The 120,660-nt window shown below is 40.3% G+C and overlaps 3 protein-coding genes across 12 annotated transcripts; all 3 read right to left on the reverse strand.

Annotated features, from left to right (window-relative positions):
* Window positions 1-3,787: 3,787 nt before the first annotated feature.
* FGFBP1 (fibroblast growth factor binding protein 1) lies at window positions 3,788-9,950 on the reverse strand. The gene is made up of 3 exons (XM_057426663.1): window positions 9,947-9,950; window positions 6,183-6,231; window positions 3,788-4,873 (listed from the first exon to the last, which is right to left on the reverse strand). Exon 3 carries the CDS (start codon window positions 4,846-4,848, stop codon window positions 4,132-4,134), a length of 717 nt encoding a protein of 238 aa, XP_057282646.1. The 5' UTR covers window positions 4,849-4,873; window positions 6,183-6,231; window positions 9,947-9,950; the 3' UTR covers window positions 3,788-4,131.
* Window positions 9,951-21,899: 11,949 nt separating this feature from the next.
* On the reverse strand, window positions 21,900-24,619 carry FGFBP2 (fibroblast growth factor binding protein 2). The gene is made up of 2 exons (XM_057426667.1): window positions 23,093-24,619; window positions 21,900-22,273 (listed from the first exon to the last, which is right to left on the reverse strand). The coding sequence occupies exon 1, from the start codon at window positions 23,730-23,732 to the stop codon at window positions 23,106-23,108; it is 627 nt and encodes a 208-aa protein (XP_057282650.1). The 5' UTR covers window positions 23,733-24,619; the 3' UTR covers window positions 21,900-22,273; window positions 23,093-23,105.
* A 1,734-nt stretch (window positions 24,620-26,353) lies between these two features.
* PROM1 (prominin 1) lies at window positions 26,354-89,414 on the reverse strand. Of its 10 annotated transcripts, none has more exons than XM_057426621.1 (28): window positions 89,378-89,414; window positions 82,641-83,051; window positions 66,440-66,498; window positions 63,401-63,427; window positions 61,623-61,828; window positions 56,010-56,130; window positions 53,745-53,808; window positions 51,397-51,486; window positions 49,868-50,085; window positions 49,382-49,456; window positions 48,152-48,215; window positions 46,199-46,358; window positions 44,023-44,175; window positions 42,515-42,638; window positions 41,987-42,090; window positions 41,586-41,670; window positions 39,782-39,928; window positions 39,465-39,536; window positions 36,698-36,790; window positions 35,946-35,963; window positions 35,309-35,362; window positions 33,743-33,823; window positions 33,581-33,649; window positions 32,961-33,053; window positions 31,334-31,449; window positions 30,165-30,233; window positions 28,043-28,083; window positions 26,354-27,811 (listed from the first exon to the last, which is right to left on the reverse strand). In XM_057426621.1, exons 2-27 carry the CDS (start codon window positions 82,858-82,860, stop codon window positions 28,065-28,067), a joined length of 2,601 nt encoding a protein of 866 aa, XP_057282604.1. In that variant the 5' UTR covers window positions 82,861-83,051; window positions 89,378-89,414; the 3' UTR covers window positions 26,354-27,811; window positions 28,043-28,064. The 10 variants fall into 10 exon arrangements, with proteins under 10 accessions (XP_057282604.1, XP_057282603.1, XP_057282606.1 ...); XM_057426620.1 differs by lacking the exon at window positions 89,378-89,414 and adding an exon at window positions 83,821-83,841; XM_057426623.1 differs by lacking the exons at window positions 63,401-63,427; window positions 89,378-89,414 and adding an exon at window positions 83,821-83,841.
* Window positions 89,415-120,660: the final 31,246 nt, after the last annotated feature.

Consider the following 120,660-nt stretch of genomic DNA (forward strand, 5'->3'; position numbering starts at 1 on the left):
ATGTAATCTGTGCTGATGCTGAAGTGGTAGATGAATAAAGGAGGTTGCAAAAGGAACAGAAATTTATTAAAATGAAATTGTGTCTGAAAGTGAGTAGAAAACACACTGCATAAAATAATAAAAGCTCTGAAGTTAAAGGAGCTGAAATGTTACGGACTCAGTACTTCATTGCCAGAGCTGTTTGGTGGGCATTAACAATGTCTCCCCATTTTTGAGTGAATAGGAAGATACATGTAACATTTTCTAGGTAAGACTGACATATATTAGGAGATAACTTTGGAAAAGCTCTTAGCTTCCAAATTTTTCTCTCCTCTTTAAAAAAAAATAAGAAAAAGAAATCATTTTCTTTCTTGACTCTCCAAATTTTGGTGAAAATTTGAGAATTTCTGGGAATTTGTGGAGGTTGAGTCCTCTCAAAAAGTTCATCCATAGTATAAAGCAGGTACCAAAAGTACAAATATTCCATACTACAAGAGTAGGGAAACTCTGAAAATTCCTTATCTCTGAAGCTAGACCAAGCTTCCTATCTTCAAAAGCCCTATGCTTCTTTCCAAATAAATATTCAAATTACAATACCCATGGTATTGTTATGTCTGAAGAAACAAACTGTATTTCCTAGAAAGCGAGATACTTTTTTCCAGAGGTATTCCCAATAATTTTAAAATACATAGAAGTTAGCAGGATATTTTAAAAAAACCCTACTGTAGTTCTTGTGCAGAATGATTTAATCAAGAGGCATCAGAAGGGGACTGCTGGAAATCTGAAGATTTCTATTTGGTTCCTGGTTCAGTCACTGATTTTCTCATTTGCCCAGGTGTGAAATGGGGCTGATTTTTCCTCATCTCAGGTTGACAGTAAGAAAGCTGAGATCCTTACATTTTCAGCATGGGAGGACACAGGACTTGGGCTGCACAGACATAATTTAAACCCATTCACTGTTGTCCTTCACTATGCTCCTGCTTGCTCTGCTACAGAAGGTGTCAGAAAAGCCACTACCATCTTTACTCTGAGTTATTCAAACATGAAGTTCTGACACAATGACAACTGGTGCATTGCGGGAAAAGAGACGCAGAATAGAGCTCAGCTTTTTCATAATGACTACAGCTCCTAAAATGAAGAATACCAGGAAATGTTTTATTTTTCCTACTTAGCTTGACTCCAGAAGCACCAAAGTTGTACTGACCTAATTGACTCTAACTGCCCTGAAGAAAGCAATTCATAGGTAACTTCTGTCCAGTGAATGCTCTGTAGATATAGGACTGAAACACAAGGCTTAGTAAGTGCAATGAGACCTTGGATGCACTTCACCATAGACTTGTGGTTTCTGAAATTATGGAAAAGGCTGTTCATGAAATTAGACTCCAGATACATTTGCCTCAGAACCCGGTATTCCAAAATGTGCCTTTCTGGAGAACAGCCAAAATGACATAAACATGGAAATTAAAAGTCCCACCCTTTGGCTGAGACAGCTTTGAGATCTGCACTCTCACATTAGCCCACCTTCCAATGAGAAAGGCTTCACAGAGATATCCTTTCTCTCCTGATGCTCCACACTGTCCTGTAAGAGACCGGCACAATTGCATGCATTGCAGGAGAAAGGCACCCAGGAACTGATGAGATGAAGCATGTTTCCTTACTGCAAAGAGGCACACGTGAAGATAAAAGTTCATCCTGAAAGAAAACAAGACAACGATGCAGCAGAAATCTAATGCAACCCTAGAGAGAAGGATGCAGCTCCAACACATGGGTCCAAGCGCTGACAGTCCTGCACTCAGAGATGTAACTCACAGCTCTGGAATTCTGGGCTGGAATTTGCTCTGGGCTATGTCACTGGCTCGCTGTGCCTGGCTGGACGGCAGCCACAGGAAGAGCAATGCCTCCCGGCAGCTCAGAGCGGCCAGATCAGCTTCCGGAAACAAGGTACTTAGGATTGGACATTTTCCAAGACATCTGGAGCAACTGGGCCTCTTACGCCAGGCCTCATAGTGATCTGGGACTGTTATACTGGTGTCCATATATTCATAACTAATTGCTGCAGCGCATGACTGCTTGGGACAAATGTGTGCTCCTAATTCCTCCTTTGCATCTTTTGACTTTCTTATCCCAATGAGCTCCTAATGGGAAGTGGTGTAGGCCAGCACACAAGAGGTCCAGTAGCTGGAACTCACCTGCACTTGTAGCATTCATGTATCTACCTTATTATTAAGGAGCTGGTAGGTGGTTTTCCACCCTGCTTGGCACCAGAATGTCTCCGTCTTCCAGCCTCCACAGGAGTTAGTATTGATTCCCCTTTTTACTGGAATGAATTTAGTCTGCACAGCCCGGTGTTTCCACAGGACGTGCAGAGGCTGGAACTTCAGTATGAAGAACCTGATTCAGTTTTGCCATTCAGACTGGGTAAAATAAGGCTGAATCCTTCTCAAACACAGCTTGCCTGACTAATAGCAGCATCCCACACTCAGGATATTACATAGAGATCACAGTATTGTAAGTAGAAAAATAATGTAAATGAATATGCTATGAAGTACTTATGAGAGCCGTCTGAATACTGTCCACTTTGAAATATTGTGTTTAATGCCTGAGCTGATGCCACGCCTTCTTCCTGACTGCTAAAATCATTTAAACCCTGTGTAAGAAGACTTGGCCACTACTGACAAGCAAAAAATAGAAAAGCTATGCGTTAGGTGGCACTTTCCTCACTTATTGAGGGCTTCCATCTACATTTAAGCATTTTTGATAAGTTAATTCTTCATTGCAAAGAAAATACTACGTGATATTAGATATTGGCAAGGGTCTATTGCTGTAACAACAAGAGAGAGTAACGCTAGAATGCCCTCCCCAAACATGCTCATTTAAATAAAGAGTACATATGAGAGTGACGGAAAAGCAAAAAGAGGCATTAGGGGAGTTACTCATAAAATATTCTCTCAAATATTCCAGCAATGAGATAATTACAAAGGGAACTGGCTATGTTTTCTCCAGGAACAGAACTATTGGTTTAATTTGCTAGAAATGCCTGGAGAAACTATAATTCATGAAAGTTCAAGTTTCTTCAAGTGGAACGCCATGATAGAAAACCATCCTTCCTAGCCCAGAGCCACTGGAAAAGCGCATCTTGTGTATTCCATTTCCTCCAGCTTGAGTTTCAAAAACCAGCAAAGGTCAGTTGTCATTAGTTAGCTTTATGTTTTCTGAAATCTCTATTGTTGTAGAGTTTGGATTTCTCCTTTTCAAAAATACAGATGAAGTTTAATGAATAGGAAAGTATTTATTAGTGTTGTCCGTACATAAAAATATGTACGAGTTTGGCATTTCCAAAGAACACAGGAGCAATGCTGAGCGCAAGTGCTTTAGCTGCTTGAGTAAAGGCTTCGATCCTGGGCCTATGTACAAGCTTTAAGAGTGATTTTATCTCTGCAGCTCTGTTTACCTGACAGAAAATGTGTAATATGTGCTTCATACTATAGGAGAAAAGAGAGAACCAAAGTTTGCAAAGTTTTCTGACAGCCTTTGATGATATTGGAAAGCTGAAGCTCTCTAAAATTATGGAAAAAATCTGGAAATCTTGTCTCCCTTCTTTATCACAATGACAAAAACCTAACGATAATGTAGATCACTAGCAAAATGTTGCTTGCACTGCCTGAGAAAGCTGAAGGCCACAAAGCTGTGGAAGTCTTTTTAAAACTACTTTATAAGCAACACTTTGCCTGCATCCTGTGGGAGATCAATCTTTGACAAAAGCTTCTTAACACTTACAGAGAAACCAAGTTAGAGAGAGAGAATGTTTTGAAGTTTATTTTTCTTAACAATTTTTACATCAAAAATACGGTACATAACCAGGAAGTGCATAGCACTGAATTCATCACTTTGGCTAGCACAGCTCAAAGAGGGGCAAGGAGGTTACTTGTATGCTTGTGGGCAGCATGTGTAACATCTGTTGGTAACGCTTGTGTAGCAATCTATGTGCAAATAATATCCATAACATCTTCAACTATGTGTATATACAAAATCAGAAAAATATATTCATTTTTTTCTTATATATACACTATATAACATGAGAATAAAATCTGTAGTTTGCAGTAACTTATATGATACCGGGCTTCCATGGCTCAGAGCTTTATAAACACTTCCTCAGCACTTTTTGTCTTGGACCATTGTGATAAAAAAGCTACAGAGAGAAAGAAAGCCTTCTGGACAGTATTCCTCAGCCACCTTTTTCTGATCAATATAATCTATGTCTTCTACACAGTCTTCAGGGCTGTGTTCTGGCTTTTTTTCAGTCACAGAGACAGCTGGTGGAGTCTGAACAACTTCTTTTGCATGATGCATTGTGTTCCTATTTGCAGGACCTGCTGATGTTAGTAGGCTTGAGCGGGTCAGCTTGAGATGAGCACTTCGTGGGCCTTTTCTGCATACTTTAGATTTTAGGACAGTTTTGGGGTCTTGGCAGATCTGCTTCTGCTTCCTTAGGGATCGGGAGACTTGCTTCCAATAGGATTTCTGGCTTGCTGCATACTGTGCACAGCTGGAAGGGTCTCCAGAGAATTCGCACCAGAACTCACCATCACCATGCTTGCATTCCACACGCACAGTAGAAGCATTCACGTCGGTCACTGCCCAGGTGCATTCAGCATTTTCTTTGGTTTTAAACTTGCCTTTAGGAGATGATTTCCCTCCTCTTGATTTTCGCCCTTTTTCATTCTCTTGGTTAGATTCAGCTCGTTTTTTTCCACCGCCTTCTATGCCTTGTCTTCTCTTTTTTCCTTCCTTCTCTCTTTCACAGTTGGTCAGTAGCATCTGGGAGACCAGAATCAACGCACAAAGAAGTCCAAAGCTTTTGATCCTCATGGTCTCTGTGTTGCTTGTTACTGGCCTTCAAAACAAAAAAAGAAACTCCCTTAATGCTGGACTCCATTTGGCAGTTGCAGTATTTCAGACATGGTATTACACTGCTCTTTACACCCATTAAAAAGATGTTACCAGCAAAATCCTCTGTCCTTTGTTTAAATAATACCTGGTTTCTACAAGCATTACGTATTATCTTTGAGAACTGTAGATGGCTGTGGAGTAAGTCCTTCTGTCCCAGTTACTTAATTATCTATGCAATGTGGAACAAAAGGTAGTCACTCCCAGGACGTGTTACAGCCCAGTGACTAAGGTACCTTGATTAAAATCTCTTCTGCAGTCAGAGAAGGAATTTGAACCTGGGCTTTGTCAGTCATCTCAGATGGATATCTTAAGTTACAGAATACAAAGCAGTTGTGGTTTCCATGATCTCCCATTTTATAAGTGGCACATAAGTGATTTTGACTTCAACCTCTGGCTATTTTTCAAAAATATGTCACACAGAAAGGAAACCATTTGGCTCAAGTTAGGCAAAATTATATCTTAGGCATCTTGAAAATTGCTTCAATTCCCTGGTTATGCCAGCACTTCAGTTTAGTGGTAGAAAAAACAAGGTGGTAGTCTTTCCAGACACCAAAAAGCACCTGTTGATGTATTCTTTGCTGCCTTGACTGTTAAACAGAGTTACCTTTTGCTTTTGAAGCACCTGCAGTGTCTAAATCTCCCAAATTCAAGGGATATATATGCAACACCAGTTTTGAAATGCAGCTGGTTAGCAAATAATTATCAAGCTGATCCCTGTGTCTGCACAGAGCGCATTTGTTTCTGTAGGTGTTTATGAAGCAGCTTTCAGGATCAGAGCATAACATAATGGGGGGGGGGGGGGGGATGGGAGTGGAGTAAGGGGTGGGTTAAATTTGGCATTTAGTTGGTTAAATCTGTAAATGTATGTTTCAGATGTTTCCATCATAGCCATTTCTGTGGCCAAGTTTCTCTGTTAGAAAGCAGAAAATCGTGTGAAGGCATGCTAATAAGGAACCTGTTTCAGCACTCAACTATCTGCAAATACCTTTAGTTAGAAATTTAGAATCTAGGGTACATAGATAGCAGCAGATGTGAGCAGGTCCTACTCTTGCATTGCTTTTACTTGACTTGCTTCATGCCTTACACTGCACAGAGATTTTCACTCCATAAAGATCCTCTTTAGGGAACATCATGTAGTATTTACAGTTCTGTTGCTATTACAGCAATTAATACCATTAAAATAAATAATGATGTAACAGTAGCCTTCTGTTGCAAGCGGAACAGTGCAGAAGTAAGATAACTAAAAGACGTACCTTGCACAGGGCTTGGAGATATCCAAACGCAACTCCTGATACAACTGGTCTTCAAAAGACTCAAGAGCTAGTTGTAAAAGCAGCGTGGTATTTATAAAGGCAGAGGCACACCTTCAGGTCTCCAACAAGTCTATTACAACACAGTAGGATACTCCAGTGCAGCGTTCGTTTGCCTCTGACACACCTTCTTGGGAAAGTGCCAGTTCTTAGCATAAAAAAGGCAGAAAACCAGAAGAGCCCTGGTGGAGTACAAGGTATGCTTGCGTAATTTGGATGTTGCTTTGGCCAAGTCCTTCCCTCTTCATGAGCAATGATAAGAACTTTATCACATCCTGGGCTTCTCTACAAGAGCTTTTCCCAGCCACTGAGGGATGTATCTTGCAACGCCCTCAAGTTGCACCACAATGTGTTTAGCAGAGTTTGGGTAGTAGAGTTCAGTGGTTCTTTGTGAAATTAAAACAATTCCACAATGCGTTTCAAAACTACCTTTTGAACATTTTGTTACCTCCTGTCACAGCAACATATTGGAGAACATTTAAAAATCAATATAAGTATGAAGTATTCTGCATTAAGGACAGCATTCATTATGGTGAGATGGTTATGAGTGCAAAGCTCAGAAACAAATTCAAGCTACCTGAAAATTAGTGACTCTCTGGGGTCTAAGAGCTGGGATCAACTGCACAGCACTGATTGATCTATGCTCCTCCCTCTCTCTGCCAGCTTTTGCATATGGAAACAAGCATGAGATTTCATTATGGGACTATATCTAATGCATATTAACCTGAAAAAGGTGGTGACAGTGAAAGAACAAGCATTAGAGAAGTTGGGAATAGGTATCCCTTAAAGAACTGATGGAGCAGCTAGTGCCTTTGTAGTTCAATTGCTTAAGGTGGTTTTACTGGCGAAAAGTAAGTGGGACATTTGCTACATATGCTTGGGAAATACAAGATTAAAAGGTGGAATGCCAGAATCAATAAAAGTAGAAATTGGTGTAAGATACAGGCAGGTCTTCCTCTTTGACTCTTTCCCATCAGACAGAAATAGAATGTGAGACAAAGGACAAAGCTATAGGCAAGGCATTGTCTAAACTGTTAACTTTCTGTAAAAAAACCCCAGAAACCAAAAAAGGAAGAAAAAGTGTAATTATGCAGTGAGTGGGACAGGGATGTGGGGTCTGATCTGTATGCTGGGATTATCTCCTTATCTATGTGTGTTCAGCTACCTTTGATGCTTTCCAGTTGAGTTCAGCCATCAGATCTGTCTTGTGCCCCTTTAATTGGCATGACTTAGTATGAAAATATTCACAACAGTCCCCTAAGTGGGAAAGATTTGTGATTAGCACTGGCAAAGGCTAATGAACAAGGGTAAAATGATTCAAGGATCAGAAAATATTTAACTGTGTGTCAGGCCGGATGGGAATCAGAGAATGAGGACGAGGTAAGAGATAAGCAAGGGAGGGACTATCTTGCTCAGGAATCCTGAACTAACATGACATAGTATGCAGAATATCATCTGAAATATCAGCATTTAGCAGGGATCCTCAAAACTGTGCAGCTGCCCTAACCTGGCTATGTGCCCTAGTTAATCATGGCTATTACTTTGGGACAAAGTGATGGCTACACTACCTCAGATTCTGGATCTAATTCAGGTAGGGCTTTATTATGCCCTATTGCCCTGTGTAAGCGCATAAAAATAGACTTTTTTTGTGACATTAGGAGGGTAGTTCAGACATATCACAAAAGAGCCCCAGAAAACCAACACCAAACCACCAGCACACACCTACCTCTCTACTGTGGCTGAACAATATCTACAAGTAAGGAAGAGAGGACGGTTGCAATGTAGGGAAACAGGGTTACAGTGAGGAATTATGCATTCCTGTCCCAGCTCTGCCACAGACTTTTTCAGACATTCACTAGGAGATGCCAGATGTTCTTTACCTAGAAAGGCAATGTTCTTGTAGATAATGTTGCCATGATTTTTTGTTGGTGTTTACAAAATACCATTTACTGGTGAAACTAATCACAATGTATGGAAAATATTTAAGCCCTCCATCATTCATCACTTCTAAAATCACCTGTTTTGACAGTTTTGTGAAGCAAAATCGGTTTTGATGTCAGTCTTGGTTCAGGTGCTGATGCTCAGTTCAGCATTATTGGTGAGACATATCAGCCTAGCTTTCCTACTTCATAAAAATGAGGGAGGACAGGGAGAGAAAAGGCTGCACAAGAGAAGACTTGCCTTTCAGCTGCTTTGATATTCCTTCTATGAGGCCATGGCAGACTGGGCAAACATCAACTCTTCCTGTCTTTAGCATGCAGAAAACTCCATAGAGAATTCTGCAGTCAAATGGTTATTGATATGGGTGATTACATCTTTGAAATGATCCATCTTATCTCAGCTAGAATTCTTAGATTAGTTCAAAATCACAGTAAACCAGGATTTACTTATTTGGGTAAGTAAAGTATAGTCTCAGAAGAAGGAGGCTGACCTGGATACCCTGCAGGTTTTTTGCTATGTACCCAGAATATCTTTCTGGGGTTTTGTCAGTTAAACATGAACTGCTGTTTTAAGGATGTGCTTCACCTACCTGGGCACAGAGTATATATTCATACTGTACCCCAATAATTAATGCTGGGAGTTGCCTCATCAGATGATCAGAAGGTTTGTTTTCTTCATCGTGAAAAGGAAGTACACACAGTTAAAGTAGGACCTGCGTTTCATAGGTGCTTAATTAGCACTTAAGCATCACCAAATAATTGCTCCAAAACCAAAATGAACACTTCTCCTTCATACAGTAGTTATGTATGAGTGAAACTAACAGTTTAATCATCTTATTCATCATTTGTAGCCCTAGTTTGACTGATTACTTTCTTCATCTACAAATTCAGTAGTTTTTACTTGCAGTGTTATTCTTAATTTACTTGTTGGCATTATGTTGGCAATGTTTTAGTTAAAATAACCTGAAATTCATTGCTGCCCATGTGTTCTTTATCTTTACCAGATGAAGAAAAATCATGTAACACAGAGGGATGCTACACTGAAGTGCGTGTTTCATATTGATTTTTCCAATAACAGGAAGTACTTAACCTCAAAATCAGAGTTTTATGTATTTTCATTTAATTTTGGCTCTAATAGAAGTTATCATTTTTCTGCCTCAGTAACAGCTACAGACTGTACAAGCATAATCATTTCTTTGTCCTGTGGTTTTATTTGAGCAGGCTGCCTGCTTGATTTATTAGCATAGATATTCCCTATATTCAGGACATATCAAGTTGTTTTGGCAGCCAGGGGAAGCAACTAATTGCTGTCTTAGCCTGCTAAAACTTCTATAGCTTAGAGCAATGCAAGAGTCTGTCTGTCTGACCAGAAAAGTTTCAGAAACACAACCACACAAAGGATTCCTCTCTTACAGAGAGACAAAATGAGTAAGATAATAAAAAGATGTTATTGTACATTACTGCCTGCCATTACACTAGAATCTACTCAGGGTAACAGCGAGTCATGCATATCTATAAGAAGGAAGAATTTGACACATGACATGAAATCGTCAGACACATTGCTAAAACACAAGGGACTCTCTTATGGGCAGTGCTGTTTACCAAAAAATTCTTTCAGCTGTCATGGATGCCTGATCTCTCTTGAAAGCATTGCAGTAAAAAATTCCCCATATGCTTATTCAGAGGAGTAGCTGAAAAAAGTCCTTGCATTAAGGCAATTCTGGTAGATTTGCTACAGGCAAACAGAGGTAAAAAATGAGATTGAACCCTCTTCAAATTCTACTCCACCTTCTCACAAAGGTAAGATATCTTTTCCTAGTGGGAACTTTAAAAGACTGAGGCACTTGCTCTAGGGATTTTTCTGGTGTATACGCAGGGCTCTCCACTGAATTACTTCCTTTATAAGTGACAAAGATGCTAACTGATCCTGGGAACCAAGATCAGCTGAGGCTATAGTGCGGTTTGGAACATCTATAATATTGCCTAGATCAGTGGTGCAATTCTACTGCACCTTGGCGTGGTTGCAGACTGATACAGGATGAACATGAATGGAGTTGAAGACAGAGAATGGAGCTGAAGACAGAGTATGCACGGGTAAAGATGTGGTATATTAGAAAGTCAATCTTTCCTAGCTGCTGACCACATTTTTGAGGTTGTGTCTGGGCTTCTGTAAACCACACCTGATCTGAACCAATATGATCAACAGTATTTTTCCCAAGGAAGATGCAGCAATTGTCTTTCCAAATTTACTTTAAGAAATCAATTCAACTTAGACTTCTTTTCAAGTTTTTCTCCAATGTAGACATGGTCAGAATAGATGGACTTTCAAAAGTCTGGTTTTAATATCAGTGATAGCTCTGGTCTTTGCCTGTTCTCATGAAGTTTAAAGCTCTCTGTAAATAAATTAAGCTGTACTAATAAACATACATGTGCATATATACACAGATATATACAAAACAGAATAAGCATTGAATAGCTTTCTCCCTTCCATTATAGTTGGATGGATCTGCCCTAAGAAAGTATGCTGTGTGAAGTCTTACGAGTTTACCAGTGCCTGGTAATTCTGTGGGGTTTAGCACTAGTTCCAAGCACAGCAAGATGTTTCTAGCACTTGCTATGAAATAAACACTCATTTCACGTACACTTTTTAAATATAGCGGGAAAATGGAAACCTGAACCAAGAAATTGTTCCAGGAAAACTGGGAACCCGGAATGGAAAACCACAGACTTTATGGTGTAGGAGACTGTGCTGGGTCTGGCTGGGATGGAATTCATTTTTCATATCAGCCCATACAGTGTTATGGTTTACATTTGTGACTAGGACAGTGTTAATAACACACTGATGTTTTAGCTATTGCTAAACAGTATCAAGGCCTTCTCTGATCCTCAGTCTGCCCCCTCTCCAGAGAGAAGGCTGCTGGTGGGCAAGAGACTGGAAGGAGACAGAGCCAGGACAGATGACCCCAGCTGACCAAAGGGACCTATGGGATATTCCTTACCAGATGATGTTGCATGCAGCAACTGGGGGTAGACTTTCCAGAACAGCTGTTACTTGGAGACTGTCTGGGCATCAGCCTTCTTGTGAGAGGTGTAGAGGATGTCTCTGCATCACTTAGCATTTTTTTCCCCCGTCCTCACTTATGAAGCTTTCTTTATCTTGAACCACATTTCTTTCTCTCTTCTGCTCTTCTGATTCTCTCCTCCATCCCACTGAAAAGGAGGGGTGAGTGGCTGTCAGGTGCTCCATTGCTGTTTTGGGCCAGCCACCTCAGAGACTTCAATCTTGCAAATAACTAACAGAAATCTTTATTTTTGTGGATTCCAGTTGGAAAGAAACCAACAGGGAGTTCAGTCCATGGGTAGAACTTCCCCTTTGCTAAAAATACTGATGGCCAAGCTACAGGAACAGTGCCTTGCTCCATGCCTCTAAGCCACAACAGTTTTCACAGCATGGACAAGAAGGCACAGTCACAGTTGTGACACCTCATTTGTTGATTTAGATTACTGTCTTTAGAAGAAACTATTCCAGCTGCATGGAAAAGGTAATCTTGGGCTAACACAAGCTATTCCTCTCCAAGACGTGTCAGCCATCATGGGCTGACCTATGCACTGACATGATTAGCCATAATGTCTATCCTCCATCATTTTATGGGTTATCCTTGAAACATAGTATAAGCATCATTTAAATGCACTTGGGCTGTAAGGCTCAAGAGCTCATATATGGAAGAGGCTCTGAAGAGTCCTGCTGAAAACTCAACAAGTCAGAAGAATGACTATATAGGTGTGCATTTCACAGCTATGCTGTGAACTGGCAGCTCTCAGCATTTTCACATCTGACATAGGTCTCTGAAGGCACAGAGAAAGGACAAAGAAAATGGACAAATCTTATCTACCATTTTCATTTTACCGAGATCAGCGTGTTTGGATATAGAGTGAATAGAAGACATTAACAAAGAAGAAAGGTTTTTTGGCCTTTCCAGGTTCTAGTGCAACTTGTTATGGTTACCAAAAGCTGAAAGGACACGCATCCTTCAGCATTTATGATAGACTTGGGGTTTGACTAGTTAAGCAAGAGAAGATCTGCTGTCTCTGATTACATTGTTTTTTCAAAGCTTGGTGTTTTTCTTGGATCATTTCTAACTCTACAGCTCCTCCATGTGGAGATTGGTAACAAATAAGAAATCAGTGATCCTAAACACCAGGTATTAATACTCTCCTTACTTTTTAATGGGTTTGCAGAGGACTAGCAGTATTCTAATTGTTTAGTACATTCTTTAGAGGCATTCAACCCTGTTTAGCCAGAAACCCCATTTTCTGTAACGAGATGAAAAGTAATGCAGTAGTTCTGTAGATCATGATGCTACTGCTAATGCTATGGTGTTGCAATTCCAGTTCTGGTTTAAGTCATCATTTTTCCTCTGTTACCACATAAATTACACAAGCTAGCTTTTTACTCGTGTTTAATTCCATTTGTTCCTGTGTGCCTGTATAAGAATCTCACACCTATGTCCTACTTCATGCTATTGGGGAATTTGGGGATTTTCTCCAGTACTTTGGAAAGAGGACCTAAACCCTGGTTAACTAACCTGCTGGTTGCGAACAGAGCTGAAGGCTGTACTGAGTAAAGAACAGCCTTCCCATACCCCTTCCCACACTGTCTGTCCACAGCCTCTGGAAACCGAGTCCTAGATTATTCAATATCTCGTATTATCTGTGTACTGATGATCACACAGTCCATAGGACTTCATTAAACAATAATAAGAACTAGGCTTGGGGCAAACTGTTGTTGTTCAGTAGTGTTGCATTAAGAGCATAGTCAGTCGCCAGTCACTATCAATAAGAACTGCCATGATTCTGGATTCATGGATAGTGCAGTTTATTGAAGCAACAGAAGCACAGATTCGAATTGCTGTTGACACATTCACTAACTGCGTTAGTGCTAAAATCCAAAGCTTGCCAACGACTGAGCTCATCTAGATGAAGAAAGCAATTGGTCATTCATTAAAATTAGTTCCCACCTAGTCAGAGGCACAAATTTTGCCAGAGGCATCCCTGCTTTGCGGAGGAGAGAGGAGCGAGCCCATCCACTTGTCTGCAGAGTGGGGCAGTATTCTCATCCACTCCCATGGAGGAGTTCAAATGCCTAATTTATACTTCTGAGAGAAGCGAAGATAAGGCTGCAGTCGAATTACCTATTGGTGCCACCACAAATGGGGAGGTAAGGAGAGGTAAGGGGAAGGGGGGCAGCCACTGCCTCACTTGGTGTATTTATTATCTGTAAATGAGAGCTAAGAAGAGTTTCAATTACCTTTGGTCAGGCTGCTCCTGGGCTGTGGGACTTGTGAATAGAACCATGAAACATTCACATCACTCCCTCTTCCACCCCACTGAGCAGCCCATCATCCCCATGAGGGGTTTGCAACTAACACACCTCATTAATCCCTTCACCACGTATCTCAGGACCTCAGGTCTCATTCCTACAAGCAGCACTCACCTTAATCAAGGACATTTGTGTGTCTCAAGCTCTGCCAGTGAGGAGGGGCACAAGGAGCCAAGAGAGAGCAGAAACAGGACGCCTGACCCGAACTAGCTGAAGGCATATCCACAGCATATCGGGCCCAGTATATAAACCAGGGGGAGTTACCCAGAAGGGACAGGCTGGTCATCTGTCAGCAGGTGGTGAGCAATTGTATTATGCATCACTGCTGTTCATTGTTGCGTTTTTTTCTTACCCCCTTTTAGTTTTATATATATCTGTTATTTCCCTTTTTAGGAGTAGTAGAATTATACTAAAATCTAATTATTAAACTGTTCTTATCTCAACCTGTGAGTTTTACATTCTTCTGATTCTTCTCCCCATCCTACCCAGGGGGGGAAAAGGGGGTGAGCAGCTGTCCAAGGAGCTGGCAAAAGGAGCCTGGAGCAGCTTCGTGTGAAGTTCACTTTGGGCTTGGACTTGAGGTTCAAGCTTTAATCCAAAAGAACCATTTTCTGGACCACAGCTTCACTTCTGCCTGGCTTGTGAGGGACAGCAGCACAGCAGCCACAGGCTCCATCGTTGTCTTGGCTGCATCCTTGCATATCTCATGATGGAGATGGTCTGAACTGCCAGGGATGCGACCCGGAGGTTGTTGTCTCTTAGCAAAAGCCGTAGGGCTGCCACAGAAGGGAAGAGAACAGAGCTGCAGAGAGCCCAGGCGAGGGGGGACGGGTGTTCTGCGGGTACGGCAGGCGCCGAGACAGATTCCTCAGCTCTGCTCCTGTCCTGCTGGAGAGAGCACAAGGGCACAGGGATGGTACAGACCCACCCCGGTTGCCCGGACTGGTCTCTTCTCCCAGCACCCCACAGCCCCATTGCTCCGTAGGCCATTTCTATCTCCCAGCCAGGGGCTCTGTGGGGCTGAGGTTCAGAGACAGCCACAGGAAAAGTGGGGTTTGAAGGTCCTGCAGGGGCTGTCTGAGAGCCCCCCATGGATGCTCAAGGTCAAAGGGTGGGGCATGTGAGGGGTAGACTTTGTTCCCATGTGTGTACTCATCCAGTAGAGTTACAAAAATGTGTCAAATTATTGGTTTTGTTAAATACACACCTAGCACTGTTTAACAGAGCAGCTTCTGTCAAAACACCTGTGTCAGGGGTCCCCTCCACTCTTTCCTTACCTTTTTAAGGTGGATCATGACAGTCTATGTCAGAGAGATGCAAGAAAGTTACCTTTATATTTCTTTCGTAAACATCCTGAAATCATAAAATCATAGAATCGTTAGGGTTGGAAAGGACCTTAAGATCACTGAGTTCCAACCCTCATGCCATGGGCAGGGTCACCTCACACTAAACCATGTCACCCAAGGTTCTGTCCAACCCGGTCTTGAACACTGCCAGGGATGGAGCATTCACAGCTTCCCCGGGCAACCCATTCCAGTGCCTCACCACCCTTACAGTAAAGAACTTCCTCCTTATATCCAGTCTAAACTTCCCCTGTTTAAGTTTTAACCCATTACCCCTTGTCCTATCACTACAGTCCCTAATGAAGAGTCCCTCCCCAGCATCCCTATAGGCCCCCTTCAGATACTGAAAGGCTGCTATGAGGTCTGCTATGAGGAAATGTACAAATAGAAGGCAATATGGAAACAAAATGTCTTGTAATATTAAACAACTACAACTGAGAAGCTAACTTCTAGCTGAGCACAATATTGCTGTTGTATTCAGTTTTCCTTTCCAGCTTTACAGGCTGACAAGTGTGATGCACTTACACAAAGCTGTTGTAGAAAGCACACTAGCAATTACATTGTTATATGTCTTTTTAAATAGCAAGGATTATTTTGGATTACATTAACTTCCAGATTAACACAAGAGAAAACAAAGACATGATGATGATGTGCAAATTAATTACCCAGGGGTTCCCTTCTCAGGTGGATTTCTTCCTCTTTCTTACACATTTGCAAAGTGCTTTTCTTTTCACAGATGCTGAAGGCAGTTTTGTACACCACTTTCTAGTGCTTGACAATTTCCTTTGCTCATGCAAATATTGCTGAGTCTGCAAAGGAGTCCTATACTGCTCTTTGCTACTGGAGTTCAGCAAACACGTGGATGTTTAAAAAGGGGCATGATATACCCAATAGAATAATTTGTCTGGTGGTAAGGATTTAAGGTACTATTTAATTTTGGATACTGGGCTCCTTCCAAGTAATAAACGCTTCTAACACAATCCTCCCCCCAAGAACAGGAAGATTAATAGTGAGGAAGAAAAAACAAGTTTGCCTGTTCCACCAGATCCCTGTGATATATTTATTGGATTTCATTTGAAGTATGTTCCTGCTGAAGGACACTGCTGCTGCTGCTGTGAAGTATTTAGTGTTCAAGAAAAAGTTTTATAGTTCCCTAAGCTGAAGGAAAAATGTTTCTGATTTCTTTCAGTTGTTAACTCACCCTGAGCCAAGAAGATGTCCAGATGCCATGTGATCAGTATGAAGCAAAACCAAAGGTTATTGAATTGATTCCAACTGCACAAAAGACTTCAGGCCCCAAAAGGCAAGGGGAAGCAGATGGCTACAGGTGATGTTCCTTGTTGATGCTACTCCATGGCTCTTACCTCTTCTGGTCTGGTATCCTGTGAAAAACATCTCCTGCCATCCCGGTGCAGCCTACCTTCATGGCGGACAAAATACAGATTTCTATGGACAGATTTTAACAACAGCTCTTGGAACATCTTCCTGATAAAATGAAGTGGAGCAGGACAGGTTATGCGGATAGCAGTGCTCGAGGCAGGTGTTGGGGAAAGATGGAGATCTTGTCTGATGAACCATGTCTCCAGAGCCTGCTCCGGCATCCACCCCTGGGCAAACCCACCATCCCATGGCCTGAGTCCATCAGCATGACTTGAAAGACATTGGTGTCCATCCCACTCTGGCTGCAACCCCTGGCAGGGTCCTGCCAGCTACACCTCCCTGAGCACTGCTGCTCCCAGCTGGACTGGGACCCAGAATGCCGGCATTCTGCAGAGCAGTCAAAATGCCTGTATCTATCTGCAAACCACCCTCCTCAGCACTGCCCAGAGCCCCAGCCCAACCCCAGCATTGCTACATGGCCCCATCACACAGGAGCATGCACTGGGGCCACAGGCATCTCACTCAGGAGATGACCCTCACAGGGGCCATGCGACTTTTTCCCCATGGAAAAAACAGGCACTGCTCAAAAACTTGACCTCCAGCTTCTATGATGCTCATCTGAGGCATCAAAGACCTTGGTGGACTCAAGCAATACCTCTGGCACACAGACATGGAAACTCTTCTCCATGCTTCCTCCTGTCACCTTCCCTCACAGACCAGGTCTTCCACATTATTGCAAGGGCACTAGATAACCTTCCCCACCCGCACACATGAATTTGTGGATTCTCATGTTAAAATCATAGAATAGTTAGGGTTGGAAAGGACCTTAAGATCATCAAGTTCCAACCACCCTGCCATGGGCAGGGACACCTCACACTAAACCATGTCACCCCAGGTTCTGTCCACCCTGGACTTGAACACTGCCAGGGATGGAGCATTCACAACTTCCCTGGGCGACCCATTCCAATGCCTCACCATCGTTACAGTAAAGAACTTCCTCCTTATATCCAGTCTAAACTTCCCCTGTTTTTTAACCCGTTACCCCTTGTCCTACCACTACAATCCCTAATGACGAGTCCCTCTTTGATACACTTGTAGGTCCCCTTCAGATACTGGAAGGCTGCTATGAGGTCTTCACACAGCTTCTTTTCTCCAGGCTGAACAGCCCCAACTTTTTTGCCCTGACATCATATAGGAGGTGCTCCAGCCTCCTTATCATCCTCCTGGCCTCCTCTGGACTTGCTCCAACAGCTCCGTGTCCTTAGGTTAAAGTGTTAAGACAGGATCATCTTAGTGCCTTGGTGACAGCACCCATACAGCCTGTGCCTGCCTTGAAGGGGGTTGAGAGGGAAGAATGGTGGGCAGCACTCCTGCCTGTCTGCTGATAAGGATTTAGGCAGAGGAAGTGGTGAGGCCCCTCTGGCATAGTTTGAGCCAAATTCTGCTCACCATTTCCTTCGGTGGGAAGTCTCTGTCCCTCTTAAGCTCCTAGGCAAGTTCTTCATTTTATTCCTGCCGCATTTGTGGGGAGGGCCCCCTCACACACCACATTACGCTGGTAAGACAAATACAGGGGCAACCTATTTCACCATTTGCACATTAATTTTTATGGATGGCGGCAGTAGCGACAGAGCCATGCAATTTTCTACATCTGCAGCCAGCAGACCTGAAAGCACACCTCTGTTTCCCCTCATGACTATGAGCATTGTAAGGCTGGAGGCAGCTGCATACCACGGGATGGATGCCTATAGTGAGCTGCTGGTTATGCAAACAGCTTTTGAGGGAGGTGAGGAGGGGAAAGTGGACTTCTACTCTGCATCAGGCATCAGCTTTGTTTTTCTTGCTCTATTCATACTGTATTATAGCTACTTTGGAAATTCAGCACCTGGCCTCCTGCCTAATGTTTATGCAGTTAACTTTGTATACAAGATGTGAAAGTAAAATAAACACATTCTCAGTACATTTAATACGAAGTGTCCATGAGATAACACTGATGTCCTGTCATCATACTAACTGCATCTCTTCCACTTTGCTTTCTTATTCCTGTTTTTGTATATATATCACATATTGTAATTCTAATATGATCTGTGAAGTCTCACGAGATCAATTCTCTTGTTTGAGAGCTAAAAGAAACCTCCTGTGCTGCATCTGACTCCTTTCAAGAGAAGAAAGCAGAGACTGGGAAAAGTAACAGCAAGAGAAACAGAAAAAAGAAAACAGCAGTCATAAAGTTCCTGAAAAAGAAGGAATGGCAATGGGCAACTTTGGGAAATTTTAGCTTTTCCTTTGTCTCTTATTTTTGTGGAAGATCTCTGTCCCTATAATCCAATCCATCTATCAACTACAACACCTACTAAAATTAAGAATGCAAAACCTAAGACTGCAAACTATGCAAAAATAACCAGATAACACACCTGAACAATTCTCTCAGAAAACACCAGAGTGCACTACTGCATAGTTAAGATGATTTACGGGCAGACTAAATGTTATTGACATGTGCATTTGGTCTACTTCACATACTGCAAAGGGTGATTTTCTTAGTTTTGGGTATTTGATTTTAAGGCAAAGAGACCTGATGCTCAGTGTTCCTTCACACCTGAACTTCTTGTTGTTTTTCTCTGCTGTCAAAACCAGGCTAAATGAAAATAGGTACAGTGGTACTGAACATGAAGTTATCCAAGATGATGCACTCAACTTAATGATGAGATCTGCCATCAGAAGATTCTTAAGAAAATTGTCTCTCATTTTTGATAGATCATCCAAGAGCATTTTTCATACTGTAAGGAGACATGGCAGCTAAGAGAGATGTTCATTATTAAATAACCAGAACTTTTGGTTATACAAAATTAACCATAGAATTATACAAATTAAACATAGAAGAACCTTTCTTCTATGTTTCCATTGTAAACTATATAATCATTCAGGCCAGAAGGCATCTTGTGAGGTTTGTAGTCCAACCTTCTGTTTAAAGCAGGGTCACAGTGAATTCAGACTATGCTGCTTAAACTATGTCTAGTTGGTCCCGAAAAACTCCACAGACGGAGATTTCAGAGCCACTCTGGAGAGCCCATTCATGTATTTATCCTCCTCACAATGAATGTTTTTTCTCACACCAAATCAGAACCCCACCTGTATCAAGTTGCAACCATGATTTCTTTTTCTCCTATCACAAAAGGCAGTGAAGAGGCTATAGAGATTTATTCTCTATAGCCTCCTCATACATATTAGGGGTTAGCTATAAGGTCCCCCCTAAAGCCTTCTCCAGGCTGAACAAGAGCCATTCCCTTGGCCTTTCCTCACAGGAGTGTGCTCCAGTCCTGACTGTTCTGGTGGCTTTCCACTTACACTCACTCCAGTCTTTCCTGGATCTTAACTATGCGTGTTACACACACATCCTTTTATGCACAGGTTCTCCAAATGCATAATCCTACTTTTCTTTGAGGCTTACCTTGTCAAAGTGGTCAATATTCATGATGCCTCTGTGGGAACCTAAACGTGAGGCTCTTGAAGGAGGTGGACTACCTCACATTGCACCAAATTAGCAGCAGAAGCAGCAGGCCTGGGTATTGGGGCTCCCTGGTTGCAGGAATCCAGACAAATGTTTTTGCCTGCTGTTCCTGTCAAATAAATAAAGACAAATTCTACCTCCAACTTGAGCAGATTTCCTGAGGTGCTTACGTATATGAGGACTAACAGGTTAAACTAAAATGAATGGAACAGCAGGTTTCATTCATGCATGAGGTACTTGAAGGTTGCATTAGACTCACCACAAACACCTCTCAATTCATCCTTTCATTAATGAACAGCACTTTCATACCTAGGTTACTTGAAATGTTGTAACTGTATGTTTCTAGTGCTAAACACAATTAAATAGTAATGTAGCTGATACAGTCACAGCACTGTTACAACTAAGGTGGGGGACTTCCCATACCATCCAGATTTTAAGCATTTTTAAAGCAAGATCATTAAACTGATTTGCTGAGGGTGCATAGTATTGCCCAATGAAATGCAGTCCAAGTCATGCATCATTATGGTACCAAAACCTTAATCTATCTGAAAAATTTAGTGCTTACATTTTGGCCACTGAATGTTCTACAAAAAGTATTTAATGAAAGAGGGGCCTTTGGTGCAAGTCTGTTCGATTTCTGGTTTCAGCAGTGAAGCTTCAGGTGGTCATTTCAGACTACAGAGTGCCAAGTGCAGAGCCCTGTGCAGCAGAGCTCTGCTCCAGTGAAATAAGAGTTCCCCAGGAAATAGTGCACTAGCAGTGCACCTCTACTAAGTGGAATCAACAATGGCCACATATTAAAGACTGTATCATCACGAGTTCTACAAGTGTCAGACAACTTTGCTGCCTTCTATGCTCCATGCATATACATAAGAGTCTTCTGCTAGTAAATCAATGAAACCTCTTTGCTGCTGCTATCAGTACAGTGGGCGACTTACTCTGCCAGACTTCTCTAAATGCAAAGCACCGTCTCATTTTTGAGGGCATTACTGTTGTAGTGGATACTATGGCAAAACAGTCACTCTCCAGTCGATAAGCATCATACAAGAAACGTTTTAAAATGTTTTTGAAAGCACATCTCAAGGAAATCCTCAACCTCCCCTTAGTGTTTCCAAATAGTTCCCGTTGTAGTTGATGAATGCAATTGATGTTTGCAAATGGATTACATTATTTTCTATGACAAATAAGTGAATAGGTGTACTGCGACATTTTTTATATACCCACTGCACAAGAGCCTGGCAAGGCTTATCATTGAAGTTATAAATGAAGATTAACCACATTAGATTTAAGGCTGACAAAAATACAGACTTGAGTGTGCATGTTACCAGCAGCCAAGCTCTATTTCTCCAATGATCCCGTGTTCACTGCTTACTGTTCCTTTCCATATCTTTTCAAGAGGCTTGGGAACAGAAAATTATTCCAGTTTTGGTATAAGGTACAAAGTTTAATGATTAGACAATTACAATCTGGAATTATCAAGTGAGAATTACAAACCTGTGAGTAAAACTGGAGAAGTACTGAAGTGTAACACCCTGCAGAAACTGTTAACAGTAACTATAGAGCACCACTAATTTCTGTGGTATGAAGTTTTTCCAGTTATATCCCTGCTGTGAAGCTCCCTTGGGAATAGAAGGGATTACTCTTAAAAAATAAACTGAATATAAATCTCTGACAACAGGCTATTAGGTCTGCTTTGTGTTTTGATGAGATTTATGCAAGTGCCCAAGTGAAGAGATGCAAATTACCTTTCAGAATATTTACTGAACCCAAACAGTACTATTTCCACTAACAGATGCTAGTAACAGTGAACTCTGCAGATGCATCACAGACAAACACTTCTGATCCTCTTGTGTTTGGAAATGTATTCTTACATTTCTCTTCTACTTCTCCAATCCTTCCTCCCTGCTCTCTGTAACTTATCATTGCAATATAAATGTAATAACACTGAAAATATTAATATTAATGAAAACACATTCACAGTGGGAAAGTAATGACTCAGGCTTGTAACTTCTCTTACACATTCCACCAATAATCTCTTAAGAAACAAGCATCAAATACCATGACCTTATACAAGTAGCACCATTTAAAATTGTAAGAAAGCACACTGAATATGTTTTTATACATTTTATTGCTTGTAATAACTGTAGCATCATTTACAGCTTTCATTTCCAACACATCAAAGAGAATCAGCACAAACAAAAACCTATCCAAGCTCAGCACTGCTGAAGTGGAACCTTGGTTATATAAGCGCTGTACACCTTGGTGTGCAACAGACCTAAGAACAGTCAGTTCATCCAAACACTTTAAGTACAGTCACTCCAGCTTCATGCATTTTTCAGGGCTGTCCCAAGTTTCATTTTAGGGGTGCAAAAAGAAGATTAAGCTACAAGATTTACAGAGATGACTCACTTTTAAAACAAAATTCTTACGTCTAAATTATTAAACTACAGCAAGGGCCCTTCTTCAGCTGTAAAAATTTTGCTCTGCAAAACAAAGAAGAAAACAAGATTAGACACATTGCTGCATCAAGCACAAGAAAGATCAGCAGCAGCCTAAAGACTTGCTGGTTCATGCTGCATCTATTCTCATTTCTGTCAAAATTGTGCCAGATTCAGTCACCAGCTCCTGAGCTGAAATGGAAGTAGATATAAAACCAATCACTTCCGCAAGGGCTTTGTCTTTTTAAATCCTGGCTGAAAACCTGAGACTTGCCTGACAAGCGCCTGCATGCAATCCCCTACTATCTGCACAGAAACTTGCAGAGTCTCAAACCAAGACAGTCCATTTGGTTTTACTCATTTCTTTTAGTTGTTTATGAACTACTTCTTAAAATGAAAGTTATTATTAACTAGCCATTGTGATGAACAAGCTTTATCCTCTGATTTCTTAATGTAGGTATAAATCGTTCTAGCTGATGCATTTGTTATTTAGCTTACCTCACTGGCTTAAATACGAAAGTCAGCACAAGAAGGAAGGAGTAACAGAAGGCAGAAAACAAGCCCAATTCAAACAGGTAGAACTGAAATACCATAGAATTAATAATAGATAGAACAAACATCTCAGTACGCACTGAAGACCCCACAGGAGGCTGTGAGGTAGTCCTTAACTAGCAACATCACTGAAGTTTAAGTTGTCCAGCCCCTCAGAAGCCACAGTACAGACTTTGCCATGTTAGATTTCAGTAAATGAGCCTAGAACCTCCCTCCCCCACCTCTAAAAGACCCCCAGGATCAAAATTAAACAAAATTACAACAGGATTACGCTTAGGTATATTCTGCTGTGCTTCAAGGTGGGAGTTTTACCTGAAGTGAACCCTTAACCTCTGAAGATTCCAATAATGTAGGAGCAGAAACCATGCAGGGATTCCCAGCAATGTTCCCGGGCCAGCTTCATTGCTTCTGTTTCATTTTCAGACCCTTGACTATGTTGGGTTGGTTTTGTAAGTGGTAGTATTGGAGGTTTTAATATTTTCTTAATAGAGCTTTTCCCTGCTCCCCTTCCAGAAGTGGAAGTTTTCTGGACTGATCTGACTTGGTTTGCTGCATCTCCTGGTTCCATACCAGCAGCTATTTGCTTCATGAGAGCTTCTGAGGGAGCCTTTTGGCACATGGTGATCTTCAACACTTGTGTGGATTCGCAGGCATGCGGGAGCTTTCTAAGTTCCATGGCGATCTGGTTCCAGTAAATCTTTGGGTTGTTTGTGAAAGCACGACAGACTGATGGCTTGCCAGTGAATTCACACCAGTAGGTCACGCCTTGGCTTCTGCATTCAATTCTAAGTTTCATCTCCTCATCCCCACTCATGCTCATTGTGCAAACATCTTTGGTTTTAGTCCGAAAATTGATTACTTCACCGTTGCTTCTTTTCTTTGGCTTCAACTTCTGTCCCAATCCTCCCATGCCACAGATCACTACTAGGAAAAGAAGAGCAAAACTCTTCATGGTGAGAGGAGATGACTGAGATCCTTGGGCAACACGATCCAAAATACGTGAAAGCAGTAAGTGGCTGCTCACAATTTAAAGGCTTGGTGCACAAAGGAGCCTCTTACCAGTGGAACATGGGACGGAAGGTTTATTTTTTTTTTAATAAAAATAATAAATCACACTTCAGTAAGCATGTGCCATAATTTATAGCCTGAGGGAGTGTCAAATAACCTGTGAACCCCCAAGAAGGTAACAGGACAAACCTTGTAAATGCAGTTAAATATAGAGTGATAGTTGTATAACTGAGAAGCACATTCCTATCCAGGATGAACATGTCATATTTGATTTGAACAGATATTTTCCATTCTCCAGCTGCTTTATAGCCAGCTATCTTCATGCCAGAGCTTGTAAGACCATACTGAAGTAAAAACAGATGAAAGTGCCAAAGCAATCTATGCCGCTACATCTGGGTGATTAAAATGTGTCTTACTAATAAAGGCTGATTTGTGGAATGGGTTTTCTGTGGATTTGTACAGTAAGGATCCAACGTTAACACTTCATCAGCACATGACACATGTCAGCACAGTGGGGACACGTTGAAGAATCAAGTGCACATTCTTTGAGCTGTGAAAGATTTTTAGACTTGCAGTTTTCAAGCATGTTAAGAAATAAAGGTTTAGCAAAATAAGATATTACAGGCCTAAATATAAACCAAACATTTGGAAGTGTATCACCATTGTCACACCATGGGTTGTTTACAGCCAAAGGAGCAAGACAACAGAGTTAGCTTATCATGGCTTTCAGCAGCAGGGAAGAGACCCCAGAGTATGTCAGATATTTGTGTTTTATCACCTTCCACTTTTTTTCTAAATAGGTATTTTCCTGTTCATAATAAATGAGCTGTAAAACTGAAACTGCCGTAAAACTGCCATAAAACAAAGGCAAGAGAACAGAAATGTATTACTGCAGAGTCCTGTACTAGCAGTTTCTGCTACAGCAAGTAAAAGCAGAGCTAAGGAAAATCATGGTAACTTTCTTGGCATCCAGGAGGTCATGAGAAGAATCCCTTCCAAAATTCTGCAAGCCACAGTACATTTCTGGCTAATAAGACCCCAGCAGACATGTATGATACACCAAGTCTGACCTGAACAGCTTCTGGAATAGTGAGCATATAATTTAAGTATGCTTGAATAACTGGGGTGCTAGAAACCCTGGGTATAAGAATGGCCATACACAATGGAATAGAACACTATTTTGTATACCTAGCAGTTCAATACGTATTGATAAAGAAAATAACAAGGTAAAACCATTCATTGAACACAGACAGTGAAGCAGAACAGAAAACTAAAATTGCAAAAGGTGCTTCTCTAATACTTGACACTAGAGTCCCTGGCTGATGTGGCATCCCAGCTTGTCCGGGAGTTGTCTGCTTCAAGATGCAACCACTTGGAACAGCCATTTTGGGTATCCTGAACCTCATTCTTCCAGTGAACATGCCATGAAGTTCCCCATGACTAAACACCATTTGTTAGAGAGAACAGCATAGCTTTCTTTCCATCTCCTCTCTAAGGCAATTTTAATCACATTTTTAGTAGAGGTCTCATTTCTATCTTTTTGCCATTTGCTCCCCCCAACTGTCTCTTTCAAAGGACAGCCTTAGGAGTCTCAAGTTTTAGGAGAAACAGCAATGGTACAAACCTACTTCAGATTCACAATTCACTCTTCTATTGTTTTCTGGAGGTCTTCTTGCCCAACATCCAGCCAGCCAGAAGAATCTTGTTGCCTACCTCACACTTCATTTCACCGCACCTTCATTTCAAGAATTTAAAATCCCTACTGCAAACAGTCAAATAACTATTAATATTTGACAAACAAATGTATTATTTACACTTGGTTATGCATAACAGCACTGACAGTTCCTAGGTTAGAAACTAAAGCCATTCATCTCTCTTGTTCTAATAGTTGTTAAAAAGTTCAAAACTACTTAAAAGTTACTTTATACCAGTTTCAGACCTATTGTTCTGAAAGTTTTTAAAGTGCAATCATGGAAACAAAACAGACTACAAGGACCAATACCAAAGTTTGGACTCAAGAGCACTGGTATATTTATGTATTACAGTTAATATGTTAATGATCAGTGTTTGTCTTGCTCCCATCTGGCATGTGTGCCCCATCTGCCTGTGCATCACATGAAACAGCTCCTGGTCTGTTGTACCAGTGGAAAACAACTGTCCTTTTACAAGTTAAGTCAGGATGCCAGCAGTGAACTACAGGAGCAGAAGAACCGGCAAATATTTAATTCTGCTGTCACTGCTGCAGCACCACCACCAACAGGCAAGTGGTAACACCTTGAGCACTTGCAGGTTATGTGGGTATCCTCTACAACTCATTAGCTCAAATCCTTCCATCTCTGCATAATCTCTACAGAAGATGGAAGCTCCCCCACTCAATATTCTTTCAGTTCTTCCTGCTTCAATTCTTAGTCTCTTATGTTGCTTAAGCTAAAGTCATTAACAGAAGTCAAATATAGCAGAAATACTTAATCATGGTAAAAAAAATTATTTTCATAAGAAGTTAACTCAGTTCATATCTTCTGAGACAGGTCTACGCAACAAAACAACTGAGAATCAAACATCAGGTAGTTAAGCAACTTCTTTTTTATTTAAATGAACTGGGAAACTGGGAATTTTCTCAAATTAAAAATAGAAACTTTTAAAAATCTGCAGTTCTGAACATTACATATACACATATGCTACATACTGGCAATTAGAAATGTTTTCATTTATGACCTAAAAATGAAAAATTTAAGGTTATTCCAGGTTAAAGACTGGTATCGCTTTTCAGCATGTCTTAACAATTACATGACTGTTTGACAGAATTACCCCTACTTCAAGCCAACGAAACTTGTTGGAAACAAAGTTAACAATACTGACATATGAAGAGACAATATTTTAGATCGATATACACAATTAATTCACCCACCTTAATGTTTTACTCTAGTAACAGAGATACTTTTGGGCCTTGTTGATGAATTCTGGTGTTAATTCAGCAATGCAACTGTATGCCTAAATTCAAGGCAGTAACTCTAGTAGTAGAAATGTTAACTCCAATTGTAAAACACATTTGAGTTTCAGTATTAGAAATCATATTTTTAAAATATTTAGCAAAAATAATATTGCTGCCCCCTGAAAGAGTCACAGCTTAACAGTGGTGTTATTAAGAACATCACAGAAGTGAGTGTGAATGAGGAAAAGGGAGGCAGAAAATGTAAAGCATTCTAAAAATCACCCACATATGGCATTTCTCATGCTCTTTTTGAGTACTACTGAACTCTAGAAAGCTTAGCTTTTGCACTATATTATGCATCACGGACACTCCCAACCCTCCCACCCAAAGAGTTGCAAAACAAACTTCTCCCAAAAAAATTCCCTTTTAGGTCTACACTGCGAAACCCACTAAATACTAAATATTTTTTTTTAAAAAAGAGGGAGCAAAACGAAACTGCAACTGAAGTTTTCAGAGACACAAAGAGACACTGTGGATCCCATTACACTTCAAATTTAGTCCAAAGTGACCATTCAAGAGCACCAAATAGCAACACTGATCATGCTGGTAAATTTGTGAAGAGCACTATACAAGATTAAAATCTTAACTAAACACTCAAGTCTTAAGAAAAATGTATATACAAAAGTCTCTGTATATAAAATGCATTTTTATGTAAACGTGTATGCACTGTTTTTAACACAAATCAACAATTTAAGAACTTGACCAGTTGTCAGAGGATTGCTAGGCAAAGACTGTTAATCTAATTAATTTATATACTGTGATGTAAGGTAAAAAGCCCAGTGTAAAAAAGTAAAAAACAAAAACCATTTTAATTCAAGCTTTGAACAGTGGTATTTAAGAGGCAGTGCCCTGATTGCAAGATATTCTGTACAGTAGTCTATGGCATAACATTCAACAGTACAATTGGGATTTACAGTATGGGCGACATAAAATGAGTGGCTCAGGATTTAGAAGATGAATGCAAATGCCAATACACTTGGAAGAATAATGATATATTCCCACAGAAGAATCTCGAGCCTCATTTATATAGCCTGGAAATAAACACAAAACCAATTCAGGGAATCTTTATGAAGACAGAATTATAATGTAATTTAAGTAGAATTAGGCATAGATTTTTCACATGGGTATCAATATGGTTCAATAAGTAGGTTATTTTTTACTTTTACAACTTAAAACACTCATGTTATGGAAAGCAGAGCAGCCTTCTTAAAAATAGTACAGTAGTAATAACCTAGAATTGACTTTAAAAGCTCATCACTTACCCCTTCGTGTTTCCAGTATGTGTTACCACTGTTCCACAGAGCTATACGAGAAAAAAAACACAAACCAAAACCATCATTTTTTTTTGCCCATGAGTGGAACAGAAATACCGCGTCTGAGTAAGGTGAGACAAGCTCAGTTGGCATGAACTATTCTCAAACTTGTACCCACTTAAGCAAGAATTTTTCCAAAGAGGAGGAAACAGATTCATGGATTTCTCCACCAACCTTTCTTTATTATCTTTTTTATCTTTGTTTCATGATAGGAAGAAATGTTTGGATTACTATTCACCACCACTCCTTTGAGAACATAACCTAGCCTCCCATTTTGCTCTCATAAAAGCAGTGGCTGTATTTGAGGCTACTTGTATCTTTGGCACACACATAAAAACACTTGTGTGAGATACCTAGAGATATTGTATTTAGATATTTCATACTTATAAAGAAAAATATTGGCTTCTCCTTCCAGCAAAATAATCCATCTGATTCTGAAGGACAAAAAATCCCTGTGGGATTCTTCACACGTGCAAAAGTGCAGGTGTACAGAAATCTATTTGAATTCATGTCTCAAAGTGTCTTCCAAAATAATTTATAGGAAACGAGAAAAAGGAAGGATAGCGTAAGAGTGAAGAGTTTGCCAAAATGAAAATTAGAAACAAGACTATGTGCTGCAGGAATCCCAGAATGAGAAATTCAAAAAGCATGTCTCACTCAATTAGCAGTTTTTCAAATTATGTCAACATACAGAAGTCAGCACTGCTGAACCTCTACATTTTATTATGGCAGCCCATTTTGAGTAACTTAAAACTTAAGATTTAAGAAAATAAAGTCAAGACTGAACTAGTGGGTCTTTGTTTAAATGATTCTTTTAGGTTAGTAATTTTTAGCTTATGCAGGAGCACTGTATTAATCACTATTCATCAATCACCGAAATATCACAGAAAACATGCTATGAATGTCAAGAATATTAACATTCATATTAAAGATTCAAAGATCAGAAAGGTGCTTCTAAGGCCTGAACAATTATTAGTTTCCTTTTATGTAAAATATCAAAAGACCTTAGCACTGAAAGTCCTTAGATATGCCAGAAGAAAGTATTTTTGAATTAAACACATAGTAGGTTTTAATATTCAGAGAGTACCCTTAAGTTGCAGAACATATCATGACAATTGTAACTGTAAGTATCCCTAAAAGTATTGTTATATATAAAAATTTCCTTCAGAAGAAATCAAGATTTGGTTAGCAAATTAATTATTGTTAAATAGAGTTCTAATGAATAATAACATACACCTGATTCAGCCACAAAATCTGGCATGACTTCCAAACTGTGAGTTCTCTTGCTATTTACCCATTATGAAAGGAATTTCTCTACTAATACTCAACCTGTACTATCAGTCACGAGGTCGCAAGTTAAGGCACAGTGAGCATAGATTTCAATTTTAAGTTAGATCCTTCCTTAAGCAACTCAGATATTTTGCAACCCTAACTATCAAAACTGTGGGACACTCTATGGTGTCCCTATGGAAACTGAAAGTCTCACAGTAGCTAAGGTTTTACAGCACAGAAGTTGGAGATACAGAAAAGAACTCCAATCCCCTTCTTTGTAAACAAAACTTGACTTTCTTATTTTGTGACATTACACTAGTTCTACCCATGCAGAAACACCCACTTTCTCTGTTTGTGTTTTCTGCATGTCCTGCATCACCTGCCTTTTCCACAGGAAAAACTACTCTTGTCACAATCCAAGAAATGAAACAATTTGGGATTAAGAATGCATTCCATCCTATCACTTTCAATGACTATCAGAGTATTTTAACGTGTTTATCAATTTAGGACCACCCACTGGCCTAGATGAATACCTAATCAACTGGATTTTAAGATCTAATTTTGGCAATTACTGTGTTAAGTTGCTGGAAATGACGACAATATCTGCTGCTACGTAAAGAATATTGGAGAAATATAAATCATACAAATTTTCTATAGTGAGTAACCATGCAAAAAAAAAAAACAAACACCCCACATATATAAGTGATTCTCTTTAAAACGTGCAGAAAAGTGGATAGGTGACTAATATAGTAGATTAAGTAAGGACACATGAAGGCATGCAGTTTCAGACTTGGTTTACCTTGTAAAAACAGGATTGTGTATACCATATAAATGCTCTTTATGATAACCATTATTACCATTTTCCGTACTGTAATAAAATAAATACACCAAGAAAGACCATGTTAACTATAAAATGTGCTATGTACAGTATGGCTTCTAAGACATGTACATGGATGTCAGTATTATGTGCAAAGATAAACTGTATCTGTACAATAGAACATACTTTTCCTTTATAACATTCAGGAGTTGTGGTATAATTATAATTTAATATTTTTAAATACTTTTATATATTCTCCAAAAATTAAGTATTTTGGTATTCTTGAATTGGATATTCTAATATAACCTATATTGTCTGGTGAAACAGAACACGTTACCTCATTTGAGGCAACAAGTTACATGAAAAAATATAAACCCTCCCACCAGAATAATTGTAACAAATACCAGCAAAAATGTCTTACATTTTCATGGGTATGGTTTCACCACTAAAAAACACAGAAAAGGAGGAGTAATTAACTAGACACTAATAAGTGAGTAATTTTAGCTGTACATGCCTGTTTCTGCTCCACTGACTAGTGAATGTGTTTCATTACACAGTGTATGATGTGTGATGACCAGTGTGAAAACTGAGAAATGCAGTGCACAGGCTAACTGAACAATGAGCAAAACCAAAGAGTAGAAAACAGTGAAAACAAAACTGATGGGAAAATGTGCAAGAACAGTTATCATAAAGTAAAATGCCAAGTCCCTGAGACAGAGGAACTGCAATTGAAAAAGGAAAGACTTGTTAGGAATAACTAAGACAGAAAGAAAGCAAAAAATTCATTCAAGAAGATTACAAAGCAGGCATAATTCACCTTAACAGGTTACTTAGCAAAGCTAATCACTTGTACATTTAGAATACATTTATATAATCACTGTACATGAAGCTCTGAAAACCTCATTCTGAAATAAGTTTCTCAAAGTCAGGGCTGACACTATCTGCACAGAGTCACAGCAAGTCAAGGCAACCACATCCCACCTGCACAAAGCACTGTGCAGGCACCAACCCAAACCTGCAATACTTTACAAGAACATACAGTTCTAATCTGAAAGTGCAGAAGGTCTCAGGATTATAGTGCCTTCATGTGAGATACTACAAAAATATTTCAATACATGTGCCATTTAGCTTACTTAGGAGTATATACTTACTCATCATATACATCCTCTGTATCCATTCTACGATAGTATTTGGAGAGTTTCACAGCAAAAATTATGGCAGGAATTAAAAATATTGAAGAGCCTCCCAAACCAAACCAGAAGGTATTCTGAAACAGAGCAGAATCCAGGAAAAAGACACTGACATTCTAATCATTTTACTGGAAGAACACAGCCAAAATTAGTGGCACTGGCCTCATGGATTATCTGAAGCTCCTTATACTACATGGGGTAGGGCATGTTAGGTATTCTCTACTGTCAATGTGAACTAAAGTAAGAACAGCACTGTCCTCAAATGTAACCAAATAGAAATGTGTCTGAAGTTGCTCAAAGCTACACAGCCATAGTGCCCTAACTTATTTCAATGTACTCAGCCTTGGGCGAGAAAGTAATTTTGCATCTCAGCATTAATTTACCAGTCACATTTTTTCTTTCTCCTTTCTTGGTATTTTAAAGTATTCATCTTTCTCATGGTTCTTTCTCAAAATCCAAGTTTCCAGCACTTTTTCAAGGTACTTTTAAACTTGCTAACTGCAGCCTGTTTGTGTAACTGATTTCATTATCATACAGTTGAACTGAGTTATCACCAGATGTTAAAAAGATCATTTTTCAAATTTGATTTGTATTGGCTGGAGGCATTGTGACTTTCAAGTGACTCTGCTAAGTTCTATCATCAGGAAAATTATGGTCCATCTCCCACCAGATGGTTAGTGGCTACACAAAGGAGAACAGAAGCTCTGTAACATGCGAGATAATCGATGATTCTGCCAGGTTAGGAGGTTTATGGGGTTAAGCATTATCAAGATTGAGCATTTTGTGGTTAAAGCACTATCAGGGTTCGAATGCTTTGGCTTTGATTGATTATACACATTTACTCTTGATATAATTAGGACCCTGCTACAAGTGCCATAAAGCTAAGCAATAGCTAGGAGATATTTTAGGCAGTTTCCAGACATGGTTTCTTATGCTCTTTTTAATACATACTGCCCTCTTTCCAAGCTCTTTTGGCAAGATGAAAAACCAATACTGCCCTTATCTATTGCAACCAGTCATGTTCCAAGTCTCCACTGTATAGGAATGTATCAAGGTCTGCTGCAAGTCAAATGATAAAACCTCATTCAGGTTTTCTAGATTCCAGGGAAGATACCTGAGAAAGCTTTTCCTTCCCATTTCTCACTCGCTTCCTTCCCCCACTCCCTCTCCTTAAGTCAGAAACATTTACAGCTGAAACTTCAGATCTTTATGCTTTTCCATTTCAAGGTCACTCAGAACCAAGTAATCAAACAGAAAACCAGCTATTTTTTCCAAGATCTTTTATTCCAAACCAGTAGTACTGTATTTACTTTGCAATTCAAGTGGTAAGAAATTTAATAAGAATAGTTAATTTTACAACATTCTTGCTAATAGAAGCCTAAGTTTACAGGGAAGATAAAACAAGTCCAGAACTGGTTTGGCTTTGGATTTGATCCAGATCTGAACTTTTTTTTTTCCCCTGCATAACTTTGAACGTGACACTTTATTGTCATACTTCAGAACAGCCTAGCCAGAATAATTAAATGCAGATGTACATTCAAAGAATTTCCCACTGCCCCAGTTCTGAATAACAGAAAATATTCCTTACCACAGAATCAATTATATAGCTGCATAGAAAAATATCTACTGCTGTATCTATCACATTGGCAATAGGCTTGCATGCTGCTACCTCCATGGCAATCTGAAAGACATTAAGAAAATAAGCATATAGTTCAAAGTATGTAACAGAATAAAATAAGAATCTCAAAACTTGCTACAGATTATAGCTACAGATGCTATTAAATTGTTTTCTCTCACCCTATCAAATTCCAATGAGGGTATGCTATCAACTGAACAACTCTAAAACCTCAGCTTACTTTCTTAAAGGCAGCAGCTGAAGAAAGAAAAATCAAAAAAGATGCTAATGACATCAATTTGAACTGTGCAGTATTAGCACAAATGCTAATGGCAGATTTCAATCTAGCCCTGGGAAAAAAAAAACGTAGTTTTTACATCTTATTCCAATCAACACAACTCATCATTTCTGTTCTATTTCAAAAACAACAGAACTATTTACAGAAGACAAGTTTTCCCCTTCATAGTAAGTACAAATCTCTTACAAACTGAAACTATAAAACATACTATCAAAGCAACATGATCATTATTATCATCTAGATTTTTCACATTCTTTTCAAACACAGCTTCTCTCATGAAGTTAATGCATCTTACCGACTCCTTGACCCACTCAATGTATTGCTCAAAGTAGCCAACAATGGTATCCATGTACTTTTTCGTCTCCTAGGAACAGAAAACAGTGAAGTGAATAAAAGTAAATGAAACTTTATCTCCATGAAATCATAAATTAATGTACTTTAATTAACTAAAGCTCACCTGTACAATAACTAGAGAAGCGTTGTTATTTATGAGAAGCTGGGCAGCATTAACAGCGCTTATGACATTTTTCACCTTAACCTGGAGAGGAAGAGACAGCATTTAATATAAATAAGTAACTTTCACGCTGTTACAATGGCTCTGCAGTCATTTTTGGGACCCTATTCTCTTTAAAAACCAATGTTACTGTCCTGTCAAAACATGCAAATCCAGACAGAACATGAGCCAGCCTATAGATTCAAGATCACCTGACAAAATTCTCTCACTACTAAGAAAGGAGGACATTAATAATTATAAACAGTATCTTTTCCTGAATCCTATTACCGATTTATATACTAGATCAGCTTTCTCTTCCATTCTCTTTCCTTTCTGTAAAAGTAGAAATACATTCATCAATGTAGTATATAATGTTACAGACACATACAGTGCACAGCAAGAATACCGTGCCTGTATTACTATTACAACTCTTACTTACTAGAGTATGATTCTATACAGCTGGAACATGCTGCTAATCAACATGCAAAAGGACTGAGACACTTCTTCAATGCATGTGCAACCCTATTAAGTCTCTCAAAGAACACACACAAAGGATAACGTACATACAGCTTGAAACTGTAGAGGTGTTTCCCAAATACACTTACAGGTCAAACACTGTTATCAGCACCTGATTTCATGACTTCTTAGCCCCACCTTCCAGGTTCAAATCACAGATTCTAAAGGAAACCTAGCTCATCTGCTGCTGTGGACAGGTGAAAACCATAATGGGAAGAACTGGGTTAGGTATAGCCCATCAAGCTGTTGCGACTATGACTCTTAAGTGCTAGCTAGTGTGGCTGGATTCTTGCTAGCAGAGCCAAGGGAGGCTGGTGGCAACAGAAAGCTTTGCTGCAGAAAAGTAACCATCCTGCTGCTTATTCTCCCAAGTCCAGCAGGCTGTGAAGGCAGCAGTCCCATTGTGTGGACATGAGCTGCTACTTAGAGAGGAAACACGGCTGTCCTGGGGAAGCCTCTACACAGGTCCAGACTCCCACAGCAAGGCTGAAGCTGCAGAAGCAGGAAGGTAACAAGTTCTATGCTAAAGAAACAGGCCCCTGGGAGCTGGATGTTGGACAAGATGTAGTTGGACAAGACATGTTAAGCTCTCTTTTCTCAGCTGAATTTTTGTAGTTTACTTCTTGGTTGTCTTCCCCCCCAACTCCCCACGTTTTGCATTCAAGGATTCTAGAAAAAACAACTACAGTTTTAGGAGAATGAGTAACACACCACATGGAACTGAAGTCTAGTTTTCCACGTGACAATTCAGTTTAAAAATCACGTTTAAAAAAAAAAAAAAATCCCAACTTTTTCTTTTCTTTTTTTCTTTTCCCCTCTGTAAGGAAGGGAAAGCCAGGGTAGAAAATAGAAAAAGCTGTACACAAGAAATATCTGAATCCCTGCTACTACTTCAATGCACTCCCAATAACAGAACAGCTAGAAATAGCTGTACTGAAAATATATGCCCTGCATATGCGGTGAATGGACTTAAAACACATAAAAATGTTCCTGTTGCCAGAAAGAAAAGTTTACCATAAGTTCAGATGATGTCCTCTTCAGTAACCGGATGCTCTGATTTAAAGTGCTCTATTAGAAAGGAGGGGAGAAAAAAAACATTCAAGTCACTGCTACAGGTAAGAGCCCATCTCTTTTAATATTATATACATACTTCGATCTTCTCTAGATTACTTCATATAATACAATATATCACACTATATATAGTAACAACAGTTGTATTAAAATGAATATGACTTTTTATAAGAGCAAGTAGTGATAGGACAAGAGGTAATGGCTTTAAATTGAAAGAGGGTAGATTTAGATTAGACATAAGGAAGAAGTTCTTCCCTGTGAGCGTGGTGAGGCACTGGCACAGGTTGCCCAGAGAAGCTGCGGCTGCTCCATCCCTGGAAGTGTTCAAGGCCAGGTTGGATGGGGCTTTGAGCAACCTGGTCTAGTGGAAGCTGTCCCTGCCTCTAGCAGGGGTTTGGAACTATATTATCTCTAATAATCCCTTCCAAACCAAACCATTCTATGACTCTTACGCACTGTGTACTGGAAGACTTTAGATTTAACTAAGATTTATTTGGAGTGAAGAGAGAACGGTTAAAATCAGAACCAAGCATTCAGAAAATTCTATAACGTGCAATTTCAGAAGGGAAAAAGCACTTACCCTAGCTTTAACATATTTCTTGACAGTCGGTTTTGTAAAAGGAAAAAGAGATGAGAATAATTAGGAGTTAATTAGGAAGAACAGCATAGAATTAGACTGGAAGAGAAGACTTTACGTTTTTCTACCAGAGGGCTTTGATAGGGCAGGAACACTGTATCAGATGATAGAATAAACTAAAAGTCATCATGTTACCTAGAAGAAAAAGCAACACCTAGCATATACACAGCTTGATACTTATAAGCTTGGCAAAATCAGGCAGAAGCAGCTCTTTCATATCTTTTATGGCATCAATAAAAAATACTTTTCTTTGGTTCTAAATACTCCTGTCAGGAGTTTCCAATTCTAATTAACACTGTTAGGTGATTGCTAATTCCAAGAAATAAAGTGTGAAAATGGTAACTGCTTTTAGTAATGAAGACAAATGCTAAGTAAAAAAAGAAAATGAGTGAATTAGGGTTAAGATTTTGTAAATTTCTCCCATTTCCTACTTTATTCATATATAATCAAAAATAGATATAGAAAAAAATACGGGGAGGAAAAAGGTCATGATTTTAGAAAGCTTTATAAAGTAGTAGTATTACAAGTAGGAAAACTATTTATTAAACACGTACTTTAACCAGATTACTCTTCAGTGATACAGTGAAAATGCAATCTGTGCTTATGTACTAGCAAAAGTCCAGCTTTCTGTATTTAAGATATTTAAAGATTCATATTTTCTGTAACTACATTTTAGTATTGCTTTAATATTTTACCATAGCTTGCTCTAGTGGAATGACTTGCTGGTTATGAATCATTCGAATGTTGTTTGCATGTCCTTTTAAGGCATTTTCCAGTGCTCCTTTTGGCTGTAAAAAACACAATTACGCAGTATTGTTCAGCAGTCTCAAAGCTTTCCAACAAAGCAAGAAACAGTGAAAGTTGCACATTATCCTCATCCATTGCAGAACAGCTGATGCTAACAACGGGATTTGGCAAATTGAATTCTTCAACACAAAGAGAGGAAAAATCACCATATTAGTAATTCAAACCTCAATAACCGAACCAGATACATTATACTGCTTTTCTGGCTATAACATTATCAGCACATATTTAACTGGAGAGAATTTTCACGTAGTGAACTAAGTCATTTTAAATACAGAGGAGCTAGCACATCCCCTCTAACTCGCTGCAAGAACCCTGCAGCATGGCTCCACAGCTGGGATGAGCATTGTCCAGGCACAGTTTTGGGCACTGTGGTCATCACCCTGAGACACACTCTGCTTTCTGAGGGGCACAGAAGTTTCCCAGATGGTAACTTGGAAATGTGTTTGTGGAAGTTACTCTTCATTTCTGCAGCTCCTGCTTTTCAGTCAGAAGATACAAGTTTGTGCCCTGATTTTCAAGACTGACTGCCTGTCTGGAGATCACACTTGTAGCAAAATACCATGGAATTTGATTTTATTCTCAGAAATACATTTCTCTTCCATTTACTTTTGATGGCAAAATCACTTGGCTCCCTGCATACACTCTTGAATACATGCTGCTTATTGTTTTGAAAGTGTACTAACGGCATACCTCAGAGATGTGTTTGCTTCATGTAAGTGGTCAGCTGTGGCACTGAGCTTCAGGATGCTTCATGTACTGCACTGACAAGCTGAATTCCCTCACCTAACAACACCTGTGGGTGGTAGCTCCCTCTTCCATACCCTGACCCAGTGTTTTGATACAAGTTTTATTCCATTTACTCCTTCCAGTATAAAAACATCCATTCAATTTCACGTAAGGTATCAGAAAATACAAACTATAACCCCATGGTTAAACAGAAAATATAAACTATTACCCCATGGGTAAACTATAACCCCATGGTTAATTAATTCCAAACAGTTTTAGTTTATTCTTTAATTGATGGTTCTTGTAAACTTTAAGAGTTAACACTAATAATAAAGCGGGATTACAAAATATTCTTGGAAATCAGTACCAGTTTTGAAACAATCTAATTTTGTACTATGTCATGCTGTTGTGGGGTTTTGGAGGGCTTTTTTTTTTTCTTTTTTTAAGGCATTTCATAGATTACACTAAGGAAGAAATAAAAACATACACTGTGACAGTGAGCACATTTAATACTGTGGTTTTCTTTATCTTCTATATGAAGAAATTACTCTGCCTAATTATTCTCAATTTGAATACTTCTTTTAGATTCTATTACTAAAAATAAAGAAAAAAAAAAAACTATCTACCAGCACAATAAATTTTCCTTTATGGAGCTGTGTAGAATATACCTTTAAAAAGACACCTCAGGCAATTCTATGTAAAGCATAACACATTTGAAGAACCTCAGCTTTCACTCGGAAAATAACCCAAAACATCAGCAAAACCTCCCCACCTGTATAAGGTTCAAAATGGCACAGTAAAAATTGAAAATTGAAGTGAACTCTGGCCGAAGCTACTGGTATCTGTCAAATTTAGCAAACTACATGACTAAACAGGCAACATGTGGCTCACTCGTGGTACTTGGAGAGGATGCTAGCTACAATACAAGAAAAGCTCTGAGCAGCCTAAACCTGACGTGAGTGCACATGTGGCAGAAAAAAGCATTAAGATGTGTGATCCAATTATACGGAGTAGGCACACCAGCGGCCTCTACTGTGCCTTCTTCTCCCTAGAGGAGGGATGGATATCTGATAAATTCCAGACACCATGGTCTCACTCTGCTCTCTGTGTCCCTTAGTGATCCAAGCAACAGTAGCACATATGCAGCATAACTCTTTCTCATACACCACAATGCAGGCATTTCTCTTAGGCCAGTCTCCAACCTCGTGGCCAAACTATGACCCTCATTTTGAAAAACAAATATGAAGCGACCTTGACATTCATACAAACATATTAGCCGAATATTCACTAACTTAACACAGCTGTGTCATTCTGCAGATTCATCTGCAAGCAATGCCGTAGCTGCACCCTCTGACCATTGTCCACATGCCTGCAGGCAAAAAAGCCCTTCAGAGCAAGACAGGATCTCTTTTGTGTGTTCTCCCGTCACACTGGAGCCCAAGTCCTCATTAGAGCTCTTATGAGCTGCCACAGTATTAATTTTATTGCTAATTGCAAAACATTCTGCTCAGTAACTGAAACAAAATTAATTCAAATCATCATCTGCATCACAGTCTAACCTATTTTCTTTTTCCAACTGGGACCCTAAAACATAAACAGCATAAACAGGAAATACTCAGAGTATTCCCCTCATTTCTTAAGCAAACAGTGGAATTCAAGAAATTATACTTCCAAAGCAGAAAATATACTTCCAAAGCAGAAACTCTACAACAGAACAGAAAAATCAGTAATTAGCAATATTTAAAATACAGTTAATATCCAATATTGTTCTTGAAAGCTTTTCCTTATGTGACAATGCATCATGTATATAAGTGTCTGAAGTGCAAGAATACTCCCACAGGAAGTCTAAATGCTTGTCTATGTATTTATACTTACAAAGTATATAAACGATACATTTTATGTATTACTGCATTAGTGAATTAAACTTACCAGCTGGTCTGCTCTTGCTTCTAAGTCATTAGCAAACGACAGAAGATCAACTTTGGTAACACTTTTATTGATCTGAAACAAGATGTGAACAGCAGAAGAAAGAGTGTATGTTGTTACTGCATACAAACTTTGTCTACCCTTTATTTCTTTAAATGTTTGCTGAGCTTAACTTCTGAAGCACTTTTGCTCCATGTTTTGTGATTCTCCAAAACACACCCCTTCACACAAAAGAAGATTTTTCTGTTTTGCCCACTGTTAAAAGAAACATTTCAGTTTATGCTTTGTCCCAGTCAAATCTCGGTTGACTACAGTCTCACCTCTGCCAAATATGCTGCAAAGTTTATTCCTTCTATTCCTGAAGAGCTGAAATTCAAAAGATTCTCCTTCCCAATTTCATCCAGCAGGATGATTTTGCTGAGGTTTATCTGAATATGCTCAATTTTAAGAGCTACATCTTCTGTATACTGAGAGGAAAACAAAATAAAGCATATAAGTGGTTTGTGCCCAGTGTATATTAGTCTATAGATGCCCCTCCCCAAGTATCTTGTTTTTGCTGACTCATCACTTTCATGAAGAAGCACACACTGATTCTTGCTTACATCAGTTGAATTCAATTAACTTTGATGGAATCCACCAGGTAACATTCTTACCTTCCCTGCAATATCCACAGTTTAGTCATGCCATGTTGTAACCTAGCCATGCATCTTTCATACCAATGAATTACTCGCCTTTCATGACATCCATTTAAGCAGGCTTCTCTGAATAGATGTTAGTCCCTCCCAAGTGGAGACCAAGATAAAAGAGAATTCTCTTTCCTCTTCAGGAAATGTTATGTTTAAATATTTAATTTTTAAATTTTATTAAATTAAATTTAAATTTATTTTTTAAAATTTAATATTTATGTTTAAATATTTAATATTTAACCAAGGAAACCTAGAGAATTCAGTATCGCCGCTGTGGCCAGACTGTCCACTCTGTTGGCCATAGGACTAAATGAGACTCCTCTAAATATGTTTAGTGGGAACTAAAGATGACCTGCTTATCATTACCTGAAGTCTTCCTGCATGGCATCCGAATCTAATATGTCACCTTTCCTGCACAGGCCACAGAGCAAAAGATGAGGAATCTGGAAACCTGACTTCCTTTCTAGCCTCTACCGCCTTCCCAGTCTGCTGTGGACACTCAAAATAATCTTCCCTGTTCATTTGGTGTATTATTTGAGGCAGGGTCTGTATCTATCAAGTCTGTGTACAGTGCCTGGCAGAACAGAATATGAATCCCCTAGGGGTTGCTGTAATGAAGATCAGTATTATAGGCAATCCCAGAATTAGTACAGTCATGTGATTATAGAATCATAGAATGATTTGGGTTGGAAGGGACCTTAAAGCTCATCCAGTTCCAGCTGGGCAGGGACACCTTCCACTAGACCAGACTGCTCAAAGAGCTGTCCAATCTGGTCTTAAACACTTCCAGGGATGGGGCAGCCGCAACTTCTTTGGGCAGTCTGTTCTGGTAATTCACTACCCTCACAGTGAATAATATCTGATCTACAGCTACCCCTCTTTCAGCTTAAAACCATTCCCCTTTTTTCTGTCACTACATGCCCTTGTAAAAGTAATGACAATGAAGTCGTGTAATAACACAGACTTTCAAACTGAAAAGATTTTATTTTATCCCAACCCCTTCCCACTGAAATTGGGAACCATTCTTAGGAGCACAGTATATCGTATCCTGGATCAATATAAATCTGACCGAAATCAGAAGAGAACACACTAAGACAGACATTTAACTAAAGAGCAAGACTCTCATTACACACCATAACTAGTCTTTGGAAGATGCTAGACTTGAACCTTCTGTGCAAGTTTCAAAATTAAAATCAACTATATTTTTATTATCATAAAAAAGCATATCAGAGAACCTTCTGTGGTCTACTGAGATGGGCATCTTGTTCGTAAACAGATTCCTTTCTTTCAAATTATCTTGGCCATTTTTTGCCTCCTTACAGGATAAATTGCGTATAAAACCCAAAATCCCACAAACCCCAGACGTGCCATACTGTGTTCAAACACTTCTCCAGCCTTCAGAAGTAATCATGCACTTCCTCATACTTTCTTTACTTACCATACTAATATTTAGGAATTCATTGATATTGAACAGGTGTTCTAGGTGAAGGGAGGTATAAATTCCTTTGTTTTCCTTACAATCACTGTAAAAATAAAAATATATCAGCCTAAAAATCACTTTGAGGACTAAGTGTTAAGAGAATGACTCACAATGTTTTCATATTCTAAGAGAATCCACCCGATGCAAAATATTTTATCAAAGAGTTCAACTAATATCGTTATACATACTGCACTAATACTACCCCTAATAACTCATGCTTTTGCTACTGATTCACTGGAAAATCAGAACGTCTTCTGGAACGTGTACCATTTTTGCATGTGCTTTAAATATCAAGCATGGAAGATATCACAAAACTAATATGCATAAATTGAATTAAATCTTGACCATAACTTTAGTACCTGTACACATTTTCGAAAGTCAAGTTAATATTTGGATTTTTAAACAGTATGCCAGAAAGATAGTTTTTCCAGTGCTGATTTAGTAAGTAGGGAGTATCCAAAACCTAGAAGACAAAATTCAGTAATGTCACTATAATTCTGAGTTTTCAATTAATGAATTTATTCATATGCAATCTTTTGACACGTACGTATAAGCTTATCACCCACTAATGGGAACACAAGCAAACCAGCAAATTCAACCTCTCTGGTGCAGAAAATGAACATTAAAGCTGAACTTCACCAAGAAATGCTGAATTCACCAAAAAAAAAAGTATCTCCACAAGACAACAAACATGCAGTATTTATACTGCAAAGCAAATTAAACAAAGAAAGGATGAATGTCTCTATTCAGTGTGTAACGGGAAATTAAAACCAGATCCAAACTCACTTAAAGTATCCCATAAAAAAATAGTATGTCATACATAACTGACAAAACCATCAGGACTCATGATGATTCCAGTCATTGTTTAATAATGCGAATAATTTTACCTTGAATAAAGTTTTATCTTCAAAGGGTTCACAGACCAGTTTTTCTACATTTCCACCTGTGACAAAAGTGAGCACGACTACAGTCATCAGCACCCAGGAGAAAAGAAAACTGAATCCAACACCACTGAAAGAAAGTAAGTTGAGTAAGTTTTTGCTTTTGAAGAACAAAGTATATATACTTTGGGCAACAGTGAAGCTAACAGTTAGCAGCTACAATATAACAAGTGGTAGACCTTGAAATACTTCTGTTTTCCATATAGGTTTTTGCCCTCTGAAACAACTTAGATGTTTCAGCTCTGTAAAGTCTTCAGCTAAATAACATTTAAAATGCCCGCATCTGCACCAGGTGTGCAAACCCTTTTAAGAATTAAATTTAAAAGCCACAAAAGCATACAATTTTCTTTTTAAAATTCAACTTTCTAGCCTTGTGCTCTCAAAAAAATTTTAGACAAATTTCAGATGCAAGCTTCTCTTGCACCTAGCAGAAACCACTACTAGGAACTTCCAACAGCAACCTCCAAACTCCTAAAGTGGCCAGGGAAAGTCAAGTGTTTCTTGACTCCTTGCATGGCTTTTTTTCTTTTAAGCAATTGCTCAAGTGTACTAAAAGGCTATGAAACCCTCTTTATATTTTCAATTACCTGTTCCCAGTTTTTGCAGTTTCCAAATGGGCTGTGCTTGTTTTAGCTGGATTAGAGATTAATTTTATTCTAAGTAGCTGGTACAGTGCTGTGTTTTGGATTTAGTATGGGAATAAAGTTGATAACACACTGATGTTTTATGTTGTTGCTAAGTAATGCTTACCCTGAATCAAGGACTTTTCAGTTTTCCATGCTCTGCAGTGAGGACGGGCACAAGAAGCCAGGAGGGAGTAGAGACAGGACACCTGATCCAAACTAGCCAAAGGGGTATTCCATACCACAGCACATCATGCCCAGTATATAGACCAGAGGGAGTTGACTGGGAGCCACTGATCGCTGCTCAGGGACAGGCTGGGCATTGGTCAATGGGTGGTGAACAATTGTATTGTGCATCATTTGTTTTCTTTCCTTGGGTTTTATTCCTCTCTATGCCTCTTTTTCATTATAATTGTTATTGTTAGCATTATTTATATACCCCGCCAGTATTAAACTCTCCTGATTCCCCTCCCCCTGCCACCAGGGGCCAGGGGGCATGAGTGAGCTATTTTGTGGTACTTAGTTGCTGCCTGGGGTTAAAAAACAACATTACACAGAAATATTATCAGCTACAGCACTCGCCTTAGAACAGCAGATTCAGAGATTTTGTCCTTCAGCTATAATCCTTAATGAAAGAGAACCCAAAATTCCCAAGACCCTCAGTGGAAGTACATGAGATCAGTACTTATTTTTGTTCTGATTTTTTTCCAGCACATACACATAGAAAGCATCAATTCTTTTCATGCACATGCCCTTCAAAAAAAAAAAATTAGTAAAAACAACCTTCTACAGGTACCTTCCTTTTATCTTTCACCAATAAGTGAAACTTACGCCATGAGGAAGTTTCCTCCAGTGTTGGAGATGCAGCCTCTGGTTGTTGGAGAAGCATGTTTATCATAACCACAGGTGCCACACAGCAATCCAAGACAATAGAAGATCAGAATCAGGACCACCATGCAGCACAGGATGAGACAACCCAGCCACCTAAGGAATAAAACCCAAAGCGTTTGGTTATTAGCATGCAAAGAATACACCAAAGACCTGCAGAATATGTAAGGCAATACTATATTCCCAACTGGCCCACTCATAGTTCTGTTTGAGCAACAAATATTAGCAAAAATGGTTTTCCTGTACTTGCATATATTTTGGGACAGAACATGATTACTGTTGGATAATAGACAGCTGTTCCCGAAGGACTGGGGAACAAACATCACAGGAACATGGTGCTCCCATCCCATTACTGCAGGTGAACTGTACTGCTCTAAAGTGCGCCAAGTGGAGCAAATAATGAGTCGGAGGAGGCAGATGCTCAAACAGTAATTTATTCAAGAAACAATGGAGAGGTTTATGACTGTACACTCACCATTGGTCATGAAGTACATAACTCTTACTGTAAGGCTTACTACTTTTTGCACACAGTGTGACAGGACTGTAATAGTACGTAAGAGTATTTAAGGCTATTAATACCTAGCTTTATGTTGTCAGTGCTGGAATGCTTTCACTGTATGGAGCATTTAACAGAACTTGATCAGAAGGGAGATACTGAATAGGAATTAAACCTTCATTTTTATTAATTAAATCCCATAATAGTTCTATCTGCCCACATATTTGGAGCACACCCGTTTATTCACACATTTTGTATTTCATTCTAGCCTTTCAACTCCTCCCAATTCCCTCTGCTGCTCCTTTCCCCTTTTGTTCCCTTTTTCCTAGCTTATATTTCTTAAGTTCCCTTTTCTCTTCCCTGTACCTCTGTAGAGGGAAAGTGGGAACCAGAAAAAGGAATATCATAATGAATATGCGCAGTCAAAACAGAAAGAAAAACATTAATGCTGACAGGCACATTTGTAAAGGAATACTTATTAAGAACAATTCATCTGTAATTAAGGAAGAGACAGACAGAAAACAATCTGGACAGCAACAAGCTTTGGTTTCACTTGTACTTGGAAATACTACTAGGTCAGGTTCAACAAGAATGGGTATTTAAGTGCCATGCAAATAAGATATTTCTCCACTTCTTTGAATCCAAATACAAGATTCACAGAGGCATACTGCAGCAGAACAAAGCAATGCATTTATTTGGTTAAATGTAATTTGAGCTTCAAAGAAAATACTAATAAATTTGACACATCAAGGCTCACCACAAAAAATTGCCTGACAAAGAATGGGTTAAAGATTATAGATTGCAATTAAGGTTCAGTCTGCTTATTTTGATTTAAAATTGCATTAATGCCATCAGCACGCATTCTGCAGCAGTGGAACTGATTATGACACAAAGATAGAAACAATCATTGATTACGGGAACAACTGAAGTTTCAAAATGTATGGAGAACTTGATGAGCTTGAGGACTGAAATGACTAGATCTGGACAAAGTTAAATAGTATGAAATAAAAAGCTTTATGCTTCAAACTGTGAGATTATTAATTATAGGAGTCGCACAAGTCTCAAATAAGAAGCATATGGAATATGCTTTTTTCTCAAGGTACAATTAACCTAAGCATTCACAAGGACAAGTACTACACCAGCAGGAACAACCACGGGTGCATGAAGATTTGTAAGGTGTGCAGCAGAATCCCTACTACTCTCTAGAGTAGAAAGGGTGAAATAAAAACAGATTAGCAAGGCCTCTACATTCCCATGCTCTTACAATTTAGCTGCAAACTCAGCAAAACTAAGCCCTAAATAAGAAATCACCCTGGCATTATGAAAAAATCCCTTCTTTTATGTATTATACCTTTGACATCTACCTACATCTATCCTTCCTGAAAAAGACCTGAAGGCCTACACAGTAGGAACTACCTCTTGCTCTGTAGTGAAACAGCACCAGTTGTTGATTAGCTGCAGTTTTGATTTTTACCAAAATGCCAGTAACAAACAAATGCCTCATATCATCTTTGTTTTGAGGTGTTCATCGTTAATATTTTAATTGCTTTTACAGAACATTAAAATATTACAAAGTATTACCAACAGGTAGCAATTCACTCTTGATTTACTTCCTGCACATACCGGTAGAAATCGTACTGCTCCACTACTGGAAAATAATCTTGAACGTATGCTTCACTTTGTGTAAGATAAATTGTCAGATCTGCCAAAATCTTCTGAACAGGGAGGGTTTTTGCGAAGGTAGTGATATTTGAACCAATGGATTCCAGCACGTTTTTGATATCTAAAAGAACATAGTGTGCTATTACAGATTTCATAGAAGAAATTTTCTTTCCATATATGCATTATAAAAAGCTATTAAGCCATTTGCCACATGAAACAAGCAAGTCAGGAAAACAAGCATGAGGAAGAGACAAGCAGCAACAAAAAACATTGAGCTTCAAAGTAACACAATGGCATTTTAAAACACACATTTTATTTTTAGCATTTAATTTAATGATGAAAGATGTAGATGTCAAGCCAGAGTTCTCTCTTTCCTTTTGTTATAATTACTGTGTCACTTCTAATCTAGCCATCTTAAATATTGCTTTTCATGCAATATTGCATACGGTAACACTGAGCAAGACAATTAGCCGCTAAGTTTACAGAGGACATGATCGAGATCTATTTAAATTCCATCCCTTGGGAATACAACAGTGAGAAAGAAATTAGACTGCCTATATTGAGAATCTATATTGGTTATTTTCAACCTTCTTAACAAAGATTACGTAAATAAATTCATTCTAATTAGTTAGCAACACTCTTGAGATAATGATCAACTAAGCCACTTTCCCCCCTCAAATTAAGAATGAATATGCTACCCTAAGCTTACAGTTTCGGTACACACTATTTAGATACACAAAGCCATGATTAATTTACTTATTATACATATTTTCTATTTGTAAAATGCAGTTTCTATTCACTTTTCCCCATCCTTCAACTTGGAGCGTACTTGAAACAGCAGGACCTATAAACTATAGGTTGCTATTTGGCAGTAGGCAACAGTCTCTCTCAAACAACTGGACAAATTTTTGGCTGTTTGTTCAGATGCTTACTCTTCTAAATTCAACCAGATTCCATAACACTCTTATTTTGAAAGTCTACAAATAAATGCCTTTTTTTTTTTTTTTCCCCTAGCAAGCCTAGGTTATTTGCTTTGTAATTCAAACTCAATTTTTATAAAACCAAACTCCCAGCAATTTATAAATAGATAAATCAAGATGGCTTGTCTGTGTTTATGTATCAGCAGATACTGACAATGAGTAAGTCTGCACTGTATTTCCTAATGAAAAGCATAATACAACTTTTAGCTCGGTTCAGGCAAGTTCACACAGTATCCTCTGGTTGTATATATACTGTGTTTCATTTTGCCCAGGAGGGGGAAAAATAGAAAGAAAAACTTACAAGGAACAGCTGTTTATATATGCAGAACAGGTCCACAATGCAAGAACAAAAATTAAAACAGATTAGTATACACACACTATACTACATTTTATTCAAATGTCAAGTGTCCAGGTACCATCAGAGAGTAACAATGTGTCATGGTTTAAAAACCAGGAACATAGTGTAAACCCAAGTACCAAAATAATTAAAAGAGACATTTAAATTATCCGTAAGGCTTAATTTTACCTCCCCTTTGCCATCCACTACATTTTAATACAGCAGCACGCAGGTTCAGTTTTTTTAACACCACACTCCTAAGTATGTTACAGGCACACTGGTCAAGGAAAATGAGCTCTTCAACCAAAAAAAGATAAAGCTTCAGTGTGACTTTGAACAGTAAAAAGCCTAACAAATAAAACTCCTCCATAAAATACCATATGCTCCATTTTTAGATTCAATTTTTGATCCTCATTAACACATAGTGGCTTTCTATGGGATTTTTGTGTTGCCAAATTAAAAAAAATACCCCAAATTTTACATTTCCATTTTCATGCTCTTTAGCTCAGAAGATATATTATCGGTAAAACAAAACAAAAACATCAGTAAGTTTCATTGACATTAAACAATCAAAATTAAAAGACAGTTTGTCCTCACCTGATAAAATATTCCGCGTTTGATTCACCACTAAGTCTGGAGTATCATTAAATGCCGCATAACCCTAAAAGTTGAAAAAACTGTAATAAATTTCTCACTGTTAAATTATTTACTGCATTATTGCTTTTCTACAAGAAGTAAAACTATACACATTCTAAAATGTTTGTGGTGATACCATCAAAAATACGTTTTTACTGCTGCCCATTATAAAAGGTCAAAACAAAACAGGAACTTAATTCTATTGCAGATTCAGTTTGCTCTCCAAGATATTCCTTGGGAAAAAAAATATCTGAATTTAAATACACATGCATCAGTCACATCTCAGACTTTATAGCACTGTTGCCTGTCAGATCTATCTGCTATAAAACTGAGAATGCACATATGATGACGCATTAAGTGAAAGGAGCTGCTGTGCACCAGTCAGTGCCTCCTCTTTGCAAGCGTGTGTCTTCTTAAAATGAAATGCATGTTACAAACAACAAAATCCAACTGACTTTGAAGACTCTGTTAATGCTTTCTTTAGTGAGAAAGGGAAAGAAAGAGTCTAAACCATACAGACCAAGCTCAGTAGCTCATCTGGACAGAAAGAAGCTGCCACTGCAGTGGATATTTGAAGTTTTACTTCCCGCAGACCTGATCAACTTCAGAAGCAGGCAAGGTTCTAAGTCCCCTTTACATAGCCTTTGATTTCAGAAAGTGCCTGCTATTCCTAGAAAACATTTTCAGATTGCTAGATTTTTAAATTGCTCAAACTAAGCCATTTTTTATAGGTGAAAATCATTATGTTTTGCAACACAAACAGTAATCCTATTAGGTCCATTGCACCAGATTTAATACCAAATATTTACATGAAGAATTTGGAAGACATACTTCAAAATAGCTGGAATACAATAAAAATAATTAGGAAAGTGTGGACTTTTCTTTAGTTCGAAGCAAAAAATACAGAGCACACCAGCAGATCCATGTTTCTGCCTTTTTGTTTCTTAAGGATTGTTCTGTCAAGCATTAAATTAGCAATACATTTTTGATCTATAGTACGCTTGAGATATAAAGCACTACATTCATACTTTCAAATCTTGGCCAAACAGTGGAATAATGAGAAATATCCACCATGAGGCAGGATGAGGCAGGAACAAGAGAATTCTGCATGAGAAAGCCTAGGAAAAACAAGTGATATGCAAGTAACCCAGTTCATTAATTAACAGTTTACTAGCCTGTCAAGAAACATACCTTTTGAACCAGACTAGAAAGGTCTATTTTAAGGACATCATTGACCTTCGCAAGCTGTGAGCTCACTCCCGGCAACTAGAAAGCAAAAAGCATTCTTGACTCACATCAAAATAGTAAACTCGTTAATTTAGTAAACATCACAAAGGTAGGAGAGACGGTAAAGAAACTAGAAACTTGATTTGTAGAATTTTTGTAGCACACTCCCAAAACCTTTGCTGTACAGCAGCAAAGCTTAACCTTAGCATTTTTGGGAGGACATACTATTTCACTGCCCAGAGCAGCACTTTAATGTAACTGCTTGACACACATTTTATCCTCTTCTACACAGAAGAGGAAAACAGTGACTAGAATTACCTAGAAACACAGAATATGGGAAGGTCATTTATCTCACCAGTGACAGCACATACCAAGCCATTAACATGCAGAGATACTATTGGGCTTATTCAAGGCAATCACACTGTAGGACTCTGAAAAACATTCTCTTACCCCACTAAAATTGGCGTTGATGTTCAGTTGATTTAGTGAATTCCTGATGATATTGCAAGTTGAGGCAGCCTGAGTTGCAGAGCATGCAGAATCATTGAGGGTGTTGCTTAGGTGCATTTTAACATCTGTCAAGTTTGCATGGAGCCTCTCTGTTCCCTCCTGCAAAACCTCTACAGAGACGCTCACATTTTCCAGTGCTTCCTTTGTTTCTCTGATGGCTGCAAGGATATGAAATTTCAAAAAATCCCTCTAGTCAGAAACCATGCTATAGATACAGATATGAAGAGGAAGCGCACATGCATGAATGCTTTATTCTTAATAATATTGATTCAAATAACTCTGACTCCCTCCCAGAAAAACCCTCTAGCATATAATATGTATTTATTGCACATAAAAATGCATCACTTGTATCTTCTTACAAACAAATATGCTCAGGCTACTTTTATTGAGATTCCCAGATTACACTCTTCTACCCTTTCCCTACCTCTCCTTACTCAGTGGTTTCAACAAAAAACTCTAACACTTAGTCACTAGAAATTAGAAGAAAGCCCATACCCACAAAACAGTATTTTCAGTATTTTGTTTATAATCCAACTCACAAAATATAGAGTTGCAAGACAAAAAGGAAAGAGTTTGTGTTGCATCAACCAAGCATTAATGAATGTTCAACACTGTCTGAGCTTTAGATTTCATCCCAATCATCCAATCAGATGAAGTAACCCAAAAAACAAAACACTGAACAGGTGTTTAGTAGACAAAAAAACCACACACATATAACTAAAAATACACAAGTTACAAAAATAGTGCACTTCACACAACACAAGGTTTTATTGGGTTTTTTACCTTTGATAGCCCTTTCCACTTTGACTTCAAGACAAACAAAAGAAATAAATCAAAAAAGGACAATGACGACAAGCAAATGGGAAAGAATTCATGGGTAAAAAAACCCAAAAGTAACTCAGATTCATGGATGCCTTTTTCTCTATAAGCTGTGCCTGACTCCTGAAAAAAAGCCTTAGATAGAAAAAGGAGTAAAGGAATATCTTCTTTGAAAGGAGACAGAACTAAGCATGAGGAATGCTAAACACAAAGACACAATGAAGAAATTACAGACAGCATCTCATAATAAGCTTGGCAGTGTACAGGATGAGGCCATCACATGTTCCTGACCTATTAAAAACTAACCTGCTGACCTACGGACACTCTTAAAGCACAGCTTTCCTAGTCCCCCTTACATTCAATGGAAAAGAATAACAACCTAAAGCAGGGGATTTGGATTTCATCTCTTCAATGACTGCTGAAACTAGGTTATCAACAATAGCACATAAATCTTGATTTAATTTTAAAATGCATTTATAAACCTTAAAATACCAGAAATCCTCAGTTTAAAAGAAGCTTCAAGGCATATAGAAAAATGGTAAGCTGAACCATGGTACTGCATAAAGTCATCCCATACTTCTGCACTAGAAAGACGATGCCCGTTTTACCATGGCAACAGAATATGAATATAACAACATGTACATCTTTACCTCCTGCCATTGTCAGAGCTGCATCAAGTGCGGGACGTACTTCCTTTCCCAGCTGTTCTTGAACTCTGCTTCCAAGCAAAGGTCCAACATCTGTAGCATGGAGAGATTAAAAAACAAACAAACAAAACATTATACATTAGTTCAATTCAAAATACCTCTTAGTATAGGTGCTGTCAGACTTAAAGTATAAATAGATAATTAAAATTTCTCTAAGGCCTGACAATCAGAACTTAGTGACAGAAGATACTGCAGGAACACAGTTCTCCTTTAGCTAGCTATAGACCTAAGAACAAAAGCAGTAAATCAAAATATGGCAGAGAATATTCACTAGCACTTGACCGTACAGATAAAAACACAATCATTTCAAACTCAAGATTTCATTGCATTTACTACTTTTTTTTGGACATTTTTCCCCACGATCTAGTCCAACATCTGGACAGGAATTTTATGGCATATTCTTTTGCTACACGCTGTATCTTTGTAGCGTAAGAGAAAACGGATTCTTTTCCTTTCTCCTGCTCCTCGTGTACTCAGCAATGTCAAGGTCACCTGCAACACAGATCTGCCAAGTCACCTCCACTGAAATCCCTTAAGCGTGTTAAGCACGCATCTCTAGTCCCTGTGCCCTCATACAGTGCATGCAGCACTGATGCTCACAGTGCTGGCTGCATGCTTACCCATAGCTATCCCCACCTCCAAACCCTCCTGCTCACAAACAGAAATGAAGCTTAAATGACAAATAAACACCAAGTAGAGTTTGGTGAAGCATCTTAATTTTACACATCGTTTCGGTAGTTGCTGGGTGCCCTCCATTTCCAGATCATGGTAAACAGCTCTTGAGTTTTTTGCTGTTGATGAGATGGGAATACTGTGTGGTACAGAACCATCCATTACTGTCAGCACTGTCATATCTGGCTCGGGATGAGAATTTTTATCAAGCAGAAAACACTTTTCAGCACTTCCTTACGGTGGGCAAACCAAAATCATCTACATTTCTCTTGAGATTTATGCTACTGTTGATTCCCTTAGAATGAAATCCTTTTGTCCCCAGGTATCACACACTTAATTCTGCTATTTCACAAAAATAAAAGCTAACTTTATTTATTGATGAGACTCTCATCACAGATCCCCCTAAGTCGCTATTAGCTACTGTATTAAACTGGCACTGAGAATGAATAAATATTTGAAATTTCAGTTTAGAATAGCTGAGAAGTTACAAGCTCCTGGAAATGCAGATGTCAATTTATTAGTTTTATAGAACTAAAGATGACACACCTTTTTTTTCAGACCAGGGTGTTCCTGCCTAGGATTAAGTAAGAAGACTGGTTAGCTACAACTGCTATTAATACTTTTTAAAGCACATTCAGTGGGCTTCAGTAGCTTCAAATAAGACACACTGGCCTCAGGGTATGCCTGAGGTAGGCTGGCTGCCTTGAAAACTGCCTTTAAAACACATTTTAAGACTAGACAGAAGCACGGATTCTTGGCATGATAAACCAATTTAGGTTAAGTGGCACACTGCCACAATTGCATACTCTGATCCCAGTAACAATCCTGTTAAAAATTGGTTTTGGCATTCCTGTATTTCACTTCAGTTTGAAATGCAGACACATTTATTAATGCCCACTAACAACGTATCTTGAATTCTAACCTGCACTGCATGTGGTCAGCCCTTTCTGTATCAGTTCTGGAAAGTGATGTTTAGGTTGAAAAAGTAAAAATAAAGAAATCAATTGTTTGGTTGCTTCTGTTTTGCCAAAAGCTTTAAAAGGTAACACCTTGTACTGTAACTGCACTGAAGGGGAAAGTGTAGTTGTCCTATTTCAAGTGCTACCTCCTGCTCTTCAACTGCTCATTCTGAAATGGTAAATACGTTAAGCAGCTTTAAAAAGAAGATAAGCTTATACCTCAGCTTCTAACTGAGTAGAGGACAAAGATATAATAACAAAATAAACAGAGATCTCTCACACCACCAAAAGGGCTAGTAGCTCTGTTCCTTGACATTTGGCTCCACAGTTAAAAACTGGTGACTAATAGTCTAAAAAAGCATTAAGTCTATGTGGTTATGTAACTATAAAAATGGAAAATAAAATAGTAGCCTGACTTACTGTATAAGCAATTTAATAAAATACTATTATTTCAGGAAGTAATAGGCATTATATCAGCTCCAAGACATTTTATGTGAAAAGAATTTTCAGCTTTAGTCTCATTTATCACTGAGACTAGTGCTTCTGTCTGAAAACCCCATTCTCATAAACAAATTTCACTTTGCATTATGAGGTATTTGCATCATCTTACTGAAGTCTTTAAATACACATCGCTAACCCCTTTTAATTCAAAGTACTTACTATTTAGGTCAGAGAGTGCTTTATCCTTAGTTGTGTTGTACTGGCTCACCAAGTAGTCAATTTGCTGAAAAGATGTTAAAAAACATGTTGAAAGAGCTGGAAAAAAGTAATTCTTTTAAATAATGAGTCAAACTGCTCTTCTGAAACAATCAAAATATTTGTGCAAACCCTCAAAATCCTGGCGCTCTACTGTTTTCTACCTTTCTTGGCAGAGCTACACATTATAAAAGATGTATTTAATTGGAAAATCTATTGGAACATCTCTGGGGTAAACGATTCAGCTTATAAGTGTTCAGTAGCAGGAACCATGTTCTTATGAAGTCAGTCAGCCCAATGAAGTTTTGCATGTCTTCACCTCTGTCATTTTATTTTCTAGTGTCATTAGGTCCTCCTTCATGGAGACACGTGGCAAGTTAACGGGGTGGCAATTTTTAGGCAATTCACCAACCAAACTGACTTTTATCTGGGCAGCCTCTCAGAGCTTAACTTGCAGAAAGGAGCTGGCTGCTCTCTCTCAGTACAAATGGTTTTCCTAACTCCCAGTTGGCCCAGTTCAGTCACAACTTCAGGTCTACCAAGACACCTTAACAATAGAAACCAGCAACTTAGTTACCACCAGACCCTGGCTTTGGACAAGAGGCTATAAAAGAACCATCCCAAATGATTCTTTTGAAACAACATTAAATAACCTTCAACTGATTTCTGCATGTTTAAAATAACGTATTACAAATCCTACCCCAAATGAGTTAAAATAATGTAAAGTAACACCTTGACAAATGGGTTTACAATTTTAAATGTGGACCAATCTGGCAGTCTCATGTTTTCTGTGGAGTAAAGAAAAAAAAACCAATACAAAACAACAGACAATAAAGCACCCTTAACCAACCTATTGATCATACAGCAGTGGATGTAATTAAAATACAAACTGTGAGTCAGACCTCCTTTCCCTAAAAAGGAGAAAAAAAAATCTTACTACTAAGGCTGTAAGTATATTTTTATTTGTTTGTCTTCCTAGGGTAACCTAAGGACTAAGAGTTTGCAGGGCTAGAGGTTTTTCATTGTTTCCAGCAGTGTCACAGATTAAAGGTAATTCTGTATAACTAATGGTGTTATCACTCAATACTCATAGTCCGCAAATCTTCTATGACATGAACTCTTAACATGGGACTTCTTTTTCCAAATCCTCTTATATGCTGTACACCTCATACCAATGAGTCAAGAACATCAGTCAGGATTTCAGAGCTTTACAGCCAATTAGTTGGATTCCACAACTTTTTGCAAGAAGCTGAAGTCCTTCTCCTATCCGCAAGAAATTCTTACGTGTGTGTGTGTGAGATATTTATGTACCTTGTCTGAGAAAGTGACTTAGGCAGATGTCTCCTGTTCTCGTACAGTTCTGTCAGCAGAAAACCAGCCCAGAGTTACTGTCACTGGGATACTATCATACTCATGAATCCCTCATAATTGTGGGGATGCCAGCTACTTCCAATTTATCAGCCATGTGGGATTAAAACAGATCAATTAAATTTAATTCATTAAAATGAATGAAAGCCAAGGTAATAGGACTGTTAGACTTTTTTCTTCCTAACCAATAAAGAACTGGAATTTGCACATGAGAAAGTTTACAAGTCTTCCTTGCTAGAATTTAATTTTTGCTTTCAGTGCAAAAAGGATATGCAGAGGACTGCTTCTGGGGCTCTAAGGAAAGCCTGAATGCAGAAAAGAGGCAGTATTTCCTGTTTGGTATGGCATAGTATGACACTGCTTTAAAGAAAAAGCAGTCAAAAATACTTCTGGAAAAGAAATTACTGTAGCTCAGTCCCAGAGCACATATAAGTCAGCCCTTAATACAAGGAAACAGGAAAGAGCAACAAGAAATCCAAGTTTTCACACAGTATCTTTTTTATACGTATTCCTTTTAAAACCGTATTTTCCCAAATGAGTCACCTTCTGTTAGTGATCTACACTAGTTCAGTAGGAGGAAAAGGGCCTACAAGCATCATCATTGCATATCCCAGGAATACAGCTCAGAAGCTGCTCAAAGAATGCTAATCCATCAGGATAACTCCCAAACATTTACTGCTGTGTGAAAACATCTTACCTTGCATCATTTACTCTACTTCATGAGACTGACACACAAAGAATAAGCAAAATACTGCAGGTGTGATTTATACTGTATAGAAAGAAACAATTATTTTCTGCAGCACTTCTTTCTTACACCTCTTCCCTCCCATCCCCATTCCCCATAGAGAAAAAATTCTTTACCGCTGGAGTGTCATTAAGGAAAATTTTCAGATCTTTGAAATTACTGTTAACCAGTTTCTTTGCTCCTCGGACTTGGTTAGTTAAATGCTGGTTGGCAGCATATGCACAGAGCACTCCAACACTACAAAAAATACAGATAATGGGTATTTATTATTGTACAGAACAAAAAAATCACAGCAAATAAAAGGTAAACATTATCAAAATAAAGGGCTTCATAAATTTACATATTCTCTTTTTCTTCTCACATGCACCATGAGGCAGGAGTAGAAGAATTTGCCATAAGGGCTGATATTGTACTACTGATAAAAAAAAAAAAACAGAAAGGAAAAAAGCAAAGTTAACCCAAAGTCTTCCGAAGTCAGTTACTTATCCATTTGCACTGATTCTGTCAGAAAACAGCCTAGGCAAATTAGAGGGGACTTTGAAATGTTAGGCTCTTTTACAAGTACCATTAACCCTCATACAGCTACAAGAAAATGCTCCTAGTTAACTGTGAAAAGGAATATTTTACACTTGAGAACTTCAGCAACATTTACTCATAATGGCCCAAATTATTTACACAACTGCATAGATCTTTTAAAAGCACTTGAATAGTCACTAAAATAATATATGAGGATTTCCCGATGGAAAGTGCGCTAGACATCCAGTCAGCACTGCTGATTATTTTCTATTTGATCACTCCCCACTGTGAAATTCTAATTACAGCCCAGAAGATCTGCACAAACAGTAAGTAAAAAGGCAATTAAAAGTCCCATAAGTGGCTTCAAAAGCTCTCTTAGTGTACATGATCCTTAAGTTTTTGTTTAGTTCAGGTGTAAAACAGACTTAAACAGAAGAATGACTTTTTGTTTTTAAACATCTCACACTAACAGCTAACCTTTCAGATAGCACCGGATAAATTAAGAGAGACCATCAGAGTGGCAATATCCTCAAAAGCAGGCTGTGCCCAGCACTGACTTCCCACAGATTTAACTTGTGAGCAGCACAGATCCACTCAACACACAGGCACGAAATAATCCCCAAAGGGCAGAGACTGACTAGAAGCTGCAGTCAGGTGCATCACAGGCAATTCCTGGATGGAACATTTATTCAGCCTCTTACTTTGCATTGGAGCTCAGTACTAGAGAGGCAGCACTCTGAGAAGCCATCACAAAAATCCAAGCCAAAGGAGAAGGGAGTCACTAATGAAACTGTACTCTTCCCAGACTGATAATTTTCCTGAGTTGGAGTGTGAAGACCACTAGTAGTAAATACTACTGTTTTTAAATAAGGCTTAAAGAAAAACCCATACCAGGCTCCATACAGGACAAAATACATATGGTAAGTATAATTCTTGATCCAAATGTATGTTCAAAGAAAGCCATAATACAGCCACACAAATGAGAAATGAGATGGTGGAAAGCAAATGGGGACATAAAATGACACAATTTATGTATTTTACCAGGGCAAGACAGGTGAAAGCACCCTGATGATGCTTGTCTCCTCTTACCAGTGATCCAAAAACCAAATCTTCATCTTTACTTTGCCTACTTTAGCTTCCTAAAGACTTGTTCTCCCTGTAAAACTGGTCAAGTACAAGAATTTTTGCTGCTCTGAGAAATAAATACTCTCAGTTGGAAAACTGAGTTCAAAGCACGAGACAGGGAAAGATGGCAAGGCCATATGCTACAGGTGCTGGTCTACTAGGGTTTTTTCACTAACGTTTTTCTCAACATCCAAAAACATTCAGAACAGGATGACAGAGTTGGAGATAAAGAGATTGCTCCTCTACCCAAGATTTCAATTACATATTCAGAACTGGCTATTAACTGCCTTCTCAGAAGTCACTAATGAATGAAGGGACACCAACATTTTTCTTGCTACTTATTTAACTAACAGCAAATGGCATAGTTTAATTTTCACTATGACCAACATTCAAGCAGCCAATCATTGGCTACTGTCCATGGAATGAGAACTCTGAATGCACCCAAGAAACTGAGTAACTTTCAACCCAAACCACTGTACGATTCCATGATAAGCAGAAGTAAGCAGTTTCATTTTAGACACATGCAATAGACTATTTCTTCTACAGTTATAAATGGTAATTGTTTTTAAAACTTTTTTTTTTTTTAATATCAGAAGACAAACTGTTTCAAGCTATCAAGAAAAGTAAACATTTTTCTATTGCTCTGAGGTTTGGAGTCTGTAACAACATCCTTGTTCTTCGGCCAGCCAGCATTTTTATGTCCTTTCAATGTTATGCTCACAGAGCAGAAAGGTCAATTGGAAGCTAACAAAACAGTACTTTGTAAGACTTGAGCACGATCATTTTTCTTTTCAGTCTTCTAAATGGAAGGAGTGGGAAGAAACAAGACAGCAGAGATGCTTTAAGCAGACAATTGCAGCTACATTCCAAATATAACTAAACAAACACACAATGTGAGAAAGGAAGAAATCTATTATGTAGCTGAGGCTTCAGCCAACATTCAGTAAGCAGCTACAAGGAGAAAGTCATAAAGCAGTAATAAAAAGGACATGCTTTTTTTTTGTAACAGATTAGAGAACTGTTGAAACAGTCTCTTCAGGAGTCAGATATTCCACCCTCAATTTCTTGTCAGGTTTCACAGGCTGATACAAATGTTACTAAACCAGTTGCAGGAAGGGGACCCAAGCTTTCCCTTTAGCTGTGCTTGCAAAAAATTTCAAGTCACAGAATAGAAACAGATTTACGTTGAAAAAATGTCACCTCCTCACTGCTAGCTAATGAATTCAAGACAATAATGGTCCACAGATTTCTGTACCAACTTTTTCACCAATTCTTTCACATAACGTTGATTCCCAGTTTCTGAAAAAGCATTACCAATCTCACAAAGCCAAGAGGACTCCTATGAAGCCTGCATGAGGTACTTACCACAATAACAAGTATAATTCCCTTCCTTCAGACTTGGCTTTCCTTAGCTTCATATATAACAACATTCACAATTCCAAGAAAGAGCTTTTAACACAAGCTCTCTTGGGAAGGACAAAAAACTTGGCTATGTGCCAAGTCTATCCAATAGCCATGACAGTTTCTACCACCACTATTAAATTTGGTATTTTTGGTATTCAGTGTACACTTTCTTAAAAATCAAATGTCCCTTCCTTGCCTCTACAATATAGAGGAATTGATGAAATTATATTTCTTTCCCATTTCTCTGCCCCTAAACTCTTAACCTTTGAAGAAAAACATGTAATTGTTTTAATAATAAATATGGAATGTCAAACTTACCCAGCTATCTATTTGATACATTATATACATTATTTCTACATCCTGTGCTCTTCAGCAATAGAATCCTACTTTGTTGGACAACATTCACGTATAAAAGCTGTGAATTACCAAAGACTCTGAATGTATTTTTGACTCTATCGAAAGAAATATTTCAAGCACAAAATAGGTGTACTGGATAATGACACACTTAAGGCCTATTTACTTTAAGATGAACAACTGTGCATGTTATAACAAGTCTTCTGACTTGTTTCTTATACCTCTGCCTTGAGGAAAGCATAATTCCCATGTATACCTCACCTTCACAGAGCAGATCTAAGATCTAGCAGATCTTTTAATAAAAAAATATGCCATCTTTATATATTATTTACACATCATTCCAGTAAACTTGGTATTAAAACCTCATCCTAATTACCAGAGCACTATATCACTGGAAAAGTAAGAAGAAATGTTCTTTGTGATTATATCTAGTAGCTGAAATCTTCCAAAATCTACATTAACAGCATACATATGTAAGTCAGTTCGAATCTGCATGCTGGCACACAGAAAAGTCACCCATAACATACATTTAGATGATAAACCTGAAGAAGTACATCCCCTAGAAAACCTTCCCATTCCTTCCAGCACCTTCCTTGTTTTGCTGGGGCAATGGCTACCAACAAGACTGTCCTTTCAAGTTTAAGCATAGTTGTTAGAAAGCTGATATGGGCTTAAACAGATCCAAGCACAGCATCTTCTTTCCCTTGTGAAAGAAGATCCAGGAAGGACAGCAGAATCCTGCTTTATACAGAGGTGTACTGGAGACCAAGAGCACTCAATCAGACTGAGGTCGGTAATACTAGCTTTTAAAGCCCTATCTTGCCTTACACAGCACTCACAGCATTAGAGACTTAGCCAAGGAGTCATATGAGATTATCTTCACCTGTGAAACCTGCAGACAGAGCTCAGGCCAACACCTCCCTTTGGGTAAGCATCTGATACTCCTGATGTCTTACACAAGAAGGAAAAGAAAGGGTGAGTTAAAGAGGCAGTTTCCCTGCTCCTGGAAAGCATGTTACTATGGATCACTGATCTGCCAGTCATGACCTGAGAAGGAACATTTGCCAGTGCTGGGATATGGTTAATATCACTAGAATAGCTGGCAGCAAACACACAAGTTAGAGAGAACAACTGGGAGGACAATCTCTTAGTTTCTCAGCTGGCATGCAACATTCCTCAGCCATTATAACCAGGTTAGCATTCTACAAGCTGGTGTAAAGATAGCTGGCAAGCTCTGTGAGCCAACTTCAGTTTTGGCATGCCAAGAGGTAATTTAATAACTTACTCTGACTTCATTGTCCTATGAAGAACTTTTGTCCCATCATCATAGCAGGAATGCACTATCACCCACAACACCATTTGGCTTCCTGTTCTTTAGAATACTGAAGTGTCATGTTTGTTAATGATGGCTGGGAGAAGAGAATGTATTCTCATCTCATATCAGCACGGCCTACATTTGAGCATAGGCAAGGTCTCAATTTGTCAGGACAAACAGTAGTAAAAAGAAAAAAAATCTAGATTACACTGAAGTGACAAAGTAAATCCCATCTGACTGAACAGTCATACAGTATAGAGCAAAACTCGATTTTTTAATATATAAAAAAGTCATGAAATAAGGAGAGGAGGCAAGTGAAAATATGAAGAAGTTGAAGGAAAATAAAAAGCTTGAAGCAAACAATGTATTTTGAAAACATCTAAAGGAAAAAGAAAAGTCTTGACTGCAGTCCCTCATCACCCGTTAACACACCCAGCTCAGGAGTATGTATGCTCTTAACACCAATAATGGAAAAAGAGCTCCAGACTCCACAAATTTACAGTGAGTGCATGCATGGTTTAAACAACTCAGTGTCCCAAAGTAAACTGTTGTTTTGAACTAATGAGAAAATCTCAAGTACGACAAATAGTAAAGGAAGTCCCACAATTGCTTTTCTCACCCCTACTACTCTATCAACAGCAAAGCATTATGTTGTACCTCAGATTCTCAACAGGATGGTAACTGAACATAGGACATAGTATCTTATGTTCATAAATTCAATGTAACATTCTGAAATTGCCATTTTAAGACTGGCAAAAACTTCATTTGCCAAATTCAAGCTTAAATTTTGTTTGGTTTCATACCTATATTCCTCTCGAGTATACAATGACCTGTGGATAGCAATGGTATCGGCATTTTCATAATGCAGTTTTATTTTCTTTAATAAGCAATGTATTACTTTGTCTAATAAAATCATTTCTGCACCCATAGGGTAATACAGTAACATTATTTGTCATATGAAACTGCAAAGTTAGTGCTATACCAAGCTTCGCATTGTTCTCTTTATTACACTTGCCTTATTATTAAAGAAGCAACAAAAAGAAATGTTGCAAAACAGCTCCTCTGACAGTCAGCATTTTTCTTCTGTCTTTGATGCATTTCCCCACCACAGTTGTCACAGCAACGACACATACAGAAGCAAAGTCCCACAAGAGGCAGTAACAAAATAAATACGAATCCCAAGGCTGCGGAGACTATAAAACCGATTTCATAGTAGATGGCCTGTAATTCAGACAAAGATAGTGGTAACAGCAGATATCACAAAGTAACTGCAATCAATATAGAGCAAATAATTAAAGATCAAACTACAGACTAAACCATCTACTAAGTTACTCAGGTTATGGAGTTGGTATATTTTGTCAATTGACTACTTTTCTAACAAAAAGATACATAACATCAAATACTGATAGCTAATAATTATTTATCTAGAATATTAGCTAGGTAAACTACAGGAGTGAGTACTAGGAGAAAAATACACTCACAAGAGACAAATGTGAATCAGTGCAATTGAAATGGGTTAAAGATGGACACATTTGATTTCCCAGACCACAGATTTACTGTTTCTCACATCTGTTTCCAAAAAGGCTCCACATATGCCAGAAAGGCTGACCAGATCAACACTTCATCTGGGAGGGGGGAAGGAGGCTTAGCTTGTTCTCCATTTTAATCAGTTACGAGGAGAAAGATTTGTATGTATGACCACAAAGGGAAGTACTCCACTGGGTGATGGATTGCAATGGCAGAGGTTGCTCCAAAGTGCTGAAGTTAAAAGTGCTTAGGGATTGGAAAACATGAAGGAGTGGATTTTAAGCTCTCCCAGGTAAAGACATTTGTTCTGCTGCCAAACAGCAAAGCAGCAGCAACTACAAGGATGCTTTTAAAAGCTGGAAAGAGTGAAAGGGAACAATGCAGTGCAATACCCTAACTAGCTTTTACACTGGAAACAGTGCAAGTGCTCCAGGACAGAGAAGCTGGGGCAGGTAGCCCTGGCACAGTCCTACACGAGGCAATGTGGCCTCAAGGGGACAAGCTGTGAGCTGGCCATGCATTTTTCCCTCTGCTGCAGACACAAGCTAGCACATCCCACAAGCTAGCACATCCCGAACAAGATCAGGCAAGTGTCCGCACACAGAGCTAAACAGTGCAGTCTGGGCACACCCCGGTGGTCTTTCTTCCCTGATAAAGATCTCTTTTCCTTTCTCAATTTTATGAGAACCAATTCTCACTCTAGTACTTAAGAGTCTGCTTCCATTTTACAAATCTACCAGCACAAGGGTAACTCGGCAGTAAAAGGATGAAATGCAGGCTCTGTGTTGCCCTGCAAAATAAGTTACAATTTCTCACAAGCTATCAGTCATGCTCCAGTTCCAGCTTTGCTGATGCCCTTCCTCACAATCCTTAATTACCAACTGATCCACATACAGCAACCATCACCATTAGCAGAGTTGGAAATTTCTGACCCAATTACCAATTCTAGTTTGAAATCGGGGGGGGGGCTGTGTATTATTATTATTGTTATTAACTGCTGGTTAAAAGCTGTTATCCCTTCTGAAGAATATGAAATAGATGCTTGGAAGACTAGACCTTGCAAAAGAATTACTGTTGTTTTTTTTTTTCTAGTTAACTGAGCACCTCAGAAATTATTTGAAAACATACATTATTTTAATATAGGTTAGATAGAAAAATGCTACTTAAAAATAGCACTGAAAATAGTTATTGATGTTTTAATAGAAGTAGTGCATACAGACATGGTTAGTTTCTTTTCAAAGCTGCACCTCTACCATAAGACATTACCTGAAGAGTCAGGACAACATTCTCTGGCTGTGGAAGTCAAAACAAATGGAGAATGTGTATAATACACAGGCAGCATGCACAAAAACAAATCACATGAATAATGAATAATTAACCATGACCAAAACAACTGACATAGAAACAGTAACAAAAAGCCACTGAAGTAAAACAATGCACAGAAACACCAATAAATAATTATGGAAAAATATTTACGATAAAATACACAACAGATAATTTCTGGTTTTCTTGGTAAATGAAAGGAATCTAAGATTTATCCAACAAATATTTCCATCTTAAACCAATATTTACACACTGAGCATCTGTTTCATATCGATCCAAACACATCTCTTAAAAGAGAAGGCCAGAGATCGCATTACTTTCTGGTTTAGCAATTTCTTCATAAATTCCACCTGTCCTAACAGATATGATATTCCTGACTAACTTTTTCTTTTCAACACTTATTTTAAGCAGCTTCCATAGCAGTTTTAGGTTCTTAACGCATTACAGACAAAATTCACCCTCACTTTTAACTAATTATGTAGAGAGTAATTTTAAATTATTCAAAGGTAAAAAAAGAACAGGCATTCAAGAACAACTGAAGAAGTCTATTTAACAGGTTCTTAATTGTCTTCTCACCTGTAATTTCAGAAGAACACTGAAAACTAAATATTCAATGACAGGAATTTCAGAAGAACCCAACTTCCCCTTTGTTTCCAAAATGGAAATAGAATTTCTTGTATTTTTCCCCTTCATCTCTGTATGACAAGTTCACAGCTGATAACACTTTCACTTTTCTCATAAGTGGAAGGGAAAAAGGAAACAGACAAGCTAAAGACAGCAAGACCACTCAGCCCAAGGTCTGATGTGTGCAAATCAGAAATGTTCTCAAGTCCTGGGAAATTTTCTTTAGTATTGCACACATCTTTATGAAATATCTACTGTACAATATACTTAAAATGTTTAAAATCAGAACTGTATTTTTAATGGGAGGAAAACTAGTGCTTACTCTCCCTTATAAACCTGGTTCCAAGTACAATTTTGGACGTTTCAAGCAACACATCTCCCAGCAGAGGTAAAGCGACAGCAGCAACCACGAGCTGGCTCTCCCTGAGCAGGCACGGCAGCTGGGCTGGCCTGCCAGACTGCACACCGTGGCAGGGGATGGGGACATGTCATTGGTAAAGAGTCCAACTGGGAACACTAGGGGACACAGCACAGAAGTGGGAAGAGCCTCCTGGGCCACTGACACATTCTACATATAGATTAAAAACAAGCATTAAAAAAGATAGGAAGGAATGACAGCAGACGCAGGTCTGTTCTTGCTATTGAAGGTCTGTTCCTAATGCTTGGTGAATGAGTCTTCTCACATGGCCCATTTCTGTCCCTTTGCTTCTGTGATAGCACCATCTTTTGCCCAAACAAGAGTGCTTTCTTCCTGGTGTTTCCTCTCCAGATATATTTTAAAAGGCAAATCACACCCCTTATCAATTCTTTTCCTAAGCAAAGCAAACTCTTCCAGTCTCCTCTGAAGACCTGCATGCTTCCCAAATCACCCTACTAGACACTTTCTGAACTCATCATAGTCCGAGTTAACTCTCCCCGAATTTGAGTCATCAAAACCACAGACATTTCTAACTACTTACCCACACCCTTCAGTGACATTCGCAATTCCATATTCCCACTGGAAATTCATCTGTGGTACATTCTACAGCCACACTGACCTCTGCACAGCTATCTCTCACTGATGCTTCTGAGGGACCCTCTATTTGCCCTGATATAGTCTCCTTTTCCAAATTTGTTTTGAAGTTTTGCACTGTAGTCAGGTCACATTTAGGATCCATATCTGTTTTGCTTTTTAAGCACACCTAATATTATATTTGCCACCCTATAATCACACTGTATTTTAACAAGTGCCTCCACCACACAAAATTACAGCTGTCATTCATCTTAAATTTCTCATGACGTAGGTGCTAGTTACAAAATACTATACTTGTGCTTATGTATACCACCTATGGTCTAACGGTTTTGTCCATAGACTGCCAATCAAATCCACCCTACATTCCTTCATGGGTGTGCAGGCACTGTCTGTGATGCAGCACTCTCACAGAGCCCCACCAAACAAGCACATGGGATCTGCAAGAGTCACTTCATGCATCATAACAATACCCACACTCTTCAATGTCACGAAGAGGTTATTACTGGAGCAATAGGCTCATTGTGAGGAAGACATGGAAGCACATGACTTTTCCCCTTCAAATCCCAGAATCATTCAGGTCATCCTGATTTACAGCTGAGTGCCTGTATGCCAAGCGCCATACTCATCTTCCTGACAGGTACACCACACTGCAGGGACTATAAGCTAATCCATACAAAGTAACTTGTCCATTGCATGGTTCCTACTGCAGGAACTCAACCAGTGATACTGCTTCAAAAATGAGCTACTCTCCTTGGGAACAGCCTGAATCAGATGGACGTTACGTTCTATCTTCTCTTGCTACCAAATACCCTATGAATTTCAACTGTTACAGGACAATCACAAACCAAAAAGACAGAATGAAAAATATCCTTGACGTGATTAGCATGCTACATAAAATAAAACATACTTTATAACTAGGAAACTTACATGGAAACTTCATGCTGCACAAGAACCAGCATATAAATTTAGCTTAAGGACAACAGCTGAAGCTAAAATGAGAGCTGAGCAGTAATGGTTCCCTCTAAGTGTTTTTAAATAAAATCAGTATTTTTCAGTACAAAGAGCCTTTAATCTTTGTGCAACAGACACCATAATCACATTACAGCTGGAATTTATAAGTAAGCCTTAACTATGCTTAGCTTCTTTATAGTATTTTACAAACTTTTCTTTGTAATATTTTTTGAAAGGATTTTGTCCCATATTTTCTATGAAACCATCAGACTTGTTATTCACAAATTTGATTCTTGCATCCTGTTGTTAAAGCTTTAAATTCTCTGCTTTAGAAACAAAACTAAATTTCAAAGTCAGTTTTCATTGTTTTAGGCAGAGATAAATAAACAATTTACCTTTTGATAATCGCCCTGTGCATTTCCAAACTTCTGCTGTGCCAGTTTTCTGACAAGATCTGAAAATAAGCAAGCATATGCAAGTTTTAAACAACATATATTATAAAAATGGGGGAAGAGAGGAAGGCATAACTTCTATTATTAAGATAGGCACAACAAAATTAAGAACAGACATCAGCAGGATAGTGAAGCACATAACTGTTTTCATAAGCCTGTCTACTAAAAAGATTTTTAATTAACTCTGAGTGCACAGGAAGATAACCAGGTGATCTGTCAATGAATCAATTCCCACCGAAATACAGTGAAGGTTTTTCTGCAGTCATCCTCTGTATCATAAAATCATTATTAAAAGTTAATCACAAACTTATCAATTATTTGGACAATGTTCAGCTCTGCTTCAGGTTATGCCAAGTATATACATGAATACATTATAGATACATGTAAAGCATTCAATACAAAATGTATAAAACAAGCATGTAAACAATGACTTCTTGACTGAATGGTAGAAGGAAGAAGGCCCTTATCTTGCCAGCATTATCTCAACCATTTGGTCTTTGCTCCTTCATACCCCTCATTTCTTTTGGTCTCTGGACCAACAGACTTTGCATGAGAGTACACAACACCACCAACAAATCAGAAAGCCTAACAGATGACAACTTCCTGTGCTTGCAGCTCCATCTAACACACTCATCTTTAACTTAGCCACAGTATGGACAAAATACAGCAACCACAAAGAAAAAAAACCAAACAACAACTCCCCCACCCCTCAAAAAAAAACCCAAAATAAAACAAACCAACAATCAAAACTACAAAGTAGGAATATAATACAAACAGCACCACTTCACATTGTAAATATCATTTCACCACGCCAGTTTCTTTCAATATACCCCAGCAGCTGCAATGAATGGATCTCCTTTTGGGGACATCACTAGCCCACTCTTATCAAGGTTTTGACAAACCTATGGGAACTATGCTGGGAACTGTGGCTTTTCATTTCTGTAATGCCCTGCACTTGAAGAGGGGCACCACCAGCTCTGCAGACCCTCTGGTTGTGTAAAAGCAGCAATGTTTGGATGTTTGGGAGAAATGACTGACCTTCTGTTCTCTGATGAAGAGGAAGCACATTAAGAAGGAGCACACTACACCTCAAGGAAGAGCACTCTGCCCCCCATGCTCATACAGAGCTGGACTTCATGGTATTACTACTGCCCTGTCATTAGTGGCCCTATATGGAAATTAACATACTTGATAAAACCCTCCAGTAAGTTAGCTATCCTGGGGATCAGTAAAGGACCTGAAGGTTCAAAACTGACTGCTGACCTCCCAAAAATCCAAGCCCTCTCAGAAATTATTGTAGCACTCATGAAATACATTCAGTGAGCTCACAGAGGCTGTGATCTCACTCCTCTCTAACCCTGCATGTGGCTCAGAAAACTACCACCTGACAAAACAGCACCCATCGCCCTCCCTCCCCGATACCCTGCAGAGGGAAATATGGACTCAACTCATCTGCAACTTGCAGAGATCCTGAGGAGCTCCTCACAGAAAACTGTGTCCAAGGAAAGAAAACAGACAATGGCGAGGCCACAACTGCTGTTTTAGGGAAGACACTCCCAGCAAGGAAGCTGCAGCCAGCAGGACTTCCAACTGAAAAATGAAAACCTGTTAACGGATCACAGGAGTGTCAAGCCACAAATCATACACAGATGGGAAGCATATTCTGTAACACAGAAAGAGTGCTAGCTGTAGATGATGATCAAGGACTTTCCACGGTGAGGCAACCTCATTTTGGAAAGACCATACATAAGGTAGAAGATAAAGCTGAATCCCACAGTAACAGAAGTAAACCAAAACCACATAGAATAATAACCCAGGAAGAACAAAAGAGTTACGATCCCTGCAAATCCTTTCAAGCTCTGCATCTTGAGAGTTACGAGACCACTGAAGGGCATACGCCACAGTATAGGCAACACACAACTGATCCACTGCTACAGCTCTGAGACATCTTGCACCCTATGATCAACAGTCTTCCCTGTATCAAGATCACCCCAGGCAGCATCTGTGCTTCTCTGGGAATTTCAGCAGCAAGAAGGTTTACAGCCAACTGAGGCAGAACTACACAAAACCCAAAGATGTTGTCAGACAATTCTTCCTCAGTAGAAGTAACATTTCATTCTTCTTGCTTATATACCTACCATGTAAATAAGAAATATTGGTGCACAAAATACAAGCGCAGTGAACTTTCTCTACAGCAATATGTCTGTCAGCAAGCAGGAAGAGAAAAGAGCTAAACCAGCACTCTTGTTTACGTATTTATTCAACCATTTTGCATTGTTGACAACACACTGAAGAAGAGCCACTGAAGAGAAACTTCTACCAACCTAAATGAGAGTGCGATGGAATGGAAGAAAAAGTGATAACTTCTGTGATCCTTAGTGGCATGAGGCAGTACAGACCATGGGTGTGCAAGTGGTCAAATGACAGATGTGACTGCCCAGGATGCTGTGGCATCACCCTCCTTGTTGCTACTTTGACGCAAACCCAGGAAGACCCCCCCAAGCAACCTCACTTCCAGACTGCTCCTAACTTGGAGGTTCCTCTTGCTCTGGAAAAAGGTTGGACCTGATGACCTCCGGAGGTCCCATCCGATCTGAATTACTCCAAAGTTATCCTATAATCATCATGACTTTTTATTATAAACTATTTAATGGAGGAGTGAAGGCACTGTCAGGAAGCATTTTAAGAAAGCTGAACTCCCAACCACTGGGAACTAGTATAAGATAAAATTTCAAAAGCATTAGCCTTTCCTGTTAAATAAAAGTTGAAAGTTTTTAACCATTTTTCTAGCTGAGTGAGTCTCACTCATAAATTAAAATAAAAAATCCCCAACACTTTACATAAAGCTTTACATACATTTATACAAACATATATTTAAAGACATTTGTATGGATATGTACAGCTACTCAAGAAAAACAAAGGATTGTTGAGGATGGAAAGAACTCTCCTAAGATCATCCAGTTCAACCCGCCAGCTCAGTGCACACTCACCCATCTCAGGTTACCAAGGACCACATCCAGTCAGGCTTTAGAAGTATCTCCAAGGAGAACAGACAATACTTTATAAACAAACAAACGAAAACATCAACCAAAACTGTTGCGATTACTTGCAAGTTTAAATTGCTCAGAATGTTCCTGATTCAGTTGTTTATTTATATTGTTCCGGTAATTTATAGCATGCCAGTCAAAAAAAATGACAGAAATCAACCTGAATACACTATGACAAACTGATGGAAAAAACAGCATTTTCAGCGTGTTTTTGAAATTTAGAGGTTCTAAATCCTGCTCATCAGAACCTAATAACTTTTAGATTTATTGAAATAAGAAAGCCTGAAAATAGGTACATAAAGTTCCCACATGGATTGAATAAGTCAAATTGCGAGAACAATATAGGTTTCATTCACAGCACAGTGGCCACTATTATACAGCCCATTTTTCCCCTTAATTTCCCAGAATTTGAGAGTTCCCTGATGAATAAAGATTTACTACTTATATTACTCTGCAATGATTTTTCAGACGTAACGTGATGCTTCAGGGTGTTTTTCTCAGTAGGCAGCACACAGTGATTGACCAGTCATTGCCATAAATTTACTATTTCAATAGCCTTCAGTATCAAATGGATTAGACATATTCCCAGTTAATTCCTTTCAAATGAAATGTGGCAGTCATATTTCTCATAAAAAAATTTGGGCTATAACTGAATCACAGAATAGTTAGGGTTGGAAAGGACCTTAAGATCATCTAGCACCAACCCCCCTGCCATGGGTAGGGACACCTCACACTAAACCATGCCACCCAAGGCTCTGTCCAACCTGGCCTTGAACACCGCCAGGGATGGAGCATTCACAACTTCCCTGGGCAATCCATCCCATTGCCTCACCACCCTTACAGTAAAGAACTTCCTCCTTATATCCAATCTAAACTTCCCCTGTTTAAGTTTTAACCCATTACCCCTTGTCCTATCACTACAATCCCTGATGAAGAGTCCCTCTCCAGCATCCTTGTAAGGCCACCTTCAGATACTGGAAGGCTGCTATGAGGTCTCCACGCAGCCTTCTCCAGGCTGAACACCCCCAACTTTCTCAGCCTAGAATGCAAGAGTACCTGCAGTTACTCACCCACACATTTGCAAGTGCAAACATGCCTTAGTGGTTTTGCAGCATCAAGAATCTCCCCTTCTCATTGCAGAGGGCATTGGACTTTAAAGAGATCTTTAAAGGTCTCTTCCAAGCCAAACTATTCTATGATCCTACTATGATGCACATTCATAGCAATCACAGCTACTACTGCAACACATAAGGGTTAAGCTAGGGAATGTTCTGTGCCAGGTACTCTGCAAACAGAAGCACCATGTTTTCAGGTATGGCTACACTGCTCTCACTGTAGCTCAGTGAAAAGACACCTCTGCTCACATTTAATTCAGCCTGTGATTTTGGTTTGCTTTTATGAAGCATCTTTCCTCCCTAGCTAGTACATCTCCTGTCTAGCTAGTATTGGAATAAGATTTTATTTAAAAATCAAACTAAGGTGACTCCACACAACTCTTCCGCATTATTGGTAGAACACCACCTTGAGGATGATTTCTGTTTGAAACACAAAAGTGCTAGGAAGGTGCGGTAAACACCAGTGTCCTCTATTTTCAAATTAACAGGATTACTTCTGAAATCTCAGCTTGACCAACTGCACACACTGTTTCACAGGACCAGTAATCCAAGGCTTTAGCACAGAACACATTTTATTACTGGGGTTAAAGCGATTTACTTTGTGAGGCTCATTTACACAGCTAATTACATTACTGTTTTCTCTATATCCTCCCTGTTCTCATCACACATGCAAAATGCCATCTGCCCTAGTAAATCTAACTAGCCAGATGAACTGTTAATTTACCAATGTGATTTGTGATGAAATATTAAGCACCTCTGAGGAATCCCAGTTAAGAAAACATAATCACTGACTCCTGCACTGCATGAGTATTGTGTACATACATTCAGTATCTCATTACCCAAGCGAGAAAATGAGGTTATCACTAGGCTTGCCTCTCAGAACTGCTCTACAAAAAGGGATAGCAAAAATAATAAGAGATTTAAAAATAAGCTGGCTGGCTATTAAGTACCAACATAAATTAGTTACAAATTCTTCTTCCAAGAAAGCTTTTCAAATCTAGGTGACAGGAAAATAGTTGGAGTAAAACCTTTGGGAATGCTACACTTCCTCTTCACTCAAACAATTCCACTGAGCCAGTTCAGTTATAGTGCAACTCTAGCATTAATCACATTATGCCAGAAATTAATTTATCTTTTTATGCGTAATATAAAATACTGAGCTTCTATTCTGACAAGGACTTCAAACAAACCAGTAAGAACCATCGCTGAAGCATTCATGTCACACTGAATGGAGATTTCTCAGAGCAACAAGGGAGAATTACATAGATAATATGCATGATAAATTAATAACTGTTTTAATGATATCTCATTCTAATGCATAAAACAGTATTTCATCCCATTCCCTTTCATCTATAATAAATAGACTCAATGGACTACACACATACAGAAGAGTTCAGCATCTCTCTGAATAAGGGTCACTTTGACCACACTTAGTGTAATAAATAAGTACCGAGAATTAGACTGAAATTTATGAATTAAAATTACTTTGAGCTTGTTTTTTTCCTCTGTAATTATGACTCAGACTAACAAATAACTCTTGCAAGTCCAAGAAAACCAGGAAATCTGTATTAGCCTTTCAGACTTATCAGAGATAAAAACTTTTCAGGTAAGTTTTACTGCAAGTTCAGTTTATTGTCATTTCACAATACTTGCTTTGCCTTGAGTGGGGACTTGGTTACTTCCCCAAAGTTAGACAGCCACGAGCCATTAGCCTTTACTATGGTCAGATCCACCTGCCATTGACAAGGTCTCCTTCAGCAGGTATTCCAAGCCCACCTTTGGTCCCCTTCACTGCCACCACCTACCTAATGGCTCTGCTCACTCTCAGTGTCCCTAATCCCACAGGGATCACTTGGCTGTGGTTCCACAGAGGCAAGAATTCAGTGATACTGATGGCCACAGCATCCACCATGCTCATTGGTGCAGAGACTGCAGAAAGGGTCCTGCCACACTGCTCACCCTAAGCAGTCTGTCCTCTTTCCGCAGATCATCAAGAGGACTCACTCTGTAGGCCAATGCAAAGTCTCACAGATGAAATCTTCCCACTTCCCACACAGTAAGTACAAAGATGAGGAATCTAATCCATGTGTTCACTCATAGCCTAGACTGTTCATTTCCAACTCCAGAGTTGGAAAGTTGAGGAGCACCTATGAGCAGTATTGGAACTGTAGAAGTAGTCTAAACAGGGTGAGCTTTAATCACAGTACAGGTAGGACTAGGCATGTTGGAACAGCTGAAGACAAGGCACTGCACAGCAGCCACAGCTGCTGAAGGAGCCAGGCCATGAAATTAAGGAGACCCCCTTTGACGCTTCCTGACAGAAACATCCCTGATCCACTGAAGAAACTAAACAGCAGAGGATCAGATAATAGTAACAGTCCATGAACTTCATTCATGCATGCAAAAAGTTCCCTAATTTTCAAAATATATGGATAAGACAATGGAAGTTTTCCAAGTTTAGCTTTCTCAGGATTGTTGTTAGTCATAAAGATCAAACGGGCAATTTAAGTTTTCCACAGAAAACCCTCACACCTTATAGCTGCCTAAATGTGAGGTTCTTCCATTAGTGCAGTCACACTTTCTGTTTAGGCACATTCTGCTTTCCATCAGCATGCACAGGCAACATTAAAGAGCCTGGTCAGAAAAAGGTTTGGAGAAAAAAAGAAAGAGCCACAATATTGACTGTTACAGGACACTTAGAATGAAAGCTTTCTCCTTTGAAAATAACCTTTGCAGGGGCTTTCTAGCTGTTCTTTGCTACAAAGAAAGTTCTGTTCTTGCTGAAGTTCTGGAAAAAGAACAAAAAGAGAGAAGCCTTTAGAAAAATCTTTGCTTAGGAGGCTGTAATAAATTTGCATGTATCACGCAGACACAAAGTAGAAAGCTTTGAAGAAGTATTCCACACAGAAACTGCATTCTCTCATTTTGTGAAGGCAACAAAACTTCTGTAGCACACTGTGCCATGGCAGCTATTTTTTGCCACTTACTATGCCTGCAGTAGCTACCTGAAGTTCTCCCTAGGCCACCATCTGGTAAGGATTTACAACAGATTACAGGCAATGATTTAACTTGGTGCACTGTTTTAGCACACTGCAGAGACTGAGCAACTTCTTGATAGCGTGGACATTGTAGACATATTGGACTTGTAACTTTGATCAAAGTAGTAAATATTTAGACTGTATGAACAACATTTTTCCTACCCCCTTCTCTCCTCAGAAGTTGCTGTAAACTGAGGGAAGCATATAAAATCCTCTTACATTGCGTAACTTGAATTATTTGAAATACGAACAGAGATAATTGGGAATGACACACTGAAGCCCTGCTGCTACCAGCTTTTAATTACCTCAGTGACTGGTGTTCTGGGAGCTTCATTGAGATTCCTTAGCATTCCTTCTCTCCGTTTTCCCATTTCTGCAAGATTCGCAATTTTCCACATATGTTCAGTATCTGTGCCGTGCATACAGGTTTAAAGTATTACAGAGATCACGACTTCACTCAAAAATCAAAGCAAAAGTAAAGGTCGCTACTTTGAAGTTAATTAGGCATCAAGTTTGTGTTTGTTCTATATAGGTACACCCAGGCATCTTTCAGCTGAGTTAAACAGCTAAAGCGATACTTAGTAAGATATCCACATTCACAACTGTAATCACTGTTAAAAGTACAAAAAATAAACTAATTTGATGTATTTTCAGAGAAAAGTAAGATCTGGACACAATACAGATCATAGTTTAATCTTAGAACTGTCCATAGATGAGAAAAAAAAAAAAAAAAGCTACTATTGGGAAAAAAAAAAAGTGTCAAAACTGTTGGGTTTTTTTGTGTGTGTGGTTTCTTTTGTAACTGGTAGGCTTACACTACAATTATAGACTGACAGATTAGTCATCTTAAACTACAATAGCTGACACTTATGGCAGCTGGTTTCCCTTCTAACAAGGTAACCTGCTTGTTGAAAAGGAAGAACTAGACTCAAAAGCTTTCATATCAATTTGAAAGGATTTAATACTGTTAAAAGGATGACAAAACCCAATAAAACTAATATTTACACATTTTTCTCCAGCAACTTTTGAACAGTGCATATTCACTTAGGAAACAAAAGCATAACTTTTGTTGAGATCTAAGAGTTATGCAAAGCATCTTGAGAAGCAAAATGTGAGAAAAAGGGAGACAAAATATTCTAATTCTCAATCTTCACTGTAATTAAACACTGAATATGAGGACAGTGGGAAGAAGATTTGTTGTGAAGATCTATCAAATTCTTATTACTTCAGCTGATATCATTCAAGAAAAAGCCATCATTGTACGGAACATAGGAGTTTGTTGTTCTGTAAAAGACAACAAACCAAATAGACAAAAAATGAGAAGGCTGGGCTAATGTTATCTAATTATGATGGTCTGTAATAAAAAAAAAAGAAGTCAAATGACTGCTTTTCCAATAACAGGCAGTATCTGTAAGTATCTCACAAAATACTCCAAATGCTTCATAACAGCCAAGACAAATGAAGTAACTGAGAGGACCCTTAGAGGCCTGTGAAAACATTATTCCAGTAAATTCAGAGACATCCCCCATCAGTTCCATGAACTACAAAAGTTGCAAAAGAGAATGAAGTACAACGCTATGCAGATAGATGAGATTGTAAAAGTTAAATGGAGAGGGAGGATTGATAGCAGAGCAGGTGCCATTGTTAAGCTAGGAAACTCATGAAGCCTCAGCAGAGTGGCCTGAAAACCCATAAGATGTCTGCAGTCACAGATAATTTTCAAAGAGGTTCACACACAATGTAAGTTACCAGAAAGTGTGGCTGACCCAAAACTTATTTAAATCCCACTTCTCACCATATAGATGTTGCAGGTATGTTCTGAAGTCTCAAATAAGCTTTCATGCTTACAGAGGGAGGGACACAAAGAACTGTTTTCTTCACATCATTATAATCTGACTCACTGGCATCCAAAAGACAAAACTTAGGCTTTGAACAAGGGTTGATGCCCAAGGTGCTTATCTCTTTGCTACAAGATACTAAATGGGATGGGCAATCTTTTAGAAAAGAAAAATGAATGCACAAAGAACTTAATTCAATGTTTTGCTGTAATTGCTGACACACAGACACCACACCACATTCAAACATATCCAACATTATCACTCCCACCCCCAATACACACACCACACAGTAGTACCAATTATCTAGATATATGGATTTTTAGGACATGGTGCCTTTGCTTTTTTCTTTAAATATACAAACCCTATCAACAAAGCTTCTTTATCTAGAATAATAAATGAACAACAGGGACACCTGTCAAAATACTACTGTGTACCTCCCTCCCTTCTGCTCCTTGCAGGCAGCACCCCTGGATTTAGCTGTGCCCAGAACTCGTCCCCTGCACAATGAGGCAGGAAATGCTGATCAACTCTTTGTGTCTGAGACCTTGTGTCTCCCAGTAATGTCCACAGACAAACAGAACAGGGCTGGGACAGTTTCAAGCACTGGCCTGGCACTGCCATGCTGTAACTATTGCAGGTTTCCTCAGTACCTCACCCAGAAAATGCCCAACCTGCTTGCCAGTAAACGTTCCAAACAGACTGAAAGGACTGGAAGGGGTGGAAGGCAGGTTAGGTTTGAGAAATGTGAGCTGAGTCTCAATACCACATAACTGTAGGACCATTTTATTTACTAGTACAAGCTAGCCTACAAAAAGCACTACTGTTTGAGGCACCCTCCAGTCTATTACCACAGACATCTGTGGTAAAGCCACTTCTGAACACCCTCCCCACAGAAAGTAACTCAATTCCCTCAAACTCTGCTTGAGGTTGATTTTCATTAGTTTCTCCCTTCTGAACTAATAGTGTTGAAATTGCAAAGCTGGACTGTCATTTTCCAATTGCTGTCAAGGCATGTTTTTTCCCATAGGCACAGCTGGCAGGCAATACTAAACCAGATTAGGGCAAGCACTGTGGGCACTGTAGATTCCAGATGTGTGTACAGTGGAAGAATTTCAAATGACCAGCTATACTGCACTGATTAAAAAATTACTTGCATATTTTCCACATCATACTTGACTGCAAAAGAGATTCCTTGTTTACATAATCCAAACGAATGTTCCAAGAAGTGGCAATGACTGCAACTGCAGTTTTCCAGCACTCTCTAGTAGATAATGGGTATAAACCTCCCCTCCCCAAAACCTCTGTCTCCTCCCTGCCCACAGAAAATCCCTTTGACACACAATCTGTTAGATAGCGTGCAGTTTGGAGTAGTTAAGGGAAAGAGGCATCACTCTTCTGACACTTAAGAAAGCAAAAAAAAAAATCAGACCTTAAAACTGCTTCAGAAACATTCTCAGCATGCTCCTTGTTTACATGGGTATGCCATCAAGTAGAGCATCTCTTAACTTCCGAACATGAAACGAGCAGTGATTTTTTATAAACTATTTCCTTAAATGTATATGAGTGGGCAGAGAAAAGAGGCTAATTTATCTTGTATCTTTCTGCTGCTCCATCTTCCCCAGTATTTCCAACATTAGATACAAGAAATTTCTTTCAGTGTGTACACCATACTACCAAATAAAGGAGCGCTTTAAGTTCCCCTTCTTATCCCAGTTCTACCCAAATGACACCACCACTACTTGCTACATACAACTCTTGTCACTGAAATCTGTATTTTTATTGTACACACTTTAGCTACTACTGTACATTTATGCCACAGCTCTAGCTACACCACTAAAAAAAAAAAAAAGGGGGAAAACAGAGATTTCGGAGATAGGACAAGGGGTAATGGGTACAAACTTAAACAGGGGAAGTTCAGGTTAGATACAAGGAAGAAGTTCTTTACTGTGAAGGTGGTGAGGCACTGAAGGAGGCTGCCCAAAGAATTGGTAAATGCTCCATCCCTGGCAGTGTTCAAGGCCAGGTTGAACAGAGCCTTGGGCCACATGGTCTAGTGGGAGGTGCCCCTGTCCATGGCAGGGGGGTTGGAACTAGACAATCTTAAGGTCCTTTCCAACCCTAACAATCATATGTGGTAAAGGCACTGATTCTATAGCTCACCGAAACTGTCATTTCACAATACAACTTAGCCAGTCTAACAGCTAACTTACTGAAGGGCAGGTCTTGCTCCTCTTCCCTTCTCAGTTCCTGCACCAGCTACTACATCTGTGCTCCCAACCCAGCATCAGCATAGAAGCTTTAAGATCAATGCCTAAGCACAGGGGGGCAGCTGTCAAACACAAGCAGTCTGTCACATCAGTGCTGTTTCACACTGAAACTGCACACAAGAGAAAGGTCATTGCAATTTATGTTTTTACAAAAGGTCATAATTGCTTTGGGGGCCGGACTGTAGCATCTGCACGCAAGTCAAAGCCCAAGTCAGAGCCAGAGCACAGTCGTTTCACCACATGCTAGTGTGGTTATACCCAAAGTTCCTGGGAAAGCCTCAAGTTTAAAAACAAAGAGCATTACCAACTATGAATTGCTGAGTTTAGCTCCAATGCTGCAACATCCAGACACATGCACTTTTTTATGTAGGGGAGCTGTGGAAAATTTATTATTAACAGGAAGCAAAACTAGAAATCAAGCAGCCAAGAACTAAATGGTTACAAAAGGCAAATAAATCAGTTTTACATTAAAAAAAAAAAAGATTTAAAAAAATCTGAGTTTTTAACTGAGGGGGTGATAAAGCATTTTGATTATTTGCTTTAGAAGCTCACATCCAACACAGCTAATATATTAAAAATCAATATTCTAGGAGCTCATCAAACCAACCTTCAACAGGCCTTTACATATGCATTTTCTGTTACAGCTACACCAGCTACAGACACAGTTTTATTCTCACCTAAAGTGATTATTTTTTACTGTAAAAATGTTTTAATTGCTGAACACACTTCAGGTATTAATTACAGAGATAGTGAACACAGGATAAACTTGCTGAACTACACAATTTGCAGCTACTTTAAAGGCTGGCAAGGTGAGGAGAAAGACAACCAAAATGGTCAGAGATAGGACTTTGCATTAAAATAGTCAAGTTCTGATCCTCAGTCTTATGCTCTTCAACAAGTGAGGCTCCACAAACAGAAAGAGTGCAGTCCAGGTGTGAAAAACAGCCTGTTCTTGTTCCCCATAGGCCAACAGTATATTTAACTCTTCATCTTATATTCTACCCAGGAAGTACCTGCATTCAACAGTTGATTTTTACATTAAAGTTTTACTCCCACTACAGAGGAAACAGGTTTATCCAGGATAAAAACCAGAAGCTAGAAAAAAGCAGTTATAACTCAACCTAAGTGGCACAGTTCTGCAGTACGTTCAGCAACAGCAGTGTACAGTAAACAGGCCTGTAGTCTTTGTCTTACTTCACCTAAAAACAGGAGCTTTAACCCCAGCTTTTTTGCTTTGTAAACTCTTCACATTCTCATTACAAGGCACAAGCTGGGAAGCTGAAGATTTGCCATGCACATCCTGCTGGCAAGTGGAATCTCGGATTAATATTGTCTTACTGCAACTAACAACTAGTTTCCACGGGAACAAAGACAAAACCATGATAAGATATTCACAGCAGGCAGGGGAGCATACTGACCATGCCCTGTTTACACCACATTCACTTCTGAAGGTCTCCAACACAAGAGGTGACATGCATCATGTCACAGCCATGAACTGACTTCACTTTATTAATAAGCGAATGCTTCAGTTTATGACACATTCTAAGTAAAAAACTGACAATTTGCTTTGCTAGATGTCCTCTTAGCTGACAGATGGAAGCAACTAATAATTTTCTTATTACCATCTATTTATTCTAAGTGGTGCTATTAACAGGAAAGAATAACGATGCTCTACTACACAGTCCTCAACAAAAGGAGTAGTAGAACCACCGTTTCCATCTTATAGATGCAGAAACCAAGGCACAGTAAGATTAAAGTGACCTACTGAGCCTCAGGTAGCAAACCAGTGACCAAACACAGTCTTTTGCACTCCAGTGTATCATCACTCTAAGTGGAGGCTGCTTCCCAGCATAACAGTTCATGCTTGGGAGTAAATTCACTCCCATTCACACCAGTAAATAATCTAGTGAGGTCAAAAGTATTTGACTGGTGGAGTAAAAACGAGAATCTACTTATGCTCACTGAAGCATTGTAATCAGATATCCTAGCACACTTTTTTAAACTAGTTTCTTGCCATATCCAAAGAGCACAGTGTTGGTCCGAAAGATTCAGCAATGTAAAAAAACTTCCTTGCCCTGGTTCTGTTACTGTGCTTTACATGAGCACTATATTTAATCTCATTAACATCTTACCTATTAAATCCAAACTTAGATTAAGTTGTATGCCCACGAACTGGATGGCACGGAAAATTTTTACTCGTATTGAACTCAAAACAAGCCTTGAAAATTTTTTCTTTTTTTTTCCTTTAAATTAAATGTTCCCTTTCAACTTTTAAGTAGCATATAAGAATTTTTAAATACACAGTAAGGCTTAGCGGCATGCAAATACTTTAAGAACAATGTCTCCCAAAGACTGTGACGTACTTCATATTCTGACTTACCGTAACAGTAGAAAGCTCATACTGGCTTTCTTCCTAAAAGGCATACATGGGACTGAAGGGGTATGAATGTTATATTGTATATATTCTGCTCCATCAGAGTGCTACTGTAAGCATAAGGACGATTTGGAGAGGCTGGAATATCTACATGCACTTAGACAACCCTGAGACTTTTTTCCTCCCAGCTAAGAGTACTAGCAGTAGATTGGAAAACCAAACATCCAGTACTCCCAAATATTATGAAAGAAAATATAAGACTACTAAGATTAGAGGTCTAAGTGACTGATGCCAAGTCCTGCACACAAATCACACTTCACCTCTGTTATGGTTATATGCAATACACTGGGGCATCAATCTGGAGCTAACTCTTCTGAAGCACCAGCTCAATCACAATGACAAAGTTTTGAGCTAGAAGCATCAAAAGGTCTGCTTTCTGTGCACATTTGTGATTACATTTGTTTTCACCCCTGAAGCAGAATTAACTCCATGTCAACTTGGCAGTACAAAAAAAAACAAAAAAACAACCCACTATTTTCAATATGTAGCTACATCATTAATAACCTTGATGTGAAAATAGAACAGCATATGGCAAAAGAGATTATGGGGATTAACCAATTAAATGGTATGACTCAAACCAACACAATCCATCGGATCCGTATTTTGCAGTGAGGAAAGCGGGGCCATGGGAAAAGGACTTCACCCGATGCAAATAATGAAAGCCAAACTTCTAAAAAATAACTGATTTGGCAAAAAGTATCTGCCAGGAAGGAAGGAGAGATAAGAAATGCTAACAAGCAAAGAACAAACTTTGAACTCTTCTGGATGTGTCCTTTTCTCCTTAAGGCTGAATTTCACAGCACCTGCTTGACGCAGAATTTACTACAGGAGGTCCCACAGTAGTATAATCGTGATGATAAACTTGATACTCAAGAATTATTTACATGCTTAGGACACATAATATTATATTTGACATACAAGGTTATAGACCAAATTCCTGTTAATATAAAGACACAGCAAATATCTCTTTGAAATCAAGTTTCCACAAACCTAAAAGAATAAAATATTCCAGCAGGGCTTCAGGTAGAATGAAGGCCTGTTCCTAAGAGTTGAATGCAGATGACAATCCTAACACAGCAGGTCTCACAGAAAAGCAAATCATCTTCATCTACATACTTACGTAGTATGTTCATCTAGATGTATGTATGTTTGTTTATATATTTAATGGAAGGTAAAAGGCACAAAAGCAGAGGTATCTGGAAACAGTTCCTCCAAAAGGTGACATTACTGTCAGCTTCATGAAATTGCCCTCATTACACCTCCTGTAATCCTGCAGGAAACAGGCCAGGGTTTTGCCCTCCTCAACACCTGGGACACTGGGCACTTGTCTGAATAGAATTCATTCATTCAAGTTCATTTGAGCTCATTCTTCTACAGCTATTGAAGAAATTTCAAAAATACAAGCAAATAATAATTCACAGGTATCATACTGCTACATGACCAAAGGATTTAAGACTTTAAAATACTCAAGGGTTTAATATACAAATTGAAAGACACGCTACAAAATATAAACACCCATTATATACATTTATGGCTAAACAAAAGGAAATGGTAACAAACCAAAGCTCTTCTTAGATTTTATCGAAGTTTCACCTTAATATAATTTAAAATGTCAGTATTATACAAACACATTAGCATTTTAAGAGCTAAATGAAACAAAAAGCATGTTGGAAAGTTAAATTCTTACAACTTAACTTTCACATCCACAGAGAGTTCCCAAAAGCACTTTTTAATCAATGCAACCTCAATAAGCACACATTTCTGTATCTTAACTTTTCCTTTGAAAAAAGGACAACTTAGTTGGAAAGGAGTGGAAAAAAGAAAGTTTCAATAAAACAGCTGTAGTTTCAAGTCTTGACCAAAGGAATAAGAAGTTATGCACAGCTGTGTAAAGGAACTGCCCTTATATAAAACCTCACTGTGGGTGCACAGATACGGAAGCAAATGAAATTTATTTCAAGTTGCTGAGTTTCCATTTCCTAACCTAAATTATACCATATTATAACCACCTGACTATCATAACATAAAAATCTAAGAGTTGTCCCTTACGAATTTAATATTAAACACGAAACAGTTTATGCTTTACTCCTATCTCATACTTCTGAGCAAATGTAAAAAAAAAAAAGTCAGTTAAAGGAAAAAAAATGGCCTCAAATGCATCAGTGACAGCTTTGTGATATGTAACCAAATTGAAGAAATTTCATTAACAACCTTCCCCCCACTATGCTTAGCAGAAAAATTTTATTTTATACAGAACTGTACACATTTCCAGGCCATAACATGTGCTTCTAAGAAAGCCCTTCATATAATTTACTTCCAGATTATGGTCTCGGTATCTACAACACGATGAATGCATCAATTTAATAAAAACAAAAATAAAAATAAATAGTAATTTATCTGCTTACCTTGTGGAAAAGAATTTGGTTGCACTAAGTACAGATATGCATGTACTATTTTAAACAAAATTCCTATTGGCCCAGGTTCGTGGTATGCACCTGTATCATATGTCTTGGCTGGTACAAATCCAAAATCCAAAGTCCCAGGAGGCGGTTTGTATATAGGCTGTACCTCTGAAACAGTACTTCCACAAAATAGTAGCAGCAGCAAACAGAGTTCCACAGCCATAGCTAGCAGTATTCATAAATTGGAGGTAGAGATATTTGTCCCACCAAGTCTAGAAATCTTCAATACATTCACCTGGGAGTTAGCCTTCCAGCCAGGAATACACTGCTGTGTCCTCACACAAGGTTCTTTAATATATTCTTGCTTTACAGGGGTGCAGAAGCCTCTTGTGGAAATCACTCAGCACACCATCTCTGGCAAAAACAAGAAAGAGCTTGATAAGGTGCATGCAAGCAAATATTAAAGTGCAAGATAACCTGCAATCTTCTGTGAAAACTGAACACACTGACAGCTGCAAAAGCAAGCCAGATCGGACAGAAAAGGAAAAAAAAAAAATCAAGATTTGGTAACAATATGGTCTAATACACACACTGTACTTGAAAGAGGGGCAAAAACCAATTATGCATAGTTCCAGGTCAGTGAGTTTTCAAATACAAACAAAGCAGAGCACTGGGACAGCTCCAAGGGAAACAAAACTAAAGGAACCACATCTGAATTGCACTTCCAACTAAGTACAGTATGTCATATCACAACAGTTACACAACGCATTTAATCAGCCACCTGACGTTACCATAGTTTATGGCAATTATTACAAGTCATATCCCGTAGCTTCTTTAATCTCAGCCTTTCAGTAAAACCTTCCAGATGCCAGCTAATCATCCTCTAAGACTGAGGAAAGAAATTATGACTGAAAAGTTAACACCATAACATATAAACTTCACCTTCCTGACAGGTGACAATAATTACTTTCTATTAACTCAAGCTATCTCAATTCTCCCCTCAGGAACTGGAGAAGTCAACTCAAAAATTTTTATCCATGGCTTGCTAAAGCCGAGTGTCATTAAGGTGAGTTTGGATGCTTACACATTTAAGAAGGCTCTGAAACTACAAAATCACAGTAGTCTAATCATCCACCACCCTCATGTGGTGGATGAAATGTAAACAGAACATACATACACACACCCTCGGGTTCCAACAAAACGACTGACCACATCTCCATCTGCTTGGGGCTAGGCAAGATTTCTTCACCTCAGCATGGCCCATGGTGGCCTCCAAGGAAACAGGTCAAGAAAAAACCCATTAAGTAAAAAGGAACAGAAAACTTCTGCCACTTTTTGACTTCAGAAAGCTGCATGTACTTGAAGAGCATGCAAGTGATCACACTGACTTTCTCACCCATCAGACTGGCTTATCTTTGATATGGCTTCAGTGATTTACCAGAGTGCTGCTGCTGGGAATACCTGGGAACACGGTTTTCATGACAAGCCACCCACTTCAAACTGAGGAGCACCAAGCACAAACTGCCTTTGCTTAGCATAGTTCTGCCTCCATTGCCTTTTTCAGCAGCACTACCCAACAGCAATGTTTTAATCTCCACCGTATTGTTCAGACTATTCACTTACAAGAATGACAGCAAAATAACACAAACACCTCACAGCCTCAGTCAGAGCAATCCTACACCAACACCTTGACTTCCGAGGTGCCTCCAGGTCAAAGAGATGCTGAAGACAAAAGACCTAAAAAAATCAGTAACAAGGTAGGATGTCTCTCCCATGCTTTACAGTCTCTGTTAAAACAAAGGCTACCTTTCTGAAAACCAACAAGAACCCATGTTGCAGGCTTGTTTAGCAGTCTGTGCTGCACTCAAAGGATAGCTCAAGATCATGAAAACACGGAACAGAGGAATACAAGACTACATCAAAGAACTAGAGACAGTTTTGTTTCCCTGAAGTCCAATTGAGTGAAGAAGAAAAATTCAAATCTACTTTTCACCCTCATGGATAGTGAAAATCAGGAAGAATGAACAGTAATAATGCTACAAATAGCAGAAATATCCAAGCCTTATTCAGAAGGTGATGTCAGTAATCACTCTGTAATATGACGCTCAACACAGGAACGTAAGAATTTAGAACATACCAAACTGAGTATTTTCCTATCTGGAAAAGAATGTTTTGTTAAACAATGGGGGGGGGGAAGGTAAAGCTCAAAAATATTTTTCCTCCTTTCATTTTTTCTTGAGATATAGTTTTTCAGCCTAAAAGATATTTTTCAGTGAATTTTTCCTTTATGTGCCTATTACTGTAGGGCTGAACACAGACATGGTAAAAAACTGAAAACTGCTTATGCTGCAGTTTATTATCAAATCTACAGAAGCTCTATGGGACAAAATATCACAAGATCAGAACTGTGTAAAAAACCAAAGTATTTTGTGTTAATGACAGAACAGTGAAGACTGGGCACGTTCAATACTTACAGTTCAACTTGGCTTTCTTAAAGAAAAAGGTTTAAAGACTTTTCTAAATAAATTTAAGCTTTCTAGGGATTTCTCAAGTACACTTGCAACACTTCAGTGAGTCAGGAAAAAAGCTCACGCACAGTGACTGAGCCTTGCTTCCAAGAGTTAAGGAAGTAGAAACAAAAGCATACAATACAGGGAAACATTAGGTGCCTCTGAGAAAGATGAAATTGAAAGGAAAGTGGCCTCCCTAACCGGTGTCTTAAGGCAAAGCTAGAAGACAGGGCATGTTCTCTGTAGTGAGTTCTGTTATACTAGAGAGATGGCATTAGAACAGAAAGCACATACAACTTCTTCATTGCTGTTAGATTTTAGGTTAAGGACAATTTAAATTGGACCTAATTGTACAAACAGACAAATAAAGCAACATCAAAACATCCTCACAATCCAGGGAAACAATCACTATGTCTGCTAGAAATGGGAACTTATGTATTAACCAAGCCAGAAACTTGGCAGTTTTAAGACAAGGACATTACTGAAAGTGCAAGGACACTACCTATACTGCAGATACAAAAAAATACCCTGCTAAGCGGAGGTACATAACCAGCTGAATTCTCCAACTCTACATAATTTTCAGTTAAGCTTTTATAAAATTCAGATTTTTTTCAACAGAGCAGTGAGTTTCTCGCAAATGAAAGAATCTGCATAATTCCAACCATACTTTCTTCCTCTCCCTTTGTTGGCAAATATATCATGATAAACACGCTATATATAATCTTACGGGGCAACTTCTCCAGGCTGACACCAGATCTTCTCTATATTACATAAAAACCTAATACATTTTCAAGGTTACATTAATAATGATCAGGAACTCACAGAAACACTACTACCTCCAAGCATTCAATACATATTCAACCTACCTAAAGTAACTCAGATATAAAAAGCTCTCAGCAGTTATCCTTATCTTGATAGCTGAAAGAAACTTAGGTGAGGGCATATTAGTAGCTGAACATGCTAGACAAACAACATTAAAGAGGAAAAAAAAAATCTATCCATGAAATTTGTAATTGTGAGAACTGCAAAATGACACACCCAAGTGTCACAGAGAGAGACACATAACAGTTTATGGTGCTCTTAGCTGCAGCATGTGGCCATCGCATTTCCTCAAAAACAGCATGGCATCACTGCAGTCAGTGAGCTACAGCAACTGCCAGCACAACTCTCCCCAAGTTCAAATAAATAGTGAATGAAAAGAAGTTGCGTGCATCTTTGAAGATGCATTAATCATCAAGATAGCCATTTTATTAGTATGCTTCAATTAAAAAAAAAAAAAAAAATACACAAAACAACACAAACCTGGAATACTTCATAATAATGAAAGTGTTTATTTTCTGTGTGGTTTCCCAGGGTCCACCTCTAAAATACTAAAGCTTTTGCTTTTTATTCTGTGGTTGTCGCTAATACTCCACATGTACAAGCCACTGAACATAATTCCTGGGGTTTTAAACACTATCTGTGGAGAACACCATCACCCTTTTACCAAATATGCTGCACTATTATCGTATCTCTGACATACCCTGTTATTAAAAAGATTGTAATATTTTCCAAATCAAATAAAGCCTCAGGAACTCCACTGTAAGTTTCAGAGGGGGAGAGGAGACAGAGCAAGAAATGCATTAGTTCAGGAACTGCTTCCATGATACATCAACTCTAAAACAACCAAGCTCAGGAACAGCATGGTGTCCAGCTCTTTGTTTCAAAAGGGCTGGCCTCCTTCTGTTTAACACTGCAATCCATGCAAATACAACACTGCAGTGCAGTGATGCAACGATGATTAACCCTGTGAACTGAAATTCAATCAGCCAAAGGCTTGATTGTTAAAGCTCAATATGGGAGCCTGCTGGCCATGAAGCACGATAGGATGGAATACTGGAAGATGCAGTTGTACATAAGAACACAAAGGATCTGGCTATGCTGGTTACATCTTTTAATTAGTCATCTGAAGAACCCAACTCCATAATCCCCCTTGATGCTGCTCCAGTGGGAGCAACTACCAGAAGAATGAAATGAATTAAAACATTCAAACAGGTAGTTACAGTACACTAAAATTCCCAAGCAGCTATCAAAAAAAACCCACACCACCACCTTCCCATTCAAGAGACATGATGAGCAAGCCAAGTTGGATACCAGCAAGCTAAAAATGCAGAGTTTTCTGTTACAAGTCTGTCCCAAGCCTACCAACAATTACATCCTGTTGCCACAGGAGTAGTAGGAAGCAAATAAACCTAATAAGCACGAGGGACTGCAGAACAGAGTGGCAGCACTGACAAAACCCAAACAAACAGAATCTTCCACACAAGATAGCCTCAGTATGCATCTGACGTGCTTGCTACATCTCAAAACAAGCAAATGTTCAAGTCAGGAAAAGCTGGATATTCAGAAGCCAGTTCTCTTTGAGCAGCTACTTACTAATTAGAAAATAAATAAATAAACAAGCCAACACCAAAAAAAAAAAAACAAAAAACCACTGTTTTACAAGTCATAACCATTTGCAAACAACAGAAACAGATCTGTAATAATTCCAAGTGAGATATCTTCCCCAGAGCATGAGAAGGTCTGATTTTTAGCCGACTACTTAGATGTTTAAAGCATATTTTCACTAGCTGAACAATTAAAAAACATACTTAACTTGATTTTAAGTGGTGCATTTACCCTAGCATTCACAGAGCATTCCTTGTGAGTGCACTTTTCAGCATCACATAGAAAATGCTGAAACACAGTAAAGCCAACACATAAACAGGCAGGGTTTTTTTGCTAACGCGAAGTGATGAGGGCTGGGTACGTGTCCCAATACCAACGTACTGCAACAACAGACCGCACATACTCGCACTGGCAGCTGAGACCAAGTCTTTCCTCCGTCATCTTTCCAATTACTAGAACTGTAGAGATCTCTTCCTCTACCATTGTGCTTAGTCCTCGATCTGCAAACTGCATACTAACACGGTACCGCAACTCTGCCCTGCTGGAACACCGACCGCTTTAGTAGTTTCTTCAGTTACTCCCCTGCATACGCGTGCAGAGGGAAACACAGCCCATCCTGACTGCCACAACTGCCCCTTCTCCCCCGCTCTCGGATGAGGTCCCCAGCTCACCGCAGAGCTCACCCCTGCCAACATAAAGGTTTGACCACCTGGGGTGAGCTGTCGCGATGTGCCCAGGTACACACAGCGCAGCAGCCACCAGCACCACCGCCTCTATTAACTCCCCCGGGGCGGCACCACCGCAGCGATCTGCCGTAGCGAGTAGGGACCCCCGGCGGCGGGCGGGTCCCGTCCCCGCTCACATCCACAGCACCACCGCAAAACCAAGGCAGTAGAGGCTTTGCCTCCTGCCTCCTCCACCCCCGACGAGCCTATTTCGAGGCCAGCACCATGTCCCAGTCCCCCTGCCCCTCCCGGGCTGCTCAGGCCCCACCACTCGCCTGGCCCGCTCCTCGCCCCGGGCAGGTGCCCTCAGCGAGCACCTCCTCCCCGAGGAGCGATTCCCCTCTGCTGGAGATCTCCGGGGCTCTCCCCGCCCCGCTCCCGCCTTTCCTCTCTTCAGCGGGCAAACACTCACAGCCGAACCCGACCCCTCCGAACCGAACCCGCCAGACAGGGCCCCCCGGGCAGCAAATCCGCTTCCCCCGTACCGCCTCCCGCCCCGCTCTCGTCAGCGGGCGGGTCCGCCCTCGCTCCCCGCGGACCGGCACACACCGCCCCGCCATGCCGCAGACCCTTCCCCCCAGCCAAACGCGTCCCTCCCGCAGAGCCCCTGCCCGCAAGCCCGCTTCCCCGGCTCCGCTCAGCACAAACCCGCCGGCCGGCCCCTCTGTCCCCACCTCAACCCGCGCTTTCAGGGCTCCCTCCTTCAGCGCTTCCATCCCGCCACTCCCCGCTCCCACAGGTCGTTCTCCGCAGCCCCGACTGAGCCCGCCGGGACCCACAGCGACCCCCTTCCCACAAGCACCCCGCTCCCTCGGGCACCCGCTTCCTTCGACGGTCACTCACACCCCCCCAATCCCCCTCACCCGGCTTCTCACAGCAGCCCCGGGCCCGCTCTCCTCCCATGGAGAAGGGTCCCTCCTCTCCCGGCCAGGACCTTCCGCCGCCCGCAGCGGGAGCAGCCGGGAAGGCGGGGGAGCCCCACCCCCACCTGCTGCCGGCCCCGCCGCGGGCAGAGCGGTACCGGGGCAGCGCTGCCCCCAGGATGCCTCCTCGGGTCCCCCCCGGCCGCAGCACTCACCGGCCAAGCGGGAAACGCGAGACAGAGGCGGCGGGGCGCGGAGAGCCACTGCGCGGCGCGGTACTGCCCGCTCCGCCTGCCGCCTCAGAGCGCCGGGCAGGTGGTGCTGGTGCTGCCGCCCGCGCATGGATTATGGAGGGCGGGCTCTGCCCCGGGTCGGGGCTGCGGGACCACCCCGGCAGGCTGGGGCTGAGGAAGAGGAGGAGCGTGAGGGGTTTAACCCCGGAGGGACCCGGGAGCCGGGGAGGGGGCAGGTTTCGTGTCGCTGATGTTGAAGTGCTGCCGAGAGGATCAGGCTGAACCTGTACTCGGGCCGGCGGGAGCATGCAGCGATCGGCGACCTGTTGCTCCGAGGCAGGACCTGTCTCCTGCCCTCGTCCTACCGAGAAGGTGTCTGGGAAAGCCGGGACCAAGGGCTGGCCTCTGCCGAGGCGCACCCGTCCTTTCCATCCCAAGTGTGGCCGTACCTCACACCCTTTTTGGTGCTTCTAGGGCTTGGTGTGAGTTCAGGCGGGTTTGTTTTCACATCAAGGTGACTTACCCCATTAGCTTTTGGAAAAAAATCTTGTTTTACCATTCCCGAGGGGTGTCCTTAGTTTCTAATGGGGTTATCATTCTGTGTCGGGTGGGTATCCATGTTTCATTTTCCTAAGTGGTTTTGTTTGTTTGTTTCTGAGGGCGTGTGATTTATAGGTAAAACGAGAAGCAGCACCTTTCCTGTATGTTACAGTAACATACACTTCTAAAGGCTCCTGTGCTTTCCTCCTCCTGCCCTTTGCAGGTTTTATTTGCAGCTTTGGTATTTTAATATGGTCTCCCCCATTGCAATGTTAAAACAACCATGGTTCTTATCTGTTACTAGACCCTTTATTTTTCAGCATCACAAATAAGGCAAAGCAAGAATTTGTGCTGGATATCAAAGGTCATGCTGGTTCCTTGGAAGTACTTAAAACACTGATGGAGAAGGTGTTCAGTCTCGCTCTTGGCAGGCAGAAAGAAATCAAGGCTGTGGCAGCAGTCTGTATTGCTAACATGCGTTTGGCCAAACACTGAACAGCTTTCCCATAGATGTTATTTGGTGTTGCTGAACTCTACCTGGATTTCAGCTCAGGAGATTTGCCAGTGATACACATCAAAGAACAAGTTGACACATTGGCTGCCCATAGAAAGAACAGTTATTCTGACTCCAGCTAATCCTGGATTTGTTCAGCAGGAGGACATAGTGGCACAACCCAAAACGGAGTGACACAGAGCTCAAAGAAAGGATCTTGACCTACTTCTTTTTATAGTTCTCCTATGCACCCTAAGCCATGTGTCAAAGAGGGGCAATGCTGTAGTCTTGGGGAAAACACAGAACAGCTTGACAAAAGGACAAATGTGTTACATTAGCAATGTAGTCCCCAAATCCATTGTACAGGTCCTGTCTTAAGCTTTAGATGAAAATTGTTCTAAATACATGAGAATTTCCTTTCCCAATAATGGCATGTGAGTGCCCAACACCCTCAATCGTAGAATCACATGATCAACTAGATTGGAAAAGACCTTTAAGATCAAGTCCGACAGTTACCCCAGGACTGCCAGGACCACCTCTACACCATGTCACTAAGGGCCTTGTTTACATATTTTTTGAACACTCTCAACGGACTGTGACTCCACCACTTCCCTGGGCAGCCTGTTCCAATGCCTGATCACCCTTCTGGTGAAGACATTTTTCCTAATATCCAATCTCAACCTCCCCTGGTGCAGCCTGAGAATGTTTGCTCTTGTCCTATCGCTTGTTACTTAGGAGAAGAGACTGACCCCCACCTCTCCATCCTCGTTTCAGGTAGTTATAGAGAGTGATAATGTCCACCCTGAGTTGTTTGGATTTTTTCAGCTCAAAGACTGTAAACTTGCGGAAAGGAATATATCTCTCTTATTAAGCAGAGATACCTGAAGACCTTACATAGAACTGAGATGACCTGGTGAATTTTATTCTCTTGCTTCCACATAGGGTTAAAACAAAAGGGCCAAATCAAAATGGCCTCATTGACAGAGGCAGTGTCAAGTTTAAACTGCAGTGTGAAGGCATACAGCTACAGTGATAAATAACTGCAAGGGTGGAATAGTCTGAAGGAACTTGAAGAGAATCTGGAAATGTGGAAGAGAATAGCATGGAGTGAAGTTTTAGGAAATCTTGCCTTGTTTGAGCCAGAGATATTAAGATTTTCTTTTGGATTGTTAATTTATATAAGTTATAGGTTTACTACCATTTATGGTAGTTTGCATCAACAGGAGCATACAAATGGAGTTACAGAAAAAGGATATTATCTTTTGGAGAAGAACTGAAACTAAATCAAGGCAAACACTATTAACAGAGGCATTTCTTCAGCAGACTAAGCCAACACCTAGTTTCTGATTAGTATTATCCGTGTGTAACAGCTTTCCTGTTTTTTTATGGATGATGCCATTATTACAAGAAAGCTTTCCAGTCACATCTGAAGTTTCTTTGTACTACTGGTATCTAGCCTGATACAAGGAGTTTGCCTCGGATCTCTGGAAGTGACCGAGTTAAGATAATTTATATTGTATTAGGTACTGCAAATGTGCTCTCCGAGTAGCACATAGTTAAAATGTCAGAGCTTGTCACTGTGAGATGGTAAATGGAAGCATGACCTCTTCAGCTGCCTCCTACTACGTTGCTGGCAACTCCAAGTAAATGTCTGACCTGAAAGTGCTCTGAGCAGCTGTTGACCTTTCCTTGATGCTTCTTCTCCACTAACTGCATGTCAGGTAGAGGCGAACAACGGTGAAGTGGGAAATACTGCACCAGTTAGCATCCCTTTCCCTCACTCTCTATCTCCCTGCCATCCAAATTACAACTGAGCCAGGGCTTGCTTAGCTGCACTTACTTGCTTGGAGTTTTGCTGTATGTTCTGCAAACGATGTGCTGCTGGTAGGTGGTTTGCATGCACAGTGTAACGCAGGCACATTAGAGAAGCAGAATGTGTAAAAATGGTGTAGTCTTGGCAGGCTCAGAGAGCATCAAGAAAACTTGTCCTCCAGGGACTGCAGCATCTTTTATATGTGGTCCTTTGTGCCTCAGGGCAATTGGGCTAAAATTAATCAAGATGCCTCCTAGCTTTATTCTTTGTGGCGCAAACTTTTAAATGATCGCAGCACTCAGAGCTGCGGTCAGGTTAGTGAGACAGCTAAACCCCTAATTGCTCACATAAATGAGGAAGCAGTCTTTCAAACCACAGCACAGTAGGTGCTAATGCCTTTGAAAACCTGCTTTATAAGCATCCAAAATAGGAACAGCTGGATGATAAAACCTGGCCCGTACTCTCTGGTGAGCATTTGAAAATCTGTGTATCAGTCATCTCTGTTATCTCAGAGGAAAATCCTCAGATAACAGGAAGATACATGAGATTTAGAGCTTAACTGTAATGGTTGTATCACGTAATTGATTTTTAAGTAGAGCTTGTGATTAAAGGTCTATTAGATAAATAGCCTTTTTCATTAGTTGGAGTTAAGCGAAGCATAGTGTTGCCTGAAGAGTTCTAAAATCATAACTCCAACCCTTACCACCTCCCCAAAAGAAAAAGGTTGAAGTAGAAAACCTCTTACATTGTGTTTAGTTTTCCTCTGCCTATCCCCTGATCATGTGTTCAGAGAAAGAAGGGTGCATGGAAGTGGCAGAGAGGAGCAGCATGCCTTCACTGCACCAGGGCTATGGAGAAAAAGTGATTTACACCTTTGTCAAGAGCACACTGAAGAGTGAATTCTGCCAACACTCCAAAATGCAACTTGTCCCTCTTGTCAGCTTTAGAGTTTAGCCTGATGCCTGTCTGGTTTGCCCAGCTTCCTGTGGGCTATGCCTCCCAGTCCTTCCATGCCCTCTGTTTAGCAGTGCCCTCCTTCCTGCCACCTGATGCCCACCTTCCCTCCAGGTCTGGCTTAGCCCTTTGGATTCTGCCAGCCCTCCCAGTTAGCTAATGCTGCCCAGCAGCACACACCAGCTACTCACATACCTCATATCCTCCTTCTTCTCAGCTCCCTATTGACACTGTTTCTCTGACATCCACAGCTGCATCCCTCCTTATCCTTAATTCTCCCGTGGGATGCAAGGCTTAAGGGATTATGGGCTGTGTGAGTTCACGGCCTGAACTCCAATCCTTCCAGGCTAGAGCCAAGGCTAGTCCAGGCTCTGCAGGCTCTGGGAGAGCAGGGAACTAGGGTTACAGCAGGCAGGAGTTGCTGTGTTAGACATAAAATACATAAAATTTGAAAGAATGATTAGGATCCATAAAATAGTGGGAAACATTGCAATTGCTCTGTGCAATTGCCTGCCATGTATTTGCCTAATTTCTTACTCCTGAGGGAAGATAAAAGAAGGAAATGGACAATCTTACTCACATTCATTCTCAAACCTAGAAAACAACACGACATTTCATTGTAGACCTTTGATTCATGCCAGTTTAGGGTATGATTTCAGTGAGCCTTGCCTTCGTTTGAACAGAAGATTTATGCTGCTGTATATCACTTTAGGATGCCTTCAGAGAGTTGATGTTTTGTTAGCTACACATGTCTTGCCATTATGCTATGCTGTGCCCCCTTCTAGTGACTGTGATAGATCTGTATGACAACTCATCAAGGAAGTTAAAAATTGCATTCATTGCTTTTCATCAGAGGAAACCACTAGTAGCTGCTATAACATGTTTTACAGCTAAACAAAGATACAAAATGACAGGGATTACATGATGCATGTACTTGGAACTTGTAGCTTCTTTTATGAGCTCCTCCCAACTCCATTTTTCTATCATCGTCTCTATGTTTTATTTCTGCTCACAAGCTTTGACACTTGCCATCCTGATAAATTACCATGTCAGGAATGCTTGAAATTAAAATGGGAAAGGCACATGTCTTTTTGACACTGGAACCAAAGGAGCATTACTTGTTTCTTATGCTATTTGATAGCAGCTTGAGGAGCAATGGCCATCTACCTCCCCAGATTTTGGTTCCAGTTCTAGCACTTTACACTTGTGAATAAAGGTACTGAACAGCAGCTCCCAGGTTCTCTCTGTGGGAGCTGTATGTAATGAGCTGCCTGACAGAGGGCTGAGAGAGTTGAGCTTCTTCAGTGAGTTGAGCTTCTTCAGCCTGCAGAAGAGAAAGCTCAGGGAGACCTTGGGGAAGCTTCCGGTGCCTAAAGGGGCCTACAAGAAATCTGGGGACGGACTTTTTACAAGGGCAGGTAGTGACAGGACAGGGGGGAATGTCTTTAAACTGAAAGAAGGTAAATTTAGATGCACTATTAGGAAGAAATGCTTCACTATGAGGGTGGTGAGACACTGGCACAGGTTGCCCAGAGAAGTTGTGGGTGCCCTACCCCTAGAAGTGTTCAGAGTCAGGTTGAACAGGGCTTTGAGCAACCTGGTCTAGTGGAAAGTGTCCCTGCCTATGACAGGAGGCTGGAACTAGATGATCTTTGAAGTAATTTCCAACCCAAACCATTCTGCAGTTCTGTCATTCGGTGACATGGCCATGTCATCAAGGGCATTTTGGTTTGTTAGAAAGCAACTTATAACCTTAAATAAAAGCTTTCAAATGAAGCCATGAAACCCTCCTGCACAATTATAATGTCACCTTATAGAAAAATGGATTTTAAGTAAGGTTGTTCCTGTTTACCAAACTCACACACATGGTTTGGTGCCTTTTTCCCTCAGAAATGAGGGTATGTCCATGGAGCACGTCTGTTCTAAACTACTGGTAATTCCTTGCTTGTGACCAGTTAATCACTGACTACCACTACAGCTGTTTCTTGTGGTATACTGGTATCTTGTGGCTGGATTTCACAAGTATAGTCATGAAGTTGAGTCCCGACTAACAAAGCCACTCACACACATGATGCAAGTGTCCAGGAGCTGTATGTGGTACAGCACTGAGCCTAGCCTGCTGCCTCACCTCAGGCTACAGTAGGGGACACCTGGTGATCAGGACTGATAGATTCTTCGTTCTCTCTTGTGACTTATTTATTTGGTTTGATGTTGTTTTAAGGAATGCATTTATTCATCTGTTCTTAAAGGTAGGACCTAAGCTGTACTGCTTGGACAGAGGCAAGAGAGGCTGTGAGAAGTGCTTTAAATAAGCTATGCATCTAATAGGAGTATCTGGATGTCAGTAAGAACAAAACATTGTAGACAAACCAAGTAGAGTCATAAAAACTAGCACAGAAGCAAAGTCATTGATCTTGGCAGTCAGTTGTCAGGAGAAAAAAAGATCAGTTTTCATCTGGTTTTTTTGACCCTATGATAAACAAAAATCCCCTTAGCACAGGGCAACTATCCCATGCTTCCCACAAAATGTAATCCTACCTTAGAAGCTTAGCTGCTGCAGTGACCTTCCTTTGTCTGCTTGCTCTGGAGTAAATTCTGTCTGATGTGAGTGAAGAAGATTGGAAGAAGGTTATTTTTAATATCAGTATAAAATAATCTGTAGCACAACAAAATACAAGAAAGGAAGTCATCCGTTCATTATGTTTTCAGGGAGAGTGACACCACCACCTACAACATCTTGCGGGAAGCACATAAACAACACACATTGCAGGATTAACCTGACAGGGCCCCTTCGCTCTAGTTTCTATTATTAACTTTACACCTAGTGCAAGTCTCCTCACATGAACTGTATGAGGTATAACGATTTATCTTACACAGACTGTACCTCAGCTGAAAATTTATTACCAGGATGGTAAGAGGCCTGGCTTTTATATGCCCTTCACAGAGGTGTGCCAGTTATGTGATCCCTAAGTTTCTTGTAGTGTAGATACAATTCTTATTGTTACCTTGTCTAGGATTCTGGTTTAGGTGGTGAACTTCTCCTCATGTTAAAATGCATGCTTAAAAAAAAACCACTTCTGTTTCTTCCTAACGAAGCCCCCACTTTCCACTGGATGACTGGGACAGAAGCCTACTACCCACAAACTGTTACCATGCAAAACAGAAGTGCAGCTTTTCCCCTTTGCCACCTCACAGCTCCAGCTCCCTCCTCAGTCTTCTCTGGTTTGGTACAAAAATGTTCATTATGGCTGAGCAAAAGATCGCAGCCCCAGTGATAACATGCCCCAAGTAAATGTCATTTTACCCTCTGTAATATAAGGGGGGTGAACCAGGTGTTGCTGATTTGTTTGTTTGGTTTTTGTCAAGAAAGGTTTTTTTCAGAATTTTATGGAGGAGATTTACTTTTTCTTCTCCTAATGGTCTCATTAATTTATTATCTCCCATGTTCTACCTCCCACCTCATTAAACTATGACAGACCAAGTAAGGGAAAAGTATTTCAGTTGTTGAAGCCTGCAAGATATAAAAAGAGAAGCTGACCTTTAACTCTGCTCTCTTGGTTTTTTGCACATCTGAATGTTCAGTGATTTTCCATATTATCCCATGGCAACACTAAGCATTTGAGAACAGGGAACATTTACACTCAGAGGACACCAGAGGTTGGTCACTTCACAGTTAAACTGTAGGCTTAAAATCTAGCCTGAGTAAGAGGTAGCACATAGCTATATTTGTGCAGGCAGCAGAGCAAGAATCACTCTCATGCTTCAAGAGCCAAAGTGTGCCTCTTGGTTCTGCCCTGCTGCAGGCTACATCTTCCCTTCCTCTGTGCCTGAGTTCACAATCAAGCTGATGAGTTCAGCAGGGGTTCTGCCATGTCATCATGCTGGCTTGTTCTTTGCTCAGGTTTCCAGTCTCTGGCTGCACAAGTGTTAGTTCATGTGTAGTCTCCAGACTGGCACAGTTTAAGGAGTAGTGAAGTCTGGGATGCGGGTCATTCACTTAAGCACATCCCTGCTGCATCCTTTGGCCTGGGAATAGAGGACCACACAGGCACAGAAAAAAGAAATGTTGCACACAAGAGCTAAGCAAAACAAAGAAGACTAACTTTCATCATCATATTTAACTCATCACATACTTTCATGAAAGGGACTGCAGTAAGTTATGCACTCTTTGGTCTGCATTGCATCGGATGAAGAAATAAATGATCGAGTGTTGTTTCATAAGTTCCTTGATTCGTAAGGTTTTTCTTTTAAGTCAGATAGAACTGCTAGGATTACTCTGCATGTGATTTATATGCAAAACATGCATGAAGCCATGAAAAGTCACATGCTAGTTTCAACATCAAGTTCATTAGTATGGCAGACTTCTGGAGTACCTAGGTTTCAGATGACAGCAGACCTTGGTTGCTTTGTGAACTGTTTGAATGACCATCTTCTCTCATATTAAAGATTAACATTTTAGCCTTGATTTGAGGTATCTAGTTTCAGTTTCCAGTTTCTTTTCTACTCTTTTGAACAGCCTTGTGATAGTGATAAACAGTGCAGTGGCTCCACAGTACCAAGCAATACCGAATAATTAGGCGTGGTACCACACTGTGGAGATACTAGTCTTCAAGCCTAACCTCTGTTGGCCCAACACTGGTGCCATTTGAACAAAAGAATCTCCTTTTAGTCTTTTCCATTGACAAACTAAAGCTGTTATGACAGTGTAGCACTGTTCTAGAAGACAATCTTGCAAAGTAGAACTTTGATGCTTTTCTCTCACTTTCTGAAAAAAAGTATTAGTAAAAGCCGTGTTAAATAATATGTTTTAACACCCACCAGCACTGGTATTGCCTGGTCACTTGATTAAATTGGTGCCTGTGATGGATATGGTACAATCTATATAGCATAGGAAAAGAGGATCTGTGCTTTGAAGAGGCAGCAGTCCAAAGTGGACATGACAGACAAAAGATTGGGATTTTGATGGCAATTCCAACTAGAAAGCAGCAGTATTCTCTTCGGCATATAAAATCTGCAAGTTCTACACTGTTGCTAAGGTAGAAAAGGTCTTTTGACAAATCTGGAAGCCATTGTTTGTTACTCTAATGCTTTATCCATAAATCTGAGCCTGACGCATATTGTGGCATTCTTTCTGCTCTTCAATTCCCTGAATATTGAATTACCAACATTTGAAGAGCTGGAGGTCTAATAGACTGAGCTTAGATAGCAAACTCCTTTTCCCTCTCCTCTCGCTAAATGGACACTTCATTTAACTCCTCTGCATTTCATCCTGCCTGTCTGAAGAGGCAGTCACAGAAAGGCGGTGCAGGACAATCAAGGGCAGCTCCCTACCAGGCAGATCATTCCCATAATCTTAATGACTTTGTGCTTGTTGTTTTGTCATATTTGACTTTACAAGTCCTAACAAGTCCATGGTAATTTTCACCATATTCACCCAGTCCACCAGTTCTCTGTTTCTGTCACACCTTGCTCATCCAATCATTTACCTCGGTACAGGCTTGAATATTTGCTTTTGCAGATTTGTAGTTTTTACCCTCTGCTATTTGTAGTAAGGAAAAGAAATAAATTCCCAAATCATGCTGTAGTGATAGAAGCAATCATCCCATAAAAAGTAACCCACAATTCCCTGCAGTAAAACATGCTAGTTTATATATTCTATAGGAGCAATCTGAGAGTTGGTACAGTAAATGCATGCAATTAAAAAGTGCACATCTGATGTATTTTGAGCTTTCTTTAGCAGCTGTTTCATATTGCCAAACATGCACATTGCAGTGGTTTTGTAATTGGATTTAAGTAGCTGGCAGAATATCTCAATACTCAGAGCAAAACCCAGCAAAACATTATAAAGAAGTGTGCATGGTAATTTCACCCAGGAGCTGCCAAAGCAAGAGCAGAGAGATCACATGCAAAATATTTCCTGCCTGTGTGAAATCTGTGAAAATTCCCGGAAAGACTAGGAAACAAAGCCTGCCCTGAGATGGGAATACAGTTTACATTGAACCCAACAAGAGGAGATATATGTGTGTGTAGCTGTCAGCCAAATCTGAATTCTGGCATACATCAAATGTCATTAGTTTGTACTTAGTGGCAAAGCATACCACATACACTTGAGAAAGCCTTCCAGCTGAATTTCCACCCCAAGTTTCTGCGTATTATAACCATTCTGATATTTATGTTCTGCAGTCACTTGGCAATAGCTGAAAGACAGTAAAATCCCATCTTTTGCTTTTGACTGAGAAGCCCAATTTCTTTTTTAATGTTAAAGTTCTGCCATGGGGGTGGGTGGGGGGGATATATTATTTTTCTAATTGGGTTCTTAAATCATAGAATACCAGGTTGGAAAGGACTTCAAGGATCATCTGGACCAAACTTTCTTGGCAAAATCACTAAAAGATTTTAATATACATTTTCTTGCTGATTTTAGAGGGGAGGGTGGAAAAAACCCTGGTTTTGCTGCTGAAGCAGGATTTGCAATACTACCAGCAACTGCAGTTCTGTTTGTGAGCTAGGATTTCTCTCAGTGAAATAAATGGCTCAGCTCCCCAAGGTTATCAAAATTCCCATTATGCCTTTGCCAGATTCACAATAGTCTCATATTTGTTATTTCCACTATATTATATTTTTTCCATTATATTTCCACTAAAAGGAAAAAAAGGAAAAGCATATGCATGCCTGAAAAGCTTCAAAAGCATCTCTGTAGAGCACCTATGTGCTGAAGAGCATTGCTGTTTAACCAGAAGCTGTGTATCCCAGGGCTTGGAACAAAAACCTAGGGGATGGACATTGTAAAGCTAAAACCTCTCTCTATGAATCTGTTTGTCCCACTTTCTCTCACCTTGAGAAACATAGTATACTTGCTGCAGTTCACTTTTCTGGCTGGCAAAAGCAAAATGGTTACAATAAAACCTGCCTTTTTTCACAGCTTTCTGTCAGCATGTATTTCATAAGTGCCTCTGGAGCCCTGTTTGAAGAGCACTGTATTGTACAGTACAGTGTCTTGGGAAATCAGGCAGATGTATGCCATGTTTAGAAATGATTTGTCTGTAAAATGAGATCATAATTGGTTAAATTGCAGGGTAATTAAGGAATTTTTGCTCTTCTTATTAGATAAACAGACTTCTAATTGCAAGCAGTTCTCGTCTTTCTAAATCAGTTCCAGGAAACCCTATAATGTCAGTCACTATTAGCATTTGGAATAGCATTAAGAGCTTTATATGAGCTCATATTAATCTGTCTAGGTTAACCTTTGTATCCAGGCTGCCTCAGTTGCTGTATTTCAAATCTGCAGAATGTCAGTTCTTCTCAGTGGGCAGGAAGAGGTTTAGCACAGATTTAGCAGTGCTTTGATCGTAGTATGAAGTCATTTTGAACTATTTGTGACCAAGAAATTTTCTCTGGAGCATTTTCATTCAGTCTTATCAATTGAGTTGTTTTATCAGGTGAAGCAAACTTTTAGCTCTAGAAACTGCTATGAAGACCAGATGAACGTTAAGACAAATAGTAACGTCAGGAATATTATATTTCGTTCGGGCACCGCATCTCAGAACTTCACAAATACCACTTAGACATAGAAGCAGAGCAAGAAGGGTCACCAATTCTTCTCACAGCTGCAAAGTCTGCCCAGACCATCCTTGCCCAACCTGCACTCCAGCACCTCCTGTGAAGGCAAAATCCCTCAGGCAGTCTGGTCCAGCACTTAATTATGCTTATAATTAGAAAGTTTTCCTAATATCTTACATAAATACTCTTTTGTATTTATGTTTGCTTCTGCTCACCCTTCCCTCAGTGGACAGGGAAAGCAGTTGTCATTGTTTCTATAACAGCATTTGAAATACTGGAACATAGAATCATAGAATCGTTAGGGTTGGAAAGGACCTTAAGATCATCTAGTTCCAACCCCCCTGCCATGGGCAGGGACACCTCACACTAAATCATATCACCCAAGGCCTCGTCCAACCTGGCCTTGAACACTGCCAAGGATGGAGCATTCACAACCTCCCTGGGCAACCCATTCCAGTGCCTCACCACCCTAACAGGAAAGAATTTCCTTCTTATATCCAACCTAAACTTCCCCTGTTTAACTTTTAGCCCGTTACCCCTTGTCCTATCACTACAGTCTCTAATGAAGAGTCCTCCCCAGCATCCCTATAGGCCTCCTTCAGATACTGGAAGGCTGCTATGAGGTCTCCACGCAGCCTTCTCTTCTCCAGGCTGAACAGCCCCAACTTTCTCAGCCTGTCTTCATACAGGAGGTGCTCCAGTCCCCTGATCATCCTCGTGGCCCTCCTCTGGACTTGTTCCAACAGTTCCATGTCCTTTTTATGTTGAGGACACCAGAACTGCGCACAATACTCACACTGGGACAAGTTACCATGTCCTTCTCCCAGTCTTTTGTTTTCTGGATTGAAGACCAGATCTTCAAAGCTATCCTAAAAGTCACGTTTTCGTTTCTGTCTTGTGACCTGTCTCCAATTTGTGTACGTCTTTTAAAACATATAGCTCTCCTGTGTAAACATGCAACTCCAGCTGAGGTCTCCCTTCCTCAGGAAAGCAATTTGATGACATCCCATACCATACATAGCCTCTTCTTTGTACACTGCTGAATCTGCCTTCTTGGTAAGAACATCCTGTCTTTGGTGCATTATCAGTGTGTGTGCTCGTCCCTGCAATATCCAGACTCTCTTATGCAGTACTGCTGCCTAGGCAAGTAATTCTGGGGGTTTCTGTGTGTGTTTGATTTTCCCTCCTTTTTACTTTGCTTTCTTTAACTTCATATAGTTGATCTAGGACTTTCTCAGTTTATAAAGATTATTTTGAATAATCCTGGCTCCATAGTGCTTGCTGTGTCTCAAATTGGCATCAGTTGCATATTTTATAAGGACACACTCCACTCCTGCTGTACCATTGAGGAAAGTATTGTGAGGCACAGAACTGTGTCCCAAAAAGACCCCACTTCAAATGCCTTCAGAGGTTGGCACTGAGCCACTGAAACCTAAGTGCCCTGTTGCATACAATGAAAAGAGTGACATGCCATCGGTTTGCTTGTTTGCATGTGGTGCAGGGTTAAGGGAGGTTTTATCGTAATAGCACAAAACTAGGAGTCAGACAGAGAGTTTTAACTTTTTTTGTCATTTTCACCCCAACTTTTAATACATATATAAAAAGTTATTATAACCTCTCTTTTCATTGATTTCTTGTCCGTAAAAGGGAAATGAAGATTCTTGTGAAGTGCTTGGCTTCTTGGGAGAGGATGGTATTGAAATGCACAATATAAATGGTTGTGTATCCAGCACTGGCATCACTCATGCTAGTGGAAACTGATGTTGATGAAGCCAGTGAATCTGTAGTACTTACACTCTTGGTATCAGAACCTAGGTCTATACCATGCTGGGGTCTTGTCAGGACACTTTGCTTTGATTTGCTCTTCTAACATTGGTCAGCAGGATGTGCATTTGTGCTTGGCTGGCACCAGGGCTGTGTGAAACACAGCTGGAAACAAATTCTAATTACAATTCCCTGCGTTCACCTGGCACAAACCTTCTCACCATTAAAATGCACCAGTCACCAGTAGAAATGGGATGTGGGATGAGGTTATGTTAGTGGCTGTTGCTATGATTTTGTCATTCATATTAAAATAGCTGACTTCTTTCCTTTCTGCTTTTAATCTTTCTGGCAATGATGCAAACCAGTTTTCCAAAGCTTATTTGCAGCAAAAGGTTATAATAATCAACAGCGTGAAGCTGCAGTGAGGTTTGGAATCGCATGGGTAAACAAAACTCATTCCAAATAAAAATGTGACAAAATGCCTGCTCAGTGCCACAAACAGCACCGAGTAACCCATTGAAGTGGCTGAGCCCAGCACCAGCCCTGCAGCTTGGGTGAAGGGGATCTGCTGCTATGCCAGGGACTTGAGTATCAGCCCCAAGGCAGGGTCCCAGGCTTTGTCTCAGCTCCCACACAGCCTATCAGACCCTGCCTGGCTTGTCCCCGTGCTGTGGGACTAAAGTGACCATGATGCTGAGCCTTTGAGGGGAAAAGAAGAAATGTAGATGATCCTGGAGGGGTGGTAAAAAGCCATGTTGATGTTTATGACAGGCTGCTTGCTTGCTATTTAAACATGCAGGGAGACAGCTGATAAATATTTAAGCAGCACAAATTCATTTAGTGCTGTACATGTTTAACAAGATGAATGCTAAAAAGGCTAAACAAATTAAGATTTGCCAAATGTGTCTTTTTTCTTCAGGCTTCTGTGTATCAAGGATGTTTCCACCAGAGTATTAATATATTAATAAATCTTGTGCTTTGAAACCTCAGCAAACATCCTGCACCAAGGTAACCACCCTGACTTAAGCAGTATTGTGTGCCACTGCCACACATCCTTGATGCGTTTGTACCAACAAAACATCTGCAGGTCAGACAAGGCTGGGGCTTCTGCGCCTCTGCTCTGGCTGTCACCTCAAACGTCTTTGTTCTCACCTTGAAATGCTTTGCTTTTGCATAAAGATGGTTTAAACATTTACTATTGCCCTTGCACACTTGCACAATAGGCTCACCAAACTCACAAGTAAATATACATGTATATACATGAAATATGTGACCCCCATGTATTTGTCTCAGTCACATGTGATGGGGAGTAAATCTGAGTGTGGAAGAAGACATATAAACCCTCAGTGAATCTCACCTGATCACTTCTCCTGTCCTGACCCCAATACAGAGGTAAAAATATTGAACGACCTGTACTAAATTAAGTAACACGAAACCATGACTCAAGTATGTATGACTAAATCTAATTTAGTGATTCTGTGCTTGAAGTGTGTCACCAAGCTATCCCCAGAAGAGAATGGCTGAGGTAAATTCACCATGGGATCTGCTTGCAAAGGAAGAATCACTTTTGAATACTTGTTTATATTAGACACAACCATACAAAAGCCCTCTGGCAGTGCTGAGCTTTTGTTTCAGATAGTAGAATACCCATTAGAAATTAAATTACGGCATTGGCATTGTTGAGTGCTTTTTCCTTTTGTCATATTTGATTGAGAAAAAGCCTGCCTTCAGCATGACATCCTGCAGCTCTCATGGCCATTGACATCAGTGCAGAAGACTCAAAATATATCTTAGCCACCATTTCATGCTTTTATTTGCTCTCCCTGCAACACTGATCTCAGCTGAGATCAGAGTGCTGTGCTACAAACACAGGTGTGGATGGGATAAAACCGATGCAAGTCTTCTTGATGGAGTAGACGAAGCTGAACTTCTGTTTCTTTGCTGTGAACGTCTCCTCAATACAGCTCCCACCAAAGAATGGAGGCAGAGCTGCCTCTGCCCCACCACTGGCACAGCCTTGCCTCAGACAGCCAAAACCCTCAGCACCAGCATCAGTTCCCTTTCTAGCAGGCAAAGGAGGCAGTGGCTGCCTGTTAACAGGGGTTTGGCTGTCCCTGTCAGGCTTCTGGCTTCAGCAGCTGCTTCAGCAACTGCCTGGCTTACCCATGTGTTAAACCACTTACAGTAGGGGGAGAGTTTCCACACAGTCTGGTGACTTCTCTTTTAAGCAGAACTGGAGCTATAAAAACCTTAAAAATGCTTTAGGAGTTACACTATTATGTACGAGAAGTATAGCCTATGTGTCCATATATAAAACAGCATTTCATATTAAATACATTTATCCTCATTCTGTCACCCATGCAAAGTTATTTGCACCATTAAAATTATGCATGACAACTTGTTTACCCGTTCTGACTGCACTGGACGGGAGCTAGCTTTCCATTCCAGAGCAGAACATACATCACCTCCACACACAAATATCACATCTATTTAAAATGCTTACTGGAAGATTTAATTCCTTTATCAATTTTGTTAGACAGTATTTCAGACAGGGATAAAGTTTACTGTGGAAAGATCTTCCTTCAGTCTTATTAGCATGCAGTAAGAGGCTGTTGAAGCTCTTTCAACAAACAGCAAGGAAAGGACACTTTGCCAGTGAGTCAATAAAAAGCCTAATGGGAGGCTACCAAAGCCACAACATTGTTTTATTTGGGAGAGGTTTGCCAGGACAGCAGGAGTGCTGGTGCCTCAGAGGAGGGAGGCTGGAATAAAGACCAGAACATTGCTGTCAACTGGAGGAAGACCCAAACCTTCAGCTAAGTCCTCTGGGTTAATCTAGGAGATCAAGGGCAAGGTTTTCTTGTCCTGTGTAATTCAGAGGAGTTATTTTCTCTGGATTTCACAAGACTTGGTTATTTTTACTTACCAAAACATGTTGGGATGTTCTGAAGGAAGACTTCCCAGCATGTGGTCCTGCTTTGAGAAGGCACTCACTAGTGCCTTCATGCTCCCACTGGGCAGGGTTGCCTGAGGCTCCTTCTACTGCCAAGACCACTGCATCTACCAGAACAGAAAGGCAGTAAATATCAGGATATACAAAAGCTAGTTGCCCTCTGCCTTCTCTATTTACAATCATTTTGCCCCAAATATGAACACTGACCTCTTATTGCAAAGAGCCACTTAGGGATGTGAAAGCAGAGGAAGAGCTCAAGGTAAATTTGTGCTGCTTCTGAGTGAAGGTTTCAGTGGCACACAAACACTTGCAGTGCTTGGTCTCTTTCTGTGAGTATCTTTTTTTCCCTAGTCCTGGGGTGAATTGCTGTATGAGATACAGCCTTTAGAAAAACATTAATTAGTATTTCCAACCCACAGCATCTAGCTTGAGCCAGCTGTTCTTTCAGATTTGTCTACACATCACATGTCTGTTGTAAGAACACGTCCGTTACAATTTTATAAACAAATTAGACCGCATGCACTTGTTTTCAGCAGCACACAGAGAGGGCACACGATTTATGTGAATTTACCCTCTAGCAGCTGGAAAGTTCAGTATTTGAACAAGCTATGTGTTGGAAGCCCCCTTTCATATAGTTGCAACAAAATCCTTGTGATGAATGGGGGCAGGAGGGGAGAAGGAATCATGAAATACAGTTCCCAAATTGACAGTCTGCCTGGGTGCTGGGAACTGTATGCATCTATGTGATTTAGAGGTTTATTTTGAGCATTATTGTCAGGCTCCTCCTGGTGCATTCTCCTCTGTTTTAGAAGTAACTGGTCAGAGCTACAAAGCGTGAGTGCATTATTTACACATCAGTGCTGCAAAATTTCCATCATCCACCTACAGAAAATACCCAAATTCAAGAGCACACTTACCAATTCATTACACATAGCTTCCCAAGCCTCAGACACACACTTCAGGCCATGCTTTCCTACATAAAATGCACTTTTTTTTTTTTTGCTAATTTACTCCTTCTTTGCCCTACAAATATCTGTAATTCATTTTGAATATTTTATGCAAAATGCAATACTAATGGGATTTGAGTCTTGTTGATAAGGTTTCAGTTCCTTAACCGGTATTCATACAAAACTTAGTCTCTGGGTTTCAAAACAGATGTGATTCACAGTGCAAAGCTGCTTACAGGCATAGAAATAATGCGTAAAAAGGGAGTTAAAAAAAGGAGTAAGGAAAAATTTCTTCTTCACCAAGCAAATGACAGTGCTGAAACCTCTCCCATTACCTGTTTGGAAGAGCCTGAATAAAGAAAATATCCATCCTTAAGCTGGCAGCTGGGTCACGCTGCAATAGAGTCTTTGTTTTCAGTGTTTGTGGTGCTCACTGTCCAGTCTGCAGCCAGCTGAAAGGGGGAAGATGTCATCCTCCCTCCTGCAGTTTGGAGCAACATGCATCCTGAAAGCATAAAAAAAAAAAAACAGTTATTTTAATTCCCAGTTGCAGAGAAACAGAGATATTTTTGTTCAACCTGGAGCATTCTCTCAGTAGTTTCCAGGTGCATCCAGTTATGCCTTGAGGGGAAATAAAAAGTATTTGAACTATTGGAAATCTCATCCTCTTGAGCTGTTTCTTTCTCTCTATCTGCAATTTGGTTGACTACAGACATATGAGTTTTATTTGCCCTCATGCGATATTTCCACTCATGCAATGGTCCATATCATATCCTGCCTGCATCACTCAATATCCCTCTATTCTCCATAAAGGGTGAATATTGCCTTCCTTATGGCGTTTATTGGTCATGGAGAGCTCCTTCACGCTCTCAAAATCAAAGGAACCCCTTCTTTTCATACAGTTGTGCTCTACACAACATTTTTGGATCAGGCTCTCCAAAACTATTCATGCTAATAGCCAAAGCAAAAGTAAGGACACATCTAAGCAAGACTGGCAAATGAAGCAGTGTCGACACCAGTGTTAGCCTGCCACATTGTGCTGCCAGCATTCATCATGAAGGAATGTCTGACGTCCAAAAACTGTCAGCCCAGTGCTCCATCAGTACTGACAAGCACCTAAGAGACAGGCAGAGCTTGAGCAGCCTTTTCCTGTGCAGGGCTGTTGCTTGATGGAGTCCAAGACCCTCATTCAGACAGTTGTGGCTGTGTGGACTTACACTGGAATCACCGATAGGGCAACTGTAGCTTGAAAACAGACAAGTTACCTGGCAGAAAATTATACATCCCAGATGCAAAGAGTTAATTTTTTTCAGGTCAGAATACGTATAAAACCATTGGGAATTACTGGGTTTATTTTCAAAATAATATGCAAGAGGTTTGCTTTGCTTTCTTTTTAAATAGCAGCCTCAGAGGAAATAGTGACCGCACTAGAAATAATTCTCAGATACTCATCAGAAGAATTTCGGGTGACAATAGGTTTTACATTTCCGAGCTGGGCATCAAACTGGACAGAGCAGCACGTAATGCTGGAAAATGTCTCCCTGGAGTCCATTACGGGTACCAGATTCCAGTTCAGTCTCTCAATTGTTGAAGATCTGTGTGTGCAAGAGTCTTCCCTGATAATCAGAACTATCAGGAATATGACAGGATCTGGGAAACACAGAGACAAATCCAGCAGGATGGGTCTGGAGCAGCCTCCCCTGGCAGAGCTCCAGCAGCTCCGTTCAAACGCTGTGACAGCTTGTGCAGCGCTGACTGAGTCTCCCTGCAGAGTTCAGGTTTCCAGCATATGGTGGCCGTGAAAAGGCACAAACAACTTGCACTAACTGTGCGAGAGAGAAATAAGCAGTAGAGAAGTGGGAAGATCAGAGAGGGAGAGATTATTGTATCAACACCAGATATTATGGAAAAAGTGGTCCTAAGTGACTGGAAATGAGAAATTCTTGACAACCCTCTTTGTGCACTAGTTCATAACTGCATTTATCTCCATTTCTTCACTATTGCCAGTGAAAAAGGGTCTTCTTTGGAAAGGCAGCTGCTGTTCAGTGTGCTTGGACACTCTCTGATGATCATTGTGCTCTGCTGTGGTTAGCTCTCCTGTAAGCCCACAGTGGGAACCACTGAGTTAAATAAGACATCATTAGGTTAAATGAGATTATTCAAGTGTTGAAAGGCCTTGTAACAGGAAACAAACACATTGAAACTAGAAGATGGTTGTTAAAAGGAGGGTCATTGTTTAGGAAGGAAAGCGTGGTGTGAAACCCCACAATAAGCCTTGGCAGTCTAATTCAAACTCATTTCTTTCCATCAGTCACCAGGATTTACCCCATTTAAACCATAATCAACAAGGGAACAGGACTGCTATAATAACGTGGATGTGTTTTCAGAAGTGGTATCTGTTTAAAGAGGAAACCCTCCATGAATCTTATTAAGGACAAGGCTAAGCCACAAAGTTCACTTGGGTTTTGCTTAAATAGGCATAGATATGTGCACAAGAGAAGGAAAAAGAACTCAGAGAGGAAGCCAGGGGGGACTGCCAGGGGTACAGCTGCAAAAGCGCGTGTAGCAGGACATTAAAAGAAAGCCTGTGAAGACAAGGCTCTGGGCCAAGGTGCTGGTTGCAAGGCTGATGAGATGTTAGAAAGGAAGCACCGTCCTGTTTGATCTTTCTCAGGCTCTTCTAACCACCACCACAGTCTTTGTCAACAAGCAGCATCACATTAATGATGCATCCCACGTTCAGTTTCCTCCTGCAGTTAAACAGTTTGAAAGACCTTTCAGGGCTTTCGCTGTCTTGGTTCAGTTGTGTAGCAACCCAGAGTGAAGATGGTGTGTAATTCCCATATGAATTTTGCACAGTAACCTCTGCTGTTCTAGGGCTTCTCATTGCATTATCACGAACAAGACAATGAAGATGAGCGTTAACTCCACTTGCAGACTCTCTTAAGAAAGTCTCCTAATAAAGCCCTCTGAAATTAATGGAACACATAGTGTGTTTGCATTGAGGAACGTTTACGAAACAGCATTTGTTTTGAACAGTGCTACTATGTCTTTGGTCAGTTCTATATGCTAGAACTATCCACACTTATTATGTTTGGATTTTGAAACAGAACAGTTTGATTTAAATTTTGTGATTTGGTTTGGAAACAGATAAATTTGAACTACAAGTTTGAGCTTTACAACTGAAAGAGTTCATTGAAGAGAACCATTCTATCACAAACTCCAACCTGAAGCTGAGTTAGATAGTTTCAATTTATTTTTCAATAGAGTCATGAACAGATGAAAACTGCCCGGTTTAGCACAAGAGACATTGCTGTGTTGTTTTATTTTCATGCTCCCATTCAGCTTCTGCAGGGGAATACTGCCAGAAGAAATGGTACTCACTCAAGTCAAATTAACAGATCATCAGTTAATATCCTCAACTGTCTACACAGTGATGGCCATTCCCTACATGTTTGTAGCTCCTCTAACACAATGTGACCTGAACTATAGCACGGTGGTTGTTCTTGACACAGTAGTTATAGCTGTCAAACAGCAAATACTCCTGCTGGTGAGGGAAATATATACAGAGCACATCCTCCACACATGTGAGCATAGTGAATGTCATCACATTCTTAAGAACGATTTATAGGCCAGGATTCGGCAAAGGCACACAGATTGATGAGCTTTGGAGGATGTTGCTTCAATGGAATGAAAATAGAGAAAAGATATTTTTTTAGCACTTATCCAATCCAGATCCCACTGTTAGCTTTCTACTATAGCCAATGCCACTTCTGCCAGATGAACCGAGAAGCTCCAGTAGGGTATTGCTGCCACAGTCACAACTTAGCTAGTAGATGTGATTGATATATGTGTTACCTCAGTGAAACAGTACAATCATTTTTAGATTGCCATACTAAAAATTTGGTGCAGTGGTACATCAGATCTGGAGCAGACCTGCCTTCTCACCTCTCATTGTACCATTCAAAGATACTGAGAAATCATGAGGTCAGGAAAGAGGAAGACACATTCTATCTCAGACATAGATTAAAGAAGGAAAAAGTGTTCACTGTGTTATCAGAATATTATTAGATCAAGAGCTGTATGTGACTGCAAACTCAACAACTTCTGACAGCTTTTCAGTCAAATTACATTGTTCTGCAAGCCAAATATCAGCTAACCCTGTTCCTAAAAGAGTCTGCTGTAATTGCTGCCTTGAAATGAAGCTGCACACACAGCCAAGGCAATACTCACTAGTGTGCTCATGACAGAGATGGGAATTAGGACTTGTTCAGTTCTTACTATGATTGCTCTTAATAAGCCCATATAATTATATGGTAATACAATGCAAAACTTCTTTGGTGGGTTCTCTGCAGTGGAGGAGCATTTTCCCCAGGGAGAAAATGTTTAGTTAAGGTGGCAAGCCTCATTTGTGCGCTGCAGTCCTGCCAGTCTTGCAGTACTTGCACTTACTGTATTTCCTAATGCTGGAACTCCTGGGGTCTTCTGATTGTCTGACAATCTGCAATTTATGTATTTAGTTTAGAGAAAAAGCCTCCAGCTCTCAGAGTTACAGACAAAAGCTTCAAAAAAATAAAGAATAATGGTAATATAAAACATGTCCTGGAGGTCCAGGGAAAGAAAGTGGTACCCAAACCTTTGTGTTTTCCACATCTCCTGGTGTGTTTCAGTCAAGGTGCTTCAGAGCAGGGTGAACCTGCTCAGAATTTTATCCACTAAGAATGGATAATCCTGAAGCCTAGGCTTGAAACACCCTTACACATTCCCTTAATGAAGCCCCATGCAATGACAGTAAAACAAACAGTTTCCTTTGCTTCAGGGCAGTGCTGCCTTTACCATGGACCAGTGCTATAGAACCTTCTGGCCTTGTTCCTTACGATAACAGATTTTGGGTCAGCAAGCTAGATTCCCTGTACTTCGTGTCATTAATTTCTTAAGCAGAAATAGTCTCTTATGTCCCACTGTGGGAGAACGTGCTGCTGTGAAGCTTAATAGAGATTTATTGGTTTTGAGATTATGGGCTGAAATGTGGAAGCATGATGCTATATTTGCACAGGGATTTATTGTACATTTCAAAAAGCAGAAAGGATTCTGACTTAAGTGAAAGCCATTATAAGAAGCTGAGGTATACCTTTTAATATGTATATCACATTCAAGCAGACACAGGCTTTTAAGTAGCTCCAGTTGTTAGCTAGGGGAGTTGCCTTGGGGAACTATAGTATGCTTCCTAATTAATTACCTCAGATTAAAGGTATCTTTAAACGTTACTGCATTGAAGGGCAAGCTATATTGGTGCTTTCAACTTACAGCCTAGGAATTATTAATTAAATATTTTAATTAGGAAAAGTCAGCTCAAACTGAGGAGCTGCCCCACAACATTCTGAAGATTATTGCAAACTGCAGTGCCCTGGAAATTGCTATCATTTGCTTTAAAAAGACGGTGTGTATGTGTGTGGGCGGGTGGGGGCGGAGGGTGTTTTGAGGTTATGGTTTGGGTAGTTTTTGTTTGTTTTTTTAACAAGTATTTGACCTCAGATTTTCTTCATTCAGATAAGAGTGGGGTCTTTACACTGAATTATCACTGTATGAAATACATTCATCGGATGGGAAACCTGTCAGGGTGAAGTATGTCTCTGATTCTGTGTGATCTGCTGGTATTCCACTGAGAGTACAGGCTCAGGGACTTAACTTCTTGCCTGAAGCATTTTATTTCAATTCTCCTCCAAAAATATAACACCCAAATCTTTGACACCTCACTGGAAGTGGAAGCGTAAAGAGAATTGAAGTGCAAAGGAAATCAGGCAAAGCTTGCACCTTTCATCTCCTTCACGGTGCTACCTCTCGGATTTCACATCAAGACAGTGACACTGTAAGTGGAGCTGATATTGCATCTTAATTGCCTGTTTCAGGTATTGAAAAAAGGTGATTTTTGATTATCTGTAACCAAGGCATCAGGGTCCCAAAGCAAAACCATTCATCTGTATTTATGGCTACTAACGCCTTAATAAAGAGAAAAACAATCTCAACAGAATATGCAAGAGATCAGTTTCCTAAAAGTATTTAGGAAATAAACAAAATTAATTACTATCTAAATCCTTTTAAAGCCTAGCCCAGACTTGGTGCAGTTGGCTGTACCACTACATGGGAATGTCCAAAGTTTATGCTGACAGAAACAAGTTAAAGATCTGCTTTATCAGCTATAAGATACATTAATGGGGCATAAAGTGAAAGGCAACCATTATTCTGTTGTTTTTGTTCCCAATGAAGCCTCAACAGGATTGCTTCTCCTCTTGGAGATGACACTTCAAAGATGCAGACAAGTTACGGAGAGTCTAGAGGAAGGAACATTAAGCAGCTTTAGCCTAGAAAAAAAGATGATCAAGAAGAGGTATGATAACAGTCTTATATTGTTATAAAGAAAGTGATTCATTGCTTGCTCTATCTGCTAGGGTGAGGAGAAAGGAAATGAACATATTGAAGGTTTCCTCTGCTTCCTCCCTTAACAGGTAGCCACCAGACTAAAGATGGTTTAAATTGCTGCTCCAATATCCTGCCAGCAAGTAAGAATTTGCTCTTTGCTGCAAAAATAACACATGACTTGCTGAAAATCCATTTCACAGTCATCACTGCAAGGAAAGAGCAGCAGGGACTTGGGGGACTTCCAGGTGGGTGCAACAGAAAGGCTCCTGCGCAGGGAGATGGGGTCTCTCTCAGCACCCAAGCCTCAGAGTCATTGGAGAGGCACAAAGACAGTAACAGTCACACCAAGTGATCCTGGCTGCTCAGCTAAGATACTTGCAAGAAGGGCTTAAATAATAGAGAAAGTAGTGGTGATGTTGCTCCAGACTTGTGAATCTTTATCCTTCTAGTCAAGGATGAGGTGGAGCCAAGTGCGTCCTGGAGACAAGTGCACAGATGATGTTTGCAGCATGGCTTTGTCATCCTCAGCCATGTGACAACATTGCATGAGCTGCTGAGGAAGATGGGAACCCTCTTGACAAGGAAAGCCTCTTTGTCTGCCAGCTTTCCAGAGCGTGGAGGGTTTAAGTGAGATTTGAGAGGAAAAGAGTAACAGGAGCCCACTGGTAAGCAGTAACAGCTCAATCTGGACTAAAGTCTAAGGAGCAGCAGAAATCAGGTAGCTATTGTAAATCCAAGAGAAGGACAGAAAGGAACACAGAGAAATCCCTTCCCTGAATGTTTTAATTACCTGAATACTGCCTGATCTGCACACTGCTGCCTCTCCTGTGTGGCAAAGGACAGGGCAGAGCTGCAGCCCTCACCCAGTGTTTGAGGGTTATGATGGCACACTGCCCTGCCTTTGACAGGGCTTTGCTTTCTTGACTCTCATCACTGTACATTAGGACATCACAAGGCACTTCAGAGGTTTATCCCATTTGTTCCCTGTTCTTCCGTAAGGCCCTTTGATAAACATGGATTGTGGTGATAGGTTAGCACTTTCCTCCTTTTATCCCTGTAGGCACCAGAAGGCACATTAGTAAGGCTTTGCACAACATATTATGAGAGCTTCTTGAGTCGTGTCAGCCTTCTTTGTCGGAACGCCACACGAAGACAAATCAGACCAGTACAAAGCCACCGTTTCTCCCTACCAAACACCACCAGCATGGGGACTCACACAGACCCTGTCACATCACTACTGAGGTAGGTGAGGTTTTTCACTCCGCTCAGGTCTTATCCTTGGCAGCAAACAAAAAAAAAAACCCAAAGTGGCAATCATTAGCAGTTTTCTTGTGATTTAAAAGAGCAGTCTTTAGAACAGGGAAAAAGGAAACTGTAGAGCAAACCAACTGCAGTGTTCCAGAATTTTTCTGGGCAAGTAATCAGATCTGGGTTTGTTCTTTTGATGCTTGAAGAGTAACACAATGATGAATGAAAGCCAGCGTAAATTTGTCAGATCATTTTTAACCAGTGCATTTCCCTTCAACAGAAGGTGAGATGCAGCAGATAATCACATATGTTGATTTTCAAGAGGCTTTTGATATTCTCTCACATGATATTCCCAAACTAAGGAAACATCCAACAGATTGAAATTGCTTGGAGCAGTTGACAACACTTGTTGGGTAATTCTGCTTGGGGAGTATTTATCACCAGTCCATCATCACACAGCAGTAAGGCCCTGCAGAGGGCTCTTCAGGCTCCATTGCTTTCAGTGTTTTTAATCAGTAGGATCGCGCTGGTGCCAGAGAAAGGTAAAGGAAGGAAGGGCTGTGGATACTCTACATGACAGGAGTTCAACACAAACTTGACTAACCACAGAAACACATGGTAAAAAATTAAGCCAAAGCAGCTCTAATACAGGATTTTACATTTTGGCAGCACTGCGCTGCGGCACAAGTGTAGGCTTGGGAACAATTAGGCAGTTCCATAATAAGGATATCAATCTCACAGCGCATTCAAGCTCTCCGGGGTCAGAGGTGATATCCTGTTTTTAAGAGGTAAATCCCGTACCAGGATATGGCAGCTAAAAGCTGGCTGATGAAATCCTAGGGCTTGGCTCAGCTGGGTAGAAAGGCATCAGCTGGAGTTCTGTGCCTGGTCCAAGCACATCAGGGTGGTTTAGCAAAGGAGCCTGAAGGGAAACATGAACCAGACTCAGCTGCCAGGATGTAAGACAGAAAGAGAGAGAGAGAGAGGAAGGTGAAATTTATTCTCCATGCCCAGGGCAGGTAAAAGTAGCGGAGGTTAAATTTCAGTAAGGAAGACCTAAAGCAGGCAGTAGGAAGGTCTTGCAGGTAATAACAGCATTTGTAGTTGTCACGGTTTAAACCCAGTCAGGCAATTCGTTCACTCACTTCCCCCCACTTCTTGCCCTCTCCCTGCTCCCGGAGGGAGTAATCCTCCTGGGGCTCGGCTCGGCCGCGGGGCTCGGCTCCTCCGCCGCCTTCTCCCGCTGCTCGGCAGCCCCTTCCTTCTGCTCCTCGACCGCCCCGACCTCCTGCCCCTTCAGCCGTCCCGCCGCGGCCTCCAGCCCCGCTCCCGCCGCCGCTTGGTCCCCGGGGCCGCTCTCCCGGGCCGCTTTAGTAGCCGCCGGCTCCCGGGGCCGCTCTCCCTCTGCTCCCCGCGGCCTCACGAAGATGGAGGCGAGGGCGAGGGCCAGGACGGTGAAGAGCAGCCGGACGGCCAGGTACAAGTGCACGGCCACGTCCGTCCCGCCCTGCTGCTGGAGCCCGCCCGTATTACAAGCCATTGCCATAAAGCACAGTGAGACAAGAACCTTAGCCCAAGCCCCACACTTGATAAACACTAACACAGCAAATACCGGCTCTAAGTAAGTTACTGCATTCTGAAGCTGTGAGATCAACAAGAACAACTCTGAGAGCCAATAAATCAGCATTGTGACGAGTGACTATTAATCCGGACAGATCTGTCGTTATCTCAACCCTTCGTGCCCCACGTTGGGCGCCAAAAAGAACTGTCGTGGTTTAAACCCAGTCAGGTAACTTGTTCAGTCACTTCCCCCCTTCTTGCCCTCCCCCTGCTCCTGGAGGGACAGAGAGGAGAATCGAAAAGAATGCAACTCCCACGGGTTGAGATAAGAACAGTTTAGTAACTAAGGTATAACACAAATCACTACTGCTACCACGAATAATAACAATGATAAAGGAAATAACAAGGGAAGAGAATACAACACCTCACTACCAGCCGACTGATAACTCACCCCCCAAGCCCGACCAAGCTCCGACCGATACCTCCTCCAACCCTGCAGTCTTCCAGCCCTTCCGGCTAACTCCCAGTTACATCCTGGGCATGACGTGCTGTGGTATGGAATACCTCTTTGGTCAGTTTGGGTCAGGTGTCCTGTCTCTGCTTCCTCCTGGCTTTCCCTCCTCCCTGGCAGAGCATGAGGCTCACAAAGTCCTTGGCCAAACCAAAACATCGCTATCAGTTCTGTTCCCGGGCCGAAAGTCAAAACACAGCACTGCACCAGCTACCAAGGAGGAGAAACATGACTGCTACTGCTGAACCCAGGACAGTAGTGTACGTATTTGCTGGTCAAGAAGGTTGTGGAACCTCTGTCATTTAAGACTGAGGAAGATGTTAAGTAAATATCTATCAGGAAGTACATGAACCGGATGCTGCAATGGACAGGACCTGAGCCAGAGTAAGCTCTTTCCAGGTTTTGATACCTTGATAAACAAGGTTAAAACAAGTAAAAGGAGTGAGTGCAGCAGTGAGTAAAACAGAAAACAACTGAACAGCTCAGAGGACAAACCTCAGCCCTGGCATTAGGCTGCTCTCTACCACTCTCATGGCAGGGAACCCAGCCATCAGGGCTGGACTATGTGATGAGTGCCAACATAGAGAAACAAGGAGGAAATGACAGCAGAAGGAAAACAAAAGACCCAGATTTTGACATTTGTCTCCCACTGGCTGCTGTAGCCTGGTGTGCTGGACTGTCCTCCCCGATTCTTTAAAAGCTGTGACTGTTGTGTGCATGTGCAGCCCAAGAAAGCAAGTAGCTTGAAAAGGCCCCATAGTGGAAGGGCTGGAGCTGCCATACTTGTAAGATAACTCTTATAAATGCCTCTTTTACCTCCTATGAGGCACTGGCTGTAGCTCAGATGTTCTTACCCTCATCTCCCATGGTGTATGCCAGGCTGCTACATGCCGACGCACAAACACGCCCCATTTTACATGGGGCAAGTAGAACAAAGCCTTCTTCCTGTACCAACCAAATCATGTTATCACCATCACTGCCACAGCACCATCCTTCACCCTGGGCGCTCAGCTGTCAGCTTTGAGATGTAAAAGAAGTCTCTCTTAATGATTCGCTCTGGATGCAAATGTACCATTTACTTACTGCAACATGAGGTCAAGTAGGAAGCTTCTGTACTGTGGTACAAAGGTACGTTATTTACGGTTACAAAGGGGCTTTGACAAAGGCCTCTACGAGCAATCTACATCCAGGAGAGCCTATTGGAGTTCACATCAGGCCATAGCCTCACCTTGGCACCCATCAGCAGAGGGAAACCATACCTGGCCAAATTCCTGAGCAGTGTAACAAAGGAGAGGAAATATCTGCTCTTATAAAGTGCCCCAAACCAGTCCCCCCACCCTTTACTCCACAAGTCAACAAGTCAAGGATTACACCGATCCATGAACAAGGAGGCTTGTTCTCATTTACATACTCAGCTCTTGCTCTACCAGGGCTTTTTGTCTGATATCAGAGAAATGCTGCTCAAAGGAAGACCTTCCCCAGGACCTGAGCATGTACCTTTGCAGAGGCAACTGTACTTTGAAGACCTGGTGCCCTGCAAGAGGAACAAAAGCACCCACTAACCAGTGTTACAGCCACATTTCATTCTGAGACTGATTTTGTTTAGAGACTGTCTTGAAGGGCAAATAGCACTGCTTAGTAGAATGAAATAACAATGAAGGAAGCCTTTACCCTGCTTTGTCCCTACCACATAAACATACACAAATGCAACTCCGGAAACATGTACCCAAACACATGTCATTCCTACTGTTACACTTCATGTATAAGGTTCTACATTTGCAGAGACTATTTTCAAACATCAGATTTTGTTTTTTTTTTCAACTGGTTGAAGTTATTAATCAGCCCCTTCCTTCTTTTTTTCTTTATAAATAAAATCATATATATGCTCTTTATAGATCACTAGCAAGCCTACAAATGACACAGGCTTTAGATTGGATATAAGGAAGAAGTTCTTTACTGTAAGGGTGGTGAGGCACTGGAATGGGTTGCCCAGGGAAGTTGTGAATGCTCCATCCCTGGCAGTGTTCAAGGCCAGGTTGGACAGAGCCTTGGGTGACATGGTTTAGTGTGAGGTGTCCCTGCCCATGGCAGGGGGGTTGGAACTAGATGATCTTAAGGTCCTTTCCAACCCTAACGATTCTATGATTCTATGAATCTAAGTCCCAGTCTGCTGAGCATTACCCCATGGTGGGCAGCAGAAAATCCCTGATTATTTTCTTCTGGGAAAAACATTATCCTGACCAATTTCTCTTCAAGACATCACGAAAGACTTTCAAATGCTCCATATACGCTAAACAAAATCAACAGATTTCACATGGCTTTTAGGCCAGAGCTCATTAATTAGGGAGCTCTGGTTTACAGCTGTTGCAAGATTGTGTTTGAAGGTTACCAGGTGTCCTCATACTTGTATTATCCCATCGTGAAATCATAACACTGATAATTTGATACCCATCTCACTATCACCACAGGCTGTCAACAGCTACTTGCAGCATTACAGCAAAGCCAAAGCCAGTAATTAGAGACAAAATCTTGCTGTCTTGTTATTATAAGACAGCAATGTTTTTTAATAGACCAAGAGCCCTTCCCAAATTAAGTTCCTGTGAGAGTACTTTCTTCTACAGGCAAGATTTATCCAAGATCTAGCTCATTTCCTTGCACTGTAAGGAGAATTTACAGGTAAACTGTAACACCTGCAAACTGAGTATACTGTGTATTGGTTTCTTACTGTGCTCTTTCTGGTCTCACGGACTGCTCACACCAGGGATAAACCACAGATTATCCTGCTCCTTACCGTGGGTATGTGAAACTATGAAGCTTGTATTTTGGTTTTTTAGGGTTTGTGGTGTGGTTGCCGTATCAAGAGCTTAGCATCACTGCCCTTGGGACAAAAGTCCGCATTACAGGAACATGGGGCTGCTGGAATGTTAATGTTTCAGAAAGCAGACTTGTCAGATCAATTAAATAGCAATAAAAACCGATGTGTATCCAGATCAAAAGCTGAAACTTACTTCATAAAAAGTTGCCATTTTGAACATAAGATGTACAAAGCAGATAAACTGATTCCACAAAATCACTCTGATGTCATTAGCAGAACATCTACTGTAAAGAATCACTTACTAAATATACAGTGGGGCTTTGGTCCTTGCTTTTAATGAGGGTTTAGCACAAAAACTGGCTAGAGAATTTACTGCTGCCTGCATGGAGGTGAAATAGCCTGTGGTCACTAAATGGCTGAACAAGCACCATAAACCATTACACCTCAGATGGACCAAAATTCACTCTCCTTCTCCAATGTCAGAGTAATTTTAAGTGACTAAAGACAACTCAATTTTTTAGCCTAATAGGTGGTTTCTCTGCTACTGTATTAAGGACATTGTCTCAAAACAGTAGATAGTGCCAAGCCTCAATGCAAGGCTCCTTTCAACTACAGATACAGCTTGCAGGTATCCAAGGGGAACAGAGCGTTAACTGACCCTAAAACAAGGTTTCATAGCTTTGAGGTTAGATACGTGAGCACATGATACTTCAAGAATTGCTTCCAGAAGAGATAATTTAGCACAGCTCCTGCTGCCTTGGCTATAGAAAGAACTTGGCTAATGGCGATATTGCTGCCTTTAACAAGAATGTCAAGTTCAAATCTAATTTGCAGGAAAACTGTCACCAGGACTGTACTTGCCAACATCAACACCCTCCTGCTTTGATTTGGTGTACTGAGCCCAAGGATGTGCTGTCCAATGCTGGATTTTAGCTTTCATTGCCACACATCTCAGTAAATCAGAGGCATCATTTCCCAAGGCTCCACAATTCCACTTCTCTGGATTATCTCTTCGAAGCTGTTCTGAATGACCTCTTTTAAACTGTCAGCACGGCACAAGTGATTTCTGAGCTACCTTGATACTTCATTTATTTTCAACAGGAACAGCAGATAGAAGCATCTCTCAGGACTGGGCATCACAGGAACATGCTCTGATGTTCAAAGTAGTCCACCTACATAGAAACGTATTGCTGCTTTTGTCCAACAAAACAAGAAGGGATGGGAAGCAGCAACACCAACATAAAACCTGATCCTTCCCTGAACACCAGAATTGCTCTATTAAAAATATACATACCTTGCAACATTACTGTCATACCACCAACCTGAGTAATTTCTGATATAAAACCATGAAAGTAGTAAATGCAATGCAATGTGTAATACATACAATGTGTTTGTTTATTAAATACAGGATATTTTTAGCAAAGCTTACAAAACTGCACCAGTCACCCTAAAATAAAAAGAGAACCCAAGGCAGTGTTGCTGCAACCCACATCTTTGTACTCACCACAAATCAACTCCTCTCTCCCCCCGATGCTCAATGCTTTCTGCAGTTTGGCTGCAAGACAGAACTGCCTCCAATTAGAGTGAAACCTTGGCTCAACTTGGTAGCATTATTCTCGTACAAAGCGTAATGAATGGAAGATATGCACAATCTAAACCAGGAAAGGCACATTTTAATTAAAATCTC

This window comes from Pezoporus wallicus, unplaced genomic scaffold, assembly GCF_028554395.1.
Source record: "Pezoporus wallicus isolate ANWC-B61680 ecotype Strahan unplaced genomic scaffold, APGP_CSIRO_Pwel_v1 scaffold_13239, whole genome shotgun sequence".
NCBI classification, from domain to species: Eukaryota; Metazoa; Chordata; class Aves; order Psittaciformes; family Psittacidae; genus Pezoporus; species Pezoporus wallicus.

What these genes read in the sequence shown, in the direction of transcription:
- FGFBP1 (XM_057426663.1), bottom strand. Translation starts at nt 4,848, where the DNA reads ATGAGGATCAAAAGCTTTGGACTTCTTTGTGCGTTGATTCTGGTCTCC.
- FGFBP2 (XM_057426667.1), bottom strand. Translation starts at nt 23,732, where the DNA reads ATGAAGAGTTTTGCTCTTCTTTTCCTAGTAGTGATCTGTGGCATGGGA.
- PROM1 (XM_057426621.1), bottom strand. Translation starts at nt 82,860, where the DNA reads ATGGCTGTGGAACTCTGTTTGCTGCTGCTACTATTTTGTGGAAGTACT. An exon ending in ACCAAATTCTTTTCCACAAG is followed by an intron (nt 66,499 to 82,640) that starts GTAAGCAGATAA and finishes GCTTATTTTCAG; the next exon opens with ATCTTGTCAGAAAACTGGCA. An exon ending in AAGCAAGAGCAGACCAGCTG is followed by an intron (nt 36,791 to 39,464) that starts GTAAGTTTAATT and finishes TGTTTTTTACAG; the next exon opens with CCAAAAGGAGCACTGGAAAA.